The 144,179-nt window shown below is 32.4% G+C and overlaps 13 protein-coding genes across 16 annotated transcripts in view; 8 read left to right on the forward strand and 5 right to left on the reverse strand.

The window, feature by feature from the left end:
• LOC100259210 (tubulin-folding cofactor D) overlaps window positions 1-197 on the forward strand; it is an 18,692-nt gene extending 18,495 nt beyond the window's left edge. The window contains exon 17 of the mRNA XM_002274548.5: window positions 1-197. This exon is cut by the window's left edge and continues 281 nt beyond it. Coding sequence (XP_002274584.2) covers window positions 1-10 — 10 coding nt within the window. The 3' untranslated portion in view covers window positions 11-197.
• Window positions 198-2,539: 2,342 nt separating this feature from the next.
• LOC109124052 (uncharacterized) lies at window positions 2,540-3,946 on the reverse strand. The gene has a single exon (XM_019225587.2). It carries the CDS (start codon window positions 3,943-3,945, stop codon window positions 2,689-2,691), a length of 1,257 nt encoding a protein of 418 aa, XP_019081132.2. The 5' UTR covers window position 3,946; the 3' UTR covers window positions 2,540-2,688.
• Window positions 3,947-5,458: 1,512 nt separating this feature from the next.
• Window positions 5,459-25,221, forward strand: LOC100242101 (methionine aminopeptidase 1A). Its single transcript, XM_002274492.4, has 16 exons — window positions 5,459-5,774; window positions 7,816-7,866; window positions 9,950-10,135; window positions 10,756-10,831; window positions 11,237-11,284; window positions 11,425-11,469; window positions 14,047-14,146; window positions 15,199-15,250; window positions 15,339-15,380; window positions 16,081-16,142; window positions 16,229-16,327; window positions 17,382-17,455; window positions 17,553-17,622; window positions 18,360-18,425; window positions 18,515-18,603; window positions 24,897-25,221. The coding sequence occupies exons 1-16, from the start codon at window positions 5,716-5,718 to the stop codon at window positions 24,972-24,974; spliced, it is 1,197 nt and encodes a 398-aa protein (XP_002274528.1). The 5' UTR covers window positions 5,459-5,715; the 3' UTR covers window positions 24,975-25,221.
• A 4,131-nt stretch (window positions 25,222-29,352) lies between these two features.
• On the forward strand, window positions 29,353-30,656 carry LOC132255184 (uncharacterized). The gene has a single exon (XM_059743044.1). The coding sequence runs from the start codon at window positions 29,353-29,355 to the stop codon at window positions 30,589-30,591; it is 1,239 nt and encodes a 412-aa protein (XP_059599027.1). The 3' UTR covers window positions 30,592-30,656.
• Window positions 30,657-31,169: 513 nt separating this feature from the next.
• On the reverse strand, window positions 31,170-34,137 carry LOC100252362 (probable pectinesterase/pectinesterase inhibitor 36). Of its 2 annotated transcripts, none has more exons than XM_019225586.2 (3): window positions 33,335-34,137; window positions 32,219-32,545; window positions 31,170-32,136 (listed from the first exon to the last, which is right to left on the reverse strand). In XM_019225586.2, exons 1-3 carry the CDS (start codon window positions 33,768-33,770, stop codon window positions 31,445-31,447), a joined length of 1,455 nt encoding a protein of 484 aa, XP_019081131.1. In that variant the 5' UTR covers window positions 33,771-34,137; the 3' UTR covers window positions 31,170-31,444. The 2 variants fall into 2 exon arrangements, with proteins under 2 accessions (XP_019081131.1, XP_010661658.1); XM_010663356.3 differs by having other exon boundaries at window positions 32,219-32,548.
• A 1,895-nt stretch (window positions 34,138-36,032) lies between these two features.
• Window positions 36,033-39,324, forward strand: LOC104881896 (uncharacterized). The gene is made up of 5 exons (XM_059743045.1): window positions 36,033-36,177; window positions 37,129-37,346; window positions 37,468-38,160; window positions 38,299-38,459; window positions 38,835-39,324. Exons 1-5 carry the CDS (start codon window positions 36,033-36,035, stop codon window positions 39,322-39,324), a joined length of 1,707 nt encoding a protein of 568 aa, XP_059599028.1.
• Window positions 39,325-48,787: 9,463 nt separating this feature from the next.
• Window positions 48,788-51,631, forward strand: LOC100255703 (pectinesterase 2). The gene is made up of 2 exons (XM_002280410.4): window positions 48,788-49,769; window positions 50,744-51,631. The coding sequence occupies exons 1-2, from the start codon at window positions 48,803-48,805 to the stop codon at window positions 51,430-51,432; spliced, it is 1,656 nt and encodes a 551-aa protein (XP_002280446.2). The 5' UTR covers window positions 48,788-48,802; the 3' UTR covers window positions 51,433-51,631.
• Window positions 51,632-52,789: 1,158 nt separating this feature from the next.
• LOC100267781 (plasmodesmata-located protein 8) lies at window positions 52,790-55,233 on the reverse strand. Its single transcript, XM_002274353.5, has 3 exons — window positions 54,425-55,233; window positions 53,092-53,202; window positions 52,790-53,011 (listed from the first exon to the last, which is right to left on the reverse strand). Exons 1-3 carry the CDS (start codon window positions 55,200-55,202, stop codon window positions 53,007-53,009), a joined length of 894 nt encoding a protein of 297 aa, XP_002274389.3. The 5' UTR covers window positions 55,203-55,233; the 3' UTR covers window positions 52,790-53,006.
• Window positions 55,234-59,410: 4,177 nt separating this feature from the next.
• LOC100260776 (auxin-responsive protein SAUR36) lies at window positions 59,411-60,671 on the reverse strand. Its single transcript, XM_002280351.5, has one exon. The coding sequence runs from the start codon at window positions 60,085-60,087 to the stop codon at window positions 59,569-59,571; it is 519 nt and encodes a 172-aa protein (XP_002280387.1). The 5' UTR covers window positions 60,088-60,671; the 3' UTR covers window positions 59,411-59,568.
• A 10,616-nt stretch (window positions 60,672-71,287) lies between these two features.
• On the forward strand, window positions 71,288-81,961 carry LOC100265981 (Golgi SNAP receptor complex member 1-2). 2 transcript variants are annotated; one of them, XM_002280340.5, is made up of 6 exons: window positions 71,288-71,706; window positions 75,451-75,647; window positions 79,440-79,529; window positions 79,626-79,697; window positions 81,479-81,608; window positions 81,688-81,961. In XM_002280340.5, the coding sequence occupies exons 1-6, from the start codon at window positions 71,574-71,576 to the stop codon at window positions 81,783-81,785; spliced, it is 720 nt and encodes a 239-aa protein (XP_002280376.1). In that variant the 5' UTR covers window positions 71,288-71,573; the 3' UTR covers window positions 81,786-81,961. The 2 variants fall into 2 exon arrangements, with proteins under 2 accessions (XP_002280376.1, XP_059599129.1); XM_059743146.1 differs by having other exon boundaries at window positions 71,302-71,706; window positions 81,479-81,961.
• Window positions 81,962-92,029: 10,068 nt separating this feature from the next.
• LOC100243667 (axial regulator YABBY 1) lies at window positions 92,030-95,055 on the forward strand. Of its 2 annotated transcripts, none has more exons than XM_010663355.3 (7): window positions 92,030-92,479; window positions 92,612-92,764; window positions 92,939-93,056; window positions 94,202-94,250; window positions 94,403-94,478; window positions 94,614-94,688; window positions 94,811-95,055. In XM_010663355.3, the coding sequence occupies exons 1-7, from the start codon at window positions 92,384-92,386 to the stop codon at window positions 94,877-94,879; spliced, it is 636 nt and encodes a 211-aa protein (XP_010661657.1). In that variant the 5' UTR covers window positions 92,030-92,383; the 3' UTR covers window positions 94,880-95,055. The 2 variants fall into 2 exon arrangements, with proteins under 2 accessions (XP_010661657.1, XP_002280334.1); XM_002280298.4 differs by having other exon boundaries at window positions 92,034-92,479; window positions 92,942-93,056.
• Window positions 95,056-98,264: 3,209 nt separating this feature from the next.
• On the reverse strand, window positions 98,265-100,524 carry LOC100250589 (protein GRAVITROPIC IN THE LIGHT 1). The gene has a single exon (XM_002274294.5). The coding sequence runs from the start codon at window positions 100,234-100,236 to the stop codon at window positions 98,773-98,775; it is 1,464 nt and encodes a 487-aa protein (XP_002274330.1). The 5' UTR covers window positions 100,237-100,524; the 3' UTR covers window positions 98,265-98,772.
• Window positions 100,525-135,035: 34,511 nt separating this feature from the next.
• On the forward strand, window positions 135,036-137,102 carry LOC100248806 (protein RGF1 INDUCIBLE TRANSCRIPTION FACTOR 1). The gene is made up of 5 exons (XM_002280252.5): window positions 135,036-135,458; window positions 135,554-135,733; window positions 136,023-136,097; window positions 136,198-136,338; window positions 136,490-137,102. Exons 1-5 carry the CDS (start codon window positions 135,456-135,458, stop codon window positions 136,844-136,846), a joined length of 756 nt encoding a protein of 251 aa, XP_002280288.1. The 5' UTR covers window positions 135,036-135,455; the 3' UTR covers window positions 136,847-137,102.
• The last annotated feature ends 7,077 nt before the right edge of the window (window positions 137,103-144,179 follow it).

A 144,179-nucleotide genomic window follows, 5' to 3' on the forward strand; every position in this document is an offset into this window, starting at 1 on the left:
TGGGTTCTGATTGACTTGAATTAAACCATCCTTCATGTTTGTTGTACATTTTCGTCACTTCTCTTCACCTTAGACATCTACCTCTCTAGCTTTTCCTGCATGTCGCACAATTTGCGTGACATAAGTCTTGTTTGGATAGACTTATTGGAAGCACAAGGCATTTTTTTTTTGAGTTATACAAAATATTTTTATGTGCCCGTTTTAGCTTCTGCTGTTCAATAGAAGTCAGTGAAAGTTTTGAAGGAAAAGTTATATCACTTGAAAAATTCGTCTAAAGCCTCTGGCGACTTAGGGAAAGATTCAGAGTGTCGGAGCCCGTAACTTAATTGAAGCACATGAGCATGGCATCACATGTTGCCAGTGTCACACGACGTGCCCACAAGTCATGCAGTGCCTGTTGGCAGTGTCGTGCATTGCGCACTGTCCACAGTGCACGCCCTTACTGCTACATGTCAGTCCACTTTCGTCCCTCGAGGCTACCTCAACCAAGTACCACGCATCTTTGAAAGCCACAGCCCTTGCTACCAAGGTATTTTCTAAGCCACAACACTGTGTTGACTTTAGATACCGTCACCCCAAGGCCCTAACATGTCTTGAGCCATGTGGACAAGATGCCACCATACATGCCCATATGTACGTTCTAACAATTAGGGTGCTACTGGTGGGTGTGAAAAAACGAGTATTTTTACCCTTCACATGTGATTTTTTATTTTAAAGACAAAAATAAAATAAGGTTAATGCTGAGAGGAAGAAAATTGAGTGCATTTGACATCACCCAAACAAATTTCAAATCCAAGTATTCATCAACTGTAAAGAGTCTAAAGGCGGGATGAAATGAGTAGTTTTAAGCAGTCCCCTGGCAGACACCGTAGTGCTGGCATGATGCGTTCTGGGCCTTCTGGCCGCAGTCTTAGGACTGTAAAGAGCCTACTGGAATTTCAGTACAAGGTTCGAGAGTTCTCTCGTCTCCTGAATTCACTACTGTTAAAGGCTCTTTCAAGAGTTTCTTGGGTCGACCTTGGAAGCGATGTTCTAGAACTGTTTTCCTAGAGACAGACTTGGATGGTTTGATTGATCCAAGAGGATGGACAGAGTGGAGTGGAAACTATGGGCTGTCGACATTATACTATGGGGAGTATAATAATTCAGGTGATGGAGCATCGACAAAGGAAAGAGTGAAGTGGCCTGGTTTTCATGTGCTAAATGGTGCTGAAGATGCTATGCCTTTCACAGTGAGTAGATTCATACAAGGAGAGAGAAATGGATTCCTGCTAGTGGTGTTCCCTTCTCTCCTGGAATTTAAGAGAGGTCTGACTATAATTAAGTCTGTAATTAACTAGTAATTAAGATAGTATTGTGAAACAATAATGCATCCATATGTATATATATATATATATATATATATTCTGCACATAGCATTGTAGACTCAAGAATGAAAGAACAAATACCGTCAAAAAATTATTTGACGTTCAACATATAACAAATGAAGCCATGCCAAGAAGTACTGCATATACGCCTATATTTGCTGCATTAGATGATTAAGTTATATTCAAGAGATCTAACTCTGATATTAATTGTGGGGTTAAGGCTAATTAAGACCCTGTGCATGACCTTATCTCCTTAACTTGAATGTGGTCTTCCGATTAATGATTTTTAACTTTATATCATGCTTAATTAAAACTTAAAGATCATGATAAATCATTACATTTTGTTCATCTCCTTTGGCTAACAAAATAGATACTATGGAACTTTCCAAATCAATAATATGATGACAATTTTAAAAGAAGTAAAATAAAAATATTTAAAAAATGAATTTTTTTTCCAAACAATAAAAATTTGAAATAAGATAAGTTCACATGAATTAAAAACAAAAACATTTAGAAAAATATTAATTTAATAAAAAATAATACAATGCAAGCATTATTCTCCTTCCTTATATACCTATTAACATAAGATGCTTTTTAATGTATGATTTTATAAAAGTTTTTTTTAAAAAAAATATTATCACTAAAGAGAGAAAAGTAAAAAGTCTAAAAAAAAAAAGTCATTGGATTTGCAATTAGAAAGTATTGATTTTGCAAATTATGGAGGCTTGGCAAAATTTTCACTTAAAATCTAAATATTATAGACCTTGAAAAGGTAAACACAAAAAAATGAAAATAGCAAGAAATTCCACATCATACCAAAAAAAGAGGGGGAAAAAAAGTGGAAAAGCTTTGAGAAAATAGAAGAAAAATGATAATTTTGGACTTTGAAATTAAAAATGCAAAAAAGGAAAAATACAAAGATAGACGGTTGATAATGCATTTATCACAAGGCAAGCATTATCACTATTAAAAATGCAAAAATGATAATATTGATAATGCATGATCACAATGGGTTGTTTAATACGTACTCTCTTTCAAAGATAGACATGCCACACAAATCTAAAAGCAATTAGGCATGCATCAAAATGGTAACTCAAAATGTTAAGTTTATGAATGTTCACTGCCATATCTACTTGTAATCGACTAATTGATTTTATGAATGTTCTTGAATGTTTTTTATTTCATTGATTGGTAAGTAACACTGTACATGAACCGTGTCAATACAGGTAAACAAAATTGGTACAGAGCATTATAGACACAAGAATGAAAGAACAAACAACCGTCAAAAAATTGTTTGAAGTTCAACCTACAACAAATGAAGTTATGCCAAGAGGTACTGCATATACGCTGCTATTTGCTGCATAGAAATGCTTTGATCAATGTCGGGCATCGTATTCTGAGATAACCCCATCTGCGGCAGGGAATTTGTGGGAGTGGTGTTAAACATCATCGTATTCTCGGATACTGACATCCCTTGCATGGTAGGAACAGTGCCCATACTCTGATATGAAGTTGAAGATACCGACGTACCTTGCATGGTAGGAGCAGTCCCCATATTCTGATATGAAGTTGAAGGATCGATGTTATTCTGGAACATCCCATGAGCTGGATCACTCTGGAACAGGAGGTCGCTGCTGGATGCCCTTCCACCTCCAAGTTGTGGGTATTCGTTGTTCTCCATGTTCATCATTATCTCAACCCCTCCATTACTTAGATCAGCAAAATCCAAATCATAGAAGATCGTTTCAGTGCCTTGCATGGTAGGAACAGTCCCCATCTTTTGATATGAAGTTGAAGGATGAGTGTTATCCTCCAACATCCCATGAGCTGGATCACTTTGGTGCAGGAGCTCACTGCTGGATTTCTTTCCACCTCCAAGTTCTGGACATTCGTTATTCTCCAAATTCATCATCGTCCAGGTCAAATCAGATTCAACCCCTCCATCACTTAGTTCAGGAAAATCCAAATCATACAAGACCATTTCAGAGCCTTGAAAGGCTGAGTCATCCATGGCCACATGGATATCAATTGGCTCAGCTGTAGGCAAACCCGGCATATGATCAGGGCAGTTCGCAAGAGTCTCACTCATCAAACCCGCTTCTCCCCTCTTCAAATCAATCAGACTCTCCACACTCTCAAGTTTCTTGTCCAACTTATTAACAATTTCCATCAGCTTTTCATAGGAAAGCCCATCCAATTCCAATCCAGTCTCGGAAGTCTGCCCTTTGGTTTTGCCATTTTTTTCCTGCAACTTCTGGAGCTCAAATTCGGCCCTCGTCTTTCTGCTTTCAAGAACCCCAGATAAATCCACCGTCCTCTTTCCATTCTCTTTCTTCCTCTCATTGATGTACTTGTTAATTATCCGTTCAACTTCGTAGTGATTTTCAGGCCAAACACAGGGCTGAGAAGAATAGGTGCCGTTGCCATTAGGACAACATATGATCATACATGCTTCAACACCACATAGAGTTGAGAGCTCATGAACTTTTTTCCTCAGACCCTTTTGTCTATTTTGGAAAGTTCTGTGCCGGATTTTTTCATTAGCGATCAACTCCAATTTCAACTTGCCGCCAACCATCATTCTGAAAGAGAAAAGAAGCAGAGGAAGAAGAAGGAGGAGGAGGAATAATCAAAATTCATTCTTTGGGTTTGAATATGTGGAGCAACGGAAGAAAAAGGAGAGAGATCAAGAAGAAGAAGAAGGAATAATCAAAATTCTATCTCTGGAAGAAAAAGGAGAGAGATCAAGAAAATACCTGAGCGCGAGATGATCTCAATGTAGACGGAAAGAGGCGTATTGCTGGTATTTATAGATTGAATTTAGAACCGTTTTATAACGGTCATAAAATCAAATATTTAGAAAATCCGAAAAGATTATATTTTATTCCAAAAACCCATTTTCAAAATATACATAGAAAATAAAATGTTTTCCGTGTATTTGACATTTACTGACTGAAGATTGAAGTCAGTTTTATTAAAGAAACTGTCATAAATCAGGTTTATTTCTAACCAATTTTGAACCCTATTAAAATTAATAATAATTGTATTAATTGACATCACAACATATTTCATTTTCAAATTTTTAAATATATATAATTATAATTTAAATTTAAATTTAATATCATTATTAAAAAAAATTGTATAGTTTGACAAAAAAACACTTATAATATTAAAATAACATTTTTGAAGAAAAACTAAAAATTTAAAAAAAATTTAAAAAAATAAAAAAAATCACTTATATGTTTTCTAAAAAAATTCTTGGTAAATAATTTTTTCAAAAACATTTTAAATCAATAATATTTCGAAAAAAATATTGTTAAATATGTTTTAAGAATACATTCAATAATACTTTTAAAAAAACACTTTTATTATAAATAAAATATTTTCATTAAAAACAATTTAAATAAAAATATTATTAAATGAGCTCTAAAAACGCTTTAATTATAATCACTTTCAAATGACTTATCTTTATATCAACCATTTTTTTCTTACTTCAATTTCTAATAAATAATTTAATCATTTTAATAAATGAAAACAAAATTAGATTTTTCACTATTATTCTTTATATCAATAATTCAAACATGTCATATTTATTTTAAAAATAAGAATAAAAAATTCATTTGCAAAAAAATTGCTTTGAGTTTAGAAAATATATTTAAAGTGCATTTGACAATACTTTTAAAAAATTATTTTAACATAAAAAATATTGTTGAAGAAAATAAAGTGTTTGAATTTTTTTTTATCAAATATTAAAAAAATTAAAAAATCACTTAAAATACTCTCTTAAGAAATATTTCATGAATAATTTTTTAAAAATACTTATTGAAAAAATATTTATATTAAAAACATTTGAAATAAAAAATATTATCAAACACCCTATTTAATAATCTCAAAATTTAAGAACTTGTTTGGTGGAATTTTTAAAAACAATTTTATGAAAAAAAAAGCCCCCCAAATCAGCACTAATTTTCTTTTAAATATGTTTGATAAAAACATAAAAATACAACCACCAAAATGCAAAAACAAACATATTTTTCTTAAAAAAAAAAATCAAAATTTAAATCTGGAAAAAAGACCCATGTAATTAAGAAGGAGCTCAACCTAAGTCAGGTCAAAATTGTAATTTTCTAGCTTTTCTTTTCCCTTCGGTCAAGTTGCTTCCTCCTCCGTCACCACCATCGTCTCCATTCTCGGCAAACCCTACCATACGCTCTCTTCAATCGAAGCCACTCTCAGTCTCAGAACTGTTGGAATCTACTCAATCGGATTACAAAATCGATAATCTTGACCTCTTTTTTGGTCAATACATCTGACGATCCTTCTTCATTTCGCTCGAGGTTTTGGTCCAATGAGTGCTACTGAATCCATATCGTCCTGTGGTCGATGTGGAAAGCCTGCGAATCTGCAGTATGCGATCGAACTTTCTCTTCTATTTTAGATTTCGCTTTTACGACGTCGATTTTTTTTGTCCGCATTTTGGATGCGCTTTTCTCTTGATTCTTGAATTCGAGGTCTTGCAATTGATTTTAACTCGTAAAATGAAGAGAAATAAAGTGTTTCAAAAATGCTGACCAAATTAGGGATAAGTTTACGTTACGATTTACGAGTGTTTTCCCCTATATTTTTGTCGAGTTTAATACAATAATTCCTGAATTATTTGCAAGATGACATCTTGTATGGTTCTTGATTTGTTGATGTGCGTTGTTTTTCTTGGCATCAATTTATATGGATTATTTCGGATTAAGTTTTATACCCACTTCCTAAATTTTCTGTACCAGTATATACGTTTATTTTTGTTGCTTTTTTACTGGGCCGAGACTGGTTAGTCAGGTGCCCACAATGCAAAAATAAATAAATAAATGAAAAATAAAATAAAATTGACATGGGCATGGCTACATGGGTATTCTGCAATATTGGCATGTGTAAAGAATATCATATTGACGGCAGAAAATTTGGAGCATTAATGGTTGAAAATTGAGAGATTCATATTTTTTGAAGTTAACAGTCTTGGTTATTTTCTTAAAATGAGATAAAACATGAGATTAACAGACATGTTATCTGATAAACATCCAAAGAAAAGTATGGGATTGGGTATTAGAAGTTGGCCTTTGCTTAGTAAAGCATTTCTTACAGAGGAGCTTTGGAAAAGTATATTGGGAGGGTGGGACAAATTTTTGAAAGCTTGTTAGTTTATTTTGGGAGAGGGTCAAAGAGTAAGGTTATGGCATGATTGTTGATGCAGTAGTTACCCTTTGAAAAACTAGTTTCATAGAGCTTTCCAGGATTGTGCAAAATGGAGATGTCACAGCGGAGAATTTTCAGTTGTGGACAGGAAGCTGGATTGCGATGTTCATTAGAAATTTTCATGTCTAGGATTGGAGGTGGTTGGTTTTTTCATGAATCAAATATACTGGTTTGTTGTGGACAAGTGAGAGTAGATGCTATAGTTTGGATTTGGGAGAAAAATGGAAAATATGCATTCAAATCTTTTGTAGGATTATATCTAAGGGGTGAAGCAAATTTCCATCAGAAGAAATTTGGGAAATGCTAACTCCTTTCAAACATGGCTTTCTAACTCTGGGCAACAATGTGAGAAACGATTCTCACTATGGATCAATTGAGGCTAGGAGAGGGCCATTGCAAACTGGTTTGGCATGTGCAAAAGGGCAGAAGAGTCAATTTATCAATACCGGTTCTTTGATTCTTGTTTTGTTTGGTATGCGTCCTCCTTCACTCAATGATGGAAGTTCTTTCTATTTGGCAAAAGAAATCTTTTTATAGTGGCCAGGGACAGGTGCATGAACAGCAAACTACATCCCAAAGGGAAAAAATAGGATAATTTTTGAAGGTGTTGATTTACCTGCAAGAAAGCTGAAGGAAATGGTCCATATTTCCTTTATATTTGACAGTGGAATCTGCTTCTAATAATAGAAGCAGGTCATGGGAATTCATTGATAAATTTGGCTATCACTGTGTTTTTGGGTTTCTAGATTGTATTCCTTTCCAGTTACCTAGTTGTTTTTGGGGATTCACATTTTTCCTTCCTCTGCAGAGTTGCACTTTCTTCGACGCTTTTTTATATTTTTCTATTATTGCTTACATATAAAAACAACAAAACAGAATGTGAGATACGTGCTAGAATTTAAGGATGAGGCCCCATTTTACATCCATCATTAGAAATATTATCCTTGGTGTACGCTTTAGCGTTATTCGGAATGAAATTGCATATTAAGGTATGGCTAGGTTGCTGAGATGAGGCAACTGATCTATGTTTTTTGCTTTTTGGCTATCATTCAAGAATCCAAATCACATTATAATATCTCATTTCATATCAAACACCATCTTGTTGAGTATTATTGGTTTTGTGGGTTGTTCCCTGAAAATAGTCCGATCTCATGTGCTCTAATCTGTGTCCAATATTCTGATTTTTTTTTCCTGCTGTTTGCAGGTGTCCCAAGTGTGTGGAACTGAAGCTTCCCCGTGAAGGTGCTGCATTCTGGTTTGTACCCATTTCCTGAGTTGTCTGAATTCTATCCCACAAGAGCTAGGGTAGGTTGAGGAAGATGAAAAAGTAGAAATAGAAATCAAGTTGGTGGTATCAATGTTGCCCCCTGTATCAAAATTGGCCTGTTATGCTCTTCGTATAGACCCTTTCCAAGTCTGCGCGATTCTAGAAGTATTACTTCTTGATTGCCAATTATACTGCATAACCAATAGTTTTTTTTTTTTTTTTTTTTTGATAAGTAAAGAAAATTCATTTAAAAAGAGACGCCAAAAGAGCTGCATAACCAATAGTGCAGGTTTTCCCGGCTGCGAACTAGTTTTGGCTAACATTCTTGGCAAGCCCTTCTCCTGTTACCGACTAGCCTCCTAGGAAATTGGCATTAATTCAAAGAGTGTTTTAGAATAATCTCAAAACTTGAAAGGTGACCCAAAATAGTTTGGGTGTTGTCAGCTGGTTGATTGAACTCTTCTCTAATCGAATTTGTACTTGTGTAGTTTTGCTTTAAATAAATCTTATTGAAGAGGCAATTAGGGGAAGTTGGTGCTCTTTGGTTGTCAACGGTCCTTTATTTTGACTGATACTTTTTAGACTTTCAAAAAACCAATTTTGGTTGTTAATTCGGAGATTGGCAAAGAACCAAATTCATTTTGCTTCATGGTTATGCAAGCATGATCATTCAGTAGGTGCCTGTTTGACCATTGTTAGAGCATGATATACACCGTGGGAGAAAATTGTACCAGTTTACACTTTTAGGAAAGTTGGTAGTCTAACATGGTATCAAAGCTCTAATCAACTACAAATCTCTTTTTTGAGTCCTTCCTCATCTATTTTCTATGTGATTTGTCTGCTTGCTTATTTCTTTCTCCACCACATGAGTGGGTTGGCCTTAGAGAATGATATATATTGTGAACTTAAATACTAACAACTTTAGCTTTTAGGAAAGTTGGTAACTCAACAACCAGGATTTCTCAAAGAACAATTTCTGAAATTTGATTTTTAGTACAAACCCCACCAAGGGGTTTTTGCTGCATTGGTATGAAGCCACCACTCTACAATGCTTGCAATCCATTAAAATACGGGGAAGAGGAACTGTTTTAAATTTCTTTGCAACTAAATCTCAAGGAGGAACCAAATTAGCAATTTTGTCCCAAATTTTGTTGAATTTCTTTCTGATCCAATTGCCTAAAATGAAGCAAAATGAATTGAACCCCAAAAATATCTTATAGCTGGTTGGTGGAACTATGCCATGTGTTTTGTGGTAAAACTGTTTGCTGATTATAAAATTGTATTACTAATTGTGGTTGGAGTGATTGATAATGTAGTTTGTTGTTTTATGTGTAAATATTTGTGGAGTATTTGTTTGCCTAATTGAAATTGGGGTGAGTCTGTTGTGTCTGTACAGGATTAAGAATGAGCCTTATAATGAGTTATTCATGTTTTATCTAGAACATTTTAGACTCTAACCATTGATATTCTCTATTTTTCTTTTGTTGACAATGGTGTCTCCTTTCCATATCATATTATCAACTACATTTTTAAATGTTGTATAAAACACAATGGATTAATTCAATTTCAGGGAGACACATAATATGCTCTTAATGTCAAGTTACAAAGGTCCTGCTGGGGTGTAGCTCAACTGTAGTGGCCTTTTGGCAATGAGCCAAGTGTCTAGAGCTCCAGCATCCCTAGTATTTAAGTGTTGTAGGAAAGAAGGGGAGGCCCAAGGTATCTGAGGTTTGCTTCACTGGTAGATGGAATAAATATCTTGTTGTTGGGGTGAATTCCCCGTTATAATTATATTTTTTTTTTTTAGAAATAAAGTTATGTTACAGAGGTTTTCTTTTCTCATTTTTTCTTTTGTCAAGTCCGATGGGTTTGGTCACTGCCACAGTTCCTTCTTTTTCTGATGTGCATGGCTACTCTAGCTGGGGACAAGCTTAAAATTTTCCTGTTCATCTTCTTTCCATTTAGCTCACTAGTTGTTTGATTGAAGACATCTTGATTTAATAAGTATTAGTTACTAAAATGTGTACTCTAGTTTTTGTTTTTCTACTTATAGAGCTATATCTCTTATCAGCACTCAGGATTGTTTCAAGGCTTCATGGAGCTCTCATAAGTCAGTTCACCAGAAGGCAAAGTTATCATCACTTGGGACAGGGACTCCAGCTGTGCAAAATTCAGCATCACCTAATGAAGGGTGGCTGTATTGCTTGAAGAAAGGACAAGCTAGAACTCCAAAAATTCCATTTTTTGATTGGACGGGGTATTCATGATGACTTTTGTTTATCTTGGTGTTTCTTTGTTTCGTACCCTCATGATAATGCTTCTCAATCAATTTCTGGAAGTTGAGATGTTTCCTGTAGTGTCTTTGTTTGTCACACTAGAAAATATACGAAGGCAGTTGAAGAGGGAATTTATTTATTTTTCTGTTTTTTGTGGAGATAAAATTCAAATAGGGAAATATAAAAGTCTCTCGCTATGTATTTGTACCTTGTGCTGAAATTTGTTACTTTTCTTCTAAGTGCTCTCTCCGAACTGCTCCGCCTCAAAGGTGGAAATTTTGTGGACAAGAAGCCATTGCACTCTTGCCCTTTAGATTCTCTTATTTTCTATCCTTTTAATTAGATTATGGCATTCTTTCAGAAGAAGCAACTTTTTTTTTTTTTTTTTTAAAAAAAAAACTCCTATAACCTGCAAGATGTGCTAATTTTTCTTAAATTGATTTAGTACTTAATTATTCAGAAGGATCCTAGTGTTTTTTTCTTTTTGTTCATTTCTTTTTTCAGTTTCTTCTTCTCTTTTAGGTCAAACTCACATCTTACCTTTATCATTTTTTTAATGTGTTTTATGGATGGTTTTTTCTTGTAACTTTTCTTTCTACAGGACATTGAGGCCTTATCCCATATCAAGTAAGCGTATTGTACCTGACCACATCGATCTACCTGACTGGGCAATTGATGTGAGTTGTTTGACTCTTTTATATATTTTTTGTAAAAAAATTGTTGATATGAAAATAAGTCATTTGAAAGTGATTCTGATTATGGGTAAAAAAATTGTTTGACTCTTTTATATTTAAATGTCATGGATCAGTTTTTGTGTTTTCATATACTAAATTGTATTATATGTTAAACATTTGACTCTGGTTATGGGTTTATTGTCCATTTATATGGTTATCCTCTCATGTGATAATTTATTTGGTCCATTTCCTGATGCAATTCAAATTTGGTAAATTACTGCATCACATGCTCATTGATTCCTATGATTATCCTATAGGTGTCAAATTACATTTCTTGGTGTATTGTACATTTTTATCAGATTGGTGTATTTTACTTTTAATACTTTGTTCCCCTTAAAAAAATTGTAGGGAATCCCAAAAATTGAGCCCAACAGTGATTTGCAGCATATTGTAGAGGTAACATTGGACTTGAAAATCTCTTGAAGCAGTTCTTTTTAGTATGAATCATGCAATCAAGTTGCATTTTTCTCTTAAAATGCATATTTTTGTTTTCTTGTCATTCACTTTTTGTTCTAATTGAAATGTTTGTTTTGAAGATCAAAACTACAGAGCAAATTGAAAGAATGAGAGAAACTTGCCGAGTGAGTTTCTATTCCAAACTTTTTTTGTCTAAAATTATTGTTTGATGAAGCAAATTTGTCTTGCTACATGTTTTCTTTGTGCTTGGATGTTGAGTTTACACAATGATCTCCTTACACCTGCACCAAGTGGCTGGAGTCTTGCTTCCAGATTGTGAATTTTGGCTTATCATATTTCATGAACCATGGATAAGTGGCTTAAGTTGCATTGAAATTGGTTGTTGCGCCTAGGTAAAAGAGTAATGGATCATGACTGCATGCTCTAAGACATGGTGGGGTAGGTTCACTTAGGTATCCAAGCTGAATCATGATGAGATAGTTCTGTATGGAAGAAGCTCCCTTCTTGAGTCTTTACTGACAAAGGCAGAGTAATGTACTTTGCATTTTGAAAATTCACCAGTCTCCTGTTTATGTTAGAAAATTTTTCTATAATCTTCAGCTCAGTAATCCTAGACATGTAATGACCTTGCCTTGCCACCCTTTCAATCAGTTTGTGTATGTATATATGTATGTATATATGTATGTATTGGTATTACTTGCTTAAACACATGGAAGTAATAGGAAAATTTCTGAATTCTGAGATATAATGTCATATCTGATGTTCTATATTATGGATTTATCATTCATATTAGAGATTGTAGAGATGCTATTGTTGCATGGGAACAATTGGTGGCTCAATCACAAGTATATTAATATATTAGCATTTTCGGGGTGCCCCAGTTGGTTAGGGTGAATGCTAGGATGTGTGGTAGAGGTGTACGGTCCTGGGTTCAGATCCTGCCACTGGTTAAATACCCTAATTTACCTGGTGTTGGTTGTTGCGGGTGCGGTCAACACCCCTAGGTTTGCGTCCCTATGGAGGGTCCTAAGGGCTTGACCGTGAAAGGTTCCTCTGGTATAAAAAATAAAAAAATAAATTAATATTTGCCTATCAATTTTTTATTTTTATTTCTTGTTCTACTTTTATTGTTTTTCAAAATATGTGTATTTTCATTTTATTTATTTTGATGTTTGATCATAATCATCCTCTATTTGAAAAGTTAAAATAGTGAAAACACATGAGGATAAACTTAATCTAATCACAATTTTCCCCCTTTGGTTTAAAATGTTAGGCAATAGTGGTAGCTCTAGCAGTATGGCAGTATGATAGGGTGTTGATTGTGGGTTTTAGCAGAGCATGTGAGTAGGTAGAGTGTGATGGTGGTGGAGGTTGCAGCAGATTGTGGCAGTGCTGGAGGTCATAGCTATGAGGTCAGAGGTGGAGGGGGGTGACAATGGCGATCATGGGTTGGTTGTGCTGGTGGATTAGTTGCAGAGAGGTGGTGTTGTCAAGGTTTGCAATGCTAGTGGTGGAAGAGGCAGTGGTGGGGGTGGAGTAGAGGTGGTAATGATCTGTTGCTCTCAATTTTTGAAAGATCTTAGTGAACAACAAGACAAGCTTGATCCCCAAGGCAAAAGAATGGCCAGGTGTATGACAAAGGAGAAAAAGAGGGGCAGATCCTTTTTTTTTTTTTTATTTATTTATTAGAAACAAAACATATATTAGTTATGAAGAGAAGTACTAGAGAAGGATGAGAGTTCCTCCCCACAAAACACAAAATACAAAAGGAGCAGATCTTTTAAGTCTTTTGAAATGAAAAAACATCTTAGTAAACCTGTATAATTGATTCTGCCTATCAATTATGTATATATGTAGCATATGTGTGTGATGACGTAGATATCTCCATGCTAAATTTATCTTTGTCTATAGAGAGCTTATACTCCTACTACAGGCTTGTCTTCTTGATGCAGTACAGAAAATAAAATGAGAGTATAATTGAAAGGACCTTAGGAATCACTCCTAGAAACCTTAGGCTTCACACCCAAGTATTCTTTGCATCTCACAAAGGAAAAACTGGCTGCTGAAAATTCATTCATTGATTGATTCCTTCCAAAGACTAATCAACTACTATATAAGACTTTTCTAGGGACTTATAACTCCTTGGAACTAGACACAATAAATGCAACTTGAAAATGACAAACTTGGATTGATTACTGACCACATTAAAGACTGTTGGAAAATGACAACAATAATGACTGAAAATGGTAACTTTAACCATTGACTAAGCCCATAACTTAAGCTGAACCCATATTGACTTATATAAGATCCCAACTAAGCCCATTATCATCTAGAGAGTGCCAAATTAAAGCTTGGGCCTTGGAGCCCACTCCTTTGTGCCTCTGACAAACTTTTAAAGGTGGCTGCCACTTGTCTCTATCACTTCTCTAACCAAATTAGGCTGCTATAAGTATATACTGCTTGTAGATAACTCCGTGCTAAATTTATCTTTATGTCTTATAGAGAGCTTATACTCCTACTACAGGCTTGTCTTCTCTAACCAAATTAGGCTGCTATAAGCATATACTGCTCATATAGTTCCATATTTTCTGGCCAAATTAGGCTGCTATTTATCTGTTCTAGACGATAATGCTTTTGTGCTTGAGGAACATGGCAAAACTCAAACATTGTACAAAAACTTGTTTGGCTTGTTCTCTAATTTAGATATTCAAGTTTCATGCTCTAACAAATGTCGCATTCAGATTGCAAGGGAGGTTTTGGATGCAGCTGCTCGTGTAATTCGACCTGGTGTGACAACTGATGAAATTGATCGTGTGGTTCATGAGGCAACTATTACTGCTGGTATGTCAAATACTTAAAGACAAAAAATAAGATAAAAACAAAATAACAAGCTGTGTTTTAACAATGTTGTTATTATTGTGTCTAGTTGAATACCTTTACTTATTGGCATATTAATTACCCTCAGTTTTCCCCCCTCTTTTAGTCTAGCAAAGGAGGTATCATCTTATGGTTTTAGATTACATCGAGTGCACTTATTTATAAGTTCTACACAAAAAATTTGGTCCTGTTTTGCCTTTTTCCTTATGAAGGATATTTTTGTTTGTTTTGTTTGTGTCGGACACTTACATCTGTGTTTGTGTCTGTCATCAAATCACATTTCAATTTCATTGTGTTTGAGAGCTCATGTCTTTGTCAGACTGATACACATATCTGTGTCTCTTGGCAGTTTTTTTTTTTGGCTGATTGTGTCTGCAAATGGATCAGCTGGTCCAGTTTCTTGCCAGGGTGATTTTGGTTGATCAAATAGAACTCATTCTGCATTTTTTTTTTGTACACACTACACACATGTATTATCAATAAATATACACGTTGGAATTGTAAGAAGAAGAATACAATGGTTGTTTGTGTTAGGATTTGTAATGCTTACTGTTGGTGTGGTTCATCCTTCTAAACCAGCAGATCCATACAATTTTACCACCCATGTTTTTGGAGGTAGTAATTTGCGTTGATACTTAGGAGTATAAGGGTTTTGTTTGGGATTAGGATGACATAGCATTATGTCTTGAGAGGTACCATGAATTTATGATTAAAAAAATTATCTGCATCAGCAGCTCCTCATGGTGTTGTGACTTTTAGTCACACCATGGTTGTGATTGCTATGAATTAATGATGTGGCTAATTTTTATTTCTTCAGGATGATTTGCTAGTACAAATTTGTATGTAAGAGTTTTGAAATCTACTACATCATTTCTCCTATTTTGTAGTAAAATTAGCATACAGACATCTATATTTGTTATGTGGCCTTCGGATTTTAGATGTGTGGCAGCACATATCATTAGCCATCGTAACCAATGGTTGGCTTGCTAAATGTTATTTGTTTTGGCCCACTTCAGGAGGATATCCATCTCCACTCAATTATCACTTTTTCCCAAAGTCTTGCTGCACGTAGGTACTTTCTTCTGCGTGCATTATATTAATTTGTGAGAAATTGCGATTTGTTGTTCAAGTATCAAGCTTTTCTCTTTTTTCACAGGTCAGTTAATGAAGTAATCTGCCATGGAATTCCTGATGCCAGGTAGTATTGTGTTCAATCATGTGAAATTTGTTTTATGCTCATTTTTTTTTTGGATTTTAATTCCTTTGATTGTCAAAACACCCTCATTATAGTTATTTTCTGTTACCATGCTACTTAATTTTGTGTAATCTTGATATGTCTAACGATTTTCCTAAAATTTACCTGTACTGATAATATATTTATATAATTTTTTTGTGTTTCTAATCCCTTCTTTTACATTATTATTTCTCCTTTGCATGCTATAAATCCAAATTTTGGAACAATAATATAATTATTTTCTATTTGTGCGTTAATTTGTGCAGCTGGAAGCGTTTTCATGATTTTCCTAAAATATGTAATAGTTTTCTTTTGTATTGTTTGATAGTATTACAAATATTGTTTTGCTTGTAAATCTTTGCTGAATTTAACAATCATCCTTGTGTTCTTTGGGTCAATACTGAGCATACAGGGATGGAACCACATTAGCATGTCTCATTGGCCTTAATCTTGTATAATGAGGACTGATTCTAGTTTGAGATCTGATTTAATTTTTTATGCATTGTCCCCTTACATTTTTTTTGTAGGTTCTTGAATTTTTCAGTGTTTACCATTTAGGCTTCTCAAGTTTTCAATAAGCATTATAAATCTTTTATCTTTCAAAGTTGAAGTTCATCCTGTATGAAGCTTTTCTCTTCCAATGTATTCAAAATAATTGTTTCAGGAAATTGGAGGATGGTGATATTGTAAACGTCGATGTAACTGTCTATTATAAAGGTGTTCATGGTAAGAAGGTTTATACAGTTTCTTTGAACAATTTGTACTTGACTTGCAAGGTTCCATACTTGACTAATGGTTAACTCATTATGCAGGTGATCTCAATGAAACATACTTTGTAGGAGAAGTTGATGAGGCTTCTCGACGGTTGGTCCAGTGTACTTACGAATGCCTGGAGAAAGCGATATCTATTGGTATGTGTAGATTCTTACACTGAAGTATATGAATTTATGCTTAGAGGAAGAAATATGTATCGGTGTTGGAGCTCTCTCCTTTATAAGCCCCCAATACTTTGGACTGGTGTGGATTATTTCATATATTCTATAGGTCACACTAACAACAAACTTTGGGGAAAGATTTTTTGTGGCGATTAGAGCAATTCCTCATTGAATTATTGGCTAACATAATTATTTATTATTTCTTTAGGAATTGTTGCAATTACCAATTACATCACACTGCATTAATTTGGTCTTATAAAAAACTACAAGGATTGTAGTATCCAAAATACTGTCTAGATTCATAAGTGCAAGAACCTTAAAATAAAGTACTTATGTAAGATACTTCCCCTACTTTGACAGATTCTTTTAAGAAATTTAATGAATAGAAAATTTTTGTGATCATGGAAAGTTTCAGGGAAAGAAAAGATGGAGAAAAAATTTAAACAAAAAAAAAATGATTTAGCTCATTAACGTTTATCTCATCCTTCTTCAAAAAAAATTTCCTCTTTTACTAGAGTACTTGGGAATGTAAAAGTTTTTAAGTAATTTTCATTATATTTTATCTTCCTTCTTATTTTCCATCACAGAGCAAATCAATAGAATTTGAGATTCCTTTTCCTTTTTTTTTTTTTTTTCTGTCCTTTCTCTAGGACTTTCCAAAATCCAAATAGAGCCTAAATGTTCAGGTTGGTTTCAAGAGAAAATCATAAGCTAAAATCTGATTGAGGTCATGTACAAGGCAGCTGGCAAGGAAATTATGCTGTTGATGGTGGGATAATGAACAATGTTATATTTGTTCACATATCTCTAGGATTCTGTTTTCACATTAGTGTGGTGGTATTATTTTGATCACAATAACTTGCAAATTTAAAATGTCATGTGAAAAACATCATGTTCATAGAACTTTACCCTTCTGATCTGGATTTTCAAAGTGTTTGTGATATAATTACTCTGTGAACCTTCCACGATGTTGCTAATAGTTTTAGGAATTACATTTTGATTTCTGATTTCTGTATTTTACCACATTCAGTAAAACCTGGAGTACGATTTCGTGAAATTGGGGAAGTCATCAATCGGCATGCTACGATGTCAGGGTTATCTGTGGTAATATGTAACTTTGTCTCTGCAATTGTAGAGCATTTTCATTTCTGTGAAGAGTCATTGTTCCAAGCAAATTCTTACTCGTCTCTTGTTAAAATAGGTGAAATCATATTGCGGGCATGGTATTGGAGAGCTGTTTCATTGTGCACCAAATATTCCCCACTATGCCAGTATCCTCAATAAAGCTGTTTTCTGTCCCATATTCTTTTTAAATGAAAATGCATTCACATTTTAATAGGCAAAGAAAAATAAATTATAAAGATGGCAAGAAAGGAATATAACTCAAGTACTGGGAGTTATATAATCTATACCCAAAAGAAGAACTTGGGCAAACAAGATAACAGGGGAAAGGGAAAGGAAACAAAACCCAGGCCCCAAGAAAGCAAAACCCCTTCCATCAAGAATTGATCCTGGGAAGAAACAAGCTGTCTAGATTTCCTTCAGCAACCTTGGCAAGAACCATATCACCCTAAAGAGAATTGAATATTAAAGATCCAGGGCTGTGAGCCACAGAACTATGGATAAACAGATGCCTAGTGGATTCTTCTATTTTGCACATACATCACCAATTTACAAGAGTCATTCATCAGCGCAGAATCTATTTAAAGTTAAGATATTATCTTACATTGCGGCTTAAATGGAGATCATACCACTTCATATACCTAGTGCTTTGGACTATATTTAACCAAGAAGCAACAAGCCGGCAACCCTTGTCTTAACTCGAAATCAACCTATCTTTCCTGGTTCCCCCAATCACCTGAAAACCTGTTCTTTTTCTTGGAAACTTGAGAATGAAGAATAGTAAATGAACAGAATTCATGTCTACTTTGACATAATGAATTGAATTTCTTATAACTTGCATCTGTTTCTCCTTTGTTTTACACATTGCTGACCTTAACACAAGTAGGAAATAAAGCAGTTGGTGTCATGAAGGCTGGGCAAACCTTCACAATTGAACCTATGATTAACACAGGTACTTTTACAAGCTACTTAAAATGGTGACAAATCACTTTCACAGTTGCTTCTCTTGTTATCTTTATCTCAAAATAACTTTCTTGATAGGGGTTTGGCGTGATCGGATGTGGCCCGATGGATGGACTGCTGTTACTGCAGATGGCAAACGAAGTGCTCAGTTTGAGCACACTCTTTTGGTAAATGTCCATTTCCATTTAATTTTCTTTCATTACTTTTGCACTGCCTTAGAAGCAGCTTTAATTGATCTCATTTTGCATATGGATTTGAATATTATCCTAAGACTAGGTGGCCTCAATTAAATTTATTATTTTAATCTCTGCTCTTGTTTCACTAAGAAGGGTCACATGTATGAGAAAATCTATTTTTTTTTTTTTCGATAAGTAAACACATATATTAGCAAAGGCAAAGCGCCTCAAAGCATACAGGGAGTATACGAGGCGACGAAGGCCTCATAACAAAGGACCAAAAAACAACAAAAACCCACCAGCCCTCAACTGGAGGCTATCCACTCCAGGAAACCTATAAGGGAACGAGGCTCCGCACCATTATACAATTTTGCCCACCCCCACATATTACAAACAAAATAATACTTAACTTTCTGTATAGCTAATTCCCTCCCCCCTCTGAATGCTAATCTATTCATTTCCTTCCACACCGTCCAAAAAATAAATAACGGTATGGATCTCCAAATTTTCTTCCTCTTTTTACCCACAAAAGAACCCTTCCAGCTGATAATCACCTCCTTTACAGTTTCTGGAAAGACCCACTGGGCTCCAAACAGACTAAGAACCATCCCCCACAACACACTAGCCACTATACAATGAATAAGAAGATGATTAACATTTTCCTCATCACTACCACATAAATAACACCGGTTAGGAATCTGCCATCCTCTCTTTTGAAGCCTATCAATAGTAAGAACCCTCCCCCAAGTAGCTTCCCACGCAAAAAACGCTAGCTTGGAAGGAACGTTCTCCACCCAAATGCCCTTTTTGGGAAACAAAGGGGTGCAATGGCTGGTCAACAGCCCATACGCATCCTTGACGTCAAACTTCCCATTTTTTCCCCCCTTCCATAAGGCCAAGTCCTCCTCCAAGGTAATTCTTTGACTCCTTAGGATTTGAAGCAATTCGTCAACCAAGGTCAGCTCCCAATCATTGAAGCCTCTAATAAACCTTAGGTTCCAGCCTCCTTGGCCAGAATTCTGGTCCCATAAATCCCCCACAGTGACACTCTTTTGGGCAGCCACATTGAAGAGTTGAGGGAACCTCCGAGCTAGCTCCACATCCCCACACCAAGGGTCCTTCCAAAACCTGATTTTGGTGCCTTTTCCTACCTTAAAAGTCATATTGTTCCAACACCAATCAGCTTCTTTCAGAATCTCCTTCCATAGCCCAACACCAAACGCCCCATTTGCTTTTTTAGTTCTCCACCCAAATTCCTCTTGCCCATATTTTGCCACAAGAACACGTTTCCACATCTCCTCCTTGGCACGAGCAAATCTCCACACCCATTTTCCAAGAAGGGCTTTGTTCAAATGGACTAGTTTCCTCAAGCCAAGCCCCCCCTTCTCCTTGCTCACACACACCCTCTCCCAACTGACTAGGTGTGCTTTTCTTTCCGTACTTCCCCCTCCCCACAAGAAATCTCTTTGCAATTTTTCTAGTCTTCTTGCCACTACCTTAGGCATACGGAATAGGGACAGTTGATATAATGGCATGCTAGCCAGTATACTCTTTATGAGGGTGATTCTACCACCCTTAGAGAGGTATTGCCGCTTCCAAAGGGCTAATTTCCACCTCATCCGTTCTTCCACCCCATCTCACATGTATGAGAAAATCTATGGCATGAAACTGGCTAAGATTGGTAGTTTGGAGGCTGTTTCGGATGGAGCTGCATATGCATGATATTCTCGATTTCCTTGCATTGAAGCATTAGTGTCCATTTTATTCTCCCTTGCTCTATGTCACCTCTAGTTTCGTATCATTAATATCATGAAGTAGGAGTTAGTTATCCTTGTTAGTTATGCATATATGTGTACATCTAGTTGGTCATGCTACAATGTCACAATTGTGTGAACTTCATAATGTTGGTTGTAAGGTATGTCACTGATCAATAAGGCCTTGGGAAGTGGTGTTGAAAGTTTGCTAGGAGCGAGATAGCTTGTGGAGATATGTCATCTTAGGAAAGCTTGAGGAGGAGACAAGGGTTGGGTGTTTTAGAGAAGGTAGAGAGAGGTTTGGGGTGGGTTTATGGAAAGAAATGAGGAGTTAGGAAGGAGTTCAGTGCTAGGACTTCCATGGTAGAAAATGACTGGTGGAAAGTTAAGTTTTGGCATGATATAGGGTGTGGGGTCTCTTAGGTGAGTACTATTCAGCATTGCTGCATCCAAGGAGGCTTAGATTGTTGATATTTGGGAGGACTTGAGGGGATTGGGCCATTGGAATCTATGTTATGTGAGGGATCTTCTTGTTTGGGAGTTGGAAAGTGTAGATTTATTGGATGGATTCAGAAGGCATATGACCATGTAAACTGGAATTTTCTTCTTTGGTTGTTGGAAAGGATGGGTTTTGGAGCTAAGTGGATCGGCTGAATCTAGTGGTGTATTGGCACTGTCAACTTCTCCGTCCTTATTAACGGAACCCCCATTGGTTTCTTTCAAAGTTCTCGGGGTTTGAGATAGGGGGATCCCTTATCCCCTTACCTTTTTTGTGATTGTCATGGAGGCTCTCAGTTACTTGTTGAAGAGAGCGAGGGAGGGAGGGTTTTTGACGAGGTGGCAGTTTAGTGGTAGAGGAGGTGTGGGAGTGGAGATCTCTCACTTGTTGTTTGCAGATGACACTTCAATCTTCTGTGAGCCTTCTCTAGATTAGATGTCCTACTTGAGTTGGCTTCTTATGTGGTTCAAAGCCATGTTGGGGTTGAGGGTGAATTGGGACAAAAGTGAGCTCATTCTAGTGGGGAGAATGGAGAATGTAGAGGAGTTGGCTCTTGAGTTTGATTGCAAGTTTAGCACGCTTCTGTCTTCTTACTTGGGTCTTCCTTTGGGTGCTCATTTTAAGGAGGTGGCAGTTTGGGATGGGGTAGAGGAGAAGCTGAGGAAAAGACTTTTGATTTGGAAAAGACAGTATATTTCCAAAGGGAGTAGGCTGACCTTGATCCAGAGCACTCTATCCAGTATGCCTATCTACCATATGTTCTTGTTTTATATGCCTAGGAGTGTGAGTTTGCGGTTGGAGTGGATCCAAAGGAATTTTCTTTGGGGTGGTGGAGCTTTGGAAAGGAAGCCCCATTTAGTAGATTGGTGTATTGTTTGCTCAGATAAACAAAAGGGTGGTTTGGGTGTGAGGAATTTGGCGTTGTTGAATAAGGCTCTTTTATGCAAATGGAGTTGGCGTTTTACGGTGGAGAAGGAGGTTTTGTGGAGGCAAGTTATCTGTGGGAAGTATGGGGAAGAAGTGGGCGGTTGGTGGTCTTGTGATGTGAGAGGTAGTAATGGGGTTGGCTTGTGGAAAGCTATTAGGAGAGATTGGGATGCAACAATATGGTTTATTTTGTGGGGAATGGTAGGGGTTAGATTTTGAAAGAACATGTGGTGTGGAAACAATCTTTTTTGTATTTCTTTTTCATCCTTATTTTCTATTTCCTTGACTAAGGAGGCTTGGGTGGAGGATGTGTGGAGCCACTCTGGAAGGGGGAGTGATGGGGGAAAGTCTTTTAAAGTTTATTCAAAGAAGAAAGGGAAAACCTAAGTAAACTTTAAGTAGGATTAATATTAATTAAAATTGAATTGAGATTGGTATTTGTTGGAGTCTAATTAGGATTAGCTAGTTGAGTTATAATATAATTAGAATTTGAGTCATGATAGGTTATTAGAGTCCTAGTAGACTTTGGATTTCTTAGAGAAGCCTATAAATAGGCTAATCAATGTAAATCAAAGAGATGAATTGATATGAATAATATTATATTTTCTTTCACTGCAAGGTTGCAACTCTCAATGGTGAGACTCCTGTAGTCCTTAGTGAGACTCTTAAGGTTTTCCATATTTTCTTCATTGTTTTTTTTTTTTTTCTCTATTTCTTATCTTATAATTTTCTCTACCATAAAATTTATTCTTTGTTCCTCTCCTTGTACCCTAAAAAATAAAACCCTAGCCCACCTACCCTTGAGTGTAGGCAACCATCCTAGGGTTGTCCTATATTAGGGGGTGTGGGTTCCTCAGTTCTTTAGGCGGCTTAACGATTGGGAGGTGTTCGGTGTGGAGCATTTTCTCTTAAGACTACAAGGGAGGAGGGTTTTTAATGATGTGGAAGATCAGGTAGTTTGGACAAAGTCAAAGGACGGCAGATTTTCTGTCAAGTCTCTCTATAAGGCTTTGGAACCGGAAAGACAAGGAGATTTTCCTGCAAGAGTAATTTGGAACTCTTTGGTGCCTTTGAGGGTGAGTTTTTTTTGCTTAGGAGGCTATGTAGAAAGAGGTCTTAACCTTGGATTAAATTCAAATGAGAGGGTGTCCTTTGGCTAACAAATGTTATTTGTGTCACTTAGAGGAAGAGTCTATTGATCACATCCTCTTGCATTGTGAGCTGGCAAGAAGTTTATGGAACTTACTGTTTTCCCTTTTTGAGGTGTTGTGGGTGCTCCCTTTTTTAGTTAGAGAGGCGTTATTGGGGTGGCTTGGGTTTTGTGTGGGAAAGAAGAGGAAGAAAGTGTGGCTTTCAGCTCCCTTGTGTCTTTTTTGGATAGTTTGAAAGGAAAAAAATAGTAGAGCTTTTGAAAATGAGGGTCATTTGGTTCAAGGGTGTAATTTTTTTTCCTTTGTAACCTCTGGGCGTGGGCCAAGGGGTTTTTAGACTTTGGCCCCCCTTCCATTGTGGATTTTGTAGATTGTTTAGGCTTTGTTTAAGGGGTTCTTTAACCTCTTTTGTATACCACTTGTATACTTTGGGGAGCTTCCTTGATGTGCCTTTTTATTAATATACTGCTATTTATTCATAAAAAAAAAAAAGGAAAAGAGAGAATCTGAATCAGTTTGAGGAAAGCCTTTTTATAATGGACCAGGTTGGCCTATAGCTAATGAAATGTTGTTTGTATAAGAGTGAAAAAGCCAACCACATCTTTATTCATTGTAGTTCTTCTTTTTTTTTTTTTTTTTATCAGATTGATTCATTGTAGTTTAGCTACTGTCAAACAGCATCTCTTGCTCTCTATGTTCAGCCTTTCTTGTGTACTCTCTCAGTTGGTTAAAGAGGTTTTATTTATCTTTAAAGGAGTCTTTTTTTTTTTTTTTGTTTGGTGCTCTCTCTGTGGTCTAGAAAGTCTTTGCCTCTGGGTTCTGTCTTTGTTGGATTTCATTGATTTAAGCCCATGTTAGTATTTAGGAGATTGTGAGTTGTCCCCACTGTGGTTGCTTTTTGTATGCTCTTGGTGTATGTGGGCTTCACCCCCTTTTAGTTGGGCACCTTTTGTAAACCATTTCTTGCCTATCAAAAGGAAAAAAGATAAAATAAAATAAAATAAAATGCTGCTCATGAGGTTGTTGTAGTATTGTTGGAATTCTAATCCACACCTATATTGTCAGTCTCATATCAAATTGAGTTTGTTTTGACATTCATTAGTGCATTAAATGATTACAAAGCAATTTGTGATACATTTTCAGGAAGAGATTTTAGGTGTATGTCAATTAAAAGTGGAAGAGTTTAAAGTAGTGATATCAAATTAGACAAGTTGCACATGAAAATGAATGGGAGAATGGAAAAGCATAACTTCAAGCATCATCCGTTAGAAAGAAAATCCAGGCATATGAACTGGTGGCTGGTTGATTATTACTTATTGGAAACTATGTTACAATTTACAGCAAAACCATTGTATATCTACACCCATGGGATATAGAAATTAAGTTACAGGTTCAAACCAATATCACAATGGGGCAGTTGATTAGGACCCATGAATTTCATGACCAAGCTTATTACTTGACTGGTGGTCCAACCTCTAATATTACATCTATATAATTTCTTATTTTATTCTTGTTTCCTTTTCATAGCATGTGACAAGTTGAGCAATCCCCTGACTGAGGTAACTGCATCCATGGGAAGAGAAATTGAAGGAATGAACAAATTTCCATATTTCTTTTGGAGTGTGCTATAAGCCCAGCTTAGCTCTCATATCCTCGGGCAGCACAATCACTGAAAGAACTACCGACTAGGTCATTTTGAAATTAGATTGTTTGCTTAGATGACCGAGTGTCTGACATGGGGCTAGTCCAAAATTCTGATTTGACCGTAGTCTAAATTTGCGTCAGATAGGATTAGGGTAGATCCTGCATCATGTATTATTTGGGAGTTTATCTACATTTGATCCTTCTTTTGTCACTTTAACTTTCATATATAGTTTAGGAATTGGAATTTGCCACTTTGGAACTACCTGTGTGCACATTTCTTTCCTGACCTTTTTCTGTGTTGTCATGCAGGTGACAGAGACTGGAGTCGAGGTTCTTACAGCTCGGTTGCCTTCATCCCCCAGCATGTTTCCTTGGCTAAAATCATAAGAATGTTGCCTCTCCAATTTTACTGCCAGTTGACATTGGACATAGGTGGCAAAAAGCATAAAATGGTGCTGGTCCTTTTTTTTTTCTGTTCTGGTTGACATTGGAAGGAAGAGAATCCATTCATGAACTATACTGTCAGTAACAGATTATAAACTATTGTGCGGGGACTTCCATGCCTTTTTTTTTTGTCTTTTGGGCTCAGTTGTATTTGTAATTCGCCAGATAATAAAAGGTCTTTGAATTTGAATTAGAAGTGTGGTTAATGTGGTCTACATATATGATCGAGTACCAATGCTACCCCTGAAGAAATATGAAATGGGATTCCAAAGGAAAGAAAGAGGGACCAATGGTGAGTTATAGCCCATTTATTTACGAGAAGTAGGGGCCATGTGATGTGTGCTATGCAGTTTAAAGTGGTTGAATACTGGGAGGATTTGAGTAGGGATTCCAGAAGAGCACTAATCTGATGAAGTATTAGTTTTGAATTGCGAAACGGTAGTAATATCCAACAAGATGGTGTTTGATATGAAATGAGATATTAAAATGTGATTTGGATTCTTGAATGATAGCCAAAAAGCAAAAAACATAGATCAGTTGCCTCATCTCAGAAACCTAGCCATACCTTAATATGCAATTTCATTCCAAATAACGCTAAAGCGTACACCAAGGACGATATTTCTAATGATGGATGTAAACGGTCCCTCATCCTTAAATTCTAGCATGTATCTCACATTCTGTTTTGTTGTTTTTATATGTGAGCAATAATAGAAAAATATCAAAAAGCATCGAAGAAAGTGCAACCCTGCGGAGGAAGGAAGAATGTGAATCCCCAAAAACAACTAGGTAACTGGAAAGGAATACAATCTAGAAACCCAAAAACACAGTGATAGCCAAATTTATCAATGAATTCCCATGACCTGCTTCTATTATTAGAAGCAGATTCCACTGTCAAATATAAAGGAAATATGGACCATTTCCTTCAGCTTTCTTGCAGGTAAATCAACACCTTAAAAAATTATCCTATTTTTTCCCTTTGGGATGTAGTTTGCTGTTCATGCACCTATCCCTGGCCACTATAAAAAGATTTCTTTTGCCAATTAGAAAGAACTTCCATCATTGAGTGAAGGAGGACACATACTAAACAAAACAAGAATCAAAGAACCAGTAATGATAAATCGACTCTTCTGCCCTTTTGCACATGCCAAACCAGTTTGCAATGGCCCTCTCCTAGCCTCAGTTGATCCATAGTGAGAATCGTTTCTCACATTGTTGCCCAGAGTTAGAAAGCCATGTTTGAAAGGAGTTAGCATTTCCCAAATTTCTTCTGGTGGAAATTTGCTTCACCCCCTTAGATATAATCCTACATAAGATTCGAATGCATATTTTCCATTTTTCTCCCAAATCCAAACTATAGCATCTACTCTCACTTGTCCACAACAAACCAGTATATTTGATTCATGAAAAAATCAACCACCTCCAATCCTAGACATGAAAATTTCTAATGAACATCGCAATCCAGCTTCCTGTCCACATCTGAAAATTCTCCGCTGTGACATCTCCATTTTGCACAATCCTGGAAAGCTCTATGAAACTAGTTTTTCAAAGGGTAACTACTGCATCAACAATCATGCCATAACCTTACTCTTTGACCCTCTCCCAAAATAAACTAATAAGCTTTCAAAAATTTGTCCCACCCTCCCAATATACTTTTCCAAAGCTCCTCTGTAAGAAATGCTTTACTAAGCAAAGGCCAACTTCTAATACCCAATCCCATACTTTTCTTTGGATGTTTATCAGATAACATGTCTGTTAATCTCATGTTTTATCTCATTTTAAGAAAATAACCAAGACTGTTAACTTCAAAAAATAGGAATCTCTCAATTTTCAACCATTAATGCTCCAAATTTTCTGCTGTCAATATGATATTCTTTACACATCCCAATATTGCAGAATACTCATGTGGCCATCCGCATGTCAATTTTATTTTATTTTTCATTTATTTATTTATTTTTGCATTGTGGGCACCTGACTAACCAGTCTCGGCCCAGTAAAAAAGCAACAAAAATAAACGTATATACTGGTACAGAAAATTTTGGAAGTGGGTATAAAACTTAATCCGAAATAATCCATATAAATTGATGCCAAGAAAAACAACGCACATCAACAAATCAAGAACCATACAAGATGTCATCTTGCAAATAAATCAAGAATTATTGTATTAAACTCGACAAAAATATAGGGGAAAACACTCGTAAATCGTAACGTAAACTTATCCCTAATTTGATCAGCATTTTGAAACACTTTATTTCTCTTCATTTTACGAGTTAAAATCAATTGCAAGACCTCGAATTCAAGAATCAAGAGAAAAGCGCATCCAAAATGCGGACAAAAAAAATCGACGTCGTAAAAGAGAAATCTAAAATAGAAGAGAGAGTTCGATCGCATACTGCAGATTCGCAGGCTTTCCACATCGACCACAGGACGATATGGATTCAGTAGCACTCATTGGACCAAAACCTCGAGCGAAATGAAGAAGGATCGTCAGATGTATTGACCAAAAAAGAGGTCAAAATTATCGATTTTGTAATCCGATTGAGTAGATTCCAACAGTTCTGAGACTGAGAGTGGCTTCGATGGAAGAGAGAGTTTGCCAAGAAATGGAGACGATGGTGGTGGCGGAGGAGGAAGCCACTTAACCGAAGGGAAAAGAAAAGCTAGAAAATTACAATTTTGCCCTCGAGGTTGAGCTCATCTTAAATACATCGGTCTTTTTTTCAGATTTAAATTTTGTTTTTTTTTTTTTTTTAAGAAAAATATGTTTGTTTTTGCATTTTGGTGGTTGTATTTTTATGCTTTTACTTTTTGAAATATGCTAATAAAGCTTAAAATTTTGAGAAAATGAAAATATATATATATATATATATATATATATATATATATATTTGAATCAAACATATTTAAAAGAAAATTAGGGCTGATTTGGGGGCCTTTTTTTTTTCATAAAATTGTTTTTAAAAATTCCACCAAACAAGTTCTTAAATTTGAGATTATTAAATAGGGTGTTTGATATTATTTTTTATTTCAAATGTTTTTAATACAAATATTTTTTCAACAAGTATTTTTTAAAAATTATTAATGAAATATTTCTTTAGAGAGTATTTTAAGTTATTTTTTAATTTTTTTTAATATTTGATAAAAAAAAATTCGAACACTTTATTTTTCTTCAAAAATATTTTTTATGTTAAAATAATTTTTTAAAAGTATTGTCAAATGGACTTTAAATATATTTTCTAAACTCAAAGCTATTTTTTTGCAAATGAATTTTTTATTCTTATTTTAAAAATAAATATGACATGTTTGAATTATTGATATAAAGAATAATAGTGAAAAATCTAATTTTGTTTTCATTTATTACAATGATTAAATTATTTATTAGAAATTGAAGTAAGAAAAAAATGGTTGATATAAAGATAAGTCAGATTATGATTAAAGCATTTTAAGAGTACATTCAATAATATTTTTATTTGAATTTTTTTTAATGAAAATATTTTATCTAAAAGTTTGAAAATATTTAATTTTTTAAATCTCCCCAACACTTTATTTACACTAAAAGTGTTTTTTAAAAGCATTGTTGAATGTACTCTTAAAACACATTTAACAATATTTTTATTTGAAATATTATTGATTTAATATGTTTTTAAGAAAATTATCTCCCAATAAATTTTTTAGAAAACAATATAAGTGATTTTTTTTTATTGTTTTTAAAACGTTTTTTTTTTTTAATTTTAAGTTTTTCTTCAAAAATGTTATTTTAATATTATAAGTTTTTTTTTTTTTTTTGTCAAACTATACAATTTTTTTTAATAATGATATTAAATTTAAATTTAAATTATAATTATAATTATATATATTTAAAAATTTGAAAATGAAATATGTTGTGATGTCAATTAAAACAATTATTATTAATTTTAATAGGGTTCAAAATTGGTTAGAAATAAACCTGATTTATGACAGTTTCTTTAATAAAACTGACTTCAATCTTCAATCAGTAAATGTCAAATACACGGAAAACATTTTATTTTGAAAATGGGTTTTTGGAATAAAATATAATCTTTTCGGATTTTCTAAATATTTGATTTTATGACCTTTATAAAACGGTTCTAAATTCAATCTATAAATACCAGCAATACGCCTCTTTCCATCTACATTGGAGATCATCTCGCGCTCAGGTATTTTCTTGATCTCTCTCTTTTTCTTCCCGAGATTGAATTTTGATTATTCCTTCTTCTTCTTCTTGATCTCTCTCCTTTTTCTTCCAGAGATTGAATTTTGATTATTCCTCCTCCTTCTTCTTCTGCTTCTTTTCTCTTTCAGAATGATGGTTGGCGGCAAGTTGAAATTGGAGTTGATCGCTAATGAAAAAATCCGGCACAGAACTTTCCAAAATAGACAAAAGGGTCTGAGGAAAAAAGTTCATGAGCTCTCAACTCTATGTGGTGTTGAAGCATGTATGATCATATGTTGTCCTAATGGCAACGGTACCTATTCTTCTCAACCATGTGTTTGGCCTGAAAATCACTACGAAGTTGAACGGATAATTAACAAGTACATCAATGAGAGGAAGAAAGAGCATGGAAAGAGGACGGTGGATTTATCTGGGGTTCTTGAAAGCAGAAAGACGAGGGCCGAATTTGAGCTCCAGAAGTTGCAGGGAAAAAATGGCGAAACCAAAGGGCAGACTTCTGAGAGTGGATTGGAATTGGATGGGCTTTCCTATGAAAAGCTGATGGAAATTGTTAATAAGTTGGACAAGAAACTTGAGAGTGTGGAGAGTCTGATTGATTTGAAGAGGGGAGAAGCGGGTTTGATGAGTGAGACTCTTGTGAACTGCCCTGATCATATGCCGGGTTTGCCTACAGCTGAGCCAATAGATATCCATGTGGCCATGGATGACTCAGCCTTTCAAGGCTCTGAAATGGTCTTGTATGATTTGGATTTTCCTGAACTAAGTGATGGAGGGGTTGAATCTGATTTGACCTGGACGATGATGAATTTGGAGAATAACGAATGTCCAGAACTTGGAGGTGGAAAGACATCCAGCAGTGAGCTCCTGCACCAAAGTGATCCAGCTCATGGGATGTTGGAGGATAACACTCATCCTTCAACTTCATATCAAAAGATGGGGACTGTTCCTACCATGCAAGGCACTGAAACGATCTTCTATGATTTGGATTTTGCTGATCTAAGTAATGGAGGGGTTGAATTTGATTTGAATTGGATAATGATGAACATGGAGAACAACGAATACCCACAACTTGGAGGTGGAAGGGCATCCAGCAGCGACCTCCTGTACCAGAGTGATCCTTCAACTTCATATCAGAATATGGGGACTGCTCCTACCATGCAAGGGATGTCGGTATCTTCAACTTCATATCAGAATATGGGCACTGTTCCTACCATGCAAAGGATGTCAGTATCCGAGAATACGATGGTGTTTAACACCACTCCCACAAATTCCCTGCCGCAGATGGGGTTATCTCAGAATACGATGCCCGACATTGATCAAAGCATTTCTATGCAGCAAATAGCAGCGTATATGCAGTACCTCTTGGCATAGCTTCATTTGTCGTAGGTTGAACTTCAAACGATTTTTTGACGGTTGTTTATTCTTTCATTCTTGTGTCTATAATGCTCTGTACCAATTTTTTTTACCTGTATTGACACGATTCATGTACAGTGTTACTTACCAATCAATGAAATAAAAAACATTCAAGAACATTCATAAAATCAATTAGTCGATTACAATTTACAAGTAGATATGGCAGTGAACATTCATAAACTTAACATTTTGAGTTACCATCTTGATGCATGCCTTGCTTTTAGATTTGTGTGGTATGTTTGTTTCTTTTAAGTTATTTCTACTTGAAACTTAAATAACCCATTGTGTATACACATCATTTCTTTACGATATTTTGTTCGAGAATTGAATTCTTCCCTAGTATTGGATATATTTCATGTTTTTTATCTCTAAAATAAGAAAAATAATTGTAACTTTTATATAAGACATAAGAATTTTTAAAAATTTACATTAAAAATAATGATTTTAAAAACTATTTATAAAATAAGATACATAAAAATTAGCTTAACATACAATAAAAACTCTTATTAAATATAAAAAAATATATATATTTTGCCTTCTCACAATTTTGTCTTATATTTTAGAGAAATCTTATAACATTTTGAGTCCATGCATTGTAATTACAATGAAGATTTTGAACATTATGAGAGTAATAAGACAACATCTATATTACACTTTGGAGATAGCATATTAGGCTCCTCTTTATAGCTGCTTGCATATTAGGTATTTTACATAAGGCAACTCATGTAGTATTAGAGATGGATGCATTATTATTTCACAATACCATCTTAATTACTAGTTAATTACACACTTAATTATAGTCAGACCTCTCTTAAATTCCAGGAGAGAAGGGAACACCACTAGCAGGAATCCATTTCTCTCCTTGTATGAATCTACTTACTGTGAAAGGCATAGCATCTTCAGTACCATTTAGCACATGAAAACCAGGCCACTTCACTCTTTCCTTTGTCGATGCTCCACCACCTGAATTATTATACTCCCCATAGTATAATGTCGACAGCCCATAGTTTCCACTCCACTCTGTCCATCCTCTTGGATCAATCAAACCATCCAAGTCTGTCTCTAGGAAAACAGTTCTAGAATATCGCTTCCAAGGTCGACCCAAGAAACTCTTGAAAGAGCCTTTAACAGTAGTGAATTCAGGAGATGAAAGAACTCTCGAAGCTTGTACTGAAATTCCAGTAGGCTCTTCGGGGATGTCTCTTCCCTGTGCGGTGATCATGTTGGATTGGCGGTTCATTGGTTTTCTCACGTAGATATCACAGTTTTGGAAGACAACTGCGGCATTACCGAATATGAAATCGATAGTGCCATATACATGGCAGTCGCGAAAGAATTGTCTATTAGAATGGACGTATAATGTGTCTTGGTAACCTTTAAAACTACAACGGTAGAACACCGAGAGGTCCGAGCTCACCCTCATTGCCACTGCCTGATGTTTGTGAGGCCCTGCTCTGTTCTCAAATGTTATGTCTTTTGCCCAAAAGCCATCTCCAGACACACCTGCAAAGGACCAAAACTATGATCAGTAAAATTGAAGGGCACCCTCTCCAACAATTAGAACCGTTACATTATAGTTGAGTACCAAACGTGGCGGAGCTTGGAGTGGTTGCACCATCGTGGACATTTCGATCAGCGGTGATAATGGTTTTATCAACACCATCACCAACAAACATCACATTGTTCAAGTTTTTTCCAATCTCCACCTTCTCATTGTAGATCCCGGACTTCACGTAGACAACCACTCTTCGAGTCCTCTTATGGACCATGCGGGTTAGTGCAGCAACAGCTTCATTAATTGTCATGTGATTTCCGGATCCGTCCTTGGCCACCACGATGTCTGCCTTGGATGTTTTTGGACTCCATTCAGCTAGCATCACTTCATTTTGGCTCGGTTTCAATGTCGGTTGCACTTCTAAGTATTAATATAAAAAATAATAAATTTCAAGAAAATGCACCTTCATAATAACCACGTGTACTCGATAGGCACCATTTATCACCAATTTTGTTTTGATATGTACGTATAAAAAGAACATGCGAGTGTCCAAAACAACTAACAAGAAATTTCTTGCAAAGGCAAAACAAGTTGGAAATTTTGGCAAATTTATTTTACATTATTTTAAATCATGATAGAGAAGGCAGCACTTTGATGGTGTTCATGAATTTCTAATTTTATTTAGAAATAATAATTTTTAAAAATGTTTCTAACATTTTTAACATTTAAAAATAAAAATTTTCAAATATTAAAAAATCAAAAATATTTTTAAAAATCAAATGCACTCTTAAAGTGTGGGATTTTAAAAAGTATTTTTAAAGTCTAAAAGCGTTTCTAATAACTCAGGTGTTTGTTTTTTTACTTAATTATAAATAGAATTTTAATATTTAATAGCGTTAAATATTAGATTGTTTGTTTTTTTAACATTTTGTTTTTATTAAATATTAAAAAAGTAAAGAAAAATCAATATGTTATTTTTTCTATTTAGTTTTTCTATTCAGTAAAAAATTTATAATAAATCATGAAAAAATATAAAAACAACAAACTAAATCCAGAAAATAAATGTAAAAAACCAAAAAAATAAACATCGTATCAATGTCAAATACACTTTTAATATATTTTAAGATTCGAAGCTTCAAACACACTCTTAATATATTTTAAGATTCTCGTAATCGGATCAGTTTGGCCATTTGCATAGAAACTTACCCTTCTCCGCATCCGTATCCGGCTCCTTATACTTCGCATACAAAGCCAAAGCTTCACTTAGCCACACGGTGACATTCCGAGCCATAGGAGCCTCAGCCATCCCCTTACCCTCCAAGCCATCCAAACAGGTCCTATGGCTAGCCAGCGCGCTGCTGAGCCACGTACGTGCATCATCACAGTTTCGGGTCTCACCCGAGAGCAACCTGGTCAGTCGGCTCTCGGACTCTTCATAAAGCTTAACACAGTCACCCAGAGCCTCACCCACATAACCCGAATCAACAAGATTTAACCCGTGAAGCCTCAATGAACCCCGAGCCCATCTCCCACCTTGCAAGAGTCCGAACCGAGCCGTCCGAACCGCTTTGAGCTCTTCATTGCAGGCAACACTGATGGTGAAGGATAAGAGAAGAAGAAAGGTAGTGACCCAATAAGCCATTTCGGTTGTGATCAAGAATGAACCGGAAGTGGGTCATTTATAGATGGATCAAGAAACCAACACGGCAACACATGGACCATGGTTCAAGCCATGTGTCCCCGGGTCAGATCCCTAGTGAGTGGATGTCTTATATGGAAATTTTAAGTATTGACGCGTACGTTAAGGAAAAAAAAAAACAAAAAACTCAGTTGATATTAATTTCCCAAGACTTCGAAAATATCTCTCAGAAAATTATGCTTTATAAATCATGAAAACAATAAAAACATTAAAAACATTAAAAACATTTCCACTATTTCAAATACTGCGAATCAGTCGGGGTGTAATGGAGAACCCTGAAACCATCAGTTGGAAAAGCGATTCCAAGGGGTGGACGCGTTACCGATTGGAAAAGCGGTGGTGATGAATAGGATACGTGTGGGATGGTGATCCCACTACTGCTGAGAAGAGGCCACTGTTTGGACACATGGGCAGCAAGGAAACAAAAAAAACACTTTGCTTTTGAAAATCATAGCCATCAATGGAGGGTACTTTGTGATATGCATTTCAGGTTTCCAAAAGCTCAAGTAATATCTATTTTTGTTACTTGTTGCATTCATTTAAGGCAACTTTTGTCATTTTTTTCTCGTTTATTTTCCTTTTCAAAAAATTGTTTCCAATTTGTAAATCATGGTTAATTTTGAAATGCCCTTAACGTGCAAGTGAAGAATTTAAATGTCCGAGGTGTAGCATCAAGGATTACGCACGTGTCGAAATGTTTGAGTAGAGGTATTGTCGACAATAGCTCTTGCCATTGCAGTCGACCTTCTCTTAAGCCTCTACTGAAATAACATGGAGACTCCTAATGAGGAGAGGTAGAAAGCTACTACTAAGACTCTTTCCCAGACACGACAGGGTTAAAACTGGCCTTTGCTTCCAAGACTCGACCAAAGCTGTACCATTAAAGATGTCGGTTGGATATACTTTTTATTTTTAAGCTTTTTAGAAAAATAAAATGATAATAATGTTAAGAAACATGATAGATATATTGAGTCTAAATCCTATAAGTTTACATTTAAAAAAAAAAAAAAATTTAATATGGTGTATAAGTTTACATTTTTTAAAAAATTAATAGTTTAATATGATATCTGATTTGATGGAAGGTCATAGGTTTAAACAATCTCTTAACCATTTATTGGCAATATTTGGTATCACTGTACCCAATTTGCAATTCAAAGCCGTGATAGTTCACCAAATAATTCTTATACAAAATGTAATACATAGTTAGGGCATGTTTGAGAATTGTTTTTAAGAACAGTTTTATATTCTTCAAAACAAAAAACACAGAAAATATGTTTAGTAACTAAAAATTATTTTTTATTTTTTAATCTTAATAACATAAAATATGTTTTCTGATAACATCTTTTAGTTGTTTTTTATTATTTTCATTTATTTTGTGAATATTATTTTAAAAAATAATTATACAAATATGTAGAAAAATTTAAAATAAAACACTAGATATAAAAATCATTTTTAAAACATATTTAAAGATATTAAAAATATATTAAAAAAAATTTGGTTTTCAAACAAACTTTTGTTATGCAAAAATCAAAAAATAATTTTCAAAAACTATTCTAAAGAACTATTTTCTAGAATTGTTTTCAAAAATAGTTAGCAAATAGACCCTTAATATTTTTATATGAGAGTTATTAGATTTTATACATTATAAATATATTCTAACAAACACTAGATCAATTGATATTTTTTAAGTTGCTTTTATTTTAAGAAATGAAGTTTGATAAGAGGTTTTTTGGAATGAGAATAGATGGATATCTCATCTAAACATATAGTTGAAAAATCAAAAGATATGTTGTGCTTTTCTGATAGTCATAGCCCAAATCCTTAGATTAATACCCATGCCATTGTTAGACTAGTCGCATAGCCCGACTTGTGTTGATCGGATGAACTGACCTAACCCAAGCCAAGTAAATGAAGGAATGCTCGAAGAGAGAAATGGTTGATCCAACACCAAAAGACTAGGAGAAATTTGTTGGGCTTGTCCCCTACATCAACACCTTAGCCACCATATACATTTGAAACAAGAAATAATAGAGTTCTCCGAGATTTTTAACAATACTGTCGTTCTAGATCTTACAATACCATCCAAAACCCTATCAACACCTCTTTCTTCCCTTCCATGACTCTTTCTCTTCCGTAGTCCCTTCCTCATTTCCCTATTTTTCCTACATAGAGGTGGCTAGTGTGTCAGGCAGGCTAGCCTTGCCCATGACTTGGCCTAGTCCAGGACCATATTGGGCCACAACAGTGCCTACTTGTGGAGACATGGTCTGTGGCCCACCTGCTCCTAGCTCGGCCCAGATGGCCCAAGCAGGCCGCATGCTCGTCTCGGGCCAAGTTGTCAGGCTGTCAGGCATGCTTGGTTTTCAAATATGTCGGGAACAACCAATCTTGCGTCTCCTTTGGACATTTGAAAACACTGTGCTGCCCTACCACAATATGTCGACCACATGTAGGTTTACATATAGGTTAGAAGTTGAAATATTTGGACTCTTGATATGAGGTATGTTGAGATATCATAGAACTTTGTTTTAAAATTTTATTTTATTTTAATTAAATTTGCAAAATCCTTTTATTTTATTTTATTTTATTTTTAAAAATGATAACATATAAGCAAATCAAGAACATCAAGAAAGAAAAATGAATCAATTTCCAAAATTTATTTGTCCGATTCAAATTTAGAATGTTATTATGAGTCCTATTTTACCTCAAATGTGGTTCCAAAATGGGCAAAAGATTTTCTCCATGAGAAAAATGATGAGAATGACATTCCTTATTCTAAACCCATTTCATTTACATCCCTAATTCAATAAAATAAGACAATTATTGACGTGAGTTGTTGAAGGAGCAGTTATAGAAATAAAAATATTCTAATTACCAAGTTAGTTTTATTTGATTGTAAATCATCCAAGATTGTAGCCTAGATTAGTGTGATTAGTTTCTTCCAAATTAACCTCATGTACAGGTTATATATAGCCCTCCTCTGTTGTATCTTTTACATATAGAAGAATACCATTTTTCTTCTCCTCAACATGGTATCAAAGTAAAGATTCTAGGGCCATAGAATTTCTAAAAAAAAAAAAAAACAGAAAGAGGAAAATGGAAACACCTCCCACTGGGGTGGAAAAACACGAACGGGGGAATTCAATTCTCGCAGATCTTACAACAAGAATGACACAAGTACTAAACCACAACCAAACTCAGAACCAGATCACAAGTCATGAACCTGCTACACAGATTGGAATCAAGTTATATGGTACCAATTATGCACTATGGTCCCAAATTGTCGAGATGTATATCTCAGGTAAAGACAAGTTGGGATACATAAATAGAGATCTTCCACAGCCTCTGCAAACAGATCCTGCATTCACAAAATGGAGAACCGAAAACGCAGTGGTGAAGGGATGGCTAATCAATTCTATGGATCCAAAGTTAGTCAGTAACTTTATCAGATTCTCAACGGCTAAGGCTGTTTGGGATAATATTGTTATTACTTACTTTGATGGCACTGATACATCACAAGTATATGATCTCAAAAGAAGAGTAACCAGACTCAAACAAGGAGAAGGATCTATCGAGACATACTACAACAATCTGCAAGGCTTGTGATATTGATATACAAAAATATAACTCTGTTTTGTAGGAGGATAGAGTCTACACCTTCTTAGACGGACTTGATGATTGGCTTGACAAGATCCAAGCAGATGTGCTGCAGATACAACGGTTCCCAACAATGGAACAAGCTTATGCACAAGTTCGAAGAGAGGATTTGAGGCAGTCCGTAATGATGATGAATGAAGATACCATATCTAGTGGTGCTATGCTTTCAAGAGGAGGACAAAAACCTCAACACCAATTATCTTTTCAAACACCATCAAATGGAAAGCCTAACACAGCCACAAAACCAAAGTCACAAGGGGAAGAAGGAGGTTGCACACATTGTGGGAATACAAAACACACCAAAGAAACATGCTTCAAACTACATGGTTATCCAGATTGGTGGTATGAACTCAAGGCAAAGAAAAAACGTGAAGCAAGTGGAGGCGACAATCCTGGTCATGCAGCTCTTATGAGCGTAGAGCCTCAGCTATCTCTTATACCACAACAAGAATCTTCTATCTGCACTAGTGAACAGATTGCTCAGAATGACTCAGGTAACCAAGGTTATGTTTTTTCTTGCTCGAAAACGGGGAACCATGATGGCTGGATCATTGACTCTGGGGCAATGGACCACATGACCTTTGACCCTTGTGACTTCTCTAAAGCCACCCAACTGAAACGAATATGCATTGTCAATGCTAATGGAATAACATATCCAGTAACAGGGGCTGGAACAGTGGCTCTTTCTCCTTCTTTTTCATTACCAAATACCTTACTAGTTCCATCACTTTCCAATAAATTGTTATCTATTAGACAAGTGACTGAGGAATTGAACTGTTGTGCTCTAATGTATCCTAACTTCTGTTTGTTTCAGGATATTCTCACCAAGGAGATTATTGGTTGTGGTACTAAAAGGGAAGGGTTGTATTACATGGATGATTTCAGTTATGGTCGAGCAAATAGTATATATTCTGATGGAGTTAAGGAAAGACAGATTTGGTTATGGCATAATCAGTTGGGGCATCCCTCGTTTCAGTATTTGAGATGTTTATTTCTAGATTTATTTACGAAGTTTAATGAGTCGGATTTTAAGTGTGAAGCTTGTATTCAAGCTAAGAGTCATCGGGTACCTTATTCAATCAGTTTGAATAAATGTGACACTCCTTTTTTTATTGTTCATTCTGACGTTTGGGGCCCTGCTCCTATTACTATTTCTTCTAGTGTTCGCTGGTTTGTAACCTTTGTCGATGATTGTACATGAATGACTTGGCTTTATGTGTTGAAGAATAAACATGAAGTGTTTGAAATATTTCGATCATTTCATAATATGATTCGAACACAATTTTCTGCTAAACTTCAAATTCTTCGATCTGATAATGGCGAGGAATATGATAATGCATAATTTCACAGATACTTTCAAGAACATGGTTTGCATCATGAGGCATCTTGTTCTCAAACACCACAACAGAACAGTGTTGTAGAGTACAAGAATAGACACATCTTGGAAATCACTCAAGCTCTCTTGACTGCTACTTATGTCCCTAAACGATTTTGGCCAGATGTAGTAATGATTGTTGTATACTTAATGAACCGACTGCCATCACGAGTTTTGCACTACAAAACCCCTCTTCAAGTTTTCGCACAACATGTGACGTTAGCATCAGTTATAATGCTTCCTCCAAGAAAGTTTGGTTGTGTTACATATGTTCATATACACAAGAATCAATGGACAAAGCTTGATCCATGTGTTGTTCGTTGTGTTTTTCTTGGCTATGCAGCTCACAAGAAAGGATATCGATGTTACGATCCAGTTACAAGGCGACTCTATACCACCATGGATGTCACCTTTATTGAATCAGAGAATTTCTTCACTTCTCAATCTTCTCGCTCCTCTCTTTAGGGGGAGATGATGAGTGAAGAGCAGAATTGGGAAAATTGGCCAAGCTTCGAAGAAACTTCAAATGATATAGGGGAGGTTTAGTCAAGAGAACCAATGGCAATACTGATAGATCAAAGAGGAGAAGTTGAAAATGTTGAGCATGTCGAAGCAGAGATCGAACAACAACCAACAAGAGTAAATCAAAATGGAGAAGTTACGGAAATTGAAAGTGAACAACCCTTCCATGACCTGACAGTACCACAATCAGACCAATTTCCTGAGAATATTCCTGAGGTACAAGTTCTAAACTCTCTTCACAATATTTATGCTGGCTATAAATTACCTTTCAGGCATAACCACGAGCAACCACCAAACTGCTATTCACCCGATCATGGAACGAGCAAGTCAAAGTACCCAATTGCCAACCATATCTCAACTCAAAAATTGTCTGAACCTTTCAAGGCATTGGTTCATAAATTATCTGCATATGGTGTTCCTAATACAGTGAATGAAGCCATGAATAATCCCAAATGGATCCAAGTGATAGAGGAAGAGATGAAAGCATAACAGAAAAATGATACTTGGGCGCTTGTGCCATTGCCTGAAGGAAGAAAATTGTGGGATGTCGATGGGTGTTCTCTATCAACACAAAGCAGATGGATCAGTTGAAAGATATAGAGCAAGGCTTGTTGCGAAGGGATATACTCAGACATATGGGGTAGATTATCAAGAAAATTTCTCACCTGTAGCAAAATTAAATACTGTGAGAGTACTAATCTCTTTTGCTGCAAACTTGGACTGGCCGTTGCACCAATTTGACGTAAAAAAATGCCTTTCTCCATAGGGATCTTGAAGAGGAGGTGTACATGGACATTCCACCAGATTTTGTTTCTTCAACACAAGGGAAGGTAGTTTGCAAGTTACAAAAGGCGTTATACAGATTGAAACAATCTCCTAGACCATGGTTTGGATGATTTATGAGAAAGCACGGTTTCAAGCAAAGTAATTCATATTATACTCTCTTCTTGACGCACCAACGGGGGAAGGTAATAGCTCTAATAATCTATGTTGATGATATGATAATTACAGGAAATGACGAGGAAGAAATCTCTAAATTACAAGAGCATTTAGCAACTAAATTTGAGATGAAAAATCTTGGAGGGTTGAAGTAGCATGATCAAAACGAGGCATATTTCTATCCCAAATGAAATACGTGCTTGACTTGTTGTCTGAAACAAGAATGCTTGATTATAGACTTGCTGATACACCAATTGTTCAAAACCATGGCTTGGGAGAATTTCCTAACTAGACTCCTACCAATAAAGAAAGGTATCAACGCCTTGTGGGAAAGCTGATATACTTATCTCACACACGGCTTGATATTGCCTATGCGGTGAGCTTGGTGAGTCAATTCATGCATTGTCCTAGCGAAGATCATATGAGTGCAATGGTTCGTATTTTACGGTACTTGAAGTCTTCTCCAAGAAAAGGACTGATGTTCACGAAAAACCAACATCTGCACATTGACGGTTATACAAACGCAGACTGGGCAAGGAACATTACTGACAGAAAATCTACATTGGGCTACTTTACATTTGTGGGAGGCAATCTAGTCACTTGGAGGAGTAAAAAACATAAGGTAGTTGCTTTATCTAGTGCAAGCTGAGTTTAGAGGCATGGCTAAAGGATTGTGTGAGCTACTTTGGTTAAAAAGATTATTAGAGGAAATTGAGTGTTCATCTCAGGATACAATGAACCTGTTTTGTGATAATAAGGCAGCTATAGCAATCGCCCACAACCCAGTTCAACATGACCGCACCAAACATGTTGAAGTGGATCGGCATTTCATCAAGCAAAAGCTCGAAGACAAGGTCATTCGGTTTCCTTTTATGAAGTCAGAAGATCAACTAGCAGATATTCTTACAAAGGTTGTCTCTAGCAAAATATTTCACAACTCACTTGATAAATTAGGCATTGATGATATCTATGCACCAACTTGAGGGGGAGTATTGACGTGAATTGTTGAAGGAGCAATTATAGAAATAAAAATATTCTAGTTACCAAGTTAATTTTATTTGATTGTAAATCATCCAAGATTGTAGCCTAGATTAGTGTGATTAGTTTCTTCCAAATTAACCTCATGTACAAGTTATATATAGTCCTCCTCTATTGTATCTTTTACATATAGAAGAATACCGTTTTTCTTCTCCTCGACAACAATTTCATGCATATTAGTCAATTATGTTTAAACCTCTCAAGGCAATGTTGTATCAAGTTACGCCGACTACTCATTTTTTAGCACAACCGAGGCATACCATACTCCTTCATTTATTCTTATTATTTCCATTATCTGAAATTCTACACACTTACAATTCACAAAGCACCTTAAGAAACTATTGAAACCATTAAATTTAACCATTTGGATTTATTTTGACTACGCTCCGTTTCCAAAAAAAAAAATTATAAGAAAAAAAAAATAAAAACACAAATGATAGAATAAAAAATGAAACAACAAAAGAAAATAAATTTAACCTCAATAGATTATTTTTATATATTATTTTAAACCCATTTAATTTATTTTAATTATTTTATATAAAAATTAAATAATTAAAAATACATAATTTTTTAACTAATTTAATTATATATGATTTTTTTTTCATATTTTTTTATAATAAAATTAAGCATTAAAAAAATCATTTTCTTTATAATTATTTTTTTCTTTTTTCAATATTTTCTTACAACTAATGACAACATTAGAAAATATATATTAGAAAAATCTTTCAAACCCATTCAAAAGCAAAAAATGAAAATTATTTTAATTTTACTTGACTCTTTTTAAAACAATAATAATAATAAAATAATTTGGTGTCATGAATCTCTGCAATATTACTTTTGAGTCAAGGATAAAGGTCTCCATAATTGAATCTGCATCATCTTCAATGCCTTGTGTTGAATGATCTTCAGAAAAAAGCCATAGACCCAAATCAAAATCTAGAAAAAGAACACCAAGCTGGTAACCTACATCACAAATGTAACACCAAATTTGAAAAGTAGAGTCATCATTCATCAATTTTAGTGGTCATGATTGCTTCCTTTGTCTGTTTCACAAACGTGGATATATACTGTATCAAATATGGAAAGTGGATTATTGTGAATCCGTGATCAGTCAAATCTGATGAAAAAGCACAAGTCAACAAATTGAAGAGTTGTGATCACGTTTCCATGGTTTTCGCCCTTTTCCTTAGGTTAGCCGTCTGCCGTGTTCGGATTGATAAGGGGCCCAAAGCCTAAAGTGGCTGTACTTTTTTGATTTATCAGTTAGGCCTTGAAATTGGCCTTGTGCTTCAAGAAGATGATGACTGCCTGATTGGTTTGGTAATCTATATTTATCTGCAATTTCGATTTGTGCCGTGTTTACAAATTTATATAATTTTTAATTTTTTTTAGATGTTTCAAATATTTAAAAAAATATATTTATTAAGCTTTGTTCGGGTGTTATATATATATTAAATATTTAAGTGTTTGATAAAATTTAATATTTATTACTTAACAATTTAAATTGATTTTAAGTTAAATTTTACTTAAATTATTAACTTAATTTTACTTTCAAGTATTAAGGGTATCTAATAAAATTAACTTCAAGTTTATTTTAAGTTATTAAATTGACATATTTATCCTCATTAATTATAATTAATATTTATATTCATTAATATATATATATATATATATATATATAAATTTAAAATTTGGTATTAACCTTCCCCTACCCAAAAAACAATTAAAGAAAATCAAGGGTTTGTTTAATAATTGATTTCAAAAAAAATTTCGGAACAAAAAATATGGAAACAAAAAATCAAGAGTTTTTTCAGATGATATTTTTTATTGTTTTATGAAGACTATTTTAAAAAATAATTATATAAATACGGATAATGATAAAAAAAAATAAAGCATTACATATAAAATTTGTTTTTAAAAAATATTTAAAAATATAAAAAAAATAGGTTAAAAACATTTTAGGTTTAAAAAAGATATTAATATTATTCTACAAAATATCATAAAATAGTTTTAAAAAATCGTTCTAAAAAATTAGGGTCTGGTCATGTTTTCTAAAATTTGTTTTAAAAACAAGTTTTAAAAAATATGATCAAACAGATCTATATTTTCCTTTTATTTTTAAAAACTAGTGAAAATAACTTCTATTTATTCGTTAAATTTTTTTCTTTATTCACTTTATTTTTAAATTTTATTTCTGAAAACCCAACAAACAAACAAAAAATTTTAAATCATACGGCCTATCAAACTCTTCTTTTTCTAAAACCATTTTGGAAAACAATTACAAATTGGGCCAAATTTATATGTTATTATATTTTTTTATTTTTCTAATTAAGATATTTTATATATTAGGTGGACCATAGGAAATATTTTCTTGTACTCCTTAAATTCAAATTTGTGCATATCATCATAATCAATAACTCACCAACTTAAGACTTTTTCCACTAAGTGATAACATTTGTGTTACAATCCCACCTACTTAACTATTTCCCACGAAACTTACATAAATTTAATTTACACAAAATTATAATCATAAAAACTCCATCCACTTGACTTGTTGATGAATTTAAAGAACAAAAGGTTAGAATTTCGCTCTCAAAACCAGTAGACATACAATGATTAGAGCATCATAATAATAAGTCCTCTCTCAACTTCAAGACCTAATCCATCTTTAATAAGTTTTGTTTTGGTGTTATATATATATATATTAAATATTTAAGTATTTGATAAAATTTAATGTTTATTACTTAATAATTTAAATTAATTTAAATTTAAATTTTATTTAAATTGTTAACTTAATTTTTATTATTTAATAAAATTAACTTCAAATTTATTTTAAGTTATTGAAATGACATATTTATCTTCATTAATTATAATTAATATTTATTTTTATTAATCTTAAACAATAAATTTGTTTTATTAAATATTCATATTTAAAGTATTCGTAGATATAAAAAAATAACCTTAACATATTTCCTAAAAAAAAAATCATGGATATAGAGTTATTGTGATTACTAAAAAATTTAAAAAGTAAATACAAACAAAATATAGAGTGTACTGCGATAGAGTGATTTGATGATAAATTAACCATATGTAATATATATATTTAGTAAATAAAGTATACTGATATATAAATTTATTAATAATAACAACAAAATAACATTTAATTTGAGATGTATGTATGTAAATTTTATAAAATGTAACTATCTATTGTCACTTAGCATATGTTTGAGAATATCGTATATTTTAACTTCGGAGAATCTTCACTAATTGTAAAAATACACTAACCCGATCCTAACGATATAGGACATCCCCATTAAAAGAAACATTTGTTGCCATCTAAGTGGATTGAGGTAAATGAGTATCCTTTTAATATGCTAACAGAAGAATTTAATAATACTTACAAACTAAGATCAAGTCGAAAAGTGGGTAAATAAATCTTAATTATTGAAGGATGATATGACATACCACCGATAGGGTTATTTATAGTATTAAAAACCCATTATTATAAGCTAATTTTATTTATATTCTAGTGACGGGCCAGCATGAAATAATATTTTACATTCAAATATTCTTAGGGTTAAAATTTATTCCACAAAATGCCACTTCATGGATGTTGACAGCTTACTATTTATAAGATTTATTTAATAAATAAATTATAATTTAATTTTAATTATGCAAGTTGAGAGAGGACTTATTATTATGGATGCTCTAATCATTGTATATCTACTGGTTTTGAGAGCGAAATTCTAATCTTTTGTTCTTTAAATTCATCAACAAGTCAAGTGGATGGAGTTTTTATGATTATAATTTTGTGTAAATTAAATTTATGTAAGCTTCGTGGAAATAGTTAAGTAGGTGGGATTGTAACACAAATGTTATCACTTGGTGGAAAAAGTCTTTTGGTGAGTTATTGATTATGATGATATGCACAAATTTGAATTTAAGGAGTACAAGAAAATATTTCCTATGGTCCACCTAATATATAAAATATCTTAATTGGAAAAATAAAAAATATATAATAACATACAAATTTGGTCTAATTTGTAATTGTTTTGGAAAATGGTTTTAGAAAAAGAAGAGTATGATAGGCTAATGATTTAAAAAAAATTGTTTGTTTGTTGGGTTTTTAGAAATAATTTTTAAAAATAAAGTGGAATAAAGAAAAAAATTTAACGAATAAGTAGAAGTTATTTTCACTAGTTTTTAAAAATAAAAGGAAAATATGAATCTGTTTGATCATATTTTTTAAAACTTGTTTTTAAAACAAATTTTAGAAAACATGACCAAACCCTAATTTTTTAGAACGGTGTTTTAAAATTATTTTATGATATTTTGTAGAATAATATTAATATCTTTTTCAAACCTAAAATGTTTTTAACCTATTTTTTATATTTTTAAATATTTTTAAAAAATAAATTTTATATATAATCCTTTATTTTTTATTTTATTTTTATCATTATCCGTGTTTATATAATTATTTTTTAAAGCAATCTTCACAAGACAGAAAAAATATCACCCAAAAAATACTCTTGATTTTTTGTTTTCATATTATTTTTCCAAAAAGCTTTTTGAAATTAATTATCAAACAAACCCTTGATTTTATTTTAGTTTGTTGGTAGGGGAGAGTTAATACCAAATTATAAATTAAAATATATATATATATATATATATATATATATATATATATATATATATATATTAATTTTGACAATTATTATGCTATAAAAAATTATTTTTAAAAGAAAATATCTCTCTTTTTTTTTTTGAAAAATCACACTAATTAACCTCTATTAACTTTTATTTTTTATTTTCTTATGTAATTAATAAACATTTGGAATTGATTATGTAAAGGAATTTCAATCGTATTATACACTTTATTTTATTATTTTTTATTTCAAACTTATTTTTTAAAACAGAAAATCAATAAAATTAATTAATTAATTAATTAATTAGGGACAATAATATTCCAATTAGAGGCTAACGAAGTCCTTATTAATTATTATTAAAATATATTATAGAATTATAGTACCCACAAACATGAAGTACATCCTCAATTTAAAATAATAATAATAATAATAAACAAAACTTGGGACACAAGAAAATATGCACACAGATTTTTCATTCCTTTAATAATTAATATTAATATTAAATGTCCTTGTCGTTGTCTTTGTCTTTGTCTTTGTCTTCGTCTTCGTTTAGTTACCTAACCAAGGCCATATTTTATTCAAATTCCACTTTCATGCTGTTTTTATTTTATTTTATTTATTTTTCTCACCCCACGCTTCTTATTATTACAATTGGCGTGGAATTGGACTTAATGCATCCTAGCGTTGACCTTAATTTTGTTGAACATTTTTTGAGCTTCGGACCAGGCTTTTTGAACATTGCTTCATGAATTGGTCACATATGGACTGATTCAGATAAGTAGCATGAGTGAAAATTAAGAAAAATTCTAGAAAATTAAGACCAATTGATTTTGTGAGTGGAGAAGAACTTCCAAATTTATATAAAAAAAATTAGACATTTAAAGAAATTTAAAAATTTTAGGGAATTATTTATTACCCATTTTCCTTAAGATTTGAATCAAATACGTAATCTAATTAGTTATGATATACTAGAAAGTGTGGTCCCCAGTACTAATTGTTGTGAAACGGTCAACACCCCAAAGGTTTGGATTCCCATAGAGAGTCCTAAGGGCATGGTTATGAAGGATTCTTGGGTTGTCCAAAAAAAAAATTTAGATAAATTCATTTCATCATTCTTGGGTTGTCAAAAAAAAAATTTAGATAAATTCATTTCATCATCTAAATTTAAAATTTTATTAAATATTTCATTTCAAATTGATGGTATTTTATATATTCATCCTAACTTCAAGGGAGTGATTTTGATTGAAGTATTTCATTGGTATCACTTTTATTAATAGTGTTTCAATTAAAATATTTTTAAAACGAATTTACAATACATTTCTTTTTAAATAAGGCATTTAAAAAAAATCTATAATATACTTTCTATAATTTTTTAAAAAAAATTAAAGACTTTTATATAAAAGTAAAATATTCGGTACAAAAGTACATATTTTTAAAAATTATTGTATTTTATATAAATATTGTTATAATTTTTTATTTTAAACACGAATGATAAGAAGTGTTTTTAATATTTTTAATATGAATAAAGAAAATTTTCAATTATTACAAAAATTAAAAATACTTTCTAAAATCACTATCAGACGCACTATTATTCAAATAAACACTTAATTTTTAGATATAAATTAAAATTTGATAATATTTTTTATAATATATTGTATAATATTAAATTTTTATTAGAAAATGCTTCCAACTATTTGAAAACACTTTATACCCTTTCAAAAACACTTTAAAACGGATTCAAATTTTAAAATTACTTTATATATGTGTATATTATTTATATCCATCGTAAAAATTCATAAGTTTGTTTTTGATCGAAATAATAAAAACCAAGAAATGGTCAAACCCCTGGAAATTTTCGGATTGGATAACTTTGTTTAGTTGCTAATTAATAATAAAAACAATCATATATCATACCAACCTTATCCCCAAATTTGCTCATTTGTTAGTCAACTCCCAAATAGTTTTCGACCTCCAAATTAAATATCATTAGGTTATGAAACAACCGATGCCTTCTATATATCTGTTGGCCTACCCCAATTCTTCCCCTTGTCCCAAGGCAAGAAGAAGAATAATTTCATAAACTAAATTATATTAATTTAAATATTTAAAAAAAAAAGAAAAAAGATGGCGTGTGATAATAATCATCCATTGGTTCAATAATTCTACAACGAAGGCTCCAATAATGCGATGCCGGCTTTCAACTAAACAACTTTTGCTTAGTCAATTATCCATGCCAACAGCCAAATATCCTTTTCAAATTTAGATTTGAATTGGATTTGAACGTTAATTCTCGAATGTGTTCTCATGGTATGGTTGGTGTATTTATGAGAAAAATAAATAAATAAATTGTGGAATATTAATTAAAAAATATGCGAAATTTAGCTAAAATAATAAAGATGCCCAGGCTGTATAGCAGGGGTTTTAAATGAGAACTGTCGCCGGCTAATATTCACATTGGGACGTGGTCAAGTAGTCCATTTGTTCATGTCCAGCACATAGATAGAGGGTGGTCCATGATGATTTTTTTTTTTTTTTACACATATTGCATGGATATAACTGTAGGATTGATGAATTACCCGTTCCATGCAGAACCTGCCTTAGTCTCCTCCTTCTCAAGTCAATTTGTGTATACGTATGTGTAAGAAAAAGTCAATTATATGCTGCATATTTTCCAGGAAAATTAACCATTGTTCCCAGAAAATATTGAACAATCAAACTTGGATATTACTTAGTGGAGGATAGTATTATTTTATTTACTTATTTGTCAAATGATTGAACAAACCTTGAGAACTATTTGAATGGGTTTGTGGACATCCTCGACACTGCCTCTCTATATAAAGCACCCCATTTGTGACTATCAACTCCACACACACCTCTTCGAAAACCCTAACCAGATAAACCCTAATCAAGCCATGGTTGTAGAGTTTCTACTTGTGTCTCTCCTCCTTTCTCCGATTGTAGTCTCCGGCTACAAGTCGGAAGACGTGAAATCATGGTGTAGCCAAACACCCTACCCTCAACCTTGTGAGTATTTTCTGAGCCATAAACCTGACCATTCTCCTATCAAACAGAAGTCCGATTTTCTCAAAATATCGATGCAGCTGGCATTGGAACGTGCCCTTAGAGCCGAAAGTAACACCTATTCGCTAGGCTCAAAGTGCCGAAACGAGCTCGAAAAGACTGCATGGAGTGACTGTCTTAAGCTCTATGAGTACACCATTCTTAGGCTTAACAAAACTGTTGATCCCAACACAAAGTGCAGCCAAGTTGACTCTCAAACATGGCTCAGCACTGCCCTAACAAACCTCGAAACCTGTCGAGCCGGGTTCGTCGAGCTCGGTGTCTCGGACTATCTCTTGCCCTTGATGTCCAACAACGTTTCCAAGCTCATCAGCAACACTCTATCACTCAACAAGGTCCCATACACTGAGCCTAGCTACAAAGAGGGGTTCCCAACTTGGGTCAAGCCTGGTGACCGGAAGCTTCTGCAGTCATCTTCTCCGGCTTCACAGGCAAATATCGTGGTGGCAAAGGATGGTTCCGGTGATTACACAACAATAACAGCAGCAGTATCGGCCGCGTCGAAGCGATCGGGGACTGGAAGGTACGTGATATATGTGAAGGCAGGGACATACAATGAGAATATTGAGATTGGAGCTAAATTGAAGAATATCATGCTGTTGGGTGACGGTATCGGAAAGACCATCATCACCGGAAGCAAGAGCGTCGGAGGAGGCTCCACCACCTTCAATTCAGCCACCGTTGGTAAACATCCGAGCTCCTATATCAATCTTTTAGAAATCATATATTCATTTCAAAGAATTATATACTGAGTCTCCAAGAAAATAAATGAGAATAGCGATTTGAAGAATCTACTAAAAGTCTAAAAGTATACTTTATGGAACTGGTATAGAAAAACTAGACGAAGAAAATTAAAAAAGTACATATATATATATATATATATATATGATGAATGAAGTGTTCACATTCAAGGAGACAGTAGTTTGCAAGGCCAACTCGCTAGTGAGTGACCCAGCTGAGTTGTCAACTCAAAACTAAGTCTAAGACACGGTTGGAAATTCTAGGTAGGTCTTTGTAAGCTGTCTAGAAATTCGAACACTGAGCTTCTATTGTTGACAAAAAGGCTTCAGTTGTATGTTAAAAAAAATTAATTAATAGCAGAATGTCAAGAGGGTAATAATATTTTCATTGATAAAGTAAATGTTATTAATTTAATAAATACAAAAGACTATAGAATATGTCAAATATTTTCTAATGGCAGCCAATGGGGGTCGAGTTGAATTTGAGTCGAGTCGGTGAGTTTCATGCTGAGATTCTCTAGTAAAAAAGTGCTTTACGTCACACACAGAAACGTCCAGATAAATAAGGTCAACCAGCTAAGGGACGATGCATCACATGGCTTACCGTTTATGGGACCATAGTTTAGCTACCTAGCTTGATGGTCCTGGACCCCAAAACCCTATTGGATAAGTCCAAAATCTGTACAATTTTTATACGTAGACCCCGGTCCACCAACAGAACAAGTCATACAAATTGATGTGTCTGATTTGATTAATTAAATTAGACAACAGAGATTGCTTGTGCCGATCAAACATTGTCCTAACTACCATTAATTTTTTCAATTTCTTGAATTCCTTATATAGCATGGAGTGAAACTGACAAATTCATCCCCTAAACTTTAAACCTTTGACCCTAAACCGCTTGTTTTGAACTTTCAGCTGCGGTTGGAGATGGATTCATCGGTCGAGGGCTGACGATCCGCAACACTGCCGGAGCAGCAAACCACCAGGCAGTGGCTCTCCGGTCGGGGTCCGATCTCTCGGTGTTCTACCAGTGCAGCTTTGAAGGGTACCAAGACACTCTCTACGTCCACTCCGAGAGACAATTCTACAGAGAATGTGACATCTACGGAACAGTAGATTTCATTTTTGGCAATGCTGCAGTCGTGCTACAAAACTGTAACATTTATCCCCGCAACCCTCCCAACAAGACTAACACAATCACTGCCCAAGGAAGGACCGATCCCAACCAAAATACCGGAATTTCCATCCACAATTGTAAGGTTACTGCTGCCTCAGACCTTAAATCGGTCCAAAGCTCGGTGAAGACATACCTTGGACGTCCATGGAAGGAGTACTCACGGACCGTCTTCATGAAGACGTACCTCGATAGCCTAATCAACCCTGCAGGGTGGATGGAATGGAGTGGTAACTTTGCCCTAAAGACACTATACTATGGTGAATACATGAACACCGGTCCTGGTTCATCGACATCGAATAGGGTAAATTGGGCTGGTTACCATGTTATAACGAGTTCATCGGAAGCGTCAAAGTTCACCGTCGGAAACTTCATCGCCGGCAACTCTTGGTTGCCGGCAACCAACGTGCCTTTCACCTCCGGCCTTTGAATTGCTCCATTTCAATCATAAGGGGATCATTTCATGAGAAAAATAAGTTGGTGGGGTGTCCCAACAATTAATACCCTAGAAGAATAATTGGTAAATATATTGTATCAATCTATGTACCATAATGCAACTCCAAATGGGTTGTCATTATTCTTTGTTGATTGTTCTAAGCATAATATCTAATGAAATTATTTTATTATAATCTTCTTTTTTTATTTTTAAAGGTCATACCATTTCACGACGGCGCATGATATATATGAAAAAATCCAAATAAATTTGGTCCTGCATTTTAGTTAAGATGGCAACATCATTGACTGTGTCTATGTATTTATATTTTGGGTCCAAATATCAACTTTATAAACTTGAAGTGACATAGAATTAAATCTAGAAGAGAGAAAAATTCAAACACGGGTAGAGAAACTTGTGTATTAATTTGCTTACGTAAATCCATCATAATCCAATGATTTGATATTAGGTTGGGGCCTCTTGAGAACTTGACAAGAGTGTGAACATACGAGGATGGAAGAAATTAGAATATTATTAATGAAATATGATGACCTATAAAACAGTTTGGAGATGGCAAATTTTCAAATTGGTTGAAAGTGTCAAGGAAAGTGCTGAGAGAGACAGAGAGAAAGAGAGAGACAGAGAGACAGAGAGACTCTTGGAAACTTGACAAGAGTGTGAACATATATGAGGATGGATGAAATTAGAACATTATTAATGAAATATGATGACCTATAAAACAGTTTGGAGATGGGAAATTTTCAAATTGGTAGAAAGTGTCAAGTGCTAAGAGAGAGAGAGAGAGAGAGAGAGAGAGAGAGAGAGCCTCTTGGAAACTTGACAAGAGTGTGAACATATGAGGATGGATGAAATTAGAATATTATTAATGAAATATGATGACCTACTGGAGATGGGAAATTTTCAAATTGGTAGAAAGTGTCATGGAAAGTTGAGAGAGAGAGAGAGAGAGAGAGAGAGATTTTGAGGCTTGAGGTTAAAGCCCCAACATGTGGTACCTTGGTAGCTTGTATTGGGCCAGGTAGGGGGCCTTTATTTGGCCCCTTAGACCTTAAATATTACTTTGGGCTTCATTTGTTGGGCTCGAGTGGTCTATTGAGTTAGTCCTTAGAATGATCATTACTTGATTACCATGAAAAATGAGAAAGAAAAAAATATTGAAAATTTGAAGAAATAAAAAATAAAAAAGAAGGTGCGAGAAAAGTTTACTAAAACAATAGTATATAGTACTCATAAAGAAGGAAGACGTGGGTGTTGTTTGGACAGCATTAATGGGGAATATGATGAGCAGCCCTTTTGAAGAGGATATATCAAGATTAGAATAGGAAGCAGCCACTTTATACTAGAAAGATAGAGCCATGCATTCACCTTTTTTCTGCACTTCCATATTAATTAATGTATTAACTTTCAAAGTAGATAACGCAGAAGCTGTCACATGAACAATAACAACACCAAAACATTGAGGGATAACCCTACACTTTTACTCCATTCAATAATATTCCAGAAAACCAATCAACCCCATGATGACATCTCATTCTCTCTCCACCATCTTCTCAACCTGCATCATAATATTCATCATGTTATGATGAAAATGGAAATGGGAAATTTGAAACATGAGGAAAATTTTGAAGGATTTACCTAGTGCTCGACGTAAAAATGAGAGAAGAACGACGACAATGGCGAGGCCGGCTAACACCCCTACGATGATTGCTACTGTTTTTCCGACTTGGTCCTGGTTGGAGGAGGAATCTATACCAGCACAAAAGGAAAAGGAATGGGAATTAGTACTGTGGATAAAGATTGACAAGATACTAACCAATGCTCCCACTACCACAATTTGTTTGTCAATTCTTTAGTTCAAGTAGGTGTTTGCAGATGAAGTTTGCTTTTACTATTTGATGAGAAATAAAAGATGGGAATGGTCTAAGATTTGCATTTTGTGTTGGTGGTTTTGGGATGGTTGTTCTAAGATTCCATCTTTTCTTTTCTCTTTTTCCTACATTTTCTTGGCCACCAAACAAGCTTTAAGAAATAATTGATGGCTTGGTGCAAATCACTTTGTTGAAGTGTGGAATTAATTGGCCTACTCTTGTTGATGGTTTAATTATTAAGTTGAGTGAAGCAACACTTTCTGGATTCATCAAACAGTTGGTCTCAATATGATTGAAAACAAAAAGAAAGAAAAGAAAAGAGAGACAAGATAAAGGAAGAGAGGAATTAATGTCAGCAAAAATGAAGGTGTGCCCAAAAGAAAGTTAAGTAAAGTGGCATTACCACCCCCATGATGCTTTACTTTATAAAAAGATTGCTTGTTGACTCTTAGGGCTTTGAATTTTTTCAAATGGGCTCTCCCTTTTCCATCTCAAAAACTCTGCCCCTCTTTATCAATTCACTATATGCATCAAAACCTGCAAATGCCCTCATATTTTACTCACTCAACAGGAAAAAAACATACCCTTTTTCCCTTTCTTTTTCTTCTCTTAATTTATCATTATCAAGAGGCTTATTTCTGTTTCTTTTTGCTCCTTCTAACCTTGTAAAACATCTATACCCTCACACAGGTGATAGATAGAGAATACCTAAGAGCTTAAGACAGCTGTTTTAAGGCTAATATGAAAAATTGTTAAGTATGCAACAATGCTGCAGTCTCACAAAAAATGCCTATTAAAAATGATTCTGTGATAAGTGTGTAAGACCGAAGATAATCTGATATCAGTATAAGCCTCGGGATGTGTGAGTGGGTTAAGCCACACTATATACCACAGGATTGAACCACATAAAGACTACTAGCTTGACCTTATTAATAACCAGTTGGTTTACAGATGAGATGATTAAACCCTATATACTAACAAAAAATTTGTATAATAAGGGGAAAAAATGCCCATAACCAATTGATTTTTGGATGAGATATTAAACCGTAGATACTAACAAAAATTTTAAAACAAGGGAAGAAAATTTTGGGGAGGAGTACCTGAAGAGAAATCATAGTAGCCAGAAGCCCAGTACCTAGCATAGCACTGTGACAAGAACACATCTGATGCAGAAGCTGATCCACACAGATTCTTCAGCTTTCCAACAGCTTCAGCAAGACAAGCAGAGCAATCACCTGAGCTCAGGTCCCCTAAACACTGGGCAAAACCTTGAACCAACCCTGAACTACTGACTCGAAACCCAGTTGCAGTCTGTAAGTCAGCAAGAACATCGTCCCTTCGCCTATAGAACTCCACATCATTGCTCACGCTCTTACTACACTTCTTGTACATAAGGCTCGTATCCAGCCTCCCCAAGAAGTCCACATGCTCATACCTCACGTAACAGCCTTCCAGCTGCAAACCAGCCCCATAGGAGTACGGACAAACCAGACTTATTTGGCTAACTGCACTCTCAATACACCTTGAGCAGTCAGTCGTCTTCAAGTCGCCTCTGCACTGATACAAACCATACACGGCCCCCTCCGTTGAGGTTGAGCTGCCATTTCCCATGGCGAAGCTATTGTAAGAGGTCTGAGGGGCAGAGCTCACAACTGAGGCCAGTAAAGAATTGAGGCTGCCTTCAAAGGCTGAGTTTGGTTGGTACTTTTCTTGGGAACAGCCTGCGTAGATGAAGATGTGGGAGTCGACGAGGCGGCCATGGCTGTTGAGGGAGGAGAAGATGAAGAAAAGAGAGTAAAGTCTGAGTGCAAAGATGAAGATATTGTCAGTAGAGTGTGGTTGAAGGCTTCTCAACATTTTCTTCTTTAGCCTTCTCATCCAATTTTTTTTTTCTCTTGTTTGATTTTGGGTTTGGTTGGGCTTCTTTTTTAAAAAAGAGTTTTTCATGTGGAGCCTTCCCAAAGAAGAAAGGGCCCAGTTGGTCATCAATGGGCCTACTTGTGTGTGTGTGGATTATTATACCATCTTTTCTAAAAGTTGTACTTTCACTCGAGAATATTGTCATAAATATGAACAAACACCATTCCTTTTTAACCATGGTGGGGATCTGTGGGTTTATGGCCTTCAAATGATTTGGATTGTAAAGATGGTCAATAGACCTTTTTGTATCTGAGCCCAGCCCAATGTTAACTGGGCTAAGGAGACCAGCCCATGAAATAGGTGGACCAGAAAGGCTTGAATTTGGAGGTGCACGCACTGAGTGGGTGGATCCACCCATGATTATATTGTTTAATACTTTCATCTTCATCCAAGGGAGAATATGGCAATGGAAATGAAAATGATTTTCTAAAATATCTTTTTTTTTTTTTCAAAATAAAAAATCACAGATATTTCTTTTTGTTACCGTTGAAAATGTTACGGTCTGGATGCAAAGAATAATTTAAAAATAAACCTCTCTTAATAATTTAATAAAATAATTTTCTATTTCACAAGAAGAAGGTTTTCCTTACGGAAGCAACACAATCTTAAGCAATTTTTGAAAAATCGTGTATGAAGTTGACGTATCCTTACCCTTACCTTACTTGACATAAGGCTAAGGAAGTTAGGAACTTTTGATGAAAGAGGCATTAAGGAAAGAATTGTGACTTTTCATAGCCGTAATATGACAAAACTCCTTATAATTATTAAACAACTTAAAATCAATGATTTTCATTCTTTTCTCTTTCCTCATACTTTCATAAATATTTCAATTGAATTCTTAATTTTAATTTTAATTTCAATTTCAATTATTTCCTTTTCTTTTTTTTCCCCATTTCATTTTCTTAGAATTTAGTAAACACCCCATAAGAAGGTTTTCCTTACAAAAGCAACAAAGTCTTAAGCAATTTTTGAAAAACCATGTATGAAGTTGATGTACCCTTTCCCTTATCTTACTTGACATAAGGTCGAGAAGTTAGGAACTTTTGACAAAAAAGGCGACGAGGAACTAAACTCTGAAGAACGATGATTTTTCATAATAGTAATATGATTAAACTGTTTATAATTATTAAATAACTTAAAATCAATTATTTTCATTCTTTTCTCTTTCCTCATAATTTCATAAACATTTCAATCCAAATTCTTAATTTTAATTCTAATTTCAATTTCAATTATTTCCTTTTCTTTTTTTTCCCCCATTTCATTTTCTTAGAATTTAGTAAACACATAAGAAGGTTTTCGTTACGGAAGCAATATAATCTTAGTGTGAAGTTGATGTACCCTTACCCTTATCTTACTCGACATAAAGTCGAAAAGTTAGGAACTTTTGACAAAAAAGGCGATGATGAACTAAACTCTGAAGAACGATGACTTTTCATAGTCGTAATATGATCAAACTCTTTATAATTATTAAATAACTTAAAATCAATTATTTTCATTCTTTTCTCTTTCCTCATAATTTCATAAACATTTCAATCAAAATTCTTAATTTTAATTCTATTTTCAATTTCAATTATTTCCTTTCCCTTTTTTTTTCTTTTTCCTTTTCCTCCATTTCATTTTCTTAAAATTTAGTAAACACCCATAAGGTAATGAAACTCAAGGCAAGTTTTAAATTTGTGTTCATCCAAACAAAGCCTAAGCAATGAATGGTTGTGGACTCCTTCAAGTTTCAACTTCTCAAAATTTGAAGTGGCCCTCCTTTTCACAAGCCATCACTTGCACATCTTGATTGAGCAAAGACATCCCCAAATGGCAAACCGGAAAGATAATCATCTCTTCGCCATTATTCCATTGAAGATGACACATTCTTTCCAAGCTACAAACTCATCAAATTATCCTAACCACCCAATTAAATAAAACATTAATATACCACACCACCTTCCTAGTTCACACAACCCCCCACCAGCCCAACCCTCTTTTCTAGGGCATAGTGGTGAAGGCTTGGCATGCGAGTGGATATTTCCTTCAAATGAAACCAAGTCCATAAGGTATGAAAATGGTTTTTTTTTTTTTTCCCCTTGTTTGTAATGGGTCCAATATAGAGCAACTTGTTATATTAGTTTTGTCCGATCTGTGTTGGGTGTTTATTTGTTTTTAATTAATTTTAAATATAACTTAAAACTAAATATTATTTAATAGTACTAAGTATTAGATAGTTTGTTTTTATAATATTTTATATCTGTTAAACATTAAAAATGAAAGAAAAACTAATATAGTACTTTTTTCTATTTAGGAAAAGTTGATAGTGTTTTGTTTTTTTGGCTTAATATAAAAAGTCAAAATATTTTGTTTTTTATATTCGGTTAAAAGTACCATATTGATATCAATCAAAATAACTAAACTAAACCTATTAATAGCAAATTCACTTCAATTATCTTAATTGATATTAACATGTTAATTTTACCTTAATAGAAAAAATCAAATATTTTGACATTTTTTATTCAATCAAACAAAAATTACCACCTAAAATCATTTTTCATATTTATATGATTATTATTCAAAATATTCTCTAATAGATAATTAAAATATATTATCAGGAAAAAAAAAAACCTTATTTCTAAAACAAATTCATAAATACTATTTTCTATCAAAAATTATTAAATACATTTTCAATCTTGAAAAGTCAGGTTTTTATTTTTAAGTATAGAAAATTGTTCTTAAAAATATTTTTTGACAAACTCTTTTTAATTTAAAATAATTTTAATTATTTTTCTTCTCTTGTCCTTTATCTCCCTATTTTCTATGCTACACATTTTTCCACTTATTTTCCCCCAACAAACATGGAAAGTTTTCGTGAAGGTTTTTCCATATGTATGTATACAAGAGAGTCGTGTTTGACCAACTAAAGCCATGGATTGTGGGGTGGGTTTGGGGCATATCCAAATCGTACATTTTTTTTAGAAAGGGGGTTACATTCTACATTGTACATCAATAATGAGGTAAGGGAGGTTGAAGAAGAAGTGTCATTTTCCTCCCATCCAAACACTTTTCCAACAAGCAGAGAATTGATTGGTTGCAGCCTTGCAGGAATAGAACTTTTCTTTGCTTTCCAATTTTAATGATGAAAAGGGTTAAAGGCACTCTCTTCATCCTTTAAAATTATTTACTTGAACTTAGATTCCACTCTCACCATCTTATCAAATTATTAAATTATTTAATAGTTTTTCAGTGGAATATCTTTAATTTTGTTTTCATAAATGGGAATAAGATGGAGGATGAAATTATTCAAAGGAAAAAAAAAAGAAATAAAATATTAAAAGATCCAACTTATTTGGTTTTGGGAAAGTTTGAAGAAAAAATGGGAGATAAATAAAACAAAGAGAAAATATATAGAAAAAGAAAAAAAAATAGATTTAAAGATAATAAATTTAATTCATGTTTATATTCAGTTTTTTTTTAATAATAAAATAAATATTTTATTATGAAACATAACTCTTTTGGACAAAAACTTTAACACTTTAGGATAAAAAATTAATGATATAAAAATGTTAAAATAAAGTTCAATACTTGAAAATTATTTTTTCAAATATGGGTATCTCATTATTTAATATTTTTTTAATAATTTTAATAAAACATTTTTATTGAGAGTAGGGGTGATAGGGTATGTACCACATCAAGATCCCAAAATTGAACCATTCACACATTCAACAATCACTAGTGGGGGGTGGGGACTCCCTTTATTCACATATAGGAGTGATTCCCATCGTAGATTCTCCACTACCCCCACCATTTATGCCGATTAAGACCCTTGTGGTCACCATTACTATTGCACACACATCTTCAACTATATCATAAAGTTTAACATTACTCAACTTTAAATTAAATTTAGAAAAAAAAAATCAATTTAAATAATTTTAATTCAATACTTCTCATTGGTTTAAAAAAACCTAAGAGATGACCAATAAAATTAACATTAGAGTTACTTGTATTTAAATAAAATTAATCTCTTAATAATGGGTTTAGGAGTGATTTTAGAAAGCATTTATAATATTTATAATACTTGAATGATGAAAAATTTTAAGTATTAAAAATATTAAAAGTTTTTTTTATAATTACTACCAAACATATTCTAATCTTATCGTTAATCAATTTATTAATGGCGAGGGTTCAAGAAAAAATCTTTACATATACTCACAACTAGTATTACATCATGTATTAAAAAGAGAAAATGAAAACAAAATAAATATCAAGAAAAAAAAGGCTAAAACAAAATTACTAGCGAATCAATATCTTAATAAGAAGTTTATCATCATCATCATCATCGTCAATAATGGCAACCAGCTGAGTAGTGCCGCCTCCACGTCATTTTTCGGCAGCCCTGACAGGCGGCGATCCTCGTCTGTACGCTCTCGAACTCCGATATCCGGCAAGGTATGGTGATGCCACCTGGGTGCTGAAACCCATACTCCTCCTCGGATTCTCTCAGCAACTCACCAAACAATGGGTGGTTGAAGTATATCACCGGCACAAGGACTCGCTGGAAGTCGCCGTCTTTTTGACCCACGTACACCGCCAGATGACCTTTCGGAACCGTCGCCGCTGGCATCTCCTCACCCACCGGAAGGTAACCGGAGAAACAAGCCGGACCCGGGTTCAACGAACATATCCTCTTGGCTTTGGTTTTGAGACGTTGACCCCAGTTGCAGAGTCGAGAAATGGTCTTGGTCTTGCCGGTCGATTGCCCGAGACGGTGGTACCCAGATGGGTTTCGGCTTCGCCGGAAAAACCATCCGCAGAACTTGACGACCCGTTTTCCTAGTTTGAAGCCCCTGATCTTTCTCATGGTGTAAGTATTTGATGCGAGAGAAAAGTTCAGAAACTATAAATTCCCAGAATTTTCAAAAGAAATGAAAAGGTATTTGGCTCAGGAGAAAGGCCATGGATCTGCAACAGACATGGCGAGACGGAAGAGAGTGAGACAGACTTCAGAGAGAGAGGTGGGGATGTTGGACATGTTGCTGATCACTAGTTTCGCAGAAGAAGTATCTCATGAAGATGTAATAAATAAAGTAAGCCACACCTTTTTGTCTTAAACCCTTTCTCTCCGTCAACACTTAACGTTGGCAGTGGAGGTGGCGTAGGTTGCGGCTATCGCGGCGGTGGCGGTGGAAGAGGAGAATATTGTGAGAGTTGAAACAAAGAGGAAGGTAGAGAGATTTATAGCGAGACACACGGCTGTGATTTGGTCGGCACGCGTTGGAGACTTAGAACAGTATACGATCAAATAAGTCAAAGGTCAGCTGAAGCAACGGCCAGATGCGAGTTCCTGCGAAGATGAGTAGCCTGCCATTACAATTCTTATCTAATTAAAACAAACCATAAAGGAATAATTTCATCCGTACACATAGAATACTTTCTTCTCAAATGGGCGGAAGAAAAATATGTCATCTACATCTCTTGAAATAGAAAAAGGTTGGAATTATTTAATTATTTGGAATATTTTAATTTCCTTTAAAGATATTGACTTTTATAGATATGAAATTAAATTAATTTGTTTTCTAGAATTTACAACGATTTTCAAAAATTATTCCCTAAAATAGGAATTTCAAATTAGATTATTCCTAAACTAGTTTTTATGTTAAAATATTTTTAAATTAAAAATTGTTAAATACATTATTTAGTCTGAATTTAAAAACAAAAACAAAAACAAAAAAACAAAAAAAATCAATTTTGAAAACAGTCGGCAGCGTGCTTCGTGGAATCCTGGCTTGCATTTGGAGTGAGAGAAAATGGTTTCAAAGTAGAAAATTACTAAATTAGAGAGATTTCGGAGAAACTCTACACCTAACGACGTATACTTTTCAAATACGTGACAATGCCGTCAAAAGACCAAAAGGCTAGTCTCCGATAATTATCGTACTGCACGAATACATTAATCTCCTGCAACCTCCTTCTTTCTGCCGACACGTGGCTAACACGCGGGTCCCATTTTCCAAACAAAATGAATAATTAAATGCAGTGGGACCCGCATCCATCTAAACGGACGAAGGGTTATCCGCCTAACATCCATATTTACTATATAAATAATAAATATTCCAAACCGTTACGTGTCTCCACGAGCATAAACGTTTGACTTTAAATTCAGAATGGTGTGGACCATTCTTCAGTGCACCTGAAAAACACTCTATAAAATCTCCTTCAATAAATCAATTGATCAAAATGGACTCCGGCGCCTTTGACCTTAAATACTCATTTCCGTACATATCGTACGCACTCCGTACGACGTCGTCTACAAACGGTGCTGAAAAATATGTGGGCCCAGGTGATGCCAATTTCCAAAAGTGGTAGGCCCAGCCCACTTTTTCCCGGAAGGAGACCATGGGCTGTCCTTTATTCTTTTCCCCAACCGGTCCAGAAAAATGAAAATATGAACAAGCTTTTGAAAATAAATAAAACAGAAGACAAATCAAATCAATGTTTTTGTTGTTTTCAGAGGCTTCAATTTCCAAGTCCCAGCATGAAATCTAGTGATTTGGGTTAGTACAAAACACCCAAAATTTTGCTTTGAAAATCAAAATCTTTGACATTGGAAGAAAAACCGAAAGCAGAAAAATGGGGACCAAAAGGACAGATGTATGGCGTGTGGATGATGGAGGTTGGCGTTTGGTACAAAATTGGCAACTACTAGCACCATAGATTGTGGTGGAACTTTAAAAACATTTTATATTGAATTATCTTTATTTGACTAACCCATTTGTTGGGCCCAAAAAAATAATTAAATTAATTTATTTAAGTTATCATATCACAACTTTTAACATTCATTGGTTTTAACAACAATAATACAATGATATAAAGTGGAGTCTCTTAAAAGTGGAAGAAATATTAATTTAATATCAATAAAAAAATTTAAGGTTACATTTTAACTTCTCAATCTCGGACGGATTTTACGCTTTATCTCCCATATTTAAAACTCAAGACTTTGTTTTCTAGATTTGTTAAAATGCACATTTATTACCCAAGTTCAATATTATCACACTTCGTAGTTATATGTAAAAATTACGCATAGTCATATGAAAATCTCTTTAAAATAAAAATTCAGAACTGATAATTATTATATTTTAAAAATATTTAAGAAATTTCACTTTAAGATTAACAATTTAAAATTGATTTTACTTAATATTATATTAGTATTCAAATTAAAGTACAAAAATGATCAATTTTTTTATGTATAATTTTATCGAAGATTTGTGATTAAGGGCAAAATGTCGGGTTTTAAATATGATAAGGTAAAATGTAGAACAAGGGATTTAACCCTAATAATTATGCATGGCACAAATAATCAAAGATATTTATTTTTTATTATTTGAATGGTTAAACTATTTATTAATGAAATTATTAAAGTCAAACTTACTTTTTCTTTTTAATCCTTTTTTCAGACATTTCAAGATTGAGATAAAATTCAATATGCCAACTACCAGTTGAAAACTTTGATTCCAATACTTGGTTGACACTAGTAACCCACATCCAAAGCTACTTTTCCAATTGTTTCAAACCTAGCTTTTGAAATGTGGACAAACAAATTATGTGTAGAGCATATATGCATATGACCTATTAAAGTGAACAAAGCTAAACAAATCTTGACAAAAGTGACAATGAGATAGTGATTTTAATTTTTAATTTACCCTGTTGTGGAAAAAGTGTATTGGCATGGGTGAGAAGTGGAAAACACAAAGGGCACAAGGACACAAGGACAATATATGGGATATGTTGGTCCCCCTAAAAGGTGGGGTCATGGGTTTTATTTTTTTATTTTTATATATTATTATTAACTCTATCTTCACTTTAAGCATAAAGTGAGATTGTGATAATCTCTTTTTGTTTGTAGGGGATGGGGGTATTAATACATTCTATTTTGTACGGATGTTATTGTTTATATAATTTAAAATTTATTATATAATACAGAATTCACTAAGGATGATATTTTAAGGTTATATTTGGTTGACGGGATAGGATAAGATATGTATATCTTATCATATCATATTTTATTTTATAAGTGATGAAAAATAAGGTTTCAAGTTATATTATAAATAGAACTACAAATATGTGAACCCTTCTTTTCTTACCGGACAAGAGTTTACCTTCCTTTTCACGGAGGAAAATTATAAAAACTTCGTAAAATGACTTTTTAAAAAATGAAAAGTGTATGTTTCTTTTGTATTCAAAGAGAAAGAAAGAAAAAAAAAACTTTTATTTATTTATTTAATTGTGACAGTTTCAGTTTTAAAACTCTTAGAAATTGCTCTTCTTATTTCTCTTATTTATTGGGTTGGGTCAACTCTCTTGGGCACCTAAATTTAACTTCAATAATAAGAAATGCATATCTTAATATATGATTTTTAATGAGATATGATATCCTTAAATATTAAATCCAATAAACATGATATCCTAAGATAACATATCCAATATGTTATGTTTTTTTATATTTATTTTGTAGAATGAATAAAAAATAAAATTGAATATAGATTATTTTTTAATGTTTAAAATAAAAATTATATTATATTCTAATATTTTTATATTTAAAAAAATTTAAATTTTCTCTTAAATTTAACACTATTCATGATTAATATATTTAAACTTTAGAAATAATTTTTTTTATTATTCTATTCAATATATAAAAATAATTTATAAAATAAGTAATATAAAAAATTAAAATTTTGATAAAAATAAATAAATGTATTATTCAAAATCAATTCTCAATTATTTTAGGGTATAATTTTTTTAGGAAAAAATTCTAACTTATTTTATAGGAATGTATATTTATATACAAAATAAAAATTTTCAAAATATTCTCTATTTTTAAATTATTATTTATAAAACTTTATAAAAATAACTAAAAATACTATTTTTATTTTAATAACAAATTCTAAGAAAACTATTTATATTTTCTAAATTAGAAAACAACCCCTTAATTTTTTGCTTTTAATTTTGAGTTATTTGATTAAAAAGGTCATTAAATACTCAAATTTGGAAATGTAACTTTTCACCTTTTAATTTTTTTTTTATTTACAAAAACGCTCTCATATATATGTATATTTAGGTAAAAATAACTTTTTCCTTTAAAATTTTGTATGTAAATAACTGAAATGATTAAAGATGTTTATATTAAAAATGGATTAATTTTCAAGTCAAAATATAAGAGAGGTTAGATTTATAAATTTTAGATTATTTAATATCTTTTATACAAAAAAAAAATGGACGATAAATTACAATCAGGATTAAAATAAAATTGTTCATATAATCAAAATTTTATAGAATATGCAAGATCTTATAGTATGAACTAAAACAATACCTCCAATATGGCATTATTCTTTTATAAAATATTGTATATATTAATATATTATTATAATATTAGATTTTTTTATAAAATAAAAAAAGTTATTAAAAATATCCGACAAAGTAAATATAAGAAAGTAGATAGAGAAATATAAGGAAGAATCGAAAACATCGGACAAAGAAAAGACTTGTGATTCGAAGTGTAGATATAAATAATAAGGGAAATATGAGATGTTTGGAGAACTTAATAATTGTATTATCATATGTGGACATAGGCATGGTTAATCGAATTAAGTTAAAACCTTATATATCTTTATATGAATTGTTTTTATTTTTATGTCATTAAACTAACATCTTTGTATTAAAGCTTTTATTCACACAGCAAATATCAAAGTTTTGGTTGAACATTTTTGAAAGAACCAAAAATGGCCTTAAAATGGATCAAGGAAAAAAAAAAAGAAAAAGCCACCAGATTCAATCTAGTTATCAAATGCAAATTCAAACATGGTCTTGAAATTGATTTAAAAGTGCGTTTAGAAGTAATTTTAGAAAGCGTTTATAATATTTATAACACTTGAATGATAAAAAATTTTAAATATTAAAAATATTATAAACATTTCTTAGAATCACTATCAAACAGAATCTTATAATGCGTTTGACAACGATTTTAGGACGTGTTTTAAAATTTTTAATACTTAAAAATTTTTGTATTCTAAATATTTGAAAAATTAGAAATATTTTCTAAAACCACCGTGAGGCTGATAAGATATTTTAAATTTTTACTAAAAAAAACATTACTTAAATGATGTTATCATGATGTAAACGACGGTTGAGAAATCATTTTTTTTTTCATTTTAATCATTGTGCTTAGGCTTCTATTGAAGTTGAAGAAATATGAATATGACTAAGGTTTAATCATTGTACTTAGCTTTCCATTGAAGTGGAAGGAATATGAGTATGATTAAGCTTGCATTATAGACCAAGAACCATGAAATTAATGATCGAGAGATAAAGAAAAGTACATACACTACCAACTGTAGCAGTTGGGGGGGTGGGGGTGGTTTTGAAATCTACTTCACTTTTAATGATTAGGTGAATACCACCACCTCACTCCATGACCAATCATTATAATCAATATACCATTATTGGAAAATCAAAGCCAACTGGCAAAATTTCACAAAATAAAAAATAAAAAATAAAAATGTAGTTTGAGTATGTGATGTGGCCTGTGGGATTATTCCAAATGTTGATTAGCTAAATGCCACGTCATGCATGGTCATCCATGAGATCAAAATTTCATACTATTTAAAAAATTAATTATATAAATATGTAAAATAATTAAAAATAAGATATTAGATATGAAATTTATTTTTAAAATATATATAAAAATATTTTAGATTTTTAAATAAATTTTATTTTATAAAATATTAGAGAAAAGTGATTTCCCAACACCATTTGTAGATATTTATTATGATATAACGTCGCAATCATTTGTACCAAAACCTGTACCTGCCATCCCTGACCAAGAGGCGCCGTCCAAAGGCTTTATAAAATTAATTTATTATGTGTCCATTTTTATTATAAAGTATTTTTTTTAATTAATTTGTGAGCTCATCCGCCATTGAATATAAAATTAAGGTAGCCTACATTTGTTTTTCATCTTCAATTAAAATATAGTACATTTCCTTGGTCGACACAACGTGGTGGAGATTCGAACCTAATGAAGGGAAAAACAAATTTGATTAAATTCTAAATATAATTTTTTTGACAATAATAATAATAATAAAAATAATAAAAATAATAATAATAATAATAATAATATTGTTTATATGTTTTTGAGACTAGCGTGGAAGGCATGCTTTTTTATTATAATCACATGTTGAGTTTACTTTAAGAATTCACATTGAAATGGTTGACCTTCCTTTTTTTTTTTCTTCCCTCCCTCTTTCTATTTGAATGTATTCCCTATCTCCAATGTAAAAAGGAATATAAATGTGAAATTTTGACCCAAAATTTTGGGACTTGAGGATTCTTGATGCAAAAATCAAAATAAATGGTGTCCAATCCAACTTTTGCATTGACTCAAATGCTTTCGATGATTAATTTTTTTTATACTAATTAATTAAATTTATTATTGTAATAATAATTTTATTAATATTTATTTAGTTCATTGTTTACTATCTTGTTTTTCATAGAAATGTATATTTGACCCAAAGAGATCTAGAACTCGATGGTAAATGTCATGTGAGAATATACAAAATCTTCTTGAATAGAGCATGTTGGGAAATAATATTGAGTTTCCTAAATGATTGATAATGTTAAATATCCTAAAATGTTTGATCTAAATTTATCAAATATCAATTGATTTTTAGATGATATGATCAAAAACACGATTCAATAATTAGTATCAAATTCATGATTATATGAGTCTTATGTTAAGGGAAAGATTACTAAGGTACGATAACCAACTTATAAGATAAACACAATTGACTGTATTAATCTTGATAGCTACACCACCCACAAAATTTAAAGAACCTAAAGGAGCGTAAGTCATATATTCCAAAGAACGCCATTCTTGATCATTCTTAAGTTTGAATATAAGTCATCATAGTCAATATGGAGCGTTGACCCGATCAAAGCTAAAAAATGAGTTGTTTCTTTGCTCCCTAAGGGAGTTGAGAACCCCAAACCAAAAGGTTGGCTAGTACCCACCTTACCATTGGGGCAAATTTGCCCCTTATTAATTGTTCTAATATACATATATATTAAAAAGTTTGCATATACATAAAATATTAAATCAATATTTTAAACAACGACTTAATTAGAATTATTTTATAATTACATAAAAATTTTCATTTTATTGAATAGAAAAACGTTTTTAATATCATTAATATATTAATCAAATATTAAAAAATTTATATATTATAATCAAATATCATAATATTATTATTGAATAATATTTGATGTAATTTAATAATCAATGTACACTTATATCTATATATATTAATTTATTTAACAAAATAACTTTAAAATATCTATTATACTTCTAATTTCATTTCTAAAAATTTTGTTTTATATTTTCACAGGTTTTGATCAATTTTAGGTCAATCGATATTTTATATTAAAATATCTACTGATATATATGTGATTACTGATATTTTTATTCTAAGTCAAAGACTATAAAACGTTTGATCTATCACTATCATTGATCAATTAATTTTCAAACAAGATATTCAAAATCCAATTCAATACTTTATTGTAAAAATTGGATAAAAAAATCTCTCATTTTAAGTTTATTTTTATTTTATTTAATTTAATTTTCTACATTTTTATTTAATTATGCAAGACCTTCCTTAGTAATCACCCAAGAAAGTTGATGACAGATGGGTTCAACTCATAGCCATTAATTACATTTAACTTGACATCATGCCCTTGAAATAAGGCTATGAAAATTGAAAGACTCTTCCAAAATCGAAATCAAGACCCTTCTAGCGAATTGCATTCAAATGACACAAATTCCAACTTCTGAACGATATTTCTTCCTTGAATTAATTATGAATACGATGGATAGTGATGCTAACCATTTACAAATCAGAAAAGTTGGAATCCATAGCTTTCTGTGATCACGATGGGAGATAGTGAGACAGCCATGCATCATATCATTTTAATAAGGTCTATTGGCCTTGGTTCCCAATTTTTAAATTGTTAGTTTACAAAATATGACATATAATCTTATAATAATGTGATTTAAAAATAGTTTTTTGTTTTTAAAAATAAAAAAACTGTTTTTAAAATTTTGTAATACTGTTTTGACCATTGTTTTTTTAAAAACAGTTTTTAAAAATAAAGTGAAATAAAAAAACGTTTTTTTATAGAATAAATAAAAGTTCTTTTATCAATTTTATTTTTTTTAAAGGAAAACATGGACCCTTAAACTATGTTTTTTTGAAACTTGTTTTTTAAAACAAGTTTTAGAAAACATGGTCAAGCCATAAATTTCTCATTTCTCGTTTTTCTAAAAAAAAAATAAAATTAAGTCATTTTCACAAGTTGTTAGAGCACAAAGTAAACTTGTCCATGGGCTTAGATCCAATATGCCCATAAGGCTTATTGCTTTTGGGGCCTACCAAGAAATGATGGCCCATTTAGAGACATTTACAGCCCATCCCAATTAACCCAATTTTTTAATATGTCTCCCCTTAAGTAATAGCATCTGAAAAATTAAAAGCTAATTGACTACGAGGCGGTGCAACTTAACAATGCCATTTGGAAAAACTTAATATTTATTACTTAATAATTTAAGTTGACTTATATTATTTTTAAGTTGTTAATTTAAAATTTATTATTTATTTTTTACTTTAAGTATTAATATTGTTCGATAAAATTAACTTTAAATTTATTTTAAGTTACTAAATTGATATATTTATCCCCATTAGTTATAATTAATATTTATTAATAAAAATTTTTATTATGAATTATGAATGTGAAGTCATAGTTATTAAATATATTATCACTAGATATGGATAAATAAGACAAAAAAAAAAAAAAACTAGAATTAAGAATAAATTAATTATTTTAATACTTAAAGTCATTATAACTTTAAGCTATGATAGTAAGTTATTTTATTAAAAATACTTAAATTTATTTTAAGTTATTAAGTTGGTTTATCAAATATTTTTTTAGTTTATATTTGGTCATAGGAAATTTTGAAAGAAAGAAAGTAGAGAGAAAAATTAAAAGAAAATAAAAAGTAATATATATATATATATATAGATTTAAATTTAATAAATTAATTTTATATATTACTTTAAACTCATTTTATTTATTTTTCGTCTTCCATATAAAGATTAAATATTCTAAAAACATCAAAATTTTAAAGCAATTTTAATTATATATGATTTTTATTTTGTATTTTCTATGATCAAATTAAACATAAGAATATAATTTTTTTTAACATTTTTTTTCCTTATTACTTTCCGAAAACCAAACATAACCTTAGGGTTCACATCTATGTCTCAAACCTGGATTTAGCTTTAATGCTACTTGTTATATAGTTAAGGCTTTAATCATCTCATTTGAAAACAAATTCACTATTAATTATGTTTAGATGTTACATTAAATTAAATTTTTTTTTTGTTCGACATTATACTCATAAAGAATTATGTACTGCAATCCATAAGGCCCATACCCCATATGAGTATTGGGCTTGTGTATTGCAATCCGTAAGGCCCATACCCCATTTGATATTGGGCTTGTGTATTGCAATCCATAAGGCCCATACCCCATTTTTGTACGGAAACTTCAATAATGAAAATTCTGGGATGTCGGCCCAACCCAGTGATTTCTCCGATTTCAGCCCAATTCAAGTGAAGGCGGGTTAGCCTGCTTAGTTTTTTGGGCTGCTAAGTTGGGCCAGCTTGCAGCTCTAGTTTTTATAGACACATATTTTAACATTATACAATCAAGTTAAATTTTAGTATCAACAAGGATTGTATGTCGTTGGTCTTTATATTACATTTGTAGATCAACCAACAACCTCACCCAAATTTTCTTTTTTAAAAAACACAGAAAAGAAAAAAAAAAAATCCAAAAACCATTTTTTTAAAAGATGATTGAAAAGAATAATTTAATAAAAAATTAAAATTACTTCAAATATATCATTTTTCAAATAAAATCATCAACTATAATTTTCTTTTTTTTTTTTGAAAAAACTACGAATTTTATGTTTTTTTTTTTAAATTTATTTTAATTATAGAAGATTATGGTTATATTTGAAAAATAGTTTCAAAAAATAGTTTTTAAAAATATTTTTTAAAATATAATATATGATACATGAGACTAAGGGTCTCCAAAAAGCCTGCGGCCAGCGGCCCGCTTTAGGCCAGGCCCGGCCCAAGCCCGCCCCGATCCCGTTTATGGGCGGGGCGGTCCGCGGGCCTAAATTTAGGCCCGTCCTTAGGCCCGCCCCTTTAAAAAAAAACTACAAAAATAAAAAGTATTAAAAAAAATATTCAATTAATAAACATTAAAGGAATGTAGCTCAATTGGTTAGAACCTTAAAATTTAAATTTTTGAAATCCATTTTGGCTTATTTAAAAAAGCCCCCCGCTCAGCCCGCTAGCCCGCGGGCTCATAGGCCGGGCTGCGGACCTAGCATTTTAGCATGGCCCTACCCGGTCCGGCCGATTGACCAGTCAACGGGCCCATAGGCCCGGCCTGAGCTGGGCCGCGAGCCTCCTATTTATGGCCCGGTCCGGCCGTTGGAGACCCCTACATGAGGCCTCCCATCAATCCAATGATACAATTTTGAAATAAAAAAAATTCCGAGAGAAAAAAGAAGAAAAGAGAAGATTTTTTTATTATTGGATTTTCTTAAAAATAGGCATGACGTTATTAAAGTTTAAACAAATATAATAAGACGAAATAAAAATTAATTTATTTTTACTTAAAAAATTAATTATAATATAATAAGTAAATAAAATAATTAGCTTTAACATCCCCTCAAACTCACTATTAGTTAAATAAATAATTTAAATTTTTCGGGTTTAAGTTAAATGTATATATAATATTCTTTTTAATATAAAAAATTATTTTTTATTTTTTAGTTGTTAAACATGTTTTTTTTTTAATTATGAAAATAATTGTTTTTTTTAATAGTACATCCCTTACTATTATCATTATAATTATTATAAAATTAATTTATTATTATTATTACAGACGGGTAGGATTTGATTTCTAGTCGATGTGAAATATAATCAGTTGATGCTTGCACTCCAAAGTCCAGACACAGGAAGAAAAAAAGGAAATGATTTATAGTAGAGTTTTCCTTTCACCCAAAAACCAGAGACAAGTACAATACTGAACGAAGAAGAAGCATACACAGGTGTGGAATTGAATTGAGAATTCCCAACTGTAATAACCGTCCATTCAAAGAGGCAAAAAGGGAAGAAGACCCAGTGAGGAAGTGAGGATCCGGATCCGAAATTCACTACCCCAATGATGGATCCGAATCTGGATTTGCAGGAATCGGGCTGGGAGGAACTCAGGAAGGAGGCTCGTAAGATCGAGGGGGATCTTGATGTGAAGCTATCTTCTTATGCTAAGCTTGGTGCTAGGTTCACCCAAGGAGGTTCGTTTTTCTCATTCTACTGTTTTTTTTTTTTTTTTCTTTTCAAAATGATTATGTGATTGTTTGTTTTTGCATTGCATTTTGGTTACTGGCCCTGATTTAAAAAAAAATGGGGAATAAGTGAGATTGAAGTTTTGGGTGAGATTGTCGTTATTTGATGAATTGGGAATTTGGGTTTTGTTTATTTTCCTCTGTCTTTTCAGCAATCAAATTGGGTTTGAAAATTGTGGCTTGGGAATTCAAATATGAGATTGGAATGGAGAATTGTGAGATTTTGCTGATCTGAAATGGGGTTGGGTACGTTATTTTCGGACAATTTGAGAGCTTTGACGAATGTTAATGGGTTTGTGATGATGTTCATTCTTGAATAGATGGAAAACATGAAGGGGAAGTAGCAGGAATTCGTGGTCATGAAGTAGGGATTAAATGGAACAGAATTCACGGAGTGGTAGAGTTGTGGAACCACTTGTCTTTTCCTTATTTTGGACCTTACAGGGACGGAATGAAATCTTAGATTAAAGTATTACATATGAATGGTATAAACTCCCGAACAAGATCTCTTGAATAGTGAACAACTGGAGTCTATTACATAGTTTATACAAAAAGTTCTAATTTTTTGCTTAACGGCTTGTGCTGGCAAAGCTTGTTGAATGAAATAGCTAGATCTAGGTCCATTTATTCATCTGGTTTACAAGTGATTAATAGTTTTGATGGATAAGTGATGAAGGATATAGAATTATAGACATTGAAAATTGGCGGTAGCTCCAAGTGTGGGACCTAGTCAAATTGACAGAAGGACGTAGAAATTTATGATTGCAACATAAGGGGGCACATGAGGACATATGTGTGGTATATTTATAAAAGAGGAAAAAATGGGGTAGTCGAAGGTGCAACAGACTAGTGGTTTTGATGGTGATATGATCGTTGTTGAATAGTCTAGAAGAGTGCATTGGTTTTGCATCTTCTTTTGATAACTCTGATTGAGGTGTTGACAAAGGGGACGCATATTGTATTGATCTTACTCTTGCAATCTCACGCATTGTTTGATAGGAATTGACAGCTATGATGAAATGCAATTCTTTCAGCATTTGGATGCATATTCCCCAAATTTCTATCGTATTTCAACCAGAAGGGATGGTATCATTGTTCCTGTATCAGTGGGAAGTAAAAAATTGCGAAGGGAGGAGGCATGATATTCAAGAAAAAGTCCATATAATTCGGCAATTATTCCAGTGATGATTGTAATTTTGATTCCTTCCATTTCCATGTGTGAATCATTACTTTCCTTTTTGTTAATCTTGATTGCAACTCCCATTCTCCATCCCGACTCTGTGTATGGCTCTATCGAAGGTTTTGGTTGTTCGGAATTATTGCTGGAGATCCCGTGTTCGTGTCTACAAATCTACATTGTAGTGAATTGCACCACTATAAATGGACTCTGATGCATGCCATCCATATATGAACCGATAAAGTTAGGTGAGGCAAATTGCCTAATTTGCTGAGTCATGATTTCTTTCTCACACTTCAAGGTGTTTCAGTTTGAGGCTTTGCACATGTTCCTTTACGACTGCCTAGCTTGATCTGATGGTTTTATGGCCTTTTTTAGGTGTCTAAGCTTATTTTGTAGCTTTAATAAACTTCTTTTGTAGCTTTAATTAAGCTTCTTTTGTAGCTTTAATTAGGAAGTGCATATTCCATCTTGTAAGTGTACCATTCTTTTTTCTTTCATAAGAGATATGTTTGGTGATATCATGGAGACAATTGTCTGCAATAGTGGTCCCTTCCTTTTTTGGAAGCATGTGCATAGCTTATGCGTACCTTGTTGCATTTTTTATTTTGGTGCTTTCTATATATAATCCTTTTGCCAATCAAAAAACAGTGTTGTCCCTTAATATAAAAGTTAACCAAGAGGATTTTTAAATTGATTTGTTACTTCAGAGACAAGTGAAACAATGTGATAGATAGAAAGATGAGTTTGATTTGCTACCCTGAATCTGGTTAAACAGGCTTAGATTTGGGGTGGATGTATGTGGAAATTGGTATTTGCAATGAGGGAAAGCTTGCTATTGTCAAGAGAGCAAAAGCATGATGATGATGAAGTGCATAAACATGTTTGGTGATGTAAAAATATGGTAGAGGTGTTGAAGATCATCTTAATCTCCTTCCAAATTTGATTGAGGCTTGAGAGTTAAAATTTTGCCAGATATCGACTCATTATCCTTGATATTGATGAGACTTTGGAGATGTATTGAAGATTGAGAAGAATTTGAAGCAATCACCTAGTAGAATCCTTTCTTTTCAAGTTTGGAAGGCAGCATATTGTACTTTGGTTCATCAAAATAATAAATCTAATGGTAGAGATAGTTGCTATGTTATATGCCTGTTCAATTATCATCCACATAGGCTATGTTTGCCGGTAAAAAAATTGCCATCTTTCTCTCTCTTTCTCTCTCTCTCTTCCCCCCTCCCCTCTTATTATCATAACTCTTTCCATGAATATCCATAGCATGTAGAGGTTCATTTCACAAAGTATTGTCATGCTGGACATGAAGCTATTTTCTACTATTTATTGTCACTATTCAGTTGCACCTGACCAACTTTTCAGTCTCACAGTGTCATTACCATGTCTTCACACTGTTTTTTGCTATGATTTTTTGTTTGAGGAGTATGGTGGCCGGTTCAATGTACCTGCAATTGTTTCTGTTTATCAGGGGCTTTGCTTCTTTTATATACCATTTTGATGATCTGGAGAGTTCTATTTGTTCTCGCCTTTGGACAAAATATACATCCCCACCCTTTTTGTTTTTGTTTTTTTTTTCTTTTTCTAAATAGAAAAGAGCACGTGAAAAGACCGCATTGCACTCTTATTCAACCTTCATCCACCTCACCCAAAACTGTAACCATAACTCTTTCCTCTTATCACTTTCTTCCATTCCTAGCCCTAATCTCATGGTTGTTGCAATTGGAGCAGCCATAGTTGCCATTCATGGCAATTCCTTTGTTGTGGTTCAGTTTTCTTATTTTTTTAAGTTTTTACTTTTTTAGTCGGGATTTGATAGAGCTTAAAGCAGGTGGACAAGGGCTTGCTAGAATTGGCTATTACAGGAGTCCCATCTTTTATCTTTTTTTTTTTTTTTTTTCAAAACTAAGAAGATGAGATTAAGGTTGGGAAGGGAAAAAAGTGATGGAGAGGAAGGGGAAAGAGTTAGGGTTAGGGTTTTGGGTGAGGTGGATGAAGGTTGAAGAAGATGGCAGTGTGGTCTTTCTACATGCCCTTTCTACTTAAAAAGAAGAAGTGGGGGTGTATATATAATCCGGTGGGGGAGTTGGAATAGAACACCCCCTTTGGATTTTTGTCTTTTGAACCTTAAGGCAAGTCGTTTCAAGTCATTTTTTTCGTTCTTCTTCTTACCCACTGTTATCTTCGGAATCTTTCCTGTTGAAAGACTGTTGGTTCAATTGAACTTTATAGACATAAATCTGAACCATTTTTGTAGATGTAAGTTTGCGGAGTGTTATCAAAGTGTAATTTCCAATATGTCACAAGCTGTAACTTCAGTGCTCTGTGTATCTGCTCTCTTTCTCTTACAGGATTATCAATAAACATAGGTATTAGATTTGTTTCCTGATCAATTTTTTTTAACTATGACTCATTGATTGTTATTCATAGACAGCTCCAAGGTTCAGTTGGATAGTAGTTTGGTGAATGTAAGCTTTTCTGATGATATATTATTATCGGTTCAGGATATGTGGACACTGGATCACCCACTGTTAGCTCCAGCAGGTCATGGAAGTCCATGGAAATGGAGATCCAATCCTTGCTTGAGAAGCTACTTGATACAAATGATGCTATGAGCCGATGTGCTGCATCTGCTGCACCTACTACTTCTGTTACTCAGAAGCTAGCAAGGCATAGAGACATACTTCATGAGTTTACCCAGGTTTGTCTTCTAGAACCTGTGATTTTAGTTGCTAGCAGTCATATTTTAAGTTACTTTACGCATATCAGAAAGTTCTGTGTCTAGGAATCAAGTAAAATTAATCTCACCTAAATGTGTCTATGATATACTGCTCATTATTACATATATGGATTAGTTTTTCAAGATTGTAATCATTTTTTCTTTCTCCTTTTCTCTTGTTTATCAATTAAGACACTTTCTTTAATATAGAGAGTGTGAAATATAAAGGCTGTATGTTTGAGCATAGCATATATGCTTAATACTTTACAGCAAACATGATTGATATAATTCTCTTCCAATTTATATTTATTATGAAGAGCTGAAGGTAGCTTCTCAAAAAATGCAGTTAGAATCTACATATAAGTGTCAGGCTTTTCTGATGCAATGACACGCATAATATAAGTATATATACTTGCATCTTTTTTTTTGCCTCTGTACAGGCAATGACTATCTCACTGTGCTCTCATCTTATCTAAATATGTATCTTTGTGGAGATTTTTGGTATAAGAGACATAACAGTGTACGGTTAGAATCACTTGGCAATAGGGGGGCATATATCAGTTAAGAAAAAGGTAACCAAACAACCCCATTCAGGCTAGGTTGTACAAGATCAGCTACTATGAATATCCTAATAAAGTCAATTGAGAAGAGAATAGACATTTAATCAAATCTACCTAACTGTTTTGCATGGAAGATCACAAGAATCATAATGCAATAAGGCTATAAACATCAACTTTAAAAGAACTATGTATGTCCTCCATAGCATATTAGAGGATTATATTGGTGGCACTAACCCTTTGAACTTCTAAAGACCTAATACTGGACAGTGACCTGGCTAGATTTGAACTCAACTTGAAACTGAGTTGGTTCTAACATCTTTCCTCTGAATCTGATTCGACCCTGATTGTATGGATCTCAAACCTGCACTGATCACAATGGAGTGGGATGCCCAATTAACTCTTCTGGTCTCAATCCAGTGATCCACACCTTGGACTGAGCTAGTCAGAATCTGTCCTAACTTTTAATAGGCCTTAAACATGGTCTGGTGTTCTGCCTAGCCTAAAGTATTGCGTGTATAGTTATGTATTTAATTATGCAGATGTGCTTACAGCTGAAATTAGACTTCTTTAGAAGAAAATAGGAGGGACAAATCTCTTAGATAGGTTATGTTGGCAATGGTGGTGGTGTAGTGCCAGCGAAAGCTTTGATGCCAACAATGTTAGTTCAAGAACACAAAGATAAAACAATCACACATACGGTACACGAGGTTTTAACGTGGTTCGGCCAACCATGCCTACGTCCACGGATGAGAGAGAATAATTCCACTATACAATAGAGAATATTACAGAGGATAAAACCAGATACAACTATTGGGTTCCCGAAACATCCCATGTTTCCCCACTCCTTGTATCCATACCTTACTACGAGCCCTCTCGCTCCACCAGGTACCTCCTGTTCTTCCTCACATCTCTATCCACCTCGTATAGTCTCTATAGGCCCATCTCCATCTCATAACTTTTTCCCCTCATGACCTAGAATATTTATAGAGATATTTCCAACAACCTTCCTTATTCTATAAGGAAGTCTAATATTACAATAATATATCAACCTAGAAATATTCTATACAATATTCTTTACAAAAAGGAATATTTACTAATTAGGAATTTGGGACAATTCCCAACAATCTCCACCTTGGACCAAATTACATGAAGTTAATCTTCAATCTCTCCATGACACAAACCTTTTTGTATCATATCACCACGAAAGAGCAATTGACTCCACCTTCAGTGAAAATTCCTTTTGTTTTCATCTTGTGTGCTTTGTGATCTTTTACTCTTCCAGAAATCTTCAACCCAAGCTCTGATACCAATTGTAGTGCCAGCGAAAGCTTTGATGCCAACAATGTTAGTTCAAGAACACAAAGATAAAACAATCACACATACGGTACACGAGGTTTTAACGTGGTTCGGCCAACCATGCCTACGTCCACGGATGAGAGAGAATAATTCCACTATACAATAGAGAATATTACAGAGGATAAAACCAGATACAACTATTGGGTTCCCGAAACATCCCATGTTTCCCCACTCCTTGTATCCATACCTTACTACGAGCCCTCTCGCTCCACCAGGTACCTCCTGTTCTTCCTCACATCTCTATCCACCTCGTATAGTCTCTATAGGCCCATCTCCATCTCATAACTTTTTCCCCTCATGACCTAGAATATTTATAGAGATATTTCCAACAACCTTCCTTATTCTATAAGGAAGTCTAATATTACAATAATATATCAACCTAGAAATATTCTATACAATATTCTTTACAAAAAGGAATATTTACTAATTAGGAATTTGGGACAATTCCCAACAGGTGGCTACCTAGGGATGATATTTAGAGTTGGAGTCAAAGAAAATCTTCTAGTCCACTGGGCCTCGGGGTGCAGCTATGTTCATGAGCCTTATAATTGAGCTTTATTTTTGTCATGTTGAACCAAGGTTGGTGGGTTGGTGTGTTTCAACAAGGTTGTTATCGATTGCGAATCTCAAGTTTTGAGGAAAGCATTTGATTTGGTGATTCCCATTTTCATAATTGATCTCCTTCTAGCAAAACAAAGCTAGTTATATTTTTGTCTTTTCATGCTTTAGTTAGGTGACAACATGAGTTATGCTCTAGTCTGTGTTAAAATATATGATCTTTGCCTGTCAAAAAAGAAAAAAATTATGCTCTGTTAATTTAGCTGCACTGCTAGTCCCAAAAGGAGACAAGGTGGGAGCTACAATCAGTTAAAATGCAGCATAGAACTCAATAAAACCATCAATTATCTATTCTTTGTCAGATTTTGAAAAATGTACTTTTGGGAAAAATGTGTTTTGCTATACGCTTTTGGAAAAAAAAATAGAAAAGTGCATGAAATCCTAATTATTTTCAGTTGAATATATTATATTTGGATTTTATAAATGTGGGTTCCTGTTTTCCATTGTTTTTTCAGAAGTGTGTACCAAAACACACTTTTCCCTATAATTTTTATTTGCATAGTTCATACAAGAATGGTTAGTTGGAAGGAAAACAATTCTGATCTATTAGATGCATATGTGGTATCATATGTAATTTTACTTTTTTTATTTTTATTTTTATTTTTTTATCTTGAAAGCATAAATCTCCAGAATGTTTCTAGGGATGGTCAGCAGTTCAGATGACTTTCATTTTCTCATCAAATTGATTAAGCAACTCTCAAGGAAATGTCCTTTTTCAAGCAGCTACACTAATAGTATCAATCATGAGGCTCAAGCTTCCAAAGTTTCCAATTTGTTTCTGTTGTGAATCATGAAAGAAAAAGAAAAGGTTTAAGAAGAGTCTTTTGCTTTTGTAATCCACCATTTCCATATGTTCATTTTCTTCTCATTCCACTACTGATTTTTATTCTGTTAGCTGTATTTCACACTGTTCAGAACACCCCTGCTTGGCATTTGATTGACCCAACTTAAAATCTTGAAAAGCAATTTTCTTTTGCTCTGTTAGCAGATTTTAAGAGGCTTTAGAATTGGTGTTCTTATTTCTTTGCATGGTGTTTCTAGGTCATACTGACACTGATATGGTAGTCTAATGCATCTTTTTTTAGGTTTTCTAACTGACTGATTAGACACTCTCAACTGTACCCTGCTGCTTGCATCCTTGGCATAACCATTTTAGCGCTAGAATAGGCATTTTATCACTGTGTAATGAATTGCTTTATGTCAGCTATTCCTTTGAAATAAATGCTCTAGATTTCTGTAGGAATTTAGACGGATCAAGGGAAACATGAACTCAATGAGGGAACATGCAGAGCTTCTGAGTTCTGTCAGGGATGATATCAGTGAATACAAGGTGATCAAGATTAAAATGGAAAATTATATTGTCATACTGTTATTATATAGTTATATTTTCTCAATACTTGGTCAATTTTATCCTCCTTCCTTGCAGGCATCTGGGAGTATGTCACCTAGAATGCAGTTACTACGAGAGAGGGCTGCTATCCATGGAAGCATATCCCATGTAAGACTTAAATGCTGCTCCTCTTTGCTCCTTAAATACGTCAGCAAGAAAAGTTCCCCTGGGATTTCTTCGTCTCCTTCTTCTCAGTTTCATATGACATAATGGAATAGGAAATTAGGATTTTGAGATGGTGAGTATCAATACAAGAGAAGATAAAAGGAGAAATAACTACATTTGTTTGAAGCTTAGAGGTAACACCAATTGAGAATAAGATGAAAGAAGTTGCCTAGGATGGTTATATCTCAATTGGTGAACGAAATTGCCTAGGATGGTTGTGTCATGTGCAACAAAGACTAATTACTGCACTATTAACCTTTTTATCTTTCTTTTCTGGCTATCAAAAAATTAGTGAACTAATTGAAATTGCTACAAAGACCATGATAGGTTAAAAATGACATGTAGTGAGGAAAAAACACAATCACCAGTGATTTACCAGATAATATGGGTTTAGATAAAGTTGAATTACAGAAAAGGTTCATGCAGCCAACACTGTGCTGGCAGGATATAAGTATTTGTTGAAACCTAATGGACAATGGAGTAAAGTTATTTTGCAGTTCTTGTATGATGATGTGTTGAGGTACTGGATTTTTACATAATTTTTTTTTGAAAATTTCCAAGTAGTTGCATGAACTTGGCTTCATTTGACTTTGAGTAGGGTGCCCAAATTGAATTAAAATTGATCTGGTCCAGAAAAAAATTGTTTTAAATCTGGAAAATTGGCTCTTAAATGGTTGCCAAAAATTGCTTATTGCTAGTTCCACTTCTTTCACCAATCTTTTAGTTAGCAAATATAAAATTATATACATCTTTTTACCCTAGGAGAGTTATTTTTAGAGTGGTTGTATTGCTATTTATATATATTGTCTCTTGACATTCTTTGGAAGAGCTAACTCCCTATTTTACATATCTATGATCTAGTTGCAATGACATAGAGATCTTATACATGGTCTCTACCAAGAATTTTGTCCGTTTATTTTTTTATTCTTCAAAACCTTGGCTCTTAAAAGTGAACTCTCTTACACAATCTGTCAGAGAAAATTAGGCTTTTTTCCCCTTATTTTTGCTGGATTTATAGAACACAAGGCTAACTCAGAAAACCTCTTGGATTAACCATCAACCATCCACTGTCTTGATTATCAGGCCATGTGATGGTCGTGTTGTTTGTAAAGTTATTTCTTGCAAGGGCAATAATATTTTTGTGAAAAGTTCAAGTGAATCCATTATTATTTGTATTCTTAGATCATATGAAGTTCTTAATCATTTGTGTAGAGGTGAAATTTTGAGATGATTGTGCTCTCCCTCTCAATACGCACACTCATATTCTATCACGCTTATGTTGGTGGATGTAATAGGTTAATCTATCACTGCAATAACCTTGTCATGATAGTCTATTTGTCATTGGCTACAAAAACAAAGCCACTTAGGGAATGCTTGAAGCACAACATCAGTTTGTGGGTGGTCCATTTCACACTGAATTTCCTTTTGTAGAGCTGGATTTACTAGCTTTATTATTATTATTATTATTATGTTGTTGTTGTTGTTGTTTTGTTCTTTTTTTTTTTTTTTTTTTTTTTTTGTGAGGGTTACTTGTAAGGATATCTAGCAATACAACCTTCTAAAATAAGGTCAACCTTGAGAGCTCTATGAATACCATTGCAGCAACAGCATGTTGGTGTGTGGCTAGAAACTGACTTTTAACTAATAAGATATTTGCTATCCTCTTTTATCCAAAAGCTGAAAATCTTTTTCCACGTGGTGATGTTGGGTTCACTTTTGTGCAGATAGATGATGTGATTAGTCAAGCTCAAACGACAAGGGCTGCCTTGAACTCTCAAAGAACTTTGTTTGGGGATTTTCAAGGGAAAGTGAAACTATTAAGTGACAAGTTCCCTATAATCCGTGGCCTGCTTGGTATATTACTGAAGTCATCTGTGGTACTGAAATCAATCTTCTTAAGTTCCTTCATTAATCTTGCACATCATGTTTGCAGGTTCAATCAGGAGGCGGCGATCAAGAGATACTCTCATTCTCTCTGCAGTGATCGCGGCTTGTACGTTGTTCTTGATTATCTATTGGCTTTCAAAATGACCAGACATGCAATTTATTGTTTTGGAACTATAACAATTGTGCTTTCCTAGGGAATTTTGCTTCTGTAGTTTTGTGATAACAAATCAAGCTCACTGTTTTAACACTTGGTGATACCCTTTTGTGGTGCCATCATTCAACAAATTTCTTTCTGTTTCATAAGCATTTACTCTTCTAAACTCCTCAATCATGTATACTGACATTGTACCAGAAAATGGTTTGAGGGAGAAAAAAGAAGACAGTGATCTGCAAGTGGAACACTGAAACTGAGACAGTGTTTCACTACCATATCTCTTATGGCTACGGCTATCCGCCCCACCCCCGGACCAGCCTGATCCTCCTTGCTCTCTAGCTCTACCGTGTCACAGGGGGTGCTAAAAAAACTAGGTTAATGATTGGCATGTGAGACATTTACTGTGTTGGTGGTACATGTGGGTGATAGGTACTTAACTTGCTGTTATGTCACTTTTGCCATGTCTTCTACTCTTGTCCCTGTCTGTGGTCCTAGATGGTGGGTGTGCCCATGGTACACAACCAAACCTTCACTTTTCTGAATGGGCTTCATCTTCTTTTTTGTTCCTCACTGAAACATGTCTCCATAGTAAACTTTCCTTCATTAGCTTTTCATCCAATCATCCTTCACAACTCAGTTTGGTAATAGGTCCCCAGGAGCTTGTTTTGAAATTTGAAGTGGTTGGCTTCAAATCTTTTCAGGTTTGCATGATCTGAAATGCTAAAAGAGTCAACCATAGGGACAGTTTATAGGCCAAACCCTGATAGCTCTGCACAGGGAGAGATGCTTTAGGCTTTGTAAAGTTAATATGATTCTTTGGCCAACTTCCCTTTGTCTTCTACTTCTTTGGCATCACATCATAATCCTTGCTGATAACTAGTATTTTATTAATCTACCATTTTAGTTCCATTCATTAATAAAAAGATTGCAAATTTGAGAAATATTGATAGTTGGATTCTACGGAAATATGGATGACAAATCAAAATTTCTTTTTTTGAGATGGAAATTAATCAAATTTTATAAAAATATTATTTTTTTAATAAATAATAAAATAAGTAATGTATATATTTATTTATAAGATAAAATTTGTGACATTAAGAAATAATATGTAAAACTAAAAACATATTTAATACTAAATGATGTTGAAAAGATTATCATTGATGATTTTTATATTTTTAATGGGTAGTTTAATGGAATTTGAAAGTAAGATAATTAAAATTTATTTATTTATTATTTTTGTAATATAAATTTTATAAAATATTTGGTTTTTTACCTGGATAAAAAACTAGTATTAATACTAGTATTTATGACGGGATAAATTAAGTTTTATCAATTTTTGTGTGGTAATAATGTATGAACAATAATTAGTTTGGTGGTAAACCGCTCTTACATGATAATTTGATTTAGGGGTTATGTTTATGTCGTGTCCAAGCCTAAGTATCCTACTATATAACTCAACCAAAACCCGAAACTACTAATAATAGTATAAAAAACATAAATCTAAATACTACTTAATTATTTAACCCATAACATGTTGTGTAAACTATTTAACCAATTTAATAATAATTTTTTCCTATTTAATAATTAGATTGAGTTAGATATTTTATTTATCTATATGATTAATGTTTCAACTAATATTTTATGATTCAATTGATCTTTTATTTAAAAGCAAATTTAAAATGAGTTATATGTTAAATAGTTTTAAAATATTAAATTAATAACGTGATTATTAGATGAGTTATTTCGAATCAAATTTATGTTATGCAGGTTGATTTAAAAATTACCTATTTATTAAATGAGTTATATAGGTTGACATGAATATGACCTAAAACTATTTATACTCAATTCAAACTTGTGAAAAACATGTTGAATTCATATCGTGTTGATGAATCGTTTCATCACTTCTATCGCTACGCTATGCACTTAAACCCTACCTCTTTTTTCTATCTTCCTTTCCTCCTTATTCCTTTACCTCTCTTGTCTCCCTTTTGTCTTTTTCCTAATAGGAGAAAAAGGAGAGTTAAGGTTACGGACCTAGGGTTACCATGGAAGCTGAGAATGAAGAGGATGACGACATCTTTAACCTTTCACACTTGAGTGTTTTTTTTCTTTCAAAATTTTAATTAAAAAAATTAGGAATAAAAAGAGATTTGGTAAGGGAATTTAACAATTCTCTTTACAGATTTGATCACGAAAAATAACTAAATTAAGCATGTGATGATTTTTTATAATTTATCAAATTATTTAAAAACTTTTTAACAAAATATAAGAATTAGGTTTTTGTCCAAACTTTTTATATAAAAAATATTAAAATATCAAATCGATGCTTATAGAACTTTGAATCTACATCATTAAAAATATGTAGGAAAATTTTAATAATTGAATAAAGATATAAATATGCATAATCATATCAATATGTAGAACATGATACAAGACTTTATATATAATAAAAATAAATAAAATTTAGATACAAAATAATAAAATACAACTTACCTTTAAAGTCATTTTTTCTATGGGTGATGAAGAAATACATTTTGAATAAGTTTGATAATAATTTTGATAAATGTTTTTAATTTTTTTATATTTAAAACTTTTTATAAAAATAAAATAAAAAATTCTAAGGGCTAAAAGGACTATTTTCAAAGGCTGAAAAAGGTTGGAAACCTTTCCAAAAAAATATTCTCACTTTTGTTAATGACCATTTTTTAAATTGTGAAGGCAGTGGAGGACGGGGAGGGGATAGAGATTGATAGCTGACCTACCCTTCCCAACCGCACCGTACGGATGTACCATCCTCTTTCATTTTTAGCTTTTCTGGAGGGGTGGTACCTCAGCACAGCCACTGCACTACGTCCTACCTATTCTCTTCTCTCAGATTAAAGTCTGTGTGTTTCACTTTCCACACCCTCATTCATTATCATCCCTTCCACCTTTCTCGATTTCTACCCTTTTCTCCATCTCTTCTATCATCTTTCTCTGCAGAATTGAATTAGACTTTTTCTAATAATGGCCATGATGTCTCTTTACAAAGACCCTCTCCCTCCTCGTTTGTCTTCTCTGCAAATCCATACTTGTTCATTACTCATATTTTTCTTTCCTTTTTCCTTAATGGGCAAGAAAAAGAATTCTATTTTGGTCATCCATACACAAAGTTAGGAATTAAGAGACTTGACAGTTGTTTTGGATCTTTCCATTGTTAACATGTCCAATTGAGGTTTGTTAATTGTTAATGCACTTTGTGTTGTGGTTACATAATTGTTTTGATAAATATCAATTTTTGTTACAATTTTTTTATAATATGGATTAAATTTGATGACAAAATATCAATAAATTTTATTTATTTTTTATGGATTTGAAGACAAAATATCACCTTTAATCATAAAATTTAGTTTTTATTGCTAAAAATATGAGGAGGGTTTCCTATGTAATCTAGGACATTATGCTATAAACTTAGCATGAGATTATTCATAACAAAATATTACATTTTAGTTCCCAATTTCCTTTCAAGGGAAACTTTACTTTTTCCAATAAATTTCATGGCAAAATGCTTTCAATAAAAGATATGAAATATTTGATATTTTACCACAAAATTTTAAGTTCATGGTTAATACCAATCCCTTGTGACAAATTTATTTATTGCAAGAAGTACAAGTTAAAAGGGTGTTTATTTTATTTTTATCTTTTTATTGAAAAAAAATTTACATTCACATTTTAGATTATTTATTACTTTTTCATGGTTTATTATAAATTTTGATTAAATAAAAAAACTAAAATATTTGTTTTTTTCTAATTAGAAAAAATAACATGTTTGTTTTTCTTTATTTCTTAATGTTTAATAAAAATAAAATATTACAAAAATAAATAGCTTAATACTTAATATTATTAAGCATTATTTAGTATTAAGTTCTATTTAGAATTAAGTTAAAAAAAATATCACCGGTGTATGTTTTGATGTATTTTCAATATTATCTAAAACATAGGAATTTTTTTAAAAAAAGTAGATATTAATAAAAAAACACCTTTTAACATTGTTAAATTTTTGTTTTTTTTTTTATAAAAAAAATTCACTTCCTCAGCTCTTTAAAATTTTGAAAAAGAGTTTTTAAGAAAAGAAAGTATTTTTAAAAAAAAAAAAATTTTTATAAGAATTCTTATGTTCAATTTCAAAAAATATTTTTTGAGAACTATTTTTGAAAATGTTCCCAAACAAGCCCTTAACTTTTTGTTCATGATGTATGCAATTTTTTTTCCAATTTAAATTTTTTTATTCCAATTTACACAATTACCATATTTTTTTACTTGAAATTTCAATTTTCCTTATATTTCAATTTACATAACTATAATTTTTATTTTTATTTTAAGATGGTAAAGAAAATCCAAATAAAAGTTTAGTTTATTACTTCTATGAACATTACCTGGCTTTTAGATGATATGATAAAAGTCTCTTTTAAAAAGTGGTGGGTGGCATGATGATTAAAATGCCTTCCACTGTAATTGGAATGGTTATGGGATAGCATGATGGCTTTGGAAATAAATCTAAATCCAAAACTTAAAAAAAAAATTGTAAAATAAGTTGTAAGGGAGTGTTTGATAAAACTTAATATCTATTACTTAATAACTTAAGTTGACTTCAAGCAAAATTATATTTTAGTTGTTAACTTAAAATTTATTATTTAATTAATTCTTACTTGAAGTATTAAGTATTAAGGTTGTTTAATTAATTATCATAAATTATAATTCCGGTAAAGAAGATTGAGTGATAGTGAAGGTTGTAGAATAGTAAAGGAGATAGTAAAGTTAGACCAAATTGAGTAAAAAAGTAAAATGGAGATGTAGGCTTAAAAAAAAGTTAATTATTTAATTTTACTTATTACTTAAAGTTATTTTTTACTTTAAAGCATATCATTAAATTATTGGATAAAATATATTTAATTTGTTTAATGACTTAAATTAAGTTATTAAATCACTTTAAGTTATTAAATTGGTTTATCTAACACCAACTAATTATAGAACTTTTTGTCATGAAACAATATTTATTACAATGATAACTTTTTTGATACAAAAGAAATTTTGTCAATAAAAATAATATTTTTTATAATATAAAATTCTTTGCAGTAATATATCATCTAACCTAAAATAAAATTTGTCATAAAATGATATTTTGAAGTACAAAACTTGTTTCATAAAGTTTAATTTTGCAATGAAGAGATTTACTTTTTACTGGTTGCTAAAAGTTATTAGTTGGAGGAAACTTCTTATTCCAACCTTTTGTCACAAAGATATTGTGACAAAAAAGTCTTATTGGTTTTAGTGATTTGTCTTATTTTTAATTGATTATAATTCAATAGTGTAAAAAAATCATTAATATGGAAATCACTAGGTCCAAATGGAGTTGGCATTGTCAAGTGCCAAGACGCATAAAAGGGCTTATATTGTGGGATTCCATAGCTCAACAACTCTTTTTAATTGTGTAAATGCATCTAAAGTAGTGTAGGTCTTGCATTTAAACCGAAAATATTTAGGGGAAAGAAAGTAATTCGTTACAAATAGTATTAGTGCTAATCCATGACTGAATGTGGGGGTGAATGTTTGACCATGAGGGATGTTTATTCATCTATTTATACAATTTCATAGAATATGATGAAAATATCATGGATTTAGAAAAGGTAAATTTCCAGATATTATATATGTAATAACTACTTTTAATTGTATATACGTGTTTTCAAGTTATGTGAGCTTTGAACCTAGATGGTATAATATTTACATAAAGTAAGTTTGAGTTTATTAGTAATGTCTTTCTGTTTGGCACCTTAATCACATAAATATGATATGCATGGATATCATGCTTAAATGAGGATAAAATTTATGACATTGTAAATGAGAGAATTAGAAAATTAGTTGAGAAAGGATAGGAATAATAATTCATTTTAAGGGGTAGAGGGGAGCAACAAATGTGAAAAGTAAGGTTTCCTTGTGGACCAAGGGGGAAGTGATTAACCCCAATGGGTCTAGACATTTTTTTCCAAATTTAATTTAGAGGGCTTTTGTCCCATCTAGGTTTTATGTGGCTTTGCCCTAGATAATATATAGTGCATTTTAAGTTAATTATGTGCACCTTAAGTTTGATAACATCCACGTAAGAGTGAAATTAAAACAATAACATCCTTGATAGAACATACGTAATACTTTGATCTCTTAATTTTATTTACACATTTTAAAGTTGTGTGGACTTTGATCTTAAAGTTACATAGGTTTCAAGTAGTCTAAATTAATCAATATGTATATAAAATGAGTTTGACCCTGTTAATAACATCGTTTTGTTTGATGCATTAATCCCCTTGCAAGGCATTAATGATATGGATTACAACTCATATGAACTTGTTACACACATTGTTGGCTCATTATTTTGAATAACTTAAAAGTTTAGATTAATCGATAACTTAATATTATATTAGCCGTATCTTACACGAGATCATGTATGTATTTGAACTCATATATAGCTTGTATCAGTTTGATGTATATTATTCTCCAACCTATGGTTCATACCAATTAAATTGAAGTTATTGCTCCAAATTGGATCAAGGAAACATTTGGGGGATCGATGCAAAATATGTTAGAAGCGGGGCCTCTTGTTAATTCTATGGTGGTGATGGAGGTGGGTCACTGTTGCTAATTAAAGCCCAACTAATTGTCAACGTACAAAACCAAATATAATAATAGATGCCTTGTGATCAATAAAGCTATCTTAGAGGTGGTCCTCGAAAATGTTGCCCAACCTTGAACAAATAATGCCCTAGTTAATAAGGCAGCCCGGATGTATTTACTCCTGTTGAAGCTCCATATCCATACATTTTTGTGTCGTCTTCCTGTCACGTCGGTGGCTTCCTGTCGTCTTCCACCCATAACCGATATCTCTTCTCGTTGATTACTTGCTAAAAACCAATCTTGGATTGATTTTTCTGATGATTTGCAGCAAGTCCATGCTGGTAAATGGTTGCTTGTATGTATACCTTCTCAGTTTTGATACAAGGAGGAACAGAAAGAATTGTTTTGATGGCGATTCGGAGGGAAAATTGAACTGGGTACCAGAATGTAATTAGAGTAGACGTACAGTGAAATAGGTCACGGATTGACATGGCATATGCCCATGGTCGATCCGCTTTTATAACGGAAGGTATCCTTCGCAGGATACATTCAATTAAAGGTCTGAAATTTCGACCCCACCCAATGTGTCCCAGCATGGAAGAACAAGTACGAAAACGCCAATATGCCGCGAGCCATATCCTTTCATACTAGCTAATTTTCTATTGTCTCAGACCCTCATCCGGATTAAATACACAGAAAGTTAAATTCTCTCTTACCAGAATACATTGCATGATGAACTTTGTGGTGATCATGCAGGTATAATGTCTAAGGATTGTGCTGATCACCAGGCATTTTCTCTTCTTTTTTTTTTTTGGTTGACTTTTGTGGGAAGAAACAAACACACCCTTAAATCCAAACCAGTCCTGCCAGCACAACCCTAACCATAGAGAAGGATTGATGGCACAGAAGGACCCACAGGTAGTCCGACGGATCAGTGAGTAAAAATTTAACCTTTAAGGGCAACTTCTGGGGAAGAGGAAACCCTTGAGAACGCAGTGAAGATGGATGGTGATAGTTTTCAAAAATGTTAGAGAAATGACAGCCATCTCTTTCAGCAAAGTTAGGGTTACTTTGAAGCACAAAAGTAAAAACCCACCATGTGAGTGGTGTAGGTAAACACCTAACTCAACAGTCTAAGCTAAAAGGTTTGTCAAAATGAGGAAAAAAAACGAAGGAGAGATAAAAATGCATTAAAATAAAAGGATCTGTGTCTTCTGTTGTCACTGACAACTACGTATCTCTGTAGCAGAGGGAGAGAGAGTGCCTGTGTGGGGTCTGAGCGGTCAAATCGTTAAATACAAAGCTTCTGTACTCTATGTAATTTGTCATTAATTATAGGGTCAATATGTTTGTATGCTTGAAGCCTCTCATCATTGGGAATATTGAAGGAAAGAAAAATTCTTACATAAAAATAAAGAAATTATTTTTTATAAGATAAGGAATTAGGACTTATCTTATGATTTTGTAAAATACTATTCAAATTTTTTTTTTTTGAAAAATATAAAGCAATCTCTACTTATTTTATAAAAATTCTTATATTATACAGGAATTTAAAATTTTTTTGTTAAAAAAGAATTGCATCCACATCACCTTCGTTTTATAGTTTGTTATATTTAGTTTTGTGTTGCTTATGCTTCAAGGACTTCTTTTAATTGATTTAAAAGGAAGAGAAAAATGTTAAAAAGCTTTTTTTTTAATTCCTTTAATTGTTTTTATTTGAATTAATTTTAGTGGAAGATTTTTTAATGATTTTTTTTTCCAGAAAAAATCATATATGAAGTGTCTTTAAGAAATATTATAACAGTTTTTTTAAGTGTTTTAAAAATTTTATTAAATATCTGATTTGTTTTAAAAAACATTTTTATGCTACCATATTGTGAAATGAGCTTGGAATTAGTTTTAGAAGTGTTTTTAAAATGATAAATTGTTGTGATAGCAAAAACTTTAATGTTAACAATATTAGATCAAGGACATAAAGATAAAACAATAAATAATATATGAGATTTAAGGTGATTTGATTTAATAATCACGCCTACATTCAAAGAGAATTTTTTTACTATATCATAGAGAATATTATATACATTTACGTATTAGAGAAAATCTTTCCACCATACCATAGATACCATGATAATATTATAAAAAATAAAACCAAATTTTCGAAACATCTCATGTTTTTTCACTCCTTGTATTGACATTCTACCATGAGCTTGCTTGCTCCATCAGGTATCGCTCGTTTTCCTTCACCTCCTTCTTTACTTCACTGCTCTATTCACCTCGTATAATCTCTATAGATTCATCTTTATTTCATAATTTAGAATATTTATATAAATACTCATAACAATTTTTTTTATTCAATAAAAAAATCTAATATTATATATAATCTTCTTAACAAAAGAAATTTACACTAATTAGGAATTTGAGATACTTTTCAATATAAATAATATTGATTATTAAATTTTAAAATAAATATGTTTCAAAATGATTTTTATTTTCTTCTAAATAGCATGATAGAAAATGGGATGAGAACTCACATCAAAGGTGGAGTGAACTTGTATTCAACCTCTAACGACTTATGAGCTCAAAATAGAATTTGCACCAAAAATTACTATGAAAAATTAAGTAAACTTATATTTACCACTAAAGGAAGTGGAGATGGAGGCAAGCCCTAGTAGGTGGCACCCATTTACTACTTAAATCTATAGCATTTAATTGCAATGCCTTGAAATCGTCAACGGCATTTTACCACGTGCACGTACGTTTACATGTGGAAGCCACTTCATCGTCCCCATACAAAACCATACCAACAAATCATCAATTTTTTTTTTTAACCCATTATTTATTATTGTGTCAGGTGATTGTTGATAAAAATAATATTTTTTAAAGACCTATATTTTCTTAAATGATGACGTGTTATTATTTTAGTCATTTGATTAAATTTTATTTTAATATAATTAATATGACCTGTACTTTTAAGGTTAAAAAAAAAGAAAAGAAAAAGGAAGGTTTGACCAATAAAAGTGGCTAATAATTAGAAAAAAAAATTAGTGGTCGACCTTTCCACTTTAAATGCCAAATGACAGTCATTGTCATTAAACCAGATATGAGGGTCAACAGGAAAGCAGGAAATTCCTTTTACATTTTATTTGACCAAACTACCCTTGAATGGACATGAAAATGAAGGAGAAGGGTGCCGTGGGGAGAGGGGATGAGAAGGGAATTGAAGGAAAATGGGTGCCCGTCAATTAGGGGGCTTGAATATGCAGATAGGGTGACAGTGTTGATGAGTTAACATAGATTGCTGTAGTGAATCTGTGAATGTGAAACGGAGAAGAAATAAAAATAAAAAATAAAAAATAAAAAAATGAAAAAATGAAAAAGGAAGAAGGGAAAAGGTGTTCACAGCCCTCTTAACTGTGAAAACAACAGGTGAATGAGGCAAAGCTAATCACTCCATGCAAACGTCCCTATCTTGCTCCTCTCCCCCACCTCTGCCGCCTCTGCTCTCACTCTTTCTCTTTCTCTCCCACTCACATCCATTGGGAATGCCAACCATGCATTTTTATTTATTTATTTATTGTCTTAATTAATTTTCATTAAAGCACAGCCGTGTATTAGATCTCTCTCCTTCTCTTTCTCATTCTCTCTCTCTCTTTCACACACACACTCTCTAGACTCTGCACTAAGCCCCTATCTCTATGATACATCAACAAGGCTTAGTATGAGGAGTAGTACTAAAAACATTTTACAAGTTTGAGAGAGAGAGAGGAGACCAAGGAGAAGTGACCAGTTTCTTTGTGCTTCTGGGGATCTCTAGCTAACTCTTTCTCTCTTTTATAAATTGGTTTTCTCACTCAAAAATCAAAGAAAATCAGATCCAAGGTGGTTAATCTCCGTCGAACAGTCAATCAATCAATCAAATCAAAAGTAGTAAGGAATCAAAAAGATGTCCTCCTCATCTGCCTTTTCACCGGACCACCTCTCCCCCACCTCCGACCAGCTCTGTTACGTCCATTGCAACTTTTGTGACACTGTCCTCGCGGTATCATTTTCTTCACTTTTCTCTCCCTCCCTCCTCCTTCCTCCCTATTATCTCTTTTCCTCCACTTTTCCATCTTCTTCTCCCCTTTCTTCTTCATCTTCTGTAATGGCTTTCTCCCTTTGGGTGTTTTAGGTGAGCGTTCCTTGCACTAGTTTGTTCAAGACTGTTACGGTTCGATGCGGTCACTGCACCAACCTCTTGTCCGTCAACATGCGTGGACTGCTTCTTCCTGCTGCTAATCAGCTTCACCTGGGACACTCTCTCTTCTCTCCTCATAATATTCTGGTATATCATCATCACAATTAGGGTTTTCTTTTTATCTTTCCTGCTGAGGGATAAAATTAGGGTTTTAAGTGTATGCTCTTTTCCATACCCTTCTCTTGTGTTTTCAGCTTTGATTTATATGATTCTGTGCTATGTGTTGATTTTCTTCTTATATCAATGATGACATGTATGTAGCAGGAGGAGATCCGCAGCCCACCGTCCAGTATGTTAATCAATCAGCCCAACCCGAATGAGGCGGTCATGCCGGTGCGAGGAGTCGATGAGATACCGAAACCCCCAGTAGTTAACAGACGTGAGATTCTTCACATTTAGTCTTCTTATTTTCTCTGGTTTAATTTACTGGTACTGGTAGCAACTTCCATAACTTTCTGGGTGTGGTGTCTAAGTTTTTCAATTACCCACTTTCTTCCCAGGAAGTGAAGTTTTAATGAAGGAAAATGCACTCTAGCCTTTTGGGTATGCATTAGTCTCTTAGCCAATTAAGAAAGAAGTTTGAAAAAAGGTTCAAACATATGATACCTGTGTTTACTTCTCAATAGTGTCTTAGGTTTTCATGTTCCTTTGCAAGTGGGACTAACATTTATCAGTCCTTTCATGTCTACCCTTATTCTTCCTTGTAAGTTGTACCAAAAAGCTAAAGCTTTGTTTCTGCGGTTGTCTTCTTTGCATTATTTTTCAACAGTCTTTAACATGAACCTGTCATGGACTTTTTTGAAATGTATTTTTGAAAATGCTAGCTTTATAAGCTTCAAAGAAGAAGTGAACCATGTAAAGTTTGGTGTCCACTGCTCACCATCCCATATCTTATGCTCACACCCAAAGGTCCCCAACTCTAACTTACCCAGAAAGAAAGACTTGAAATCTGAGTGTTTGCATCAAAATCAAGGAGAGAGAAAAGGCATTGGACCAATTTCTTTGTTTTCCCCTTGAGAAGTCTCGAACTTTGGCATTCAAATGAGAAGAACCAAGGGTTAAAACCACTGTTGTTTCGTGCTTCAGAGGTTGGCAGAATGTAGATCTCTACTAGGCCAGTTTAGGCTACCAGAACCTTCGAACATGGCCTCCCCAAGATACCTCTTAAGAACCCCAAAACCCTATTTTTTTTTTAGCATATAATAATTGCGAAAAGAGTTCCCATTTTTATTCAAAATGGCCCATTTCTTTCTCTGTCTAGCCCTTACTGTTTACTATAAGTTTATAACTCACTTTGAAATGCTGTGTGTTTGTGAGTGTGTGAAAAAGAGAGTGCAGTTTTTTCTCCCCCGGAAATATAGATAGCAAGAATCCATGGATAGATAGAAAGATAGATAGTTAAAAGATGAGATATGATGATGAAGTGATGATAGAAAATGAAAGCAGAAAAATCCACAAAAAGTCAGCGAAGTGATTTTAATGTGTCTGTCTGTCTGTTTCTGTTCTGTTTCTGTCGCTTGCCAGCCCCGGAGAAGAGACAGAGAGTCCCATCTGCTTACAACCGATTCATCAAGTAAGTAAATATATATATATAACCAAACTAAATAATCATACAACTCATTTATTAAAAGTGTCTTTTTTCTATCTATATAATATTAATTTTTGTATAGATTTTGTAGACCCATGAAGCATATATGAATGATCTTGACATCTTTCAATCTGCAGGGACGAGATCCAACGTATCAAAGCTGGAAATCCAGGCATAAGTCACAGAGAGGCCTTTAGTGCTGCTGCAAAGAATGTAAGATCCAAGAAAATTCTACTCCTTTTTCACTACTAGGGTTTCTTTGCTCTCTAGGGTTTATTGGTTTAAAAGAAGTTGGATTTTTATTTATTTTTTTGTTTGGTGGGTTCTTTTTGTTTTGTTTCCCTTCAGTGGGCCCACTTTCCACACATTCACTTTGGTCTCATGCCTGATCAACCCGTGAAGAAAGCTAACGTGCGCCAACAGGTACACTAAACCCTAGGTCACCTCTCACCTCTCACCACTGATCCTCCTCTATTTTGCAATGCATAGAATAGTGCTTAGTGGGGTTTAATAAGTATTGGAAACTGTGTTTTGGGTTTTTGTAGGAAGGAGAGGACATGCTCATGAAAGATGGTTTCTTTGCTCCTGCCAATGTGGGTGTCTCCCCCTACTAACTACTGAAACTATTAGGGTTTCTTTGTTCTTCTTCTCTCTCCTTTTCTTTCCTTTCCTTTCCTGTGATTAGGGCTTTTGTTTTAAGCTTTTGTTTTAATTTCCAGAGGAGTGTTGACACTTTGGGATGCTTTCCTTTGCTTATGTTATGAATGTGGGAGATGATTTTGAGGTTCAACTACTAATTTCCCTAAACCCCATCTTAGATGGATGCAGCTCTCTTCTCTGTTGGTGGCCTCTCTGCATGCATGTTGTTCACATTATCCTTACATTTTCCTTTTCTCCCTTGATAAAATTTCATGTATTTTCGTCTCTATATCATCCCATTCCATCATATGCATAACGCATCAGACTCGGTGAGCATTACTTAAATGTTCATTTTTCATAGGTCCAAAATAATTATTTACTTAATACCCTAAACGTATATCAGTTCCTCATTGGCCTAGCTACCAGTTGTGAAGGACCTAAGTGCCAGTTCGATTGATAGGTCTAAGCAAACCTATGACAAGATGGATGAGTCGATTCTCCTTCTTCAAGGGAAAATGTGTCTCCCCCATAGGTGAAATGTGAAGTCCAGTACTATATAGTAGACTGCTCTCCCAATATTCACCCGATGACTCAGTTGAGTTTGGGGCCAAAGTACCCTCCAACCCAAATATGTACATATGTTTATATATATTAAGCTAGTCTGTTTAATATTGTACGGAGTAGTGACGCAATTCTTTTTTTGGGCTTAGAGGCCATTTTGGCTCCAAACTCTTTTCTAATTTTATTTGATGGATAGTACAGCAGTTTCAAAATGCGGTTTCAACTTAATTTGAAAAAGTACAAAAAAAAAAAAGAAAAAAACAAGGGAAAATTACGTGGGTCTTAAATGGTATCAAAAGAGTCAAGTTTGGTTACGAGTTTAGGAAGGTGTCTTTATAAGATCTTTTTTGGGCTTTAGAAGCCCTTTTGGCTCCAAAGTCAGAATTAGGTCTTTACAACTTATTCTAATTTTCTTTGATAAATAACAATTTTCTAGCATTTTATAAATAGTTTTCGGACAATTCAAGTAAATTTTAGAGCTTGTTTGGTAATCGTTTTTTAGAACAGGTTTTTAAAACTATTCTATAATGTTTAGTAGATCAGACGTTGATTTGAAAACATAAAATATTTTTAAGTTGTCTTTAATGGCTTGAAATATATTTTAAAAATAATTTTTATATGTGGTGTTTTATTTTAATCATCCTTCACATTTATATAATTTAAAAAAAACAATTATAAAAAAATAATGAAAAACAATTAAAAAATGTTATTTGAAAAGACCATGTTTTTTTTTGTTTTTTAAAAACAAAAAACAACTTTTTAAATTTCAAATATATTTTCATTTTTTTTATTTTATAAAATAAAAAACTATTTTGAAAACAATTATCAAACAAGATTTTAATATTTTATCTATGAATAAGCACGCCTACTCGAAATTCAGCACATGCCATCTATTTTTTTTTTTCATGAATGGACGAACTTTTTTTTTACTATAAAATGAAATCTTCTCCCCATTTTTATTTTCTTTTATTTATTTATTTTCTCAAAACCTGAAGGAAATGATGAGATTATTGAGTCGACGGGAAAGATATCAGGTAGAAACAGACTCATATTATGAATAACATTATTTTCCTCCGAAGCATCTTGGGTGACGGTAGAGCCTGAAGAAAGGAATTTGACAAAGTAATGGGCTGGTGCCTTGATACCAAGTTGTAATGTTCGGGGCAATTTCCTCACTTTAAATCCTAATGGAACTTCTCCATGACCTTGATAGGCTTGATTCCAGGATATGTCTACTAGTGATTGACATCTAACAGACCTTCAACTTCTTTGGGCCCATTCAATTTACAAATTTCAGCTTTCAGTAATCCAATAAAATATCTTCTGGGTTGCGTCCCTTTTGGCACTTATTCCCATACATTTTTCCCAATTTAGTCATTAAAAAATAATAACCCTGAAACCATTCTCAGAAAGAGTTCCAAACTGGGATAATTTACAGGGAAAAATCCATGGAAAAGCCTGGAAGAAAGATCCCCAGCAAAGGTTTGAAGAGTAGAAGACAGATGGAGAGACGAGTAGGACATGCAAAGGTGGTTTCCCATGAACGACAAGCTCAAAGCCAAACAAAGTACAAACAATTCAAAACTGAGATGGGTGATGGACAAGTCAAGATATAGTACTCCATAGTAAGAAGTTAGATTAAGAGTCAAATGGAATATAGAATCTTAAATTAAAACCAGATGTTTCAGACGAAATTGGCATTCACAAACCATCTGCATTGAATGAACATTATGAGCGCAAAGTAGACCGTATCAGCTGAACCAAAAGGGTGCAAAACAATCGAACAATGGCTGGGAAGTATTTTCTGATACCTGTTACCAATGAGAATAATAATAAGGAAAAGAAAAACTAAGTAAATGAACCACTTTATCACAGGCCAACCAACCCAGGAGCTTATAGGAGGACACCATTGCATAATGATCTGTTTCAAAGCTGTATACAAGTTAAAAGAGTTACCTTTCAAGCTGTATAATGATCTCTCTGCCAAATGGTTTGAGGACCTTATTCAAAGATTCGGTCTCGATTTGGTAACTTTTCAGGCCAACATTGATGCGGGCAAGTAATAAAAGCCACCTGCAGGCTCACTCATTCCCTTCTAGACATCAAATATGCCATATGCATAAAAAACCACCAACAGTGCAGGTCCTAGTAATCATTTTGCCTGGTGAGCGAACAACATTTTACTTATTTGGAACAGAATTGAATCCCGGATGAGAGCCTAGAGTCACCATAAAGGAGTAGTCTGCTTTTTCCATGATGATGATTTCGTTGTTTGCAGGAAAGCATCACTTCAGGATCCTTCATCAAGATGGATATGGAGACCCCCCAGGAACTTCCCTCCAGAGAATCCTTTTGCATGAATGCTAGTCCTTGAATCAGAGTGAGCTTGTACAGAAGGGAATCCTAGCGTACAAAATCAAAGAGTAGAAGCGAGGAAAATACAAGCACCAGTTGAAGTCAAGGGTATAGTTGGAGCACAAATCATCCTGACTAAAAACAGACTATCAGCAGAGGAAAAACACAATGTAATCGATTCATACAAGAGCTACAAAAGATGGATTCATTCTCTGAGGTGACTTCACAATCAAATATAATGGATGAGGTCTCCATAATCAAAAGGATGATAGAATGCAATAAGGAATCCCTTTAACCACACCACCAGAACCACTAAAAGCGCACACTTCAAACTTTGTTGATACCTACATTGATAAACTAGTGGGCACACAACATTTCCAAGCATTTTACAGAGAAATCTCCAAGATGGTACCCGGCAAGAAACCATGAACAGAATCACAAATATAACAAAATCAATCATTGAACTATTTTCAATTGGAAGTTAACACTATTGTAATATTCAAACACTTGGTTTAGATACACAATTTGGTACACTATTTTAGTGTCAGATGAACCCAAAAACAGACGGTTTGAAAAACTGCTTTACAGATTTCTCTACATGGAACTCAACAGAGAATCCTAAGAAAAAGGAGAGAAAGTAAATTCACAACCAGATAGATTGATAGGTAATATGACAAGATGACCACAGAGCTGCCATACCACAGCAAGGAACTTGAACTTTTTTACATGCGTTTTGCCAAGTTTCCTTCTTCAATATAGTAACCAGGCATCTTTGGATTAGGAAACTCCAACTTCAATATTTATTTTGTATCAATATAATCAACCAACAAACAAAGCTCTCCAGATGTCATTACAATCCTCATCCGTTTTCCGTGTTGTTTGCTGATCCCCAAATAGAGTAGCCTTGAGTGTAGTCATTTCCTCTGTTTTCTACACATGGAAACACAAATTACTACTCTGTACACTTCATGCTGGTTAGATAAACCTGAGCCTGGACAACCGTCCTCCCAATTTTAAATCCCGGAACTACTGTGAACCCCACTTTTCCCCTAGCTTTTCCAGGCAACATAGACTTTCTTGTAACATCTTCCATATACACCATGGAGAATTCTACGCCTCGCTCAACTTGAAAGATCTCAACCACAGGATTGAATGAAAAGGCCAGCTTATGAAGCATCCATATCGAACTTGCCATGTTAACAAACGACTCATAGAATACGCTCAAGGACCTCCATGAATTCAATACAACTTCATTTTTATCCAAATTGCTAAAAATCGATGATTCCATTGTAGGGTGAATAAGCTCTTGATATTTTGTCTCACAAAACTTTGAAAACTGAGAATTGGGATTCTTGAGGATCTCTAGAGGACCATCAGATACATGCTCGATTAATTGCTTCAAAGAACGATTCTTAACCAAATTAGCACCATCCCCATTACACGTGACTTCATTCCCACCCAATCCAAACCCTTCTGAATCAAAACCTCGAAACATCCCCAAACAAACATATGACAGAAACGCATACCTATAATGCCCTTTTTTCACATAATCAATATTAGGATGAACCGAATTGGCGGCCAAATCCAAGTCCCACTTCGCTTTCTTCATCAAATCAATCAAAATCTTAGTAAAAACATGCATTGATCTACAAGCATCATGCAATATAGAATCAAAAACTGTAATAGACAAAAAGACCTCAGATGATGGATTTTCATAATCAGATAACCTTTTCGACAACTTCAAATTAAGTTTTCGAATCTTATCCAAATTGTGTCTTAGAACCAAAACCTCAGCAGCTTTATCGTCAATTTCCAACTGTAGTCGATTAGAGACTGTTTCCAGAGCTCGAAGCTTACTTTGGTTCTCCTCCACCTGAGCTTCCAAGGAAGACCCAATTGGAAAATCAAGGTTGGAATTCGGATTCTGGCGAAATTCTCTATACAATTGCTTGAAATCCGATAGTTTCCGGAGGTGCGACACCGCGGCCCTGTCAGCGGCGCTTATGCTTTCTTCGACAAAAGGGACATGGGCTGTTTGGAATTGGAGATACGAAGCTTCAAAAGAGGAAATGGTAGCGAACAGCGACGAAATCAACGGTTCTGAGAAGTGGGTATTAATGGGTCTGATCTGGGTCTCCGGGTTCGAAGGTGTTTTCTCCATCGCAACCGGCGGAGAAGGTTTGGGGAACGCGGGCTGGTCGGGCTTGATGACGACTACTTTCTGACCGGTGATGACTTCCTCGGCGGAGTCAAGGAGGGAAAACCCGTCGGAGTCGTAGCTGTCGGCGGCCGCTCCGGCTCCAGCGGGGTCTTCATCGGCAAAGAATTCAAAGGTTTTAGACTTGAAAGCAAGGGCAAATTTCTGAAACATTTCGGAAATCTGTGGAGGTTTGGAAGACCCATCCATCTCAGGCATTCTTTTCCTTCTTTCTCGAAACGTTAGCTCTCTGTAATCTCTCTATATCCTCTCTTATGATAAGACCGGATTAGAGAGAGAAGAGAAGAGAAGAGAAGAGAGATGATTGCAAAGAAAGAATTGCTGTGTAAAGAGAAGGGAGGTAGAGAGAGAATACTTGAACTATACTGCTCGGTGTGATATGCAGAGCATTCTAGAGAGAGAGAGGCTTTGGATGTCTTGGAAGGAAGGTATGAGTGTTTGGCTCGGTGGACTTTTCCTTTGTTTTTTTTTTTTTTCTTTTCTTCTCTTTTTTTTTTTTTTTAAGCTTCCTCTTCCTTATTTATTTATCGATGGTGGACTTTTTGAGGGATTTCTGATTTCTCATTAACGGTAATAAAGGATACCGCCAGTTTGACAGCTTGATTGTCGTTCAACCTGACAGACCAATAAGATTTGGACAACTAAGCATTCCAAAACTGGCATCCCAGTAACACTTTCCATCCATTTTTTAAAGGTATTTTCATATTTACTCAAAAATAAATAATATTAATATTATTTTTAAAAATTATTACTTTCACTTCAGTTTTAATTTTTTTATTAAAAATAAAAATAAAAAACCTACCTCAAATAAGGCCCAGATTATTATTTTTTTCTCCTTTATTATTCATTTTTGTAGTTTAAGGGTTTTAATTGGGGTCTTATCAAAGTTAGTAGAGGCCCATCATTCATAAAGTTGAGAGCTAAGCATGTGAAGAAAAGGAAAGGATTAAAGGGTTTTTTTTTTTTTTTTTTTTGGCCAATTTTTTATCCCTAAAATAAGATTTTGATTGAAAATAAAATTGTTGGTAATTTGGCTTTTGGGTGAACCAACCAATAGAAGGGAGCTGCAACTTGAGAGGCATGCCTTGTTTTCCAATCATTGAGATAGCAATATCTGCAATCTCAATAATTTCATCCTTCTTGTGATGCACTACAATCAAGTGTGCTTCTCTAATTACCTTTTCATGCCTTTCCACCTCTCCAACTTCTCTTCTTCTTCTTTTCTTTTTCCTTTAATTATTTTTATTTTTATTTTTATTTATTTATTTATTTATCGGTTTTTCCTTTTAAAAATATATTTTTAAAATACAATTTTGAAGCATATAAGGTTTGAAGGGTGGTGATACTAGTAGATACAAAAATCTCAGTAATAGGTTAGGTGAGAGTTGAAATTAATATGGAGAGGTAAATGGAGTGTAAAGGAGGAATCATATGAGATCAAGGGAGTTGACTCCAAGGAACAGGCCAAACTCAAAATATTTGGTTGGTGAAGTTCAGTGGCATTATTAAGAGGGCAGGTTAGGGGTTTGTTAAATGAAGTCAAATTTAGTTTATTTTAAATTATAAACTTTTCTACAACTTGGAACAAAGAAAGAAATAGGAAAAAATTTGTAAGAAAATAATTTTTTTTTAAATGTATTAGTTTTTTTAACTGAATATAAAAAGTTAATTTTTTATTAAATTGAAAAGTAATTTATTAATATTTATCAATATAATTAAATTAAACTTATTGATAATAAATTTACTTTAATTTTATTAATTGATATTAATTAATAACTTTTAACTGAATAGAAAAAAATCAAATATTTTAACTTCTTTAATTAGTCAAAAAAATGAACATGACCCTAATTGAGATATGTTAAATAAATATAATAAAAAAATAAGAATTTTTTGAAAGTCCTTTAATAATAAAAACAACAAATGTTTTATTTTTAAAAACATAAAAAAAAAAAATTGAAATCAAAGGCATGTTTAATAGCAATATTTGTTGAAAATGTATTATATTTATTTACTATTTAAATCCCTTCTAAATCAGAGAATTTTTTTTTTAAAAAAAAAAAAGGGAGGAGGAGGTGGACAAACAATTATTAGGATGTAGAATAGACCCATAATCCTAGATTTGGGATGGAAACACAGATCCACTAACCATATATTTGTTTTTTGGTAGTACTTATTTAATTGATTCCGTTGGCTCTCTTTTGATTCACTTTTGCTTTTCTTGTTATTTTTGTTTCCATTTGTCTGCACAAACACCAACCCCATGGCCATATTTTCTGGGAAAACAAACAGGCCTTTTGAAACATCGTTATTGCCTTTGACCATAAGTAAACCATAGCACCATATATGCCCCAGCCCGATTGAGTGGGGAAGTTGATGAATTGCATATTTTCTATGGGATTCATGAATAACATGCAAGCACTTTACTGTTGGACTATGGTTCATTTATCTTCATTCTCTATACTATTTGTAATATACTCTCATAAAAATAAAAATTCAAATAATTACATAAAAATAATTAATATATATATATATATTATTAAAAGTATGAATTTTTTTTTCAAGTATTGATTTTTAATTGTGGGGGGCTCCCCTCCACGTATCCCTTTTTCAACCCGGACACCTCAATCGTCTAGCACAGATATGCAACCTGTCCAGATCATTCCATACAACCAGGACCAATTTCGTCTGGCATCAGACATGAGAAGATCATTTTCCCCTATTGGGCCAGACGACAAGGGGAGGCCAAACCCCCCAAACAGGTAGGATTGTCCAGTCAAGTTTTCAAAACTCATTAGCATGTGTGATCATTCACACTTAACATGTGAATGGTCGATGGGACCCCTCTAACTCAAAAGTCCATATCAATTAATTGCTACACATAACTCCAGACCATCAACAGACTGAGGGGACAGACGGTTGCACAGTCAAGATCATGACATGTCAGCTAATGGCACCTGTCAGCCATCCAAAACTATGATAATTGTCCAACCGTTTACAAGACAATTATCATTACAGTGACATTTTCATCAATACTGTATTTTTTTTTTTGATAACCGTGGATGTCCGGGCCAGCTTACGCGCACCTTGACTAATCCCACGGGGCCCTGAAGTTAACGACCGGGTAAACCTCCAGTGGCCCTGAGGGGACTCGAACTGGTGACCATAGGGGAGCAAACCCAAGGCCGGACCAACTGAGCTACCCCTCAGGGTTATTTTCATCAATACTATATAAACCCTCCAAAAAATACAAACGAGTTACGCACACATATTTTAATATACTCTCTTTCACTAAGCAGTTTGAACTATTCTTGTCTAACTTAAGCTTCGGAGGAGCGTATTCGAACCATCTGTCCGAACATCTTTTTGTATGAAAAAAGAATCCCCAGTTTCATTATTGTTAAGAGCTTTCATTATTGTTAGGCAAACTCTTCGAGGGGCACAAAGGAAGGGAAGGTTGCTTGACTCCGATGGGCTCAAAATCAACGTTAATGACATAAAAAAATCCTCAATTTTCACAAGCTACACATCCTCGGAGTTCTATATCATGGGAGAAGTCAAGATTCCATTGCCAGTCAAACCTCCCACCAACCCCAAGTTAAGGCTTCTCACTCTAATATCTTTCTTTTTTCTTTTTGTTTTTTAAAATAAATTCACACCATGGTACAAGTGCTAATTAAATTATAGGAACCCCAACAATTATTATATGCCACACATTTTGTTTGATTTGAGAGGTATAGTTGACATTCCTAAATATTAATTTCTCAAAATCCATAACATATTTGGATACCACATACTACATAGGACTTAGGTTTTTCTTAATGTTGTGGTGGCAATCATGGTGGCCTCTAGTGTTTTTGCACGCTCACCAGCCTGCCTTGAGTCCCTGACACACTGCCCTGCGAAAGGGCTCTATGTCTCTTTTTGAATGGTCCATATATTTCCATACTTTATTATAAAATAAAAGAGAGACCCCCTTTAAAAAAAGTTGTCTACTTAGTAAAAGTTGAGTTCTAAAAAACCTACACGAGAGTGTTAGGGGAATCCATTTATATTTTAATTTAAATAATTAAAAAGAAACTTTTAGCTAATTTTTATATAGAAATTACGTATTTTTAAATAATTTTAATTATATTTAATTTTTTAACCTTTTTTTATGGTTTGGTGACAGATGAAGAATGTTTAGGCGTGGATCTACACTCCTAATTACCACCACTAGAAGCTCTTAGGTTTATTATTGTTTTGCCTTTTGCTGAGCCCGAAAATGAAGTAGCTTCTACTGCAAATTTTCCATGCTGATGAAAACGTATCCATCAATCTCAAGTCTCTTCATTCAAGTCAATGGAGGGAGGCCAATCTAAATATTGAGACTAGGTGACGTGTTTAATCAACCTTTTGCAAAAATTTAAAAATAAATTCTTAATTATTTTTAAAAATAAAGTATCCCAAACAAAAATAATATAAAATATAATTAATAAAATTTCAAATAATGAGGATTTAAAGTACGATAATAGTATTTATATTCAAAATATTTTTTGGTGAAATGTTTTAAAAATAATTATTTAGAAAATATTATAAGTGATTTTATTAAACACCTACTTTTTAATTTTTTTTTAAATTTTAAAAAAAATTAAAATTATTGTTAAAATAATTTTGATTGTATTTATTTTAAAACCTCAAAAATCATGAGTAAAATTAATTAAATATATTTTATAACTTAAATATAAAATTAATTTTTTAAACTTTTGTGTCGGTACGCATCAGTGTGGTCTATTTTTTATATTTTCAAGATTTTACGGAGAAAAAAAACATCATATTTGTTAAAAGTATGTTTCTAATACAAATTATCAATATTTTCAATAAAAGAATTATCTAACTTGGAAAATTATAGAAACAATTTTTTTTTTTTGTTTTGCGATAAACATAAACAAAATTTTGAATAAGTTAAACAATGGATTTAAAAGAAATTTAACATAATTTTGAAAGTAAAATTTTTTTCGATTACTAGAGAAATTAGAAGCGTTTCTTAGAAAGATCATCATACGTACTCCAAAATTAAATGGTAAGTATTAAACAACACATTTAAAAGTGAGAGTTTATTTGATAGTGATACTAAAAAACACTTTTAATTTTTCTAACACATAATATTTTTTTTATCATTTAAGTATTAGAAATGTTAAAAATATTTTTTAAAATCACTTCCAAACGTACTTTAAATAAATAATAATTATGAATTAACTCAAAAAATTACTTACAAAAGATATAAAAAAGGGAATTTTGAACATTATTGGAAATGCAAAATTTTGGACTGAAGTTTTTGTGGAATCAATATACCAAAATAAACTCATAAAAATTTCCAATCTTGTTTAAGGACTTACCATACAAACAAAATCTTTTATGAAAAATGCCTTTGGATCATAGATGTTTTTCCATTATAATTCTTCTAAAAAAAAATAACTTGTTTTAGAACAAATTCAATATATAAAAAAATATTTTCAATTAAAAATTTGTTAAATATATTTATGAATTAAAAAATCGTTTTCAATAATAATTTTCAAAGAGATCCTTATCTCTTCCTCAGAATTATTTGGTATGATTTAAGATCTTTGTTAATCAAAACCACGTTGTAGACCCCTTTTGTGAGGGACCCGGGAGAGAGTATTTTTTTACTTATTTGCATTTCTTTTTGAAATAAGGAGGGGGGAGACCCCTTTTTCTGCTGGAGGGAAGCCGGATTGGACGGGCAGCAAAAGAGCAAGGAGGCCATGCTGCTGATGGAGGAAGCCATGCTGCTGATGGGTGAACAGCAGAGCTGGTGATGGCTTGTCAAAGAAGAAAGAGGGGGGGCTTGAACTGAAAAAAAAAGCCAAAGCTGAGGGAGAGGCTTGCGGGTTCCGGGGGGGGGGGGTGATCTTAGAGAGTGAAGCTGGTGCGGGAATAGGGAGGGGCCGCAGATTACGAGAGAGAGAGAGCTACCAGAGGAGCCATTAGGGGAAAAAACATTGATCTTTTTCAGAAAGTTTTGAGCCGCTGGAGGAGAAAAGGGAGCAACCGGAGAGATTTCGGAGGGAGTCCTCGAGATAAAGTAATAAGCCAGAAACGGAGGACTTTGCCGGAGGCATTTCTTTTTTTTTTCTCTTTGCTGGTGTGAGGGATTTTCAGGTACGGACTCTGTTCATCATCTCCTCCACCTTGTTTCCGCACATCATTGTTTGTTTTTGTGCATGAACGTTGAACCATCAGGTTTGGTTTTCATTGATCTCTGGTTTAATTGTGGATTTGTTGTTATTGTTGAATCATTTTCTTCTCCTTGGCTTTACTGAAGAGTATTTTGGCTCTGTTTTAACTCCACTGTATGCTCCTCTGTTTTTGTACGAACCCATAGCCTGTCAACCCTCTTGCAAGCCTGTGGATGACTCATGAAACAAGGCTTCATTTAACGTCCTATAGGGTTCCGAGATTAGCATGGGTGTATTTGCTTTCTATATGGTGTTGGATGCTTTGAGTGAAAATGGGTAGTGTCAGTGCTTTAAAAATAAAAAATAAAAAATAAAAAATGATGATGTTGGCAGAGGCTTGACTTGAATTTAATGGTGTACATAAAGCATGTGTTTGGCTCAGCTATGCATGACCACTTTCTCTCAAGGCGCGTGTCATCATTTTAAGAGTATTTACTTATTTGTTTATTTTTTTCCATGTATTTAAAAATGTCATGCCGAAAAAAATTTTCTTCAAAATTTATCAAATTCTTTAAAACTTCTGATTTTCGAATTAAATTCATAATCCCGAAAATTCCCATACTCGCTTTAATTTATTTAATCACTAATATTTCAATCATTTATTTTAAAATTCCATTTTTAATCTATTCTTTAAAACTTCCGATTTCAAAAATTCCAAAATTCACGTTTATTTATTTAATCATTATTTTCGCTCCATTTTAAACAATTCATTAAAATTTTCGACTTCCAATTTTAATTCCGAAAATTCCAATATTCACATTAATTTATTTAATTATTATTATTTTATTAATTTATTCTAAAATTCCATTTTTAAACAATTCATTGAAATTTCCACTTCCGCTAATTCCAAAATTTCAACATTCACATTAATCTATTTAATTATTATTATTTCAGTTATTTATTTTGAAATTCCATTTTAAACAATCCTTCAAAATTCTAATTTCTGAACTTAATTTCTAATTTCCAAAATTCTAATTTCTTTCAAATTTAATATTCAAAATTCCAATTCTTAAATTTAATTCCCAAGACTCCAATTATCAGATAATCTTCGGGACTTCAATTTTCAAATAAATTTCAAAAATCCAGTTTTCACTTGAATAGTTTTAATTCCACTTTGGGTTTTCAAATAATCTTCTTTTTCTCTTAATTTTATATAAGCGTGAATGCAATTTTCATAATTCCAGAATAATGGAATCTGTGACATTAATTCATGCAAAATAAACGGGTTTTGGTGGGGGCCCTACATACATGATTTTATGATCTATTGATTGATCTGATTGATTGACTTGGTTATCATACATGATTTATTTATCCTGCTCTCTGACATGCATGCTATTATTTCTTAATTGTGCACTAACCTCTCTCTTGATAGCGCATGGTGGCTCATCGCCCAGGTACGCACCTACTTTCACTCTGGTAATTGTCCAAGCATATTTTGATTCTCACGTGTGCATGATTTATTCTGGGTACTCATTGATCTACTCGTCCACTACCATGATTGTTTCATTTTATTAGTAGAGACCCGACTTTAGGGACTTAGAGGGGTGCTACGGTCTTTACCGTACCTTCCTGATAAGTAACCTGACCCCCGAACCCGATCCGATTTTTCGCAGATCGTCTTTTCCAAAATAAGGAGTCACATTTAGGGTTTTTCTTTCTTATTTTGTTTACCCTTTTAAAAATAAAACAAAAATAAGTGGCGACTCCAAGTCATTTTCTTAATCAATATAAATCAAATTTTCAAATTAAAATCGAGCTCGTCATCGAGTGGGAAACGCATTGAGCCCAAAATGCGGGGTCCACACACGTATATATATAAGTATAAAATTAATAAAATAAAATAAAATATTTTAGCATGGTTTTGCAATTAATGTGATTAATATGTCAACAGAGTGTATCAATACTAAAAAATTCATTAATCAAAGGAAAAAAAATGAGTGCAATGGTGAAACTCTTGAAAAAAAAACCTCTCACTAGCAACCGTATTCTCTAAAACCAAAATCCTAAAACATAAAAGAGTTAAATATATAATAAGGAAAAACTCTTTATTCATCACATAAAAAAATTTTAAAAATAAAAAATTCTTTTGTGGGCAAGCTTGATCCTCATAAACTCAATGGAGAGCTTGACCTAAGCATCTTGAGTGAAACGTAACAAAATTGATTCAAGTTTCACAATTTAACAATTTTGATTAACAATTTATTTTTTAATATTGAAAATGTTCTATAATAGGATTTATTATAAATAAAATCAATCTAAAAGTAGAAGAAATATCAAAATTTAAAGGCCCATTTCAAGTGAAATTTAGAATCATAAAGTATTAAATAAAGGGTTTAATAATTTACATTTCTAATTTCTTTATAAGTAAATAATTAAAAATATATATATATTACTGAAAGTTGTGACTGCATCAAACCTATCCTTTGCCAAGAATCTTAAATCCTACTCAAAATACCATGAACCACTAAGCCCAAAACTCACACTCACCTGGTTGTATATTATCACTAAATAAAGCTTATATTATATTTTCAATTTCCTTGCTCCAGTTTCAAATTTACTGGCCCAAATTCACACACACAAAAAGTTCCCAAACGAATTGGGTCTGCAACACCCTACATTTCTATGTACCTCTCAGGAGGTAACAGTTTGGGCCCAACAAATACCTGAAAATGACCTAGGCCCAAATTCTACTGGGCTTCAGGACAGAGCCCAACTCTAAATATTTCCTTACATTAACACGTGTAACATAAATAATAAATTATAATTATTATTGTTATTTGAAGTAGCTTAATATCTGTGGAATGAACTTTGCTTTTCTGCAAATTTGATTTGTTTTTGGTTTCTATTTTTTACTTTTTCCCAAATGCAAGGTTCAAATGAGAGACAATTGATGGTGTGATTGTATTTTGTCATTTGATTTCCGTTCTTAACAAGAAGGGTATGGGAGTCATGCTTTATGTCAGTTTAGGTCCGTTTTCAAAATAGTTATTAAAAAATAGTTTTTGAAAACAATTCTCAAAAATGATTCTTTTATGTTTTGAAAACAAAAGTTTATTTAAAAACTTGAAATGTTTTTTAAAGTATTTTTACATTTTCAAATGTTTGTTAGAAATAACCTTTATTTGTATGGTTTTATTTTTAATCGTTATTAATGTTTGTACAATTATTTTTTAAAACAGACCCCCAAAACAAGTGAAAATAACTAAAAATAATTAAAACATGCTCTAAAAAAATACCTCGTTTTATAACAAGTTTTCAAAAATCAATTTTGTATTAACAAAAGTTAAGCAATTATTTGATTATTTTTATTATTTAATTATTGTTAGTTAATATTATAAAATTTTTGTATAATATTTTATTCTTTGTTTTCTTTTTTATGAAGTTCTAGTTATGTTATATAAAATCATGTAAAACTTTGTAAAGAGGATTAATTCTCTTAACATGTAGCTATGTAGAACTATGTAATAAATAAGAAATGTTTATAACTATCATCTTATATATTCTCACTAAATTATTTCGTCACTCAAAGCCTAAAATTATATAAATTTTATGTTTTTAAAGTTATGAAGGAATTATGCAAATTATTTTAAGGCAAACTACCAAAATTCTTAATTTGTTACGATTTGGGTTTGATTATGTCCTTGGTACTATTTCTATTAGTTATTGATTAAAGACCACATATGTGCTCCAATGGCACAAACAACATGAATTAGATGCTAAACAAGACTTATATCATCTAACTTAACTCAAATTAGTAATGATGCCCTATCTATGGATCTAATGTTTATTTTGAGTTTAATTGCATGATAAAGAGACGCAAAGAATGTAAAGTGAAGGGACTCTCTTCAACCAAGGTAGAAGAAGGGGATCAATGATTCAACAAAAGAGATTTGAGACTTGTGAAAAGCGATGAGAATCTAAACAAAGGCATGAGAAGCAAAGTGTAAGCATGAGAGAGGAGTGAATGGAAGCTATGGAGAAGGTTAGAGAGAAAGCAACTATGAAGAAGAGGGTTTGGAGTTTTGTTTTCAAGTCCAAACGAAGATTGGAACTCAAACAAGTGAACTAAAAGTTAGCATTGACTTTGAATTAAATTCTAGATTGTTTCCTATATATATATATATTTTGTGATTTCTAGGTAGAGTTTTGAAGCTTAAGAATCATGAATTCATTGCTTCAAATGGTGCACAAATTGGAGTTGAAAAGACAAAGATATGATTATTTGAAGTAGTGTATGCAACATGCAAAGTCTGTCAGGCTTTGTGGAGCCTAGTTTTGTTTGATCCGGTTTGGCGACCCGACCCGAATAATATTGCATGGCTTTTTAATGGGAGATTTACTGAGGCTTATTGGACCCGTTTAGCCCATAGTGGAACCACATTTTGTAATTAGGGGTTTTTAGTGTGGTGTGGTTGTCGTGTTATATATATAGAGAAAATATTGTAGCCATTGTGGTTGTACTCTGTATTCTTCCCTGATAATAGTGATATCCCTGCAACTTCGTGGATGTAGGCAAATTGCCGAATCACGTAAATATTGTCTTGTGTGTGTGATTGTTTTTTCTTTGGCGTGTGTTTTCTCTATTTTTTTGGTTCTCATAGGTTGGGAATTCGGTTTAATTCCCTACAACTGGTATCAGAGCCTAGGGTTAGGTTTGAGTGGGAGCAATGGCAGAGGAAACAGGAAAGGCGTCTGGAATAGAAAAGTTTGATGGCACAGACTTTGCGTATTGGAGGATGTAGATTGAAGATTATCTCTATGGGATGAAATTGCATCTGCCTCTTTTGGGGACAAAACCTGAGAGTATGAAGGTTGAGGAATGAGCGTTTCTTGACAGACAGGTTCTAGGAGTTATTAGGTTAACTTTGTCTAAGTCTATTGCACACAATGTTGTAAAAGAGAAAATCACAACAAATCTGATGAAGGCTTTGTCCGGTATGTATGAAAAGCCGTCCGCAAACAATAAGGTGCATCTGATGAAAAAATTGTTCAATTTGAAGATGGCAGAGAATGCATCAGTAGCACAAAATCTGAATGAATTTAATACAATCACAAATCAATTGTCATCTATAGAAATTGATTTTGATGATGAGATTCGTGCTCTGATCGTCTTGGCTTCTTTGCCAAACAGTTGGAAGGCAATGAGGATGGCAGTAACCAATTCTACAGGAAAGGAAAAGCTCAAGTACAATGATATACAAGATTTAATTATGGCTGAGGAGATTCGTTGAAGAGATGCAGGTGAAACCTCAGGATCTGGTTCTGTCCTAAACCTTGAGACAAGAGGCAGAGGTAATGACAGAAATTCAAATCAGGGTAGATCAAAATCCAGAAATTCTAATCGGAACAGAAGCAAATCTAGATCAGGCCAACAAGTACAATGCTGGAACTGTAGGAAAACAGGTCACTTTAAAAGGTAATGCAAAAGTCCTAAGAAGAAGAATGAAGATGATTCTGCTAATGCTGTAACAGAAGAGGTACATGATGCATTACTTCTTGCAGTAGACAGTCCACTTGATGATTGGGTTTTGGATTCAGGAGCTTCATTTCATACCACTCCACACCGAGAAATCATACAAAATTATGTTGCAGGTGATTTTGGTAAGGTGTATTTGATTGATGGTTCAGCCTTGGATGTTGTGGGTCTCGGAGACGTCCGAATATTGTTGCCCAATGGGTCTGTTTGGTTACTGGAGAAGGTTCGACATATTCCTGACCTGAGGAGGAATCTGATTTCTGTTGGACAACTTGATGATGAAGGACATGCAATACTATTTGTTGGTAGTACTTGGAAAGTTACAAAGGGAGCTAGGGTATTGGCTCGTGGAAAGAAGACTGGTACTCTGTATATAACCTCATGTCCAAGAGACACAATTGCAGTTGTTGATGCAAGTACTGATACAAGCCTATGGCACAGCAGACTTGGTCACATGAGTGAGAAAGGGATGAAGATGCTGTTGTCAAAAGGAAAACTACTAAAATTGAAGTCCATTGATTTTGACATGTGTGAAAGTTGCATCTTAGGAAAGCAAAAAAAATGTGAGTTCTTTAAAAACTGACAAGACATCGAATGTTGAAAAATTGGAACTAGTACACACTGATTTATGGGGGCCTTCTCCAGTTGCATCCCTTGGTGGTTCAAGGTACTACATCACTTTTATTGATGACTCAAGCAGAAAGGTATGAGTTTATTTTTTGAAAAATAAATCTGATGTATTTGAAACTTTTAAGAAGTGGAAAGCTATGGTGGAGACAAACAGGTTTGAAAGTAAAATGTTTGAGGTCAGATAATGGAGGAGAGTACATAGATGGAGGGTTCAGTGAGTATTGTGTTGCATAGGGAATTAGGATGGAGAAGACTATTCCTGGGACACCACAACAGAATGGTGTGGCTGAGCGCATGAACAGAACTCTCAATGAGAGTGCTAGAAGTATGAGGTTGCATGTTGGACTGCCAAAAACTTTTTGGGCTGATGCTGTTAGCACTGTAGCTTACCTGATAAACCGAAGACCATCAGTTCCCATGGAGTTCAGACTTCTTGAGGAGGTTTGGAGTGGTAAAGAGGTAAAGTTTTCACATTTAAAAGTTTTTGGTTGTGTTTCTTATGTTCATATTGATTCTGATGCTCGTAGTAAACTTGATGCAAAGTCAAAAATATGTTTTTTCATTGGCTATGGTGATGAAAAATTTGGCTATAGGTTTTGGGATGAACAAAACAGGAAAATCATCAGAAGTAGAAATGTGATATTTAATGAACAGGTTATGTACAAGGACAGGTCAACTGTAGTGTCAGATGTTACAGAGATAGATCAAAAGAAATCCGAATTTGTCAACTTAGATGAATTGACTGAAAGTACTGTCCAAAAAGGGGGTGAAGAAGATAAGGGGAATGTAAATTCACAGGTAGATATGAGTACACCTATAGCTGAAGTTCGCAGATCTTCTAGGAACATTAGACCTCTGCAGCGTTATTCACCTGTTTTAAATTATCTCATGTTGACTGATGGTGGTGAGCCAGAGTGTTATGATGGAGCCTTGCAAGATGAGAATTCAAGCAAGTGGGAGTTAGTCATAAAGGATGAGATGGATTCCTTGTTAGGGAATCAGACATGAAAGCTGACTGAATTGCCAGTAGGAAAGAAGGCTTTGTACAACAAGTGGGTATACAAAATAAAGAATGAGTATGATGGTAGCAAATATTACAAGGCCAGATTAGTTGTTAAAGGGTTCTAGCAGAAGGAGGGCATTGACTACATAGAGATATTTTCTCTAGTTGTGAAGATGTTAACAATCAGACTTGTACTGGGAATGGTAGCTATAGAAAACTTACATCTTGAGCAATTAGATGTGAAGACAGCATTTCTTCATGGTGACTTGGAGGAAGACCTTTACATGATTCAACCAGAAGGGTTCGTTGCTTAGGGACAAGAGAATCTAGTCTACAAACTAAGAAAAAACTTGTATGGCCTTAAACAAGCTCCTAGATAATGGTACAAGAAGTTTGACATTTTTATGCATAGAATTGGGTTCAAGAGATGTGAAACTGATCACTGTTGTTATGTTAAGCCTTTTGACAATTCTTACATCATATTACTGTTGTATGTGGATGATATGCTTATTGTAGGGTCTGACATTGAGAAGATTAATAATCTGAAGAAACAATTGTCCAAACAATTTGTAATGAAGGATTTGGGAGCTGCAAAGCAAATCCTTGGTATGAGAATCATTAGGAACAAGGCTAATGGTACATTGAATCTTTCACAGTCAGAGTATGTGAAGAAAGTTCTCAGCAGGTTCAACATGAATGAAGCTAAACCAGTAAGCACACCCTTGGGTAGTCATTTCAAACTAAGTAAAGAACAGTCACCAAATACAGAAGAAGAAAGGTACCATATGAGCAAGATGCCCTATGCCTCAACTATTGGCAGCTTGATGTATGCTATGGTGTGTACAAGACCAGACATTGCACATGCAGTGGGAGTTGTGAGTAGATTCATGAGTAGGCCTGGAAAGCAGCATTGGGAGGTAGTTAAGTGGATTCCAAGATATCTGAAGGGTTCATTAGATACATGTCTTTGCTTCACAGGTGCAAGTTTGAAACTGCAGGGTTATGTAGATGCTGATTTTGGTGGTGATATTGATAGTAGAAAGAGTACTACTGGGTTTGTTTTTACTCTAGGTGGTACAACTATATCATGGGCTTCAAATCTATAGAAGATTGTTACTTTGTCTACTACAAAAACTGAGTATGTTGCAGCAACTGAAGTTGGAAAAGAGATGATTTGGCTACATGGTTTCTTAGATGAATTGGGTAAGAAGCAGGAGATGAGCATTCTACACAGTGACAGTCAGAGTGCAATTTTTCTTGTCAAAAATTCGGTTTTTCATTCAAAGTCGAATCATATACAAACAAAATACCACTTTATCCGTTATCTTGTTGAAGATAAACTGGTAATACTTGAGAAGATTTGTGGATCTAAGAACCCGGCAGACATGTTGACTAAGGGTGTCACTATTGAGAAGTTGAAGCTGTGCGCAGCTTCAATTGGTCTTCTAGCTTGAGGACAGGAGGATGAGTTGCAGGGATGAAGGATTGTCTCTTGGAGGATAGCGGTTTGATGTTGGTGATTGAACTAGTCTCCAAGTGGGAGATTTGTCGGGCTTTGTGGAGCCTAGTTTTGTTTGATCCGGTTTGGCGACCCGACTCGAATAATATTGCATGGCTTTTTAATAGGAGATTTACTAAGGCTTGTTGGGCCCGTTTAGCCCATTGTGGAACCACCTTTTGTAATTAGGGTTTTTTAGTGTGGTGTGGTTGCCGTGTTATATCTAAAGAGAAAATATTGTAGCCGCTATGATTGTACTCTGTATTCTTCCCTGATAATAGTGATATCCCTGCAACTCCGTGGACGTAGGCAAATTGCCGAACCACGTAAATATTGTCTTGTGCGTGTGATTGTTTTTTCTTTGGCGTGTGTTTTCTCTATTTTTTTGTTTCTCACAGGTTGGGAATTCGGTTTAATTCCCTACAAAGTCCAGTTAAAAAATTTAGAACTAAAGAATTAGATTCAAAACTCATGAAGGAAATTTCAAATTAAGCAAAGGGAACACAAAAAAAAATGGTAAAAGTTGAGTTCAAAATCCATGAGGATTTTGAATTGCACGTAGAACACAACAATTCCACTTTGAAAATTTCGAAATAGGAAGTTGATTTTGAATTGGGCTTCCTAACTTCAAACCACACATCTCCAAGCTACCATACCTCGATCTTTGGACCTTTCAAGCATTAATCAAGCCTAAGAAGAGTTCAGATGGCTTGAGATTTAAGGATATAAAGGTTTTATGGACTTGTAATTTTTAGATATTTTGGCCATTGAGACTAAGTTATGTTTCAACCATTTAAAATTAATCATCTTAAGGTTTCAGTGAGTCCATTCATTTAATCTTTGTTATTAGGGACTTTAAGCTTTATTTTGAAGACTCCTTTGGTCTTGTATCAATGATTTTTGTTTGTAGTTTTTTCTTTTTGTTATTCAACCTTGATGTTCTTTCATTCTTTTATGGGTAATATATGTTCAGCATCTCTATGAGAAGTTAGAAGCCATCTTGGGTTATGAAACACAAAAACCTAGGGTTACAACTTATGAAAAACACTGGGTAAAGGATATTAATAATGGAATTAATAAATGATTTAAAGCAACATTAATGAGACTAAAATGCTCTTCATGTTAGTTTGAACTAGAACTAGGAAATGGTACAATAGAACATTACTAGACACCAAGGATTTTTAGCACTCCTTGATCTCGACTTATCATGGCTATCTCTCTTATTACCTACTCTAAAACAAATCTACAAAAGTGGTAAAGATAAAAAGGTCTAGACTTGAACTCAAATTGATTTTCATTCATTAGAGGATGGTTAATAATATGGATTGAAAAAATTGGGATTCAAATGCAACATTGTGTATGGGGAATCTTTGTAACTCTTCATCACCAACCATGGATCACTTAGGTTACATGTTACTAGTCCTAGGGCCCTCTGGATCTAATCATAGTGGAAAAACATGACAATCAAACCATAAATAATGTAGATATAGAGAGAATAGATATCATTCTAGTGATCTAGATGTTTCTAAATCAACTCCAATTTGATGAAGTCATGTAAAGTGAATCGCAAGCCTTGCTAACCAAACAATTTTTTCACTCGATCACTCTCTTTCACAAATCTAAGCACTAGAGAAGGGTGGTCTTCTCTCTAGAAGGGGAGGCTAGGTTTTTTTGTTTTTTGGAATCTCAAATGGAAGAGCACAAAATTGAATCCCAAAACTTCTAAGAAGGTTTATATAAACTTCCTTGTGAGCTTAAGTGACGTGAGCCTAAACTTAGGCTTAAGTCACTTAATCTAATCTACTTGAGTCATAATTAATTAATTAACTCTATTAGGTTTTAATTAATTAATTAGCTCAATCTAAAATGACCATTCATATGATATAGTGCAATATTGTATTTTTACTAAAATGTCCTTATGCACACATAAGAATTAAAAACCTAAAAATACCCTTAAAACCATGTCATCATAAATCCAGAGCTCGAATGGGGGCCACTAGGACCCATAAGAAATTAATAACTTTCTTATAATTCAATTCTAAAGTTAACTTAACATCCTATTATAAATGGTCAACTGCACTTCAATATCATATGAAATTATAATGAGATACAACTTAAGTCCATGACCTACTATCCATTGCATGTGAACTCCCCATAAATTGGTGTTTGTAATCTAACTAGGTATATGCTATCAACCTTTCAAGATTATCTCTTTAATTCTTTAGTTGCAAATCCTCCTATTATGTGATCAATTGACATACTTTAACTCACAAGACCATATATCAAATCTCACTTAAGAAATTACTATAACCACATATTTCAAGATCATATGTACTTAGTCTACGGAGACACATTGTCTCAATGCATGAGAATTTTTAAAGTATGAGTTTCTCTTAGTCGTGTAAATGCATTTTAAAGTCATGAGGACCCTTTGGACTCAAAGTGAATAATATCTAGATGGTCGGGAGTAAGTTGTTACAAATAGTATCAAGACCAAGTTTTAAACCCTGATGTAGGCCTTTGTTTCTTCAGCCTTATAAGGAGTGTTCATCCTTGTAATCCCATAGGATACAAAGAGAACGTTATATTTGTATAGGGGAGATTGAAATATCTCATATCAAATAAGGGAAAAAGTTCTTGACACTATAAATGTATAGACTTTTTTTAGTTTTGTAGATACATTTTAAAGTTATAAGAGTCCCTTAGGCCCAAAACGAACAATATTTACACAGTTAGAAGTGAGTCATAATAATAATCTTATAAATAGGGCTCGAGTTCTTAAAAATAGATAGCTTTAATGTTCATTTTCTTTGAATTTGTTTATCTCAATTCTATCTTTATTTACTTTATTTTTACAACAAAAATAATATTTACTTATAAAATTCTAAATTAGAGAAGAAATTTTCATTTCTTTAAATTCACAATGTTTTCAAAACTCAATTTTTTATAAACTCAGGTTTAAAAATAAAGAAATTAAATAGGAGAAATTTCCTCAACTCCAGAATAGTATTTGCAATAATTCATAGCATATTAAATATTTATAAGAAGATTTTCTTATAAATGTAAATTAAATAAGAATTTAAAATTTAAAATTTTTTATAAAATTAGTAGGGAGTTAGTACACTCTACATTTAATTTCTTACCGGTAAAATTTTAAAAAGAAAAAAAAAATAATATAAGTGAATGTAAGGGGAAGTTTCCTCGAATATAGAATAGTATCCATAGTGATTCATAACAATATAAAGATTTGCTTATAAAATTGTAAATTAAATGAGAAGTTTTAATTTCTTTGCTTATAAAATTAAGTGGGAGCTAGTACACTCAACATTTAGTTTCTTACCAATTAAAATTTTAAAAGAAAAAAATAATAATATAACAACATGAGATCATGTAAAAATCATTCTTTATTATTGTTATGAACAAATCTATTTTTGAAAACTCAAATAATATGAAAAATATTGTAAATGAAGTGGTGAATGACCACATTGATGGTCATTTATGAACTTCATTTACTCATCTTTAAGATGAGTAATGGGAGTTCATATTATGAAGCCTATAAAAGGCTTCTTACACCCTATGTAAGCTGCATCTCGAGAAAAAGAAAGAAATTCTCTTCCTCTCATTCTCTCTCTCTCTTTCTTTCATTCTCTCAACACTTCTCTTTAATTTCTTCCTCCCTCTCTCTCTCTCTATATATATTATTAAAGTAATACATAGTCATCCCTACTTTTATTTGAGTCACATTTATTCTCATTTTAAAACACGTTATCAGCACGAATTGCTTTGAAGGTAATTTTCGTATCTTAAACTTGAAGTTATTTATATAGAATAAAATTTTACATATTTATATTATTGTTGATTTATTTTGTTACATATTGTTAAAAGTTATAAACAAATTATTTGATTTTGTTTATAATCAAAATTATACCAATGCTATCCATTTATTATAATTGATTCTAATAATATTGTTTTGTCATATATATGAAGTTATTTGACAATGTCTAATCTCACAAAACTCGAATTTGTGGCACTTGACATTTCGGGAAAGAACTATCTATCTTGGATCCTTGATATTGAAATACATTTTGATGCAATGAACCTTGGAGCTACGATCAAAGAAGGAAATCAAGCATCCCTACAGAATCGCGCAAAAGCATTGATTTTCCTTCACCATCACCTCCATAAAGGTTTAAAAAATGAGTATCTTACGGTAAAGGACCCTTTTACTCTATGGAGTAATTTGAAGGAAATATATGACCACCAGAAAACTGTGATTTTCCCAAAAGCTCGATATGATTGGATGCACCTAAGGTTGCAAGATTTTAAAACTGTTAGTAAATACAACTCCGCACTTTTCAAAATAAACTCTCAATTAAAGCTGTGTGGAGAAAAAATCACAAAGAAAACATGTTAGAAAAAACTCTTACTACGTTTCATGCCTCAAATGTGCTCCTGCAGCAGCAATATCAAGAGCGTAGATTTACAAAATATTCTGAATTAATATCATGTCTTCTTGTTGCTGAAAAAAATAATGAGCTTTTGATGAGAAATTACCAGTCTCGTCCAACTGGATCTAAACCATTCCCTGAAGTGAATGCAATATTGTCCCAAACTCGTGGACGTGGATGAGGACGAGGACGTGGTCATGGTCGTGGAAGAAATCCCCGATATCATGGTTCTTATAGTAATAATTCTCAGAAAATGAAAGTCTCATTGCACCACCAAAAGTGGAACAATACTGAGACAATACAAGAAAATGGGAAGTGTTTATAAGATAAACCTCCTAAGAACCATGAGAATAATTGTTATAGATGTGGTATGAAGGGGCATTGGTCGCGTACATGTCGTACGCCCAAACATTTGGTCGACCTTTACCAAGCATCAATAAAAGCAAAAAGAAAAGGGATAAATATGAACTTTACCGATGGTGATGGGTTGGACCTAACCTACTATGACATTGATTTTTTTGGAGGTCCCAATGAAAAAACAGACCATTTGATAAATGATGAGAAAATTAACATTGATTGATGTTACTTTATATATGAAATAATATATTATTATGTCTTATATTTACATCTGATTTACTTTGTTATTTACATTATGCCTTGTTTTTTTTTGTTATATCTGAAACCATGTGTTATTTGGTCTCAAGATGAATGAGGATGATGTATGTCTCGCAGACTGTGCGACCACACACACAATTCTTCGAGATAAAAGATATTTTCTTGAATTGACATTAATAAAAGCTAATGTAAGTACCACATCTGGTACTACAAACTTAGTTGAAGGCTCTGGAAGAGCAAACATAACGTTGCTAAATGGAACTAGATTCCATATAAATGACGCTTTATATTCTAGCAAATCCAGAAGAAATTTGCTCAGTTTTAAAGATATTCGTAGAAATGGATATCATATTGAAACTATGAATGAAGATAATGTAGAATAGTTTTACATTACTTCCATTATATCCGACCAGAAGCTTATAATGGAAAAACTCCCGTCTTTTTCATCTGGGTTGTATCATACAATTATAAAGCCTATTGAATCATATGTTGTCATGAACCAGAAGTTCAACGACCCAAAAGTTTTTGTCCTTTGGCATGACAGGCTAGGTCACTCAGGGTCTTCGATGATGCGTCGAATAATCGAACACTCACATGGGCATCCACTAAAGAACCAGAAGATTCTTTCGCCCAATGAATAGTCATGTGCTGCCTGCTCACAAGGTAAATTGATAATCAGACCATCTTTTACTAAAGTCATATATGAGTCACCAGTCTTTTTAGAAAGAATACATGGGGACATATGTGGGCCTATCCATCCACCATGTGGACCATTCCGTTATTTTATGACCTTAATAGATGCTTCTACTAGGTGGTCACATGTTTGTCTCTTTTCTACACGTAAAGTTGCCTTTGCTAGACTCCTTGCACAAATAATCAGATTATGAGCACAATTTCCAGATTATCCAATTAAGACAATACATCTTAATAATGCTAGCGAATTTACTTCTTAAACATTCATTGACTATTGCATGTCAGTAAGGATAAATATTGAGCATCCTGTTGCTCATACTCATACCCAAAATGGTTTAGCAGAATCCTTCATCAAACGTCTCCAATTAATAGCTCGACCATTACTAATGAAAACCAAATTACCTATTTCCACCTGGGGACATGCTATTATGCATGCTGCAGCTTTAGCCCGTATTCGACCTACAACTTACCATGAATACTCCATTTCACAACTTGTGCTTGGAAAACAACCAAATATCTTTCACTTACAAATCTTTGGTTGTGCAGTATATGTACCAATTGCACCTACACAATGCACTAAAATGGGTCCCCAACGAAGACTTGGGATTTATGTAGGTTTTGATTCTCCATCTATCATAAGATATCTTGAACATTTGACAAACGATGTTTTTACAGCCCGCTTTGCGGATTGTCATTTTAATGGGAGTGTTTTCCAGTCATTAGAGAGAGAAAAGTCGATTCCTGAAGAACGACGAGAAATTAGTTGGAAGACATCTACTATGACCCATCTTGATTCTCGTACAAATCAATGTGAACTAGAAGTTCAAAGGATCATTCATTTGCAAAATCTTGCAAATCAATTACCAGATGCATTCATTGATACAAAGAAAGTGACAAAGTCACATATCCTGGCTGCAAATACTCCAACACGGATTGATGTCCATGTAGGACAATTAACAAATGAATCTAAGATACGCTTGAAGCATGGTAGACCTGTCGGCTTAAAGGATGTAACTCCTCGAAGAGGAGAACCCAAGAAAAACTTGGCACTCTAGAAGAGGCCATCAAAATGACTGATCAGTTTAAAATTGATAAATTTATAGCCCTAGAAGAGGCATAAATAATGCAGAAAGCCCCTAAAGAGGCACATATTGAACAAGAAGCCCCCGAAGAGGCACATATTGAACAAGAAGCCCTTGAAGAGCCACATATTGAACGAGAAGCCCCTGAAGAGGCACAGATACCTGAAAATTGTGAGATCTCAGTAAGTTATGTACACATGGGAGAAAAATGGGATCGAAATAATATTGTTATTAACAATATTTTTGTTTTCCAAGTGGCCTCTGAAGTCATAAGAAATGATGAAGATCCCAAACCATGAAATGTGGAAGAATGTCGACATAGAAATGATTGGCCAAAATGGAAAGAAGCTATATAGGCAGAGTTAAACTCATTAACAAAATGAGAAGTTTTTGGACCTGTAGACCAAACACCTGAAGATGTAAAGTCTGTTGGGTACAAATGGGTATTTGTACGAAATTGCAATGAGAATAATGAGATCATAAGATATAAAGCACAATTAGTAGCATAAAGTTTCTCGCAGAGACCTGGTATTGACTACGAGGAAACATATTCTCCCGTCATGGACGCAATCACATTTCATTTCTTAATTAGTTTGGCAGTCTCAAAATGACTGGATGTGCATCTCATGGATGTTATTACAACATATTTATACTGATCCATAGATAATGATATATACATGAAAATCCTCGAAGGATTTAAATTGCCTAGAGAAAATAATACAAAGCCTCGTAGCATGTACTCAATTAAGTTACAACGATCCTTGTATGGATTAAAGCAATCTGGACGCATGTGGTACAATCGCCTTAGCAAATATTAGCTAAAAGAAGGGTATGTGAATAACCTTATATGCCCATGCATCTTCATTAAGAAATCAGAAACCAGATTTGCAATTATTGCAGTGTATGTTGATGACTTAAATCTTGTTGGAACTCTTGAAGAGCTCACAAGAACAACAAATTACTTGAAAAAAGAATTTGAGATGAAAGATCTTGGAAAAACAAAATTTTGTCTCAGCCTACAAATCGAGCATTTTCCAAATGGAGTTTTAGTACATTAATCAACATACATTAAGAAAGTTTTGAAGCATTTTTATATGGATAAAGCGCATCATTTAAGTTCTCCAATGGTTGTTCGATCACTAGATGTGAAAAATGACCCATTTCGTCATTACGAAAAAGATGAAAAGTTACTTGGTCCTGAAGTACCATATCTTAGTGCTATTGGTGCACTTATGTATCTTGCCAATTGTACACATCCAGACATTGCTTTTTCTGTCAATTTATTAGCAAGATACAGTTCTGCTCCAACTCAAAGACATTGGAATGGTATCAAACATATATTGCGTTATCTTCGCGGAACTACTGATATGAGTTTATTTTACTCAAAGGAATCAAAGCAACAATTGTTTGGATATGCAGATGTAGGATATCTTTCAGATCTACATAAAGGTAGGTCACAAACAGGGTATGTGATTAATTGCAATGGTATTGCTATTTCATGGAGATCTGTCAAACAAACAATGGTGGTCACATCATCAAATCATTCAGAAATACTGGCAATTCATGAAGTAAGTCGTGAATGTATATGACTAAGATCTATGATCCAGCATATTCAGGAATCATGTGGACTCTCCTCTATCAAAGATGACCCAACAATATATTTTGAAGATAATGTTGCATGCATTGCACAAATAACAGGGGGTTATATTAAAGGAGATAAAACTAAACACATTTCACCAAAATTCTTTTATACACATGAACTCCAGAAGAGTGGTGAAATTGATGTGTAACAAATACGTTCAAGTGATAATCTAGCAAATTTATTTATAAAATCATTGCCAACCTCAATATTCAAGAAGTTAATACACAGGATTGGAATGTGTCAACTTAAGGATATCGACATGAGGGGGGGTATGCTTGTAAAATGGTGTTAGTGTACTGTACTCTTTTTTCCTTCGTCCAAGTTTTGTCCTATTGGGTTTTACTGGCAAGGTTTTTAATGAAGCAGTCCTAATATACCAAGAAAATAATATTGTACTCTTTTTCTTTCGCTAGGTTTTTCCTATAGGGTTTTTTACTAGCAAGGTTTCAATGAGGCATATTCTTTTAATATGGTGGTCATCCAAGGGGGAGTGTTGTAAATGAAGTGGTGAATGACCACATTGATGGTCATTATGAACTCCATTTACTCATCTTTAATATGAGTAATGGGAGTTCATATTATGAAGCCTATAAAAAGCTTCTTACACCCTATGTAAGCTGCATTTCGAGAAAAAGAAAGAAATTCTCTTCCTCTCGTTCTCTCTCTCTCTTTCTTTCATTTTCTCAACACTTCTCTTTGATTTCTTCCCCCCTTTATATATATATATATATATTATTAAAGTAATGCATAGTCATCCCTACTTTTATTTGAGTCACATTTATTCTCATTTTACAACAAAAAACAATTTTATTGACCTCTACTCTATAAAGGTTAAAGATATCTTAAATTTGATAAATTGTCAAAAAATTAGGGTATGTTGGATAACTGTTTTAATTTTTGAAAATTGTTCTCTAATATTTTATGAAACAAAAATTTGTTTGAAAATCTAAAATGTTTTTAAACAATTTTTTAATGTTCTTAAATATGTTTGAAAAATAATATTTATGTTTAATGTTTTATTTTTAATCATTCTATGTGTTTGTATAATTATTTTTTAAAATATCTTACAAAAAACAAATAAAAAGAAAAGAAAACAATCACAAAATGTTATCTGAAAACATCATATTTTTTATTCTTAATAATAAAAAATAGAAAATTGTTTTTTATTATTAAATGTGTTTTCCTAATTTCTTGTTCCGGAGAATAGAAAACCGTTGTTAAAAATAGTTACCAAACATGCACTTATTTACTATAAGATTATCATATATCTTTTTTAAGTTAGATTTTTTTTAATGAATAGTAAATGTTTGAAAATATTTCTTTATTTATGTCATTCATGTTTGCTACGGAAATACCCCACCTCTCCATAGAATTAAAAAGTAATAAATATCTTTTCTTGAGTTGAATATAGGTAGTTCACCAACACCTCAAAAATGCAACCAATAGTCCACCTTAAATTGTTGTCAATGTTTTCAGAACCAAGTTCGGCATTAAACTAAAAAAGTTACCGGTTTACAGTTCATTGATCGGACCGACGGTTAAACCACGGTTGAACTCATAAATATATATTTGATATTATTAAAATTAAAAAATTAAAAAAAATAAATTATATCTAAATTTTGACAATATTTACTTTGTTTGTTAAGTTTTTTCACAAAATTTTTTATTTGTAGAAGTCGTCAATCATCATATATCATATCTCTAACACCATGTTATATATTCATAATATCAATTAATCCAATATTTATCAAATAATCAAACCATTGCTACCTACAGGCTACATCCAAATATGAGCAATAAATCAACAATGACCAAATTATCAAAGAATCATTAACACATTATCCATAATAGATAATACAATTAAAATAAAAAAAAATAATTATTTTCAAAATTTTAAAAATTAATATAAAATTTTAAACTCAAATTAAAAATTTTAAAATCCATATAAAGCTCTAAACTAAATAAAATATGGAAATGATTCAAATTTCAATTGCAATAAATAAATTTACAAAAAGTTCAATAAATTAAAATTTTATATAATAAATAAACAAAAATTATAAAAATTAAATATTAAACATAACATAAATTATAATCAACAAAAAATTAAGACATTAAATATTAAACATAAAATATAAAGATATTAAATATTAAAGTTCAAAAAATGAAAATGAAAAAAGTTTACGAATCGCATAACCATGGTTGTCGTGCATTGATGTTCTCCCTATGCAAAATTATTGTGTCATTTCAAAACATTCTACTTACAATCACATAACCATATTCTATAATGTTTTACAGTTGAATTTCTAGCCACCAAATCGTCGAGGGTAGTTCAGAACCTACTCCAAAGTCAACTACTACGGAAAGGTTGCTATAACCATTGAAATCAAAATATAATATAGTAGAAAATTTAGTCCAAAGCCAACTACTATGGAGATGAGTTGTTATAAACTTATAACCATTGAATTCCAAAGCAAAAAATAATGAGTAATAAATGACTTTGCTTAAATATAGGTAGTTCACCTACATTAAATAATAATAATAATAATAAATGAGAGAAGAAGAACCTGGTTGGTGATTTGAAAATTGTTTTTTAATGTTTTATAAAATAATAGTTTATTTTGAAATTTGAAATGTTTTTAACATATTTTTAAATATGTTTTAAAAATAATTTTTATATATAATATTTTATTTTTAATTATTTTATATGCTTATATAATTATTTTATTACACAACCTAAAAAAAGTAAAAACAATATAAAATAATTAAAATATATTATGAAAATACCTTATTTTCCATTTTTAAGAACATAAAATAGAAAACAGTTTTTTTTATTATTAGACGTTTTTTTTTTGTTATAAAAAACGAAAAATTATTCTAAAAAATAGTTATCAAATGGAACCCAAATTTCCCATTTGTTCATTCCAAAACATTCTACATACTACATATTACTACACACAATTGTATTCTATACTGTTTTACTTAGAAAGTTTAGCTTATCAATTAAATAAGTTTTTAAGTTAATGAATTATTTTTTAGTTTCAAAAATAGTAAGATTATGTTTAGTTATTAGAAAGCACTAAGAAAAAAAAAATTATTAAAAAAATGATTTTCTCCTTGACTTCAATATGTAAAATATGAAAGAAAATAAATTATAATTAAAATTTATTATTTTTTAAATTATTTAATATTTATATAAGGGACAAAAAAATAAGTTAAAATATTCATTTATTTACTTACTTGATGTTTGCTATGCAAGTCATAATAAATGCCTTACTTAAGTTGAATATAGGTTATTCACCTAGGGTTGAAAAGTCGGACAATGGGTCTACATGAAGCTATTGAGGAGTTCCTTACCACTATTTTTAAAGAGCTTTAATGGATTTTTGACAAGCATAAACTATCATTATAAAAAAAAAAATTAAATTTATTGTAATTTTTATTAAGTAAGAAAGACAACGTTATTTTTTTAAAAAAAATTATTAAAAAAAAAATCATCTTTTGAAGTTACGATTTGTAAACACCCTACCCACCAACTCTCACCTTGAACCCTAATTTGGCTGCAACTATCATAGTTGCATTGTCATCTGTTTGGTAGAACCAACTCGTATATATTTATAACTTTTGTCTTTCTTCGGCTTGTTTTGATTATCTCATGTGTATTTCAAAGAACACCACCTTTTTGCTTCACTCACTAACTTATGCCCTCGTTCACATGATGAACGAAACAAGTTTTGACCTTTGTAGCCTGCAGAGACCCTCACAAAATGAGGACAGGAAAAATGATAAAACAAAGAAGTTATTTAATAGAAAGTTTGTACATATTTGGTAATATACCTCTAGTCCCCTTCATATTTAAGCATGGAGGTAAATTTCTAAGGAGAAATTTTCCTATTTGAATTATTTTCCTTTTATATTTCTATTTTCCTTGCTGGGTTTAAAACAAAACATATGATATAACATAATAAATGTGTGGTTGGCATCTTGTGGCACAACAACTAGTCAGGAATGGGGACTGGGCTCACAAAAGTTTTGAAGAAGGGTGATGAATTTTTTTAGCTTTATGTTTCATGAATTGAGAGGAGTAGTGCAGTGTTCTACACAAGCAAAGGAAGTATATAAATGAGGAAAGTGGCATTGAGTAAAACACTATTGATAATAGGAAATGAGAAAATTACTTGCTTCCAAACAACTAGCTTAACTTCTTGATGAATACTAATATCTACATGTTTGGAAAAACTCCATCACCTTTGTCTTCATTGTGTTGTGTCAACCTTAGACCATGTTTGTTTCACACAATAAAAAGTTTGGATTGGGTGTTAGATTCCTATTAACATATATCCTATTTTTAGATTTTTTTTTTACATCAAAATTATTGTTATTATTATTATTAAATTTTGAATTCATTTAAATGTTCATAGTAAAATTGAGGTATCTGTTTTTGTATATTATTTGTTTTTCGTTTTTAGAATTGGAAATTTATGTATAAAAGAATAACATTTTGTAAGAAAAACATATATTTAACTTATATCTTAAAAAATTATTTTTAAAAATTTTAAATTTGATGTAGTTTGATATTTCAATATTTTAAAGCCATTATCTTTTAAATATAAACCTGTAAGAATTCTTGTATCTTATATAAAAGTTAATACTAGAAGTAGATGCAACCGGATGAAAAAAAAATGAAAAGAAAATATGTAGAAAAATAAAAAATAGATTTAAAATTAATAAATTATTTTAATATATATCTCTAGACTCATTTATTTATTTTTATTTTTTATATAAAAATTAAATATTTTAAAACTAATTTTAGTTATATTTGATTTTCCTTTATCTTTCCATAGTAAATGGAACATAACAAAATCATATATATATATATATATATATATATTTTCTCTTTAATATTTTTCAACAAACAAATATAACATACATATTTGGAAGACTTGTGCATAGGAATGAAGATAAAAGAAAAGTTAGACATCTAAATTTTATTTATTTCTTTATTTATAATTTGATCCGACTTTTGTACTAATAAGTAATACCTAAAAAGGTTTATCTATAAATGTATATTAATTTTGGAAGAAGTAGTAAGTTTACCAAATGCTATAATAGAAACAAAATTAGGTAAAATTTTCAAATTTCTATTTTTAAAACAAATCTTGTGTTTTTTTTTAATTTACTGAAATACATTTTACCTTTTCAATCTTTGCCGTGTTTTACATTATACCTTTATCTCTCTCCTATTCAAAAGTCAACACTTTGCCATCAAAATTTGATAAAGTACTTTGCCCCCAAATTTATTAAAAAGTCAAAATGTAATAAATAAAAAAATCTATTGTTTAAATTTGAAGCTATCAAAATTCATAGTAGTATGCAAAAATTATAAATAATCATGTGAATATCTATCTAAAATATATATATATAAAAATAAATCAAAATTGGTATCTACTATATTTTGAAGGCATTTGAAAATTTTCACTTGAAAATTGCTAATATAAAGTTGTTAATTCAAATTTCTTTGAAAAATTGTTCTTAAATTAAGTTATTTTTAGAATAAATTTTAAGTGTCTTTAGTTGTCATTTTAAAATGTTGTGAATAATAATTAAAAATATAGAGAATATTTTTTGAAATTTTTATATATACATATTTAGGTATTTTTAATTATTTTTTGTAAATGTTTATATAAATTTTTTTTTGTATGTATATATGTGCAAACATGTATTCTGAAAATAAGTAAAAAAAAACTTTATTCCCAAAAATAATTGATAACTCTTTATAAAAATTGTTATCAAAAACCATTTTTTAAAAAATCATTTTCAACCGTGACTCACACATGTCCCAAAATATTTCATCTTAGTAATCAAAGTTTAAGGATTTGGGTCATTGTGGGTCCTTTTTGAAGAATAAAAACACTATTGATTCTGAATAAAAATGTCTAATCCATCTTACTAATCAAAATTTGAGCATGGAAGGGCAAAGGCTTGATTTCAACCCCAAAAACCCAATTGCCAAACATGGAAAAAATCCTCGAACTTAGACTAAAAAGGTGGAATACAGCATGGAAAATGGCATGGAATAGGCAGGAGAAATGGTGTAGAGTAGTAGAGGGGGCTGAGGAGCTGGTTGTGGTCAGAGCTGCCCTATATGCTGCTATGTGTGTACGGGTACGACCATGCCTAGCTCCAAATCCCTCTTTGTCTGTACTCAGGATCTTTGCAGCACAGCATCTCTTTCATTGTTTAATTTTTCCTTCACTTACTATCAAAACTTCCCCCAAATGCTCCCTCAAAATATCAGTCTCCTCTCTTTTGTGGCATTCAAAAATGGTTCTCCATTATTAGGATCAAAATATGTTGTGATACTTCTAAAAATGGTAATACCTTTTTTTTTTTCTTTTCCTTGGGTGGCTTGGGAAATTTTGGGCTGAGGGACAATTTGGAACTTGACCTTGTTTTTTCTTCTTCTTCTTCAATGTTATTGTAGACATAATTTTTTTTAAAATTAGTCTTCAAAAAAATATGACTCCCCAATTCAATAAAATTTGGAATTGATAAGTGATAGGTCCTATACACATTTAGACAATAAATAAATATTCCTTTGTTGACAAATTTTTTTAATAATAATAAAAAAAAAAAAAAAAGATAAGTTGTTAAAATTAAGAACCCAAATTCTTTAAATTAAGCAATTAAATTTTGGAAAATTTTCAAATTTCACTCCCTAATTTCACCTATAAATAAAGGCGACTTTTTTCAATGATGCGACTTCTGGAGATTGACAAAAATGACTTCACAAAGGAAACGAAACTTCATAAAAAAGAAAATGTTTTCTAAAATCTCCCTACAAATTTTATTTATCTTAAAAGAACTACACACGTCGCCTTTTGACAAAGTCAATAAGGAATAAACCACTCTACACCCTTGATTGACTTTGAAAATAAAGAAATATTTTTGTCATCTACACAAGTGATCTTTGTCATTTAATGAATTCATTTAAGAATAAGTCACTTGCGGGGCTCAATTGATCATTGAAATCAAGAAAACGTTTATGTTGTTTCCCAAATTATGATTAAGGTGAAAAAATCAGAAAGATATATTCTTTTACAAAATAATATTACCACAAAGATTACACTCCATAAATTTTCAATTTTAATAAAAATTTTGTTACACATTATTTTTCTTATTATTTTGCTTATATTGTAAGACTTTTATGAAATTTGCACGTACACTTATTAACACTTTTTTTTTACACAAATTTCAAGTTTAAATATAAAAGGTTAAAAATTTTAACTATGATTTAAATGACACTTTTTCATGGGTTGTTTGAGAAGTAAAACTTTCCTTAAATTTGAAAATATGCAAATATAAAATAACCATCTAAAAAATTTACTAGTGAATGGCCTTAAGAGTTGGTGAAAAAAATAAATAAATAAATGGGGATATTTATTAAAAGGTTTTTACCACTTCACATGTACAAAAAATTGGTTATGTGTAGTAAATGTAGAAAATTTTAATATCCAACAACTATTTATAAAAAAAAATACATGGCAAAAATGATGAGGAAAATGACATGACTTGATGTTATTTTTATCATTTAAAATTTATTGTTGTCATCCATTAAAAAATAAATATTATAATTTAATGTTTATTGTTGTACATTATTTTTTTTTTTCATTTTTTTTAATATCTGTGTAAGATAAGAACTTGAATATTAACTATATGATGAAAGCATTTTGTAAACAAAAGTATCCATTAAGGGAAGATTAAGGTCAGGTTTGGTTTTCTTTTAACTTTTTATTTAAAGTATTTTACTTGTGCATTTAAGATAATTTCTTTTTTTACTTTTTGTTGACTTATTACTTATTTCTTAAATTTGGAAATATGTAAATATAAAATAACATCTAAATAATTAAGAATTGCCTTGAAATTGGTGAAAAAAAAGTGAATATATGAATGGGGATATTTATTAAAAAGTTTTTACTACGTCACATGGAGTGGAATGTATGAAAAATGGTTAATGTGTATTAAATATAAAAAAAATTAATATCCAATAACTATTTATCAAATAAATATAGGTAAAAAAAATAAAGTAAAAATGATGAGGAAAATAATATTACTCCATGTTATTTTTATGTTAAAAAGTTATTTTTACCACTTCACATGGGGTGCAATGTACGAAAAAGGGTTAATGAGTATTAAATATAAAAAAAATTTAATATCCAATAACTATCAATCAAATAAATATAGGTAAAAATGATGAAGAAAATAATATTACGTTTATTTTTATCATTTAAGGGTAGGCTAAAGTCCTATATTTAAAAAAATTATTTATTGAAAATAATTTACTTTTAGATTTAAAATAATTTGATTTTATATTTTTTATTGACTTGTTACTTATTTCTTAAATTTGGATATACGCAGATATAAAATAATATCTAAATAATTACTAGTGAATGACCTTAAGGTTGGTGAAAAAAATAAATATATGAGTGGGGATGCTTATTAAAAAGTTTTTATCATTTGCACATAGGGTGAAATCTATGAATAACAATTCATGTCTATTAAATGTAAAAAAAAAAAAATTAATATCCAATAAATGTAAAAAAATTTAATATCCAACAACTATTTATAAAAAAAACACATGGCAAGAATGATGAGGAAAATGACATGACTTCCATGTTATTTTTATCATTTAAAATTTATTGTTGTCATCCATTAAAAAAATAAATATTATAATTTAATGTTTATTGTTGTACATTATTTTTTTTTTTTCATTTTTTTTAATATCTGTGTAAGATAAGAACTTGAATATTAACTATATGATGAAAGCATTTTGTAAACAAAAGTATCCATTAAGGGAAGATTAAGGTCGGGTTTGGTTTTCTTTTAACTTTTTATTTAAAGTATTTTGCTTGTGCATTTAAGATAATTTCTTTTTTTACTTTTTGTTGACTTATTACTTATTTCTTAAATTTGAAAATATGTAAATATAAAATAACATCTAAATAATTAAGAATTGCCTTGAAATTGGTGAAAAAAAGTGAATATATGAATGGGGATATTTATTAAAAAAATTTTACTACGTCACATGGAGTGGAATGTACGAAAAATGGTTAATGTGTATTAAATATAAAAAAATTTAATATCCAATAACTATTTGTCAAATAAATATAGGTAAAAAATATATAGTAAAAATGATGAGGAAAATAATATTACTCCATGTTATTTTTATGTTAAAAAGTTATTTTTACCACTTCACATGGGGTGCAATGTATGAAAAAGGGTTAATGAGTATTAAATATAAAAAAATTTAATATCCAATAACTATCAATCAAATAAATATAGGTAAAAATGATGAGGAAAATAATATTACTCAACGTTATTTTTATCATTTAAGGGTAGGTTAAAGTCCTATATTTAAAAAAAATATTTATTGAAAACAATTTACTTTTAGATTTAAAATAATTTGATTTTATATTTTTTATTGACTTGTTACTTATTTCTTAAATTTGGATATACGCAAATATAAAATAATATCTAAATAATTACTAGTGAATGATCTTAAGGTTGGTGAAAAAAATAAATATATGAGTGGGGATGTTTATTAAAAAGTTTTTATCATTTTCACATAGTGTGAAATCTATGAATAACGGTTTATGTCTATTAAATGTAAAAAAAAAAAAAAAAAATTATTATCCAATGAGTGTAAAAAAATTTAATATCCAATAACTATTTATCAAATAAATATAGGTAAAAGAATATGGTAAAAATGATGAAGAAAAATAACATTACTTGATGCTATTTTTATCATTTAAAATTTATTGTTGTCATCTATTTAAAAATAAGTACATTCAATGTTATCTTTATAATTTAATATTTATTGTTGTACATGGTGATTTTTCCTTTTTCTTTTTTTGGTAATATTTGTATAAGATAAAAAATTGAATTTTAGTTATACGATGAAAGCATTTTGTGAACAAAAGTATCCATTAAGGGTAGAACAAAAGTATCCATTAAGGGTAGATTAATGTTGTGTTTGTTTGTTTTTCTTTTTTTCTTTTACTGAAAGTAATTTGTTTTTAGATTTTTTATTTTTTCACTATTTATTGACTTAGTTCTCATTTCTTAAATTTTTATATCGAATAAAAGAAGTTAAAATATTTGATTTTTTTTATTTTATGAATATTAAAAATAACATATTGATTTTTTTTTCATTTTTTAATACTTAATAAAAGTAAAATATTGAAAATCATAAATAACTTAATACTTAACATTATTTAGTTTTAAATTTTATTTAAAATAAAGTAAAAAAATAAAAATAAATATCATCTAAGTCTTTTATATTGATCAATATCATTTGAGTAACCCGGCTCAAAAACTACTCGGTAATGCCTTAACCCTAACACCCATGATTATGACCCTAAGAGATTAATACCAATCTTAAGATTGAGTTTTGAGTGTCTTATCTAAAAAATGATCCGTATGTAACAAACATAAATTTTCATTATTGTTGGGACGTCATTTGTTTGTTTGGCCCTGGTCAGCCGTATAGGCCGGATACCAGAGTGGCCTCCACAGGATTCGAACCCAAGTCCAAGACTTAAGGACGATAAGGTTGCCCTCCTGGTACCATCTGTGCTAGTAGCGCAAATGGTACCAGGAGGGCAACCTTATCGTCCTTAAGTCTTGGACTTGGATTCGAATCCTGGGGAGGCCACTCTGGTATCCGGCCTATACGGCTGCCCAGGGCCAAACAAACAAATGACGTCCCAACAAAAACGTCGGCCTTTTTTGCTCTGGTGTCCGGGTTGGGCCGGACAGCGCAAAGTCTTATGGGCCCATTTGTTAATTTGGCCCTTGGGGGTGACGTCCCCAGGATTCGAACCCAAATCTGGTACCAGGAGGGCAACCTTATCGTCCTTAAGTCTTGGACTTGGGTTCGAATCCTGGGGAGGCCACTCTGGTATCCGGCCCATGCGGCTGCCCAGGGCCAAACAAACAAATGACGTCCCAACAATTATCATATTTTGAGTGAACCATTTTAGGCTTAAAGAACATGTTGCACCACAATAAATAAATGTAATGGCCCTAAAAGAATGTGTAAAATTAAGTCTAGTTATATTATTTTCAGAAGTTGTAATTAAAAAATGTGTCATTTTCCATCCTTGGCACTTAAAAGGACTTTATGTAAGTCAAAATTAACACTTCTAGACTCCTGTCCAAAGCATTTTGACTTGAAATTAGTGGGATCATCAATATCTAACACTATTCATATGAAGACGTAATTAGAAGGGAGGTTTAAAAGGGAGATTCCTCCATAAAGTATGGACCAAGTATTAGTCAAATTAACATTCTGAGATGAACTTTTCAACTCCATGATGGAGAAAATTGGTTGGAATCATTCCAAAAATATCAGCCCAAATCACAGAGGAATTCAAAATTCATCCTAATATAAAATTAAATTAAAACCCATGATGACTATCAAGAACAATTTTCCTACTCATCATCCCTACTAAGGATGATTTGGCCATATCCAACAAAGATCATCACTACACTTGCCCTCAAAAATTGAAAAACCCTAAACCCTAATCTCCCCACTCTCTCTCTCTTTTTTACCGTTTTTTACCGACAACTGAGAAAAGTCACCATCTCTGGTCTTGTCATTTAGCACTTAGCTGGGAGAGAGAGCAGCTCAACCCAACCATACGTGGAGAACCATTTGGTTAGGGTTTTTAGGGTTTTGAGGGGGACTGGGGTAACAAATTAACAATAAACAAAGGAAAGTTTTTGATTTTTGGATTCTGATTTCAGGGGTGTTTGAATTTTTCCTTGGTTTTGAAAAATTTCCTTTTTATTTTCTCAGACTTTCCTTACACCAGTACACACACCACGCCACCTCTTTAAATGAGGCCAGCCCCTCTCTCTCCCACTCCTCTCTTTCATTGGTAACAGTAACACTACTAGCAGTTGCAGAAGCGCCGTTTCACTCTCTCTCTCTCTTTGTGGATGGCTGCTCCTCTCTTGTCTTTATAGAGCTGTGATCATTTTCTCTCGCTGTCTCCCTCTTTCTCATCAGAATTCAAAGCTGGAAAAACCAAGGATGGTGGGTTCTGGGTTCTTGTTTGTTGTTTTTCTCCTTGTGAGACATGATTTAATTCATTTTCTGTTCGTTTTTCTCATGCTTTTTTTGTTCTTCAGATGGTTTCTTCAAATCTTCTTCCTAGATGGCTTGAGGCTCTTCTCAGGGAGAAGTTCTTCAACGCTTGTGTAATTCACGAGTATGCAAAGAAGAATGAAAAGAACATCTTTTGCTTGGACTGTTGCACCAGTATTTGCCCTCACTGCTTGTCCCCTCACCGCTCTCACCGACTTTTGCAGGTTCTTTCAGATACTTTACCAATTTTCCGTCTGTTTTCCGAGAAAATCAAGGAAACAACAAGGAACACACAGTTTTGAACCCTATTAACCCTACTATTTCTTTGTTGCTATACTGGCTTTCAAAATGAAAAATTCATCTCAATTATGCTAAATTCCTTACTAATAAGAAAAACAAGGTCATAAAATTTTCTTTTCCTACTTTTCTCAGTGACCAAACAAAGGGAAAACAAAACAAATCCTGACTATCTATATTTTCTTTTTCTCTCAAATCTTTATTTCTGATTATCAGATTAGAAGGTATGTTTACCACGATGTTATAAGATTGGATGATGCTGAGAAATTGATGGACTGTGCTTCAGTTCAAGTGAGTAGAATCTTCAAAACAAAAATCAAAACCAATTATTTCTGGGGTTTTTTTTTCAGTGTTCTTCAGTCATCTGAGTCTCTCTCTTTTCTTACAATAGGCTTACACCACGAATAGTGCAAAAGTGGTGTTTTTAAATCAAAGGCCACAGACAAGGCAATTCAGAGGCTCTGGGAACATCTGCAGCACCTGTGACAGGAGTCTTCAAGACCCATATCACTTCTGCTCCCTCTCCTGCAAGGTTACACAAAACCCTAAGCCTTTTTTTTTTTTTCCTTGAGACCTCAAACAAAACCTCCACTATTTTCGATTCTCTCACCGACCCATTTCGCCTTTTTCGATTGTCCTCATCTGGGTCTCTTGTTTCCCACTGTTTCCTATCGTTCTTGCAGATTGACTATCTCCTGAGAACAGAAGGCAAGCTGTCCAAGTACCTCTTCGAGTGCGAGTACCTCACGTTGCCCGAACCGGGTTGTGAGCTCGAGGACGGTTTACTCACGCCTGACTCGGTACTCGAACCGCCAGGCTCGATGAGGACGTCGTCGAGTTCGAGCGCCGGCGAGGGTGCCGGAGGAGTCGGATGCCGGACTCTGGCTTGCACTGCGACCACCGAGTTCGTGAGGAAGAAGCGGAGTAGCGTATCGGTGTACCGGACAGCCTGCCGGCCGATATACTCCCCGGTTTCGGAGATTTCGGCCGGCATGATGAACCGGCGAAAGGGCACTCCACAGCGGTCGCCGCTGTACTGAATTAGTGCGTACGGACTACGGACTGGTGGTGGCGGTGGGGGAGGGGTAAGGGAGGTTTTGAGGGGCATGTTCGGTATTTCATGTTTTTATTCAGGTTTCCTAGGATTTTAAGAAAAAAGTCTCCCAATTTTGTAGAAAAATCTCTCTCATCTCCCTTTCAAATTCAAATCGGTCATTTGTTTCTTTTCTCCTTTGTAAGAGTAACAGTGACAAGATGACCATCTTTCATTAATATATTTTCCTTTTTTGGTGTTAATTTTAATATATTTATTTAATATTAATTTCCCATTAAAAAAAGGGCAAAATATTGAATACAAATTTCAAATGAAAGAGGCCCAAAACACTTAGTTTTTTAATGCTCTTTATTCATGGTTCATGGTACATGGTTCAATTCAAATGCTTCAATGGTTTCCTTTTCCTTTACACTGACAGAGAGTAATGTAATGCTGAGTAACAGTGACAAGAGGTCCTGTTTCATTGCCTTTTTCCTCTTGAAGAGATTTCCCAAAAATCCTTCACCTACTGACTGACCCTACCTACTAGGGACATACCCTAGCAAAGTGGGTCTTGGAGTCCCCAATTCAAATTAGAAGGCAATTGAAGACTCATCTCACAATTTGATAAAAAAAACTTTTTTTTTATTTTTGTTTTTGTTTTTTTAATTCCATTTTGGGTTGGTCTTGTGTGGATAGTACAAATTGGGAGCAAAAGTGAAAAGAGGGAAGGAGAGGCAGAAATGGGAAAGGATACTTTGAATGAACAAATTCAAAATTTAGGGCTATATTTTCCTCATTTAGTGAACCACCCATTCAGAGTTTGATTTTGAATTATTCCACAACTTTGTCAAAATTATTTTTGGGTTTCCCTTGAAATGAGTTTCTGGACCATTGACTGCAGTTGAAACAAGGAAAGAAACAAAAAATAGCCAAATGCCAACTCTATCCTCTCAAGTAATAAATTGAACCTATAAAAGCATTTTTTATTTTTTATTTTTTCAAATTGAAGATGGGTTTTAGAGTGATTTTCCTCTATATTTTGGATAAAATTTAAAAATTATTTTTTAATAACCTAAAAACTTAGTAGGTGAACTAGTAGTAGTAAATTGGTGGGTGTTTCTATATTTTTTTTTTTTTAAAAAAAACCCATTTTTTTTAACCACCAACCAACTTTTGTAAAAAGAAATATAATTAAAATGGTAATACAGGTGTTAGAAATTAAAAATAATTTTCCCAATTAAACCATTTCTCACAATCATGGTTTTTTTTTTTTTTTTAAATGGGTTTTTGTTAATTATTTTAATTAAATATTTGGCTTTTTCTTGTACTGAGTTTTGTGGTACCAAGTGGGCCAAAAGTAAAAGGAAGGACAGAAACAAAACAAAAACAAAAAAAAAAATGTCAAAATTTGGGGAATGAGATTGAGAGCAGAAGAAACCCTAAAATCAATAGTAACATGTAAGAATGGGGTATGGTGGATGACCCACCAATTTGATGGAAGTCCTGGAATTGCAAACCCCAACAGCCTTTTCTTCTCTTTTGTTTCTTTCCCACACTTTTCTTTCTTTTTCTTCTTCCCTAGAACAGAGTAATGACAAAATATAAAGCAATGTTTTTTCAATTACCAACTGTTTCCCCTCCCCAATGTCTCTTCATTTGGGCCAACACTCTATTTTATTTATTTATTTATTTTAATTTTTTATAGGGAACTTGCAACCCCCTTCTCTATATAATATTCAATTTTAATTTAGACCTTTATTGGAATAGTAATTTTTGTATGCATCCCTCCATAAAATTATTATTCTTTGTATATATGTTTGGGGTTATTTTGTGGAGCATGGCAGTAAATGTTTTTTAATATTGTATATAATAGGATATAAAATTTTGGGTAAAAATGGTTCGACCCGAAATATACCTTATAAGTCCCTTTAAAAACTTATTTTTGATATGATCGTTTTTCAGTCATATGAGTGTCACATCATCCTCCCATAAAAACGAAACCTCAATTAGTAATTAAGATTTTGAGTTAAAAAATAATATTGTAATTAACAGTTGAAGTTTCATTTTTTAAATTGAAATCTTAGTTAGTGACTAAGACTTCAACTTAAATTTAAATAAAAATACAAATTTAATGATATAATTATGTGATAATAAAATAATTATTTTGAATGTGAGTTTGGTAAAGTGGTTAAATTTAATTCTTTTCTCCTGTTGTAACTCAAAATATACATTTTTGGTAAGTGAATATAAGGGGGGGCCCTTTTTTTTCTTTTTTTTGCTTTTATGATTTTGTAATTGGTTCATTTAATATTGTACTACACTAATTTATTTATGGCATTTTCTGGTCAGATCTGTATTTTTCAATATGTTGTTGGAGTGACACACAACACATTAAATGTGTTTAATGTCGTAAAAATATTAACTTTCAGGTTCTATTGGTTCAAAAAATAATACATCCATCCTACAAAAGGGTTTAAGGGGTGAGGGATGATAAAATTTGATATGATTACATAATTTGAATCCGATTTCCCTTTTTTTTTTTTTTTTTTTTTTTTACGAGTATGAATTAAAAATAATTGTATTTATGTCAAATTTGTATCAATCTATTTAACCCATTTAATATAGAGATTTTTTAGTCACCTTCATAATTTGAATTTGATTGGAATGGATTTTTTATAATCATATTGATTAATTTTATTATAATTATAATATATTTAAATTATATTTGACTCATTTTAAATAAAAAAAAGTTAATTAAATACATATTTAATTATAAGCCTAATTATAAAAAAGAATAATATTATTAAATGAGTTACCATTTATTATCTATTACAAATTTAATTGAGCCCCATTATTATGTGTCACATTGTTTTATTTTTAATTAATTTTTTATTATATCAAGATTGCATATTTAAAATAATGGTTGAGCGTCACTTTTGTATTCATCTAAAGTTAAAAATGAGTGGCTTTCCTAAATAAGCAAATGATAAAGGCACCTAAAGGGAAAGAAAATAAGTTTATATAATGATTTAATAATTTAAAATTACATAAAAATTTTTAATTAACTTTAATTATATAATAAAATTAAACATGAAAAAATATTTTTTTAATATTTTTTTTCTTATAATTTGTCTAGAATCAAACATTACATCTTTCCTAATGTTTAGTTTTTCTATAAAAAAAACAAATATAATTAAAATTAGTTAAAAATTTATGTATTTTTAAATTATTTAATTTTTATATTAAAAAAATTAAAATTAAAATAATATATAAAAATAAGTAGTTATATATATATATATATATATATATTTCACTTTCTCTTTCTTTCTCTAGAAAATTTTCTCAAATTTTTCATTGAGATCTGAATTTATGATACACCACTATTGTTTGGTGCAGTCCTAAGTCCACGGCCACCCATAGCTCTGCATTTTGCTTTTAAGTCTACGCTGCACTTAGGGTTGGTTTGGTTTAACATTCATGAATGAATTATTTCAAGTATTTCAAAACATAATCAACCAAAAACACTCTAATAATATGATTTAATAGTTATGCTACTGTGGATTTTCAAAGTGTTGTAAAAAATTAGGGCTTATTTGATTATTATTTTTTAGAACGGTTTTTTAGTTTTCAGAATAAAAAAAATTGGAAAACATGACTAATAATAAAAAAACTGTTTTCTGTTTTCAAGAATAGAAAATCGAGTGTTTTCATAAAAAATCTATTAATTATTATAAATTATTTTTACTTGTTTTTTTTATAGAGTTTTTTTTTTAAATAATAATTATACCAACATGTATAACAATTAAAATTAAAATTTTAGACCAAATATGTTAAAAATATTTCAGGTTTCAAATAAATTTTTGTTTTATAAAATATTAGAGAACAATTTTCAAAAATTACTTTCAAAAATTACTTTTTAGAATTGTTTTGAAAAACCATTACAGGACTTAAATTCCAAAGTAAAATTAAATAATTTAGATGATATCCCAAAGAAACTCCCACTTAATTTAAAATATGTTTGTTCATCAAACCTTGTAAATTTATTTCGTCTCATTTTCCATTTTAGATTAGGACGTGGGATATAATAGAAAATAAATCCTCATCGTATAAGGCAATTTCTGACGTTTATTTACTTTTTTGTTTTCAATATATAATTATATAAAAACCAATATATTTAATATAAATATTTATTTTAAATTTTTTAAGCATTAAATTACATATAGAATATTCTTTTTAAATTTTTATAAATGTAAAATTACATAATAATTATAATTATAATCATCATTAGAAACATAATCTAGGTGGGGATGGGAGTAGGTCCCCCTCGCCCTCTCAGGTTTTTAAAATTATCCTCACCCCGATCCACTCCCTATCCTCGTCCTGTTCTAGCTCAATTTGTATGATATTGAGTTAGGAGAATTTGTCCCATTAGGAATACTTAGATTTGTCCACTATGTAAGCCCACGTCCAAAGACCCTTTTATCAAACAAATACAACCCATCTAAAATAAATAAATTCTTGGTGTTTTTTTTTTCTTGACTTAGAATGGTTATATATAACAAGGTGGTCGATCCAAAATAGTACATTAAAAAAAAAATTTCACAAAATAAATTTGTGTGCGTCTATACCACATAAATTGTCATGTCATAAAACCGTAATTGCTGATTACAGTTTTATTTTTTTAAAACGATTGAAAATCGTAGTCATCAACCACGATTTTAATTATAAGTTTAAAACCATAATTGATGATTATAATTTTGAATTATTTTAAAAATAGTCAATATCATAGTCATCGAATATTCCTTTAATTATATATATATATATATATATATATATATATATATATATATAATTTTATTTTTTAAAAATAAAAATATTATATTATTTTGATATTAAATATAATATTTTATATTATTTGTTTTTTTTAAATAGGTTTTTATAATTTATTTATTTTAAATAAATATAATTTATTATATTTTATTTATATTTAAATATAATTAACTAAATATATTTGTTTTTTGAATTTTTTATTTTTTAAACGTACTGTTTTGGGTCAAACCTCTCCGGTAACCGGGCTCGACGACGACAACAAGGCCACAGCAACAGGCTACAGGGGGCTTCATAAGAGAAAGTACTAATGACAGTTATAGGAAATAATGATTTGGAGAAGACATTGATTATATATCTTGGGGGAGTTGAGTATAATTAAAGCCGTTCACACAGATTGTGGATCATTGGAACTGTCCTACATCGTCACTCCCTTTGGAGTTATGGCCTCTCTTTCTATTACCTCCTGGCTCCTGCTTCACTGTTTCCAGTATCAAGTGCCAAAGTATACATTTATGGGGACCATCCTTTCTTTGTCTTCTTCTTCTCGGGGACTGAGAAAAATGGAGTGGCTATAATACCCCATTAAATATCTCTAAGACATTTGACTCTTAAAAGCAAATAGGGTTTCCATAATTTCATTGGAGACAGGAAAAGAGTGTATTTATTCAACATCTACTCAATTTCAGGATTGACCTCTGGAGCAACTTGAAAGATATTGGTAGCTGGTCAAAAGATTTGCAGTGCAAGTAGAGAAATCATCATGGGAGGAACTGAATTGGGAGAATTGTGTTTTTGGTCCGGTTACGCCCAAAAATTAATATTTGGTCCTCCAACCACCCATATTTAAGCCCAAGACCCAAACAAAGTATGAAAATTAAGATGAAGGATATTGTATTCCATTAATTCCTAAAATAACCTTATCCCTTATATGCTTACAAGTGAGTGTGAATTTTAATTTTTTTTTTTTTTGTGTTTTTTTCCTTTTCTATTCCCTATTAAATATTACTCATTTCTAACCTTTTTTTTTTTCATTTTTATTCCAATATATATTTCTATTTTATGTCAAATAAAAAACAATAATATTTTTTTATTTTTCATTTTTAAAGATATTGAATCTTTTTGCTCTTATTAAAAGCAATGATAAAATTTTTGTGATTTTTCATCCAAATATTTTTTATCTTTTTGTATTTATCTTTTAGTTTAATTTTCATTTTTTATTTTAAATTTATATTACCCTTTCATCTATATTTTTCTCTTATTTTTTATATTTTCTACATTAACCATATTTTAAAAAAAATTAAAATTAACTATCACTTAATATATATATATATATATATATATATATATATATCTTTTTAGCTTTTTAATTTTTAATGTTTTTATTTTAAAATTTTTAAAAAGATAAATTTGTTGAAAAAATATAACTAAGATATGAAGTTCTAATATTATATTAATAATTTTTCTTATCTAGATAGACTAATGCAAAATATTTTGACCCACAACAAGAAAATCGTCAATACAATTTTTTAGTTAAACTTTAAAAATTAAGTTTCAAATAAAATATATTATATAAAATTTTATCTAAAAATGATTGAAAGTGGTATTTAATTTTTTACTTGAAAGGTAATAGAATATGTTTACAAAAAAAATTAGTTTTTCATTTTTTAAATAAATGAGTATAAATATATTAAAAAAATTAAAGATAATCTTAGTAAAAAATTTGATAAACATGATTATAATTTTAAATATAGATTCATTTGGATAAAATTTTACAAAAAAAAAAAAAAATAGTGGAAAGAAAGAACATTGCTAAAACTACAAAAACAAAATATGTAATTACAAAAATTTGATGATGAAATTTAAAAATAAAATTCGAAACAATTCTTGAGTGAGAGAATTTGAGTGGAGAAAAAAATATTTGAGTGGAAAAAAATGGGAAAGTTTTTCGAAATCACTTTAAATCCTTAACAAAAAGTAGTCTTGTACACCCTTGTACAATTAGTAAATTTGTCTTGTACAATTAGTGTAATACCCTTGTACAGTTAGTGTAATATCCTTGTACAATAACTCAAATTTCATACATTATTTTATGAATATCTAACAATAGGTTGGTTAACCATGTTTGCATCGGTTTGGTTTTAAAAATGAAAAAAAATTGTTGTATAATTTTGTTTTACAATCATCATAAGTGAGGTACCTATTAAAATAACCATATACAAGTTAGATAAAATACATGAGATGAATGTATGCTTAACTAATGTGTGTAAGGAATGTCATTTATCATCGGTTAAGGGAAATAAACAAACAAGTTTTTTAGAATCACTTAAAATCATTCACAAATAATAGTCTTGTACATCCTTGTACAATTAGTATATTTGTCATATACATTTAGTGTAAATACCTTGTACAGTGACTAAAAAAAACGTTATTTTATTTTATTTTCAATGCAAAATGTAATTAAAAATAAGACAAAGAAATTACTTAAAAACTATTATTTAAGCCAAATT

This window comes from Vitis vinifera, chromosome 15, assembly GCF_030704535.1.
Source record: "Vitis vinifera cultivar Pinot Noir 40024 chromosome 15, ASM3070453v1".
Taxonomy (NCBI): Eukaryota; Viridiplantae; Streptophyta; class Magnoliopsida; order Vitales; family Vitaceae; genus Vitis; species Vitis vinifera.

Bases quoted from the DNA above. Each gene is read 5' to 3' on its own strand.
- LOC100248806 (XM_002280252.5), top strand. The intron at 135,734-136,022 runs GTTCTTTCAGAT...TCTGATTATCAG, and splicing joins GCTCTCACCGACTTTTGCAG to ATTAGAAGGTATGTTTACCA. The intron at 136,098-136,197 runs GTGAGTAGAATC...TTCTTACAATAG, and splicing joins TGGACTGTGCTTCAGTTCAA to GCTTACACCACGAATAGTGC.
- LOC132255184 (XM_059743044.1), top strand. From the start codon at position 29,353: ATGGTTGGCGGCAAGTTGAAATTGGAGTTGATCGCTAATGAAAAAATC.
- LOC100250589 (XM_002274294.5), bottom strand. From the start codon at position 100,236: ATGCCTGAGATGGATGGGTCTTCCAAACCTCCACAGATTTCCGAAATG.
- LOC100265981 (XM_059743146.1), top strand. From the start codon at position 71,574: ATGATGGATCCGAATCTGGATTTGCAGGAATCGGGCTGGGAGGAACTC. The intron at 75,648-79,439 runs GTTTGTCTTCTA...AGATTTCTGTAG, and splicing joins TACTTCATGAGTTTACCCAG to GAATTTAGACGGATCAAGGG. The intron at 79,530-79,625 runs GTGATCAAGATT...CCTTCCTTGCAG, and splicing joins ATGATATCAGTGAATACAAG to GCATCTGGGAGTATGTCACC.
- LOC100255703 (XM_002280410.4), top strand. From the start codon at position 48,803: ATGGGTTTGTGGACATCCTCGACACTGCCTCTCTATATAAAGCACCCC. The intron at 49,770-50,743 runs GTAAACATCCGA...TTGAACTTTCAG, and splicing joins CTTCAATTCAGCCACCGTTG to CTGCGGTTGGAGATGGATTC.
- LOC109124052 (XM_019225587.2), bottom strand. From the start codon at position 3,945: ATGGTTGGCGGCAAGTTGAAATTGGAGTTGATCGCTAATGAAAAAATC.
- LOC104881896 (XM_059743045.1), top strand. From the start codon at position 36,033: ATGACTTGGCCTAGTCCAGGACCATATTGGGCCACAACAGTGCCTACT. The intron at 38,161-38,298 runs GTGGCTCTTTCT...TGTTTGTTTCAG, and splicing joins CAGTAACAGGGGCTGGAACA to GATATTCTCACCAAGGAGAT. The intron at 38,460-38,834 runs GTATTTGAGATG...ATAATTTCACAG, and splicing joins TTGGGGCATCCCTCGTTTCA to ATACTTTCAAGAACATGGTT.
- LOC100242101 (XM_002274492.4), top strand. From the start codon at position 5,716: ATGAGTGCTACTGAATCCATATCGTCCTGTGGTCGATGTGGAAAGCCT. The intron at 15,381-16,080 runs GTAGTATTGTGT...TAATTGTTTCAG, and splicing joins CATGGAATTCCTGATGCCAG to GAAATTGGAGGATGGTGATA. The intron at 16,328-17,381 runs GTATGTGTAGAT...TACCACATTCAG, and splicing joins GGAGAAAGCGATATCTATTG to TAAAACCTGGAGTACGATTT.
- LOC100267781 (XM_002274353.5), bottom strand. From the start codon at position 55,202: ATGAGAAGGCTAAAGAAGAAAATGTTGAGAAGCCTTCAACCACACTCT. The intron at 53,203-54,424 runs GTACTCCTCCCC...GTGCTGGTATAG, and splicing joins CTACTATGATTTCTCTTCAG to ATTCCTCCTCCAACCAGGAC.
- LOC100252362 (XM_010663356.3), bottom strand. From the start codon at position 33,770: ATGGCTTATTGGGTCACTACCTTTCTTCTTCTCTTATCCTTCACCATC. The intron at 32,549-33,334 runs GTAAGTTTCTAT...ATTAATACTTAG, and splicing joins GGATACGGATGCGGAGAAGG to AAGTGCAACCGACATTGAAA. The intron at 32,137-32,218 runs GTACTCAACTAT...GGTCCTTTGCAG, and splicing joins TCCAAGCTCCGCCACGTTTG to GTGTGTCTGGAGATGGCTTT.
- LOC100243667 (XM_010663355.3), top strand. From the start codon at position 92,384: ATGTCCTCCTCATCTGCCTTTTCACCGGACCACCTCTCCCCCACCTCC. The intron at 93,057-94,201 runs GTGAGATTCTTC...GTCGCTTGCCAG, and splicing joins ACCCCCAGTAGTTAACAGAC to CCCCGGAGAAGAGACAGAGA. The intron at 94,689-94,810 runs GTACACTAAACC...GGGTTTTTGTAG, and splicing joins AAGCTAACGTGCGCCAACAG to GAAGGAGAGGACATGCTCAT.
- LOC100260776 (XM_002280351.5), bottom strand. From the start codon at position 60,087: ATGAGAAAGATCAGGGGCTTCAAACTAGGAAAACGGGTCGTCAAGTTC.